This window comes from Saccopteryx bilineata, chromosome 5, assembly GCF_036850765.1.
Source record: "Saccopteryx bilineata isolate mSacBil1 chromosome 5, mSacBil1_pri_phased_curated, whole genome shotgun sequence".
Classification (NCBI taxonomy): Eukaryota; Metazoa; Chordata; class Mammalia; order Chiroptera; family Emballonuridae; genus Saccopteryx; species Saccopteryx bilineata.
In genome coordinates, this window is record NC_089494.1 from 260,709,891 (window position 1) to 260,831,786 (window position 121,896).

General features: G+C 51.5%; 5 protein-coding genes and 1 long non-coding RNA gene across 17 annotated transcripts in view; 2 read left to right on the forward strand and 4 right to left on the reverse strand.

The window, feature by feature from the left end:
* DRD5 (dopamine receptor D5) overlaps window positions 1–3,133 on the reverse strand; it is a 5,879-nt gene extending 2,746 nt beyond the window's left edge. The window contains exons 1-3 of one of the 8 annotated variants that reach the window (XM_066232527.1): window positions 1,872–3,133; window positions 1,418–1,499; window positions 1–1,168 (exon numbers count right to left, since the gene is read on the reverse strand). The exon at window positions 1–1,168 is cut by the window's left edge and continues 2,746 nt beyond it. The gene's annotated coding sequence lies outside the window, so the exon portion shown is untranslated. Of the gene's footprint in view, window positions 1,172–1,247; window positions 1,386–1,417; window positions 1,767–1,801; window positions 1,820–1,871 lie in introns of those variants that run through there. The other 7 variants (XM_066232524.1, XM_066232525.1, XM_066232530.1 and 4 more) reach the window with 7 other exon arrangements.
* A 10,441-nt stretch (window positions 3,134–13,574) lies between these two features.
* OTOP1 (otopetrin 1) lies at window positions 13,575–37,917 on the reverse strand. The gene is made up of 6 exons (XM_066233240.1): window positions 37,359–37,917; window positions 26,951–27,087; window positions 26,137–26,195; window positions 21,050–21,180; window positions 16,632–17,602; window positions 13,575–13,745 (listed from the first exon to the last, which is right to left on the reverse strand). Exons 1-6 carry the CDS (start codon window positions 37,750–37,752, stop codon window positions 13,575–13,577), a joined length of 1,863 nt encoding a protein of 620 aa, XP_066089337.1. The 5' UTR covers window positions 37,753–37,917.
* A 4,006-nt stretch (window positions 37,918–41,923) lies between these two features.
* On the reverse strand, window positions 41,924–47,579 carry TMEM128 (transmembrane protein 128). Its single transcript, XM_066232643.1, has 5 exons — window positions 47,456–47,579; window positions 45,875–46,016; window positions 45,442–45,600; window positions 44,056–44,164; window positions 41,924–42,866 (listed from the first exon to the last, which is right to left on the reverse strand). The coding sequence occupies exons 1-4, from the start codon at window positions 47,550–47,552 to the stop codon at window positions 44,065–44,067; spliced, it is 498 nt and encodes a 165-aa protein (XP_066088740.1). The 5' UTR covers window positions 47,553–47,579; the 3' UTR covers window positions 41,924–42,866; window positions 44,056–44,064.
* Window positions 47,580–47,723: 144 nt separating this feature from the next.
* LOC136306412 (uncharacterized) lies at window positions 47,724–57,300 on the forward strand. The gene is made up of 3 exons (XR_010725651.1): window positions 47,724–48,440; window positions 48,946–49,093; window positions 57,181–57,300. It is a non-coding gene; the product is annotated as an uncharacterized lncRNA (long non-coding RNA).
* Window positions 57,301–61,412: 4,112 nt separating this feature from the next.
* On the reverse strand, window positions 61,413–80,326 carry LYAR (Ly1 antibody reactive). Of its 4 annotated transcripts, XM_066279569.1 has the most exons (12): window positions 80,187–80,308; window positions 79,578–79,716; window positions 78,969–79,060; window positions 74,966–75,012; window positions 74,092–74,266; window positions 72,642–72,756; window positions 70,537–70,644; window positions 70,358–70,441; window positions 64,754–65,177; window positions 64,369–64,458; window positions 63,113–63,198; window positions 61,413–61,701 (listed from the first exon to the last, which is right to left on the reverse strand). In XM_066279569.1, exons 5-12 carry the CDS (start codon window positions 74,211–74,213, stop codon window positions 61,567–61,569), a joined length of 1,164 nt encoding a protein of 387 aa, XP_066135666.1. In that variant the 5' UTR covers window positions 74,214–74,266; window positions 74,966–75,012; window positions 78,969–79,060; window positions 79,578–79,716; window positions 80,187–80,308; the 3' UTR covers window positions 61,413–61,566. The 4 variants fall into 4 exon arrangements, with proteins under 4 accessions (XP_066135666.1, XP_066135667.1, XP_066135665.1 ...); XM_066279570.1 differs by lacking the exon at window positions 79,578–79,716 and having other exon boundaries at window positions 74,966–75,008; window positions 80,187–80,323; XM_066279568.1 differs by lacking the exon at window positions 79,578–79,716 and having other exon boundaries at window positions 80,187–80,323.
* A 32-nt stretch (window positions 80,327–80,358) lies between these two features.
* On the forward strand, window positions 80,359–111,889 carry ZBTB49 (zinc finger and BTB domain containing 49). 2 transcript variants are annotated; one of them, XM_066279567.1, is made up of 8 exons: window positions 80,359–80,508; window positions 91,695–91,865; window positions 95,593–96,674; window positions 98,456–98,502; window positions 104,882–104,955; window positions 106,108–106,190; window positions 106,273–106,404; window positions 110,724–111,889. In XM_066279567.1, the coding sequence occupies exons 2-8, from the start codon at window positions 91,714–91,716 to the stop codon at window positions 111,398–111,400; spliced, it is 2,247 nt and encodes a 748-aa protein (XP_066135664.1). In that variant the 5' UTR covers window positions 80,359–80,508; window positions 91,695–91,713; the 3' UTR covers window positions 111,401–111,889. The 2 variants fall into 2 exon arrangements, with proteins under 2 accessions (XP_066135664.1, XP_066135663.1); XM_066279566.1 differs by having other exon boundaries at window positions 80,360–80,508; window positions 106,273–106,434.
* Window positions 111,890–121,896: the final 10,007 nt, after the last annotated feature.

The following is a 121,896-nucleotide window of genomic DNA, read 5'->3' on the forward strand; positions in this document are numbered from 1 at the left end:
GGGCTGTTCCTGGGAGCCCGCAACGCTCCGGGAGGCGGCAGCGGCGGTGTCCGGTTCGGAGCTGGAGAGGCGCACAGCGAGCCACCACCGAGGGGGCGGGGGCCGGGAGCGGCCGGCGCAGGGCGAGTGCTGCGGCGCTTCCTTGGTCCCCCGCTGCTCTCCGGGCCCGCGCTCCCGCTCGCGCCCCCGCGCCGCCGCGCTCCCCGCTCTTTCGCCCCACGGGTTCCTGGGCGCCCTCTCTTTCCGCGACCTGGCCGCTGGAGTCTGAGGGCGAACCTGCAGGTCCGAGAAGCACCTCAGTGCCAGATTCTCGCCCCGTGCCAGGGAGGACGCGCCCTGGGAAGACAAAGAGGTGGCTGGCCCAGCCCTGGTGCCCTGGCCCTGGCCCTGGCCGCATTTAGGGAACAGGAAGCACTGGCTTGTGTGCTTAGGAAAAGAGGGCTTGTGTCAAGGGAGTGACTTCGGAGTAACCACGGACCTGAATCCCAATTCGGACTTGATTCCTGACTGTGTGGCCTTAAGCGCGCAGTTTAACTTCCTTAGGCTTTGAATGCCTCATCCATGGAGTAGGGGTATGATGCCTACTCCACGCAGTGGTGGACGGGTTCAGTGAAGCCATCCAGAGAAGGCCCACCTGCTCTCTTCCCCCTGGTCCCACCTGCACAGGAGACCTGCCTCCTAGGAACTTCTCCCAGCCTCCCTCCACACACACTTAGTCCAAAATGGGGGGCGGCTTCACCTGATCTCTTGGGAGAGTCCTCTTCCCCACCCCACCCCCAGTTCTGGAGCCATTGATCCTTTGGGGAATAACTGCTGAGAACCCAGGAGACCAGGAGGAGGAAGGGGCCCCAGCAGTTGGGAGCCCCTCCTTGCATGGCACTACCTCAGTCTTCCTCTTCTTTAACCTTGGGAGGGATGGATGAATAACACCTCCGTGCTTCACGGAAGAGGAAACTGAGGCTTGGATGGGTGGCTCAAAGCCTAATTTCTTTTAAATGGTGGAGAAACCCTGGGAAGGGAAAGCAGTGTTCCAGGATCTCACCACTCCTCCCCAGCTGGCAAGCCCTGTGTGTGAACGGCCCAGTCCTCTGCTGGCACCAAGCTCAGCGGAAGGCAAGCGGAGAGAAATGGAGGCGGGGTCGGCATGCTTCACGGTTCCTTCTGAGACCTGCTGGGAGGTCCAGAAACAGGGGCTGGACTCTCACCCCTCCGCTCAGACCCACCGGCCCCATTCACCCTGGCCCCACCTGCACGCTGGAGCAACCCCAAAGGGTCCCAGCTTCTCAGACCCGGCTGGCTGAGCCCTCAATGGCCCTCCCCCCCTCCAGCCTTCTCCCCCAGCCCTGCTTTTCGCCGCGGGAGAGGGCAAGGCCACCTGTCCCCATGCCTACGCCTAGCACTGAAGAGTCACACTTACCACCTGTCCCTGTCATCTCCTGGGAGCTGGACCACTCCTCTCCACCGCTGACGTCCTTGTCCAGGACTGTGTCTTCCCCACCCTGTTTTATGGTGACAGTGTCCTGGGTTCATGCACCCTGGGTTCTGCTGGGCTCCTCCGTCCACCCTCCACTCCACGGCAGGCAGACTGATCCTTGTCAAATATAACTATGCGCGTCATTCCCCCGGTGGACAGCTCTCGGGAGCTCTCAGTGCTCCCTGACCCATAAAGAGTCGTGTAAGGTCTTTAAAGTCCCTTCATCATCTTGGCCTTGCTCACTTCTCCTGCTTCCTCTCCTGTTACTCCTCCGTGTCCATAGATAGCCTGGATTCAAACCCCTCCCCCCCTCCCATACACACACACCTGCACATTGTCATTTCCCTACTCGCTCACTCTGGATGACCCCCGTCCCATCTTGTCCCAGGGAACACACCAACTCATGAGGTCAGACAAGAGCTTGGGTTCTGGAGACAGAAGTTGGAATTTCAGTTACTTGTTTTTTCATTCAGCATGTATTTGTTGAGCACCTGTGATGCCCCAGATGCTGTTTTATCCACTGAGAATGCAAAAGTGTACGAGGAATACATATCGTCCTGTCCCTCGTGGAAGTTATAGTCAGACGTTGAAGGTAGACTTTAACCCGGGAATCACTCAGAGAAAGTTATAGCCGTGCTGAGTGCCAGGAGGGAACGGTGCAGGGAGTTACGACAGGACTGGCCTTAGCGAGGCATTTACGGAAGTCTTCCCGGGGAAAGTCCCTCTTTGGGTTGAAATCACAGCTTTGTGGACAAAAGGGAAGGCAGAGAGAAGGAGAGCAGGGCAGGCAGGAGCAGGCACTTACTCGCTGTGGGATCTTAGGCAAGTCACTTGATATCTTTGTAGCCTCAGTTTCCTCATCTTCAGAATGGGTTGATCATGGTGGTTGAAAAGGCACGTGTGATGAGGCCAACGCAGATCCTGTCCGAGTGGCTGGGAGCCTCCTTTTCCCTCTGGCTGTCCCTGTGCACTTCCTTGCCTGGGCGGCCTTCCCAGGAGGCTTCTGCCCTGGCTTTGGGACAGGGAGTCGGAGGGCGGATGTATTGTGGGACCTGAGAGGCCGGACGAGGAAGGAATGGTCCCAGGAGGAAGAGACGACGTTCACCCTCATGCTAAAGAGCAGAAGGAGAAACGTGGGGAGAGAGACTAAAGCTCCGGGTGGAGGTTTCCAGGGAGGTGGGGTGAAGGGAAGATCTGGAGGAAAGTGGGCAGCAGAGGAAGACAGAATTTTGCAGCAAGAGCTGCCTGTTGCCTTCACAGAACTTACGCGACGCAGGACAACAATTTGAGTTTGAGCAGACCTTCTTGCACAGAACGCGTCTTGGAGATCGGACCACGTGGACCGTGGCTTTCTCGGCTGCGTGGAGCACTTACCCGTGTCTGTGCTTCTTCTAGCTCTGAGGTCTGTCACCCGTCTCCAGGAGGCTGCCTGGCTCTTCTGGACTGAGGAGGCACCCTGGGCTCCGGGACACCCTGTGCTGGCTCACATTGCCGCAGTTATGAGGCTCTGTTGTTACCTCTCATGGCTGCCTGGTCCTCTAGGCCAGGGGCAGTCAACCTTTTTATACCAACCACCCACTTCTGCATCTCTGTCAGTAGTAACATTTTCTAACCGCCCACCGCTTCCACAGTAATGGTGATTTATAAAGTGGGGAAGTAACTTTACTTTATAAAATTTATAAAGCAGAGTGACAGCAAGTTAAAGCATATATATATAATAATAACTACCAAGTACTTTATGTTGGATTTTCACTAAGTTTGGCAGAATAAATCTTTATAAAACAACTTACTATAGTTAAATCTTTTTCTTTATACTTTGGTTGCTCCGCTACTGCCCACCATGAAAGCAGGAACGCCCCCTAGTGGGCGGTAGGGGCCAGGTTGACGACCACTGCTCTAATACTTCTTAAATCAGAACACTGTGTCTTACTCAGAGAGAAAGGGCATCTCGGAGCCTCCAGCTTCAGTCACAGCCTGGTCTTTGCACTTGCAAAAGCCAGCAAACCCCCCTTTTGCTAACACGTGCCTGAGCTGGGTTTCAGTTGCCACCTGCAACTGGAAAAGCCCTGCCTAGAACAAAAAAATGAACAAGATGCATTTGTGAGGAGGTGGCGTGAGAATCACGGGCTGGCCGTCTGGGTGGGCAGTATGGGCAAGGGCTGCACAGAGAGAGGGGACACTCAAGCTGGAGGAAGAAGCATTCTGGGACAGGGGACGTTGCTAACACCAGGAACAGCACGTGCAAAGGCTCAGAGGCATGGAGCTTCATCTGTGCAAGGATAGGTCATCAGAACTCTTAAGACTTTCCCCCTGTTATCCAAACTTTCACCGATAGGACAATATGCATGCAAAGTAACAACATGCATCCAGGTAGCCAGAGCACGTGTCTCTCCCTCCTGCCCAGGGGTGCTCCTGGGGCAGTGTGTCTGGTGGGGACGGTGGGTTAGCGGAAGTGCTGGCTGCCCGTTCTCAGCCGGGCTCTTTTCCACATTTTCCCACAAGAGCTGGGCAGAGCAAACTGCTAAAGGCCGAGGCGAGTCTTCAATCAACCTCAGCACCCAGCCCCGTCAGCACGGACTCTCACCAACTAGACGGCTAATAAAGTCCTTATCTCTTACCCGATCCCAGCAGGCGCTCTGCCTTCCCAGGTCACCAGGAAGGAAGCGAGCCTCTCACAGGTCTGGCACCTGCACGGCAGGACTAAGAGGATTGTCTCAGAACGTTTTAGCCCACAGGGTTTTCCTAACTCGCTCGGCAAACAGTCTTCTATTTAAACAGATCAATCCTCCTTTTTTTTTTTTTTCCTGAAGCTCTATTTTAAATTGGATTTGTTTCACTGAGACAAATGGCTAAATCAATAGGACCACAGCCAGGGTCTGCTGTCGTCCCAACGGCTGTCTGAAGAATCCACATGTTTTACGCCCAGACGGGCTTGGTGCCTTGGCGACAGGGCGCACCTGAGCTCCCCAGGCGTCAGCCCTGCTGGCTGATGCGTGCAGTGTGGCTCAGCGCAGACCAGGCGGAAAGATAGAGGTGACCCGTCGTCAGCATCCAGCCCTGCGGCTGGAAGAGCCACCGCAAGCGCACACGCACTGATGATGACCTGGAGGCCTCTTCAAACCCGGAGGTCAGTGCCTGAGCCCCCACTCCCAGCTCAGAAACGTGGGAAGCTGAAAGCAGCCATCTCAGGCAGGCTGAAATGGTCACGCCGGAAGTGTGCACATGCGTGCAGGTAGAGGGAGGAAGAGGGGCTTGCAAGCCAGAACAGTCCTGGGTTCAAATGTCTTTCTCTCTCATTTCCACGCTCTGGGACCTTGAACAAGTTACTTCACCTCTCTGAGCCTGGATTTCCTCATCTTTACAATGGTAGCATTAAAGGGAGACGGGTTTGAGGACTGGGTGGAAAAGGTGAAGGGAGTAAGAAGTACAGATTAGTAGTTTCAAAAGAGTCCCAAGGATGTCAAGTTCAACACAGGGAGTAGAGAGAGTTAATAAGATGGTACGAAATACATATGGTGCCAGGTGGGTACCCGAATTATCAGGAGAATCCCTTTGTAAATTATGTGCTTGTTTGACTACCATGCTGTACACCTGAAACTAATTACAAATACTAGGATGCCAACTGTAATTGAAAATGAAAATATTTTTAAAATGCTAACATTAATAATACTTACTATGCAGGGATATTATGAATAAATGACATGCTGTACTTCAGAAATGGTAAGTCGGTATTAGTCAGGTTTTGTTACCATAATGCTGTGTAACAAACAGCCCCCCTCCCTTAGCTTAGTGGCTTAAAATAACAAATGTATGTTTCTCCATAGTAGTCTGCCGTCAGCTGGGAAAGCTTTGCCCCGGTCTGTGGATCAAGTTTCATTTGTTCACGTTTCTCATTCCCAGGCCAGTGGTCCCCTGGGGTTTGCTTTTGTTGGGGTGCAGTGCGGGGCGCAGTACTTCATCGTACAACTCTTGTATAAGTTGGAAATTATTATAAATAAATCTATTAATCAAGCATGCTTTCAGCTGTGAGCACCAGAACAAACTGACCGCTCGTGGCTTGTGCAATAAGATATTTAATTCTCTAACACAACAGGAAAGTAAGAGGAAGCTGGGAAGGCCTGGTGCGAAAACTCAGCGAGGTAACTGAGGACCCAGATTCTCCTCAGTTTTCTCTCCTTTCACCCACACGCTCTGCCTTTGTCACCATTGCAGCCTCGTGGTCACAGGATGGCGGTTACGGCTCCCGGCACCAGGATTGAGCATGAACTCCAACAGCAAGACGTGGGGAAGCTACCTCAAGGAGCCTTTTCTCCATGGGTCTCCCGCCTGTCACCAGTGGAGAAAACCTTAGAAAGACCTGGCGTCTCACTAGCCAGGAGTGAATCACATGGCCACCCCTCCCTACAGGGCAGACTGTAAACTGTTTCCAGCACAAGGCAAAAGGGCACAGAAAGCCCAGGTTTGGCTTAAACAAACCATGATATGTCACCTGAGACTGGGCATTTTGCACCCCCAACCAAAATCAGGGTTTTCTTAGCAAGCAAGGGACTCGCTACCGGGAAGCCAGTTAACAGCCTGTGCCATAATTAATATTTGTCCACACCTGCTCAGGGTGACACTGTGCTGAACGTCGGAAGTCTAGGGGTGGAGACCTAGTACCCATCCCCAAAACTCACAACCTGTGTCCTCGGACAGTCCCTGCCGCCAGCTCTCCACCAGACCAGGAAGTCCCTTCAGAGCTTAATTAGGATGGAGTGCCAGAAAAGGTGACCTCGCTGAGCTGGGGTTTTCCAAAAGGAAATAGATAACTTTTTAACCTGCACAGCCAAATACCAAAGGAATGTACTTTTTTTTTAAAAACTGAGCTTTCCAGCCTTGGCCAGTTGGCTCAGTGGTAGAGCGTCGGCCCAGTGTGTGGAAGTCCTGGGTTCAATTCCAGTTAGGGCACACAGGAGAAGCGACCATCTGCTTCTCCATCCATCCCCCTCTCACTTCTCTCTCTGTCTCTCCCTCTCTCTCTCTCTCTCTCTCTTCCTCTCTCTCTCTCATTCTCTCTTTGTCTTTTTACCTCCGGCAACCATGGTTTGAATGGTTTGAGCAATTTGGCCCCAGGTGCTGAAGATGACTCCATGGCCTTGCCTCAGGCACTGAAATAGCTCAGTTGCCAAGCAATGGAGCAGCAGCCCCAGATGGCCAGAGCATTGCCTGGTAGGGGGCTTGCCAGGTGGATCCCGGTTGGAGTGCATGCGGGAGTCTGACTCTCTGCCTCCCTGCCTTCCCACCTCTCACTTAAATTATAAATTAATTAATTAATTAATAATAAACTGAGCCTTCTATAATATTGAAACTATTTCTCAGTTCCCATATTTTCATCTCAAAAGACCTTTAAATATCCATTCATTTATTCGTTCACTCAACTGTGATCATTGGAGTTTTTCCTCTGCTGACACTGGGGATACAGTTATTAAACCAAAAAAGACATGTCTGTCCCTCTTGAGGCTTCTAGTTAAGTGGTGTAAAAAAAAAATATTAAAAGGGCTGCCACTCAAACATCTCCACACATTTATGTGATTAAAAGGTACTATCACTTCAGTGAAGGAGAAAGCTAGATGTGTTGGGGGAGTTCATAATAAAGATAGGAGGCCTGTTCTCTAGGTGAGTGTGACTCTCCTGAGAAACTGTTGCTCATAAAGAGACCTGAAAGATGAGTAGGAATTGACTAAGTGAAAGGAAGAAGCAGCAGTATGTGCAAAGGTCCTGAGGCAGGAGGGAACGTAGCACATTAAAATAACTAAGCCGCTGGTCAGGGTGAGGGTACACAGCGGGGAAGTGAAGCACAGGTGATATGAAATGAGGTTAGAGAGGTGGGCAAAAAGGGCCATGCAGGACCCTGGGGGCCAAACTGAGGATATTGTCATTTATCTCAGCAGCAGTGCGAAGCCATTGGAGGATGTTGAGCAGGGGAGGGGACATGAGCATATTTGCTTTTTTCAAATACTACTCTAGCCACAGCAAGGACAGAGTAGCAGGGCCAGAGGATGCACTGAAGAAACAACAAGGACGCTACTCAGAAGACCCCTAGGAGACGACAGTGACTAGAAGTAGAGGGGGGGGGGGAGAAGTGGAGAAGAGCAGATGGAGCCAAGATTAAGTTTGTCTTAATGGCTTAAAATAACACAAATGTATTATCTTTTACAGTTCTGGAAGCGAGAAGTCCAAAATGAGTCTAACTGAACTTAAATCAAGGTGTTTGCAGGGCTACCAGCAGAGGCCCTAGAGGAGAAACTGACCCCTGACTCTGCTGGCTTCTGCTGGCTGCTGGCATTCCTTAGCTTGTGGCCACATCCCTCTAATCTCTACCTCCTGGCCACATCCCTCTAATCTCTACCTCCTGGCCACATCCCTCTAATCTCTACCTCCTGGCCACATCCCTCTAATCTCTACCTCCTGGCCACATCCCTCTAATCTGTGGTCATGGCCCTGGCTGGTTGGCTCAGTAGTAGAGCATCGGCCTGGCGTGCAGGAGTCCCGGGTTCGATTTCCGGCCAAGGTACACAGGAGAAGCACCCATCTGCTTCTCCACCCCTCCCCTTCTCCTTCCTCTCTGTCGCTCTCTTCCTCTCCCGCAGCCAAGGCTCCATTGGAGCAAAGTTGGCCCAGGCGCTGAGGATGGCTCTGTGGCCTCTGCCTCAGGTGCTAGAATGGCTCTGGTTGCAACAAAGCAACGCCCCAGATGGGCGGAGCATCGCCCCCTGGTGGGCGTGCTGGGTGGATCCTGGTTGGGCGCATGCGGGAGTCTGTCTGACTGCCTCCCCTTTTCCAACTTCAGAAAAATACAAAAATAAATAAAAAAATAAAATTAGCATTAATCTGTGGTCACATTGCTTCCTCCTCTTCAGTTAAATCTCACCCTGCCTTCCTCTTAGAAGGACACTTGTGATGATATTGGGCTCACCCAGGTAATCCAGGATTAGCTCTCCACCTCACAAGTTCCTGGACTTAATCCCACCCGCAAAGTCTTCTTGCCATGGAAGGTTTCGCAGGTCCCAGGCATGAGGACGTGGACCTCTTAGGGAGGCGATCTGGGCCCTCCCACAGGCCCTCTGCGCTTGACTTCATCCCACAATCACGTTTAAGAAAGGCAGACCTCAACTCTTTCAAAATCCTTGCAGGGCTACTCCGTGGAGGCCCTTACCCCTCATTGCCAAGAGCAGCAAACGTTTTCTATAAAGAGCCAGAGCGTCAATAATGTAGGCTTTATGAGCCATCTATGGTCTCTCAAGCATATTCTCTTTTATTTTTAGGGCTTTTTTACAACTTCAAAAATATAAAAATCATTCTTGGCGCACAGGCCATAGTTTCTCAATGCCTGGTCTAGAGCTAGTCACATGCCCACCTCTATAGCAGTCTCCAGCAAAGGAGGAGTGGGTTGAGTATGCTTGGCTTAGAGCGATCACCCAAAACTGGTGTCCCAGAAACATCTGCCGGAGACGTGTAGGCGGCACTTTTGGCTGTCAGGTCTCCACCTCCGGCGTCAGCAGGAAGGAGCCGTTGGCTGCTGGTTCTTCCCCTCCTGGGAGCCAAGTGCACACCTCTGGGGAGACGGGCCCCACTGCTGCTCCCCATCCAGAGCAAGCAGAGGGGAGCGCATCTTCACTCAAGGTTCTTCGAACTTGTTATCACCCACCACACTTGAACTGCCACCTCATGCCTTGAAGGCGAACGGAGGGCTGGATGTGTACCAGAAGCAGGCAGAGAGTCTCTGCCAAGTTCTCAGAAATGATTCCAAGAAGCACACCAATCGTGGGCGCCCACCGTGTTTCCGGCACATCCCCCACGCCCTGGGGTAGTGCTGGTGTTGGGAGGGCAGCACACGTGTTCAGGCAGCCCGTGTGGTGAGGCCCTAGGAGAGAAAGAGGCAAAGTCCCCACTCTCGCAGCGTGGACCATCCTCTCCAGGAGAGATAAGCACAAATAAATAGATGACGAGGAACAAAGGGTGCCAAGGTGAAGTGAAGCGTAGCAGGGAGTGTGTTTATATAGATGACCAGGGCACACCTCACTATGCAGGGACCTTTGCACATGGCCCAAAGGATGAGAAAGAGACTGATCCATATCAAGGAGCCAGAGAAACACACTCCCAAGTGACAGTAGCACATGCAAAGGCCCTGGGGCACAGAAGAGTTTGGAACATTCAAGGAAGTGAAAGGAGATGAATGTGGCTGCAGCAGTGCCTGTGGGGGTGCGTGGGGACGGGGAGACAGAAGAAGGGGTTAGCATGAGAAATATGAGAGGCCCGATCATGAAGAACCCGACAGACAACGAACTGTTAGGAGTTTATACTTCAATGGGCAGCCATTGAAGGGTTCTTAGCAGGTGACTTTTTTTTTTTTTCAGATACAAATTGAGAGTCAGAGAGAGGGATAGACAGGGACAGACAGGAACGGAGAGATGAGAAGCATCAATCATTAGTTTTTCGTTGTGCATTGCGACACCTTAGTTGTTCATTGATTGCTTTCTCATATGTGCCTTGACCGCGGGCCTTCAGCAGACTGAGTAACCCCTTGCTCGAGCCAGTGACCTTGGGTCCAAACTGGTGAGCTTTGCTCAAACCAGATGAGCCCGTGCTCAAGCTGGCGACCTTGGGGTCTCGAGTCTAGGTCCTCTGCATCCCAGTCTGACTCTCCATCCACTGCGCCACAGCCTGGTCAGGCTTAGCAGGTGACTTGATGTTATTTACGTTGTTCAGATAATTAACATTACCATCGCTGTTCTGGTGTTCTGTATGTTAGTAGTGTGGCTGAAACACCACCCCTTTTGAGCACAGCAACACTGTACTCATTCTTCTCCTGTCCCCTCCCCGTGGTCCCCGAGGACCTGCTCTGAGGAGGAGCTAATGTTGCGGTCACTCCCCATCAGACCCCATGGAAGTGCCCTCCCCACCAGCTGCCCCAGCCTCCTCTCTCAACAAGTTCAGCCCTGCTCTTAGGCTGGGGACTCTCCTCACACGGAACACCTGGCAACCTCCCTGTTCCTTCAAAGCCCCTGGATGAGGACAGGGATGCCCCAGGGGAGTCGGAAGTGGTGGCGGCAGGGGGAGGGAACATCTTTGCTGGAAGCTTAACCAGCTCTCAGCTTCCCTATGAGAACTCAGAGTCACCCCCTGCTCGGCCTCACCTGAGAGCGATGGCAGCCACTTCCGACACACAGTACAGAAGTCCAAAGCCGTGGATGGGGTACCGTGGGGCACTTGGCATCCTCTGTCTGTTACCTGGAGGCTGCTTCAGTCACGCCCACCAGGTCCCTGCCCTCATTTGACCTGAAAGTGACGGTGAGGACTCAAAAAAACAAGGCACCGGCGCCCCCTGTCGGTCATGCTCTCCCATGGCAATGCCTTGTGCATTCCAGGCAGCTGTTTGCTGGTTACTTTAAGGGAAATGTATATCCGTTGCTGGACTGTTCTGTACACATATCCGCAGGTCATTGTTTGATGGTGTTTTTTTTTGTTTTGTTTTGTTTTTACTGAACTACTTTTTTTTTTTAGAGAGAGGAAAGGCAGTGCGTTTTAAAAAGGCCTAACAGTCCAAGTGCTTCAACTTACAAGCTACACAGTCATTGTCAAAGCCCCCTCCGTGCAAATGGAGTAGTGACGCTCGTGGAATCAGGCCAACACGTCACACGGGCTGGCGGCAGATCCGGGATGAGTGAGCTCCAACGACCAAATGTGCGGGCTCGTTGCGGTGAGGTTACAGCAGGTGAGTTGTGAGGAGGAGGTGTTCCTGATAAACTGAGTGTCAGGGGCATCTGTCCCCGCAGCCAAGGGCCCCATGGGAAGACAAGTCGATGTCCTGTTTCCTCCCACGGGCGTGTTCCTGGGCCTCACTCCAGCGGAGTCGGGGGGCGGACCAGAACTTACAGATGGGGTGGGGGGAGGGGAGGCAGGAATCCTAACAGCTCCCTGGATGAGTCCTCTGCACACAGAAGTGTCAGACTCAATGCCATGGGGACCCTACTGTAGTTGAGGAGCGTGCTGGTGGTGCGTAAGAGAAAAAAAGGCAAGTTATATGAAAATTCAGTACATATCAAAACAAGCCAATTGTTTGTGCGCCCGTGTGTGTGGGCACGCGCATTAATAGGTACCTAGGAACCCACAATTAACAGCAATGACCTCTAGATTGCAATTTCTCAGACTCTGACTATTAGCATTGGGGCCAGATGATTCTGGGGGGCCGGGCTAAATGTCCTGTGCATTTTGTAGACCCCAAGCCTCTACCCACTAGATGCCAGCAACACCCTCTAGTGGTAACAACTGAAAACGCCTTCAAATGTTGCCATGTGTCCCCTGGGAGCAAGAGAGCCCCACCTTTGAGCCACTGCCTTAGATGGAAGACAGGCTAGATGATGTTTTACTTTGTTTTTAGTCTATCGGCCCATTTTTAAATTTTTTTTCAAAAATTAACAAAGTATTTTAATCATGTAAAAAATTACAGTTTTTCTACATGTCCCTTTGCCTGTGCTGGCAAAAAAGAAAAAAAAAACGCACTCAGATGAAAAGATATTCGAATTTACAATAAGTAAACTAACTTTATTATGATCTAAATATAATTTTGGAAAAGCATCTGCAGAGGCCTCCCAATGTCAGTATTCCGTCAGAGGCTTTAAAATATTTATACCCTTTGGAATAAGCATTCTGATCTTAAGTATATGTCTTAAAGAAGCACTTCTGACTATAGAAAATGCCTTACAGATATGGTGGATTTTTGCAGAGTCACTTATAAAACAGAAAACTAACTTTAGGAACTAAAACACTTTAAAACTAACAATAGGAAACTAAGTTAATTATGGCACATTTACTTGGTAGACTAATGCAGGATTAAAATGATATTTACAAGGCATTTATAACACCATGGGAGAAAGGTGTATCCCAGATTGTTAAGTGGGGGGGGGATACAAAACTGAAGATATCTCATCGTCACTGTCAAGTGTAACAATAACAAAAATGACAAGAACCGCCTGTGTCTTCAGGGCTAGAAGAAATACACCAACATGTCAAAAAGTTATTGTTGCCTGAACAGGTGGTGGCGTAGTGGATAGAGCTTCGGCCTGGGATGTAGAGGACCCAGGTTCAAAACCCTGAGGTCACTGGCTTGAGCCCAAGGTTGCTGGTTTGAGCAAGGGGTCACTGGCTTGGCTGTAGCCCCCCCCCCATCAAGGCACATATGAGAAAGCAATCAATGAACAACTAAGGTGCCAAAACGAAGAATTGATGCTTCTCATCTCTCTCCCTTCCTGTCTGTCTGTCCCTATCTTTCCCTCTCTCTGTGTCTCTCACTAAAAAAACGTGATTGTCAATTCACCAATGTCATCCTAGACAATTCCATTCTCTCCACTTTTCTGGAATGTCCAAACTTTCTACAAAAACATGTGTATGTATTTATAGGGAGAGAGAAAAAAAAGAGTAAAAATATTTCTTTTTTAAAACTTTGAAATGATAAAAACAAAAATGTGCCAAAATTCCAGGTAAGAAATATGTCTTTATAGTGAGCTATGCACAAATTTCCATCCAAATGATAAAAACCACTTTGTTCAGAAATCAAACACCTTCAGAAGGTACAGTGTACAGGCAGCGTGAACGAGGTCATATGCCTCGTTCTCCAGCTCTGGGCAGGATAAAATCAATGGGTGATGAGCCCACCCAGATGGTCCGTAAAGGTTGAACGTAGTAACATGATAAATTGCAAACAGAAAAATGATGTTCATGAAAAATAAACTGGGTAATTTTTCCCCCCCAACCTAGGATGACATTCTTCAAAACCAGAGGATCCCATTTAGAAGGAGATAAAGTCATTTGGGTTTGATTAGAATTCGCTAACCGGGGCAGATTCCAGCCGCCTCGCTGATCTTGACCTCCCATGTTTACATTCACCCAGGGCGGACAATTCCAGCCCGCAGGACACGCAACCATGGCAGACAAAAGCACGCCCTTGCCAGCCCCTCTCGCATCTGTGAGGCAATATTTGCCCAGCCGGGCCATTCATTCCCAGGTGGCTTCTGCACGCTCTCTTGTTAGCTCCCTCCTCGGCCTTTCATGTGGACGCAGATTAGATCTTACAATAGACCTCAAAGAGGGAGGCAGCTGCGTGCATCCGGTAGAAAATAGAGAAGGGCATGGCCAGGTTGACCACGACGATCCAGGGTTCAAAGCCAAAGACGATTTCCTCCAACCCGTTGTCGTACTCGGGGCGGCAGCCGAAGGCGGGCGGGATCCAAAGCTGTAAGAGAAGGGAGACGGTCCGTGCCACCACCCAGGAGGTCCCAACAGATCCCGGGTGCTCAGGGACAGGGAGACTGAGTCGCACCTGTCACCGTGATGGGCAGCCCCTGCGCCAGAGGCTCTGTGCAGTGCCCAGGTGTGCCTCTCTTCCCCAGTTCTCAGGGCTTTGCGCCTGCCTCTTCCTCTACCAAAGACCACCAGGCTTCCCTCTGCTAAATCCTACCTTCCTCCACGTGCTGAGGCACCACCCCTCCCAGGAAGCCCTCCTTGATCTAAGCAGCCTGGGCGGGAACTCCCTCTGTGTTCCCAGGGCCCCCCAGTGTTTATCTACAGCCATGGTCTCCTGTTTACCACGCCCGTCTTGACGCACTAATGCTGGTGCTTGGAGATTCCAGCCACACAGGTCTGGGTGGTGAGTTCTGTTGTCTCCTCTGCCTTGTCCTTGGCGTAGAGGCAGCCCAGAGCCTGCCCTAACCTATGATCAGCAGGAGGAGCGCATGCTTTGGAGCCAGACCTGAGTTCATGCTACTTACAGACTGTGACTTCAAGCCTCTGGGAACTCATCTGTAAGATGGGGATGCTAACATCTGTCTCAGAGGGCTCAGATGAGAATAAAATGGTAACTGATTTGCAAAACCTAAAGCAATCACCTATTATCTCCAATGCTCATGGAACCCACACCCCGGCCCCCTCCTTCCCAGCCTGTTCATGTTCCTGGGCCTCCCCTTAAGTTGTCGGGCTCCCAGGCCACTTCTCTTTCGGACGGCACACCTCCGCAGCTCTCTCCACCCCGCGCTGTGGCGGGCAGCCCCTGGGAGGACCCCTTTGACCCCCAGCTCCTGGGAGTCACAGCCTCATGGAGCCCCATTCCCTCAAGGCAGGCTGAACCTAGCGACTCGCTTCCAGCAAACAGACAATGAAACAAAGGGATGGGCCGTCCCTTCGGAGATTCGGTTACAAAGGGACCCGGAATCCATCTTACTCATCCCCGCCTTGCAAGAGCGGAAGCGGCTGCCATGTTGTGAGCTGCCCTAGGGAGAGGCCATGCGGCCAGGACCGGAGGGAGGTCTCAGGCCCGCGGCCAGCAAGGAACGGGATCCTGCCCGCAGCCCCATAGGTGGGCTGGGGAACAGATCTCTGATCCCACCACCAGTCAACCCTTGAAATGACTGCCGCCCGGGCTGGCAGCTCGCCTAGGGCCTGAGCAGAGGCACCGGCTAGGAGTGCAGTCCTGACCCAGAGACACTGTGCAATAGTCAGCGTGTGTGCTTTTAAGTGTGGGGGAGTTTATTACGCGGCAATCAGTATCTGGGCCCGGTGGCTTTCGTGAACATCTGCATCTGGAACGCCCTCTAGTTCCCGGCTCTGTCCCCTGTGTTGTTTTCTAGGCTCTGGGATACGATACGTGGTGCCCTCCCACCACCCCGGCTGGTTCTCACCCCCTCTCCTTGGCGGGCTCCCCCTCCTTTGCTCGGCCTCTAAACATTGGCTGGTCCCGGGGCTCACTCCTGGGTCCTCTTCTCTGTGCATGAAGCCCAGGTCCTGTTTCCACACTCACCCAGTTATAACATGCCACCCACTCAGTGATAAACACCAGCTGCTGGCCCGTGACTTCCCGTGTGGCCACAGGCTGCCTTCCCGCCTCTCCAGCAGGCCCTGCCCGCCTCCCACGTTCTCCAGCACAAACCCCAACGCCAGGCGGTGCTCTGCGTCTCCTCTCCTCTCTCCATCTATCCCTGCCACCACTGCCCCAGTTCACGTCCTCCTCATTCCCCATTGGCAGCTGCAGGGGCTTCTGGTCCAGGCTCCTGCCTCTGGTCTTGCCTGTCCTCATCCTGACCGCACACTGCTGCTAAGGGGGTCATTCCAAAGCACAAAACAGAAGGGCCCCCCTCTGAAAGCCTGGACTCAGCCAGGCTTATGAAGCTCGCCTCAAACCGACCTAAGGGAACTCTCTGTCCTATTTCTCCCTCTGCTGCTCCGCTTAACAGGTGTGGAAGTCCTGCTAGTCTATTTGGTGCTCCTCCAATGGGCCATGGCTTCTTTTGCCTCTGTGGCTTTGCACATTCTGTGCCTTCTGCCCAGAAGGCTTTTCCTTGCCTTGACTATCTGGTAACCTGGCAACTATTCCTTGAGGCTGAGGCAGGAGATATTCAGTGACTGACTGTACCTTGCTACCTTCTGTCACAGAGGCTGGGAAGCAAACCCTCCCTTGTAGCTAGGAGCAGCCAAGTGAAAGACATTGCCATGCACCATTATTTCCTCCTCCTTCCTGTCTTGACACCAGACGAGATGCCTGGTGCTGCTGCAGCCGCTTCTGACCATGTGGCACCAAGCACACACCCAGCATGGTTGAGCGGGAAGGTGAACAGTGCTTGGATCCTGGGTGACACGGTTCAGCTGCCAGGCCAATCCCGAGCGGCCAACCTCCAGAATCCTTGTTCTTAAGACTGAGGATACTGCTGGCTGAGCTTTCTAGAATCTGCAGCCAGAAACACTCCTAATGAAGATTGGGCCTCATCCCAAGCACCCCGGACTCAGAGCAGTCCCTCACTGGCCCCCTGCTCCTGTTACACCTTGCACATGCCACGCTCTGCACTGTACTTTTTCCTTGTCCCCCTCCCCGGCCAGTCGGTGACCTTTATGAGTAAAGAGACGGAGCCTTCTCGCCTTTAGTCTTCAGTTTCCACCCCGGCTCCTGGCCCAGGGCAGCTGCTGAGCAGGTGTGGGCTTGTAGGCTAGAGCCCTACATTCCACCCTCATTTTGTTTTAACCTTACACCAAATTATGTTGATTACAAGCTGCCTCCATTCCTTCCTTGCAAAGGGCAAAAGAAAGAGATAAATTGATTTTAAAAAATGAAAAGTAAATGGACGCAGATTACCGAAATATTGCAGAGGAACAAGAAGGCGGCAATATTCCGCAAGACGCTCCTCCTGGCATTGCCCCGCAGGAAGTGGGGGCGGCCGGCGGGGCCGGGGGCCCCCTCCCAGCCTGGCTCCTCCCAGCCCGGCTCCGGCTCCCCTTTGCCGCTGCCTTCTCTCAGGCACATCCTCCCGTTCCCTGCGCGTGGCTCCTGGCCGCCCTGGGGAGCCGCGTCCCCGACCCGGTCCAGGTCCCCGGCCGCCGCTCCGCTCTTGAGACAGGAAGAGGCGAGGGATGCGCCGCTGCCGTGGCTGCCCTTGCAGACGGTGACCACGCGCAGGGTCCTGATGTCCTCGGAGAGCCTCCCCGGCACGCGGTGCGTGGACTCGATGATGAAAAGGTTCTGGATGTACTTCTCCACGATGACCAGGACGGAGTAGGGCAGGTTGTACCAGGTGTAGGAGGGGCGGGACTCGGCACAGAGGATGGCCAGGATGGAGCCCCAGGAGAGCAGCCAGGAGCCAGAGGCCGTGCCCACCAGCAGGTCCGCGTCCAGCTTGCGGGCCGGGTTCTTGGACTCGTCCAGGGACTGCTCCTCGAGCCTGGAGATCCGGATGCCCAGCAGCCCCGCCGCCCCCATGAGCATCAGCAAGGTGGTGGCGTACAGGTAGAAGAGGATCAGGGCCGACTCGCTCTTGGTTTTGGAGCGGCCGATCCGAATCAGGTAGACCACCACGACGCCGATGGTGACGGCCAGCGCGGCCAGGCCCAGGGCCGAGCCGGCCACCGCCCCGTGGAACTTGAACTGGATCTTCTGGTGCGGGGAGCCGTCCACTTTGCGCCCGATGTTCTTCCACAGGACGTAGAGCATCGTGGAGGCCAGGATCTGGTACTCGATGTTGAAAGGGTAGAGGTAGTAGATGCCGTGGGAGATGGCGGAGCAGAGAGTCGGCGGGGTGCAGTTACAGGCCGGGGTGTGGTCATCCAGCTCTGGGGAAAAGAGGCGAACACAGGGGCAATGAAACAGCCTGGACACGTCTTTTCACTTGGGTTTCCCCCATTGAATGACAAGCTCTCTTTCGTGGCTTATTGCCATGTTTAACATCATGGCTAACTTGACAACCTTATGAACATTCCCAAAAGAGAATGAATACACGAATCATATTTTCTCCCTGCATTAGAATATTTCTTTGTAAAGCCATTATAAATGGTATGGCAGGTAGAAATTTCCTTATCAGCATATGAAACCGTTCATGAGATATTGTCCAACCAAAGCAACTTGTCAAAGAGGCTGGAGCATGGCTTCACTTTTGTACATTATACGTCTATAGGATGATAGACAGGCAGACATGGAAAAACCTGAAGAGACATAAACAAAAATGCTAACGAGGCTTAACTCCGGGAGGAAAAGTAGTGGCTGGTTTTTCTTTTCTATTTTTCCAAGACAGGAAACTGTTACATGTCCCTTCCCCCAGCTTTACAGAGATACGGTTAACGCCATTGTGCGAGTCTATGGTGCACAATACATTATTTCCTTCTAGATTTTGCTTCCCCGTGTTTTCCAAACTTCCAGCGTGGATATGATTTACATGTGTGATCCAAAAATTATTTTTAAAAAGTAACTTTGTGAGGGAAAATGCCCCTGCTCTCTAGCAGAGGTCTTCGTCTTGAGCATATCGGATGCTGGCAAGTAGGATGTGAGATGGGCCCCCTCCTACCCCGATGGCAGGGGAGCAAGTGGGCGCCACCGTCTGGGAGGTGCTTGGCCAGGGTATAAAGAAACAGTTCATTACCGGGAGGGAGAATGGTGTGAATAATGAAATGTGTAACGGAAGCCTTAAAGGTGATATAAATATAGTTTTTGACCTATAATTCCAATCTATTCTAAGGGACAAATCAAAAAAATAATCAAAGTTTTAGGTAAAATTTGTGTGTGGGTGTGTGTGTGTGTGTGTGTGTGTGTGTGTGAGAGAGAGAGAGAGAGAGAGAGAGAGAGAAACACCTCAATGTGCGACAATTCAGAAATTAAGTGATTTAAGTACATCCATCCAGTGAGGTAGAAGGCAGCCATTGAAAATTATAATTAAGTTGTGTTTCAATGATACAGAAAAAAAAATCATTTTATAATAACAATGAAAAAATTGTAAGAACAAGTTCTGTATCCAGTATTTTTTAAAACCACAACCCAGTATTCAGTTGTAAAATCAGCTTAGAAACTAGCAACTGGCCCTGGCCGGTTGGGTCAGTGGTAGAGCGTCAGCCTGGCGTGCAAGGGGTCCTGGGTTCGAATCCCGGCCAGGGCACACAGGAGAAGCGCCCATTTGCTTCTCCACCTGCCCCCCTCCTTCCTCTCTGTTTCTCTCTTCCCCTCCCGCAGCGAGGCTCCATTGGAGCAAAGATGGCCCAGGCGCTGGGGATGGCTCCTTGGCCTCTGCCCCAGGTGCTAGAGTGGCTCTGGTCGTGACAGAGCGACGCTCCAGAGGGGCAGAGCATCGCCCCCTGGTGGGCAGAGTGTTGCCCCCTGGTGGGCGTGCCGGGTGGATCCCGGTCGGGCGCATGCGGGAGTCTGTCTGTCTCTCCCCATTTCCAGCTTCGGAAAAATACAAAAGAAAAAAAAAAGAAAGAAACTAGCAACCAACTTTTTAACAGAGCAGAATTACAACGGAATAAAATGAGATACAATGAATGGAACTAAACACATTAGAAATGTGAGACTGTCTCTGATATATTGACTCTTATTTTATAATATATGTGTACACACATATGAGTGTGTGTGCTTTTGAGTTACCATGTAAAATTTGTTTCTTCTCATAGGTTGTAGTCGAATAAAGGTTAAATATATTCAGTATACTCTCAAATATAAATAAACAGTAAATGACAAAGAGAAAACCAAATGGTAACTGCACTTAACTGAATTTCTGAGCAGGTATTATTGTGGGTTTGTTTCTATGCACTTTGTCATTGTTTTAATTTACGATATGCACATTTCACTGATAGAATCAGAGAGGCTCTGTGGGGCATTGGTTACATTCACTTTTGCAGAACACTGTGACTTTCCATTCATAAAGAGCTCGCCTACCTCTTGTAACCCCATACAGTACAATGCAAAGACCAGGGAAGGAATCAGGAGGGAAGGTTCAGATTCAGAGAATTGTTAGAGCTAATGGAGTCCTTAAAAAAAATTAGCTGAATTCTATCTTTCCCAGAGGTCTCTGGAGCCAGATTGCTAGGATTCAAATCCTGGCTTGATCATTTATTTATTCACTGTGTGGGCTCGGGCTAGTTACTCAACTTCTCTGTGGTGCAATGGCTTCGTTCGTATAATGAGGTCCACGTCACCTCCCTCCGACGTTGGGACAAGAATTCAATGAGCCACGTCAGGGGCCTCGAACAATGCCAGGCATTCAGCAAATGCTTAACAAAACTTTGCTTTTGTTATTGTCGTCACTGCCGTTACTGGTGTTGATACCAATGAGGACTTGAGGCCAGAAGAGAGAGAAGGACCTTCCCAAGAGTGGGGTGGTGAAGAAATATAGCATGAGCCCTGACTTCCTCATCCCCACCCCACTGGGGAAGACACAGGTTGAAAGTCTCTCTCTGTGGCACGTACAGCTAGTACAGATGGAGAGTACAGTGAAACCGTAAGGGCTCTCTCAAAGTACATGGCTCTGGTCTCCCCGCTTTACAAATGAGAAAAGGGAGGTTCAGAGAGGTTGCATGGCTCCCAAAGGTCGCACAGCTAGTATGTGATGGGAACAAGTCCCAAACCCGAGACAGCAAGCTCCCAGGACATTGTACTTTCTTCTACGCCCCACTCCTCTCCACCCCAGTATTCTGATGTAGAAGTGATAGATCATAAATGGTAAAAGACTCTGGAAGGACATAGTAAGGTTAGTGCTACAGGCTCTCACATAGGAACGAGGAAGAATAAAAATGGGCCAAAATTATAAGCAAAGGAGAGCTAAATGAAAACTTTAAATGAACTAAAATCAATTAACCAAAACCTACCATTAGATGTCTAAGGATTTTTTTAAAGCTATACTTTTAGGAGAAAGAACTGGTCATAAGGGCTTAATTAAAAATAGTCCGAAACAACCGCCAGTCTTCCAAGGTGGTAAACAAAGACGTTTATGTCCATACCAACCTGGACCACGTGGACGGTGATCCTGACAATAACCCCTGGGTCTGACAAGCCCCTGAGTCACTGAAGAAACTTCTAATTATGCTCAGCACGCTCAGCACACCCTACTTATGGAACCAGGAGGAGAGACTCAGGAGGTTTTGAAAGATTTTCAACAACAGGGGATTGTCTGGCCAACGCTGAGCCAGACGGACCCTGCAGTTCTACGGGACTTGTGCCTTCACCTCTGAACGTTCTGGTCTCTGCAGGTTTCCCAGACGTTCCAACATGGCGGCAGGGGAACGCTCCCCACTCACCTGTCGTTATGTTCCCAAAGCCCAGGGTGATGAGCCGTTCCTTGTGCTCGTTAAGCTGGTGCTTGGACTCATTCAGGACGCTGTTGGCCCACAGGAGCAGATTGGTGAACACCGAGTGAATCACCCCAAATCTGAAAAGCACAAGGACTCAGTTCTTTGTGTGTGTGTGTGTGTGTGTGTGTGTTTCTCTGAAGCTAGAAACGGGGAGAGACAGTCAGACAGACTCCCACATGTGCCCGACCGGGATACACCCGGCACGCCCACCAGGGGGCGACGCTCTGCCCACCAGGGGGCGACGCTCTGCCCCTCCAGGGTGTCGCTCTGTCGCAACCAGAGCCACTCTAGCGCCTGGGGCAGAGGCCAAGGAGCCATCCCCAGCGCCCGGGCCATCTTTGCTCCAATGGAGCCTCGGCTGCGGGAGGGGAAGAGAGAGACAGAGAGGAAGGAGAGAGGGAGGGGTGGAGAAGCAGATGGGCGCTTCTCCTGTGTGCCCTGGCCGGGAATCGAACCCGGGACTTCTACACGCCAGGCCGACGCTCTACCACTGAGCCAACCAGCCAGGGCCACAAGGACTCAGTTCTTGAGAAGCCCTGGGAGGCTGCAAGCTCCATGGAGTGAGACAGAGACATTGCACACACACGCACACACAAACACACACACACATGCCTCCTCCTAGCCATGATTCTGGTTTCAACAGGCTGCTCGGTCTCTGGGTGGGTCCTCTGTCTGGCTGATGCGGGTGGGGGTGGGGAGGCAGTTCCATGGGAACTACCGAAACCACAGTCTTGGCATTCTGCCTTAATCTTGAATTTGACAGTACTCAACTCATTGTCTACGGGACAAAAAGAAAGTGGGTTTTGGAATCAGGGACACAGGGATGATAAATTTTTAAAAGTAAGCAACCAACCCTATCGTACCCCAAACCTTTTCTTCTAGAGGGGAAGAGGAGAGAACAGTGAAGGAATGATGGAAGGGCTACACTGGAAATCTGGAGAGTTGAGTATGCCCTTACCGCTGGTTGGCCAACACAACAATCATCATCCGACCCCTCTGTCTTGACACTCACCTCTACAAGCCAGAGACTTGTCTGGCTTCCCTTGCAGCTAAGCATGGCCACTGTGGCCAGTAGGACGTGAGGTACAGCAAAGCTTTTGTTTTCTTAATGAATGAGATAAGAATGAGAAAAGCCAATGTACTGTCATTCTTCCGTTGTTTTCAGCCTTGGGCGCGGACATGAAAGCTGGAGCGTTGGCATCTCTGTTGTGACCATGAAGCAATCGACATGGATGAAACCCTAAGCCACTGAGGTCGGCAGAGTGGAAACATAAGAAAGCCTGTGCTATAACCACACTGTTGAGCTTCTGGAGTCTCTGGTAGGATCGTTGATGAGGGCATGGTCACAAATAGGGTAAGTAGTGATGGTAAGTGATATTAAGGTTTGAAGAGTTAGTAAGCAGCTGTGCTGGCTTAGTTGGACCCCAGAGCCCAGCCCTAGTCTCTGTGCCATGTGGCCTTTTAAGGAAGAAGAAGAGGGATGGACTGGAACAAAGGAGGTGACCCGATTAGCCAAAAAGTATATACCCGGAATACATAGATACAGACAACAGGGTAGCAGTAGCCAGAAGGAAAGGGGGGTGAAGATATGGGGAGGGGGGCAAAGGGGGAGAAATGGGGGTGGGAAGAGACTTTGCATGGGGTGGGAGGCATGCTGAGGGGTGACGGTGGAGTTCCCGTGAGTTAGACACTTGAAACCATGTCAACACAATAAATTAGAAAATAAAGATTAAAAAAAAGACATGGGGTAGCTGAATGGATAAGAAAACATGACCTGTATACATGCTGTCTACAAGAGACCCATCTCAGAGCAAAAGGTATACACAGGCTGAAAGTGAGGGAATGGGAAAAAATACCCCACACAAATGGAAATGAAAAAAAAAGCTGGGGTGACAATACTTATATCTGACAAAATAGTCTTTAAAACAAAGGTGATCGTGAGAGACAAAGAAGGTCACTACATAATGATAAAGACAGCCACCCAACAAGAGGATATAACCATTGTAAATATTCATGCACCCAATATTGGGAAAAAACAAAAGAAGAGGAAGGAAAGGGATGAAGTGGAAGGTGGACTCCGGACTCGGGGGAAACGGGGAGAGAGATGTAGGGAATATGGTTCCAATGGGGCCCCTGCCTGTTTCAAAACCTGCGAAGCCTCCCCCTGCCTGCCGCTTTAAGACTTATTCACATCAGTAGCTCCCAGGGTGGTGAGCCATGGGCCTCGTGTGTAGCAGGTGCCACAAATACTGGTGATTCGAGAGGCATTCCTTGAAACTGATGTGCAACTGATTGCTCCTCAGCTGGAGAGCAGGAGCCCAGAAGGTGCATGTCCCCTCTCTGTCTAACTAAGAACATCTTGTCCATGACCAATCTTCAGGAAAATGGTGCAAGGGGTCCTCAGCCCTGACCTTGTCTCTCCCCTGGGTCTGAGCCCCAGCCCATCCCTCCAAGGCTCCCATGAGCGACTGCAGGCAAAACCCCGCTTCCTTTGGCAGCTGCAAAATGTCCCGGCACCGCCGCCCACTGGGAAAGGAAACAGCTTCCCAGGGACGTCTGAGTCAGGTGTTTGCCCACCTGCGGGCCCTCACTTGCCTGTGGCCAGCCTTCCAGAGAGTCTGGGAGGTGTTGCATAGAGCCTTTCACCAAAGCAGACAATGCCGTTGGCCTCAGGCTGGCTGGCTTTTCTTCTACTTATAATGCAGGGGACTCCCTTTTCTTCTCTTTCCTCATCCCAATGGCGGTTGTCCCAGCCCAGAGCCACTGAGCCCGAGGACGTGATGGGGCTGCTGCCATTGGTTTGACCTGGAAATTGTCCTACAAGCTCAGGGTGCCGGCACTTTCTCCTCACAGCTGTCTGTCTCTATGCTTGGGTCCAAACCCCAGACCACAGTGCAGAGAAGGCTCCCATGAGCCATTTCAGATCTGTTTCTAGATTCAGCTCTGCTTTCAAAATGACTGTTCCACTAAGCCTCCCCCTTGAGGAAAGGAAAGGATTCACACCTGTAAGAGGAATTCTTGGATCAGGAAAAAAAAATCCCTAAATGTTCTAAGAGCATGGAATGGTGGGATGTTGCCTCCAAAGACCAGGAGAAAGCAGTAAGTCTGGGGGTGGCAAGTTCCTGAGCCTTCAGGGCCTGGCCAGAAATGTTGGGGGACACATACATGTAGTCCATAACAGGGGCATTATGATGATTTTAAAGTCTGCTGGATCCTGACAGGTTTTATCAGGAAACAAAGTACAATTGTAAAGCATAACTGTGGAGCAGACAAAACAAGACCCACGCCCCGGAACAAAGCCCGTGCTCTGAAGCTGGGAGCAGAGCCCAGCTGCTGATGGGAAGGAGGGCAGGCGACACACTTGTCCACCTCGCGCCCCAGCATTAGGGACAAGGACGCAGCCCCCGGCCCGTCGCTGACCTGGGGAACTGCCTGCCCCACCCCTGGGATGCAGAGAGCCCGTTACCAGGGTGACCCTCACAGAGCCACACGGGGATGAAACGTGAGGATGAGTGTGCCAGTCTCTGTCCTGCTCAAAGGGACAATTAAAGATGTTGTCACTGGGTCCTTGGGACCCGGACCTCATTGGTCCCTGCTTTGGTCATGTGGCGCCACCTGCCCGTCCCCCACCCCTGCAGGCAGGAGAACTAGTGGCCACTTCGGGACCCTCCCCTGCCTCTCCCTCCCTTGCTCCTCCCCCAGCAGAAGGCCTGGCTTTTTGTCTTAAGACTGGGGTTAAAGGTCACTGCCAAGGCCACTGCTTGGGGCAGCACAGGGGCTAACAGAGGCTGCCAGTCAGCGCACGGCTCCGGGACCCAACGGTGCTCACACCTGGGATATCTCCCCGTTATCACTGCCCAACCCCCGTGGTGCTGGCTGCAGGCCCTGCACACAGTAGGAGCTCAATAAATGCCTACCGGCTTGTCGAAGCTGACCCTTTGTGCACAGTAAGGTTGGTAAGTTGCTTCTGTTTCAATCATCTATTAAAATAGTTCTATCCAGCAGTCATGCATGAATCAATCTGTTCACTAGCAGTCCTGGGGAAGTTTTTCACAGACAGGATAAGGGGGAATGTTTCTATAAACATCCATCTGTGTGTGTGTGTGTGTGTGTGTGTGTGTGTGCACGGAAGGCTTTCTCACATGATAATAACACTGTGCTTTTGGCCCTGGCCGGTTGGCTCAGCAGTAGAGCATCGGCCTGGCGTGCGGGGGACCCAGGTTCGATTCCCGGCCAGGGCACACAGGAGAAGCACCCATTTGCTTCTCCACCCCCCCTCCTTCCTCTCTGTCTCTCTCTTCCCCTCCCGCAGCCAAAGCTCCATTGGAGCAAAGATGGCCCGGGTGCTGGGGATGGCTTCTTGGCCTCTGCCCCAGGCGCTAGAGTGGCTCTGGTTGCGGCAGAGTGACTCCCCGTAGGGGCAGAGCATCGCCCCCTGGTGAGCAGAGCGTCGCCCCTGGTGGGCGTGCCGGGTGGATCCCGGTCGGGCGCATGCGGGAGTCTGTCTGACTGTCTCTCCCTGTTTCCAGCTTCAGAAAAATACAAATAAATAAATAAATAAATAACACTGTGCTTTTTATCCACCCCATTACCCTGTGGACTCTTTCCCCTGACCCTCACAATCAGCAAGAGAGAGAGAGAGAGAGAGGCAGGAGGAGATAATCGCAGACCCAGCACTTACTGAGTACGCACGCGCGTGGGCCGGGCACAGGCTCTACGTCAATGCCCTCGTTCAGTCCCGAGGGGTTGGCTATGCTACTATCCCCGTTTTACTGGTGGGGGAAATGAGGGTCAGGAAGGGAACGTGTCTAAGAAGATGGAGTTAAAATTCACACCCTCGCCATCCAGGGCTGTCCCCAGCAAGGGGACTGAAGGTCAGAGGGCCTCCTCTCCGGCCACGAGAGAAGGGCTTCCCTTGTCAGGATGGAGGGGATTGTTGGTCGTATATTTACGTAACCCAAGCACAATGGCGTCTGGTTTGTTCTAAAGAAGCACCGAATTCCACGTGGAAAGCGGGGGCAGGCGGTGTTTACCTCTCCAGTGTTTTGAAAGACTGGATGACATCCTTCGCGTGCCCCCAGAGGAAATAGACCTAGCCGAGACAGAGAGGAGAAAGCACCGTCAGCGGGAAGCTGTCATCACACCTGCACACTTCAGAAGCGATACAACTTACGGAACAGGTGTGCTAAATGCTGAGCCCGGGAGGCTGGCATCGGACCCGTGCCCAGCTCCTGGCGCCCCTGGCCTCGGGCAAGCCGGGGCACCTGTCTGCACCGGTTTTCCCATCTGTGGAATGGGGGTGATGATGGACCCTGCCTCCGAGGGGGTTGTGATCAATGAAACTTCTCATAGATTTCTAAAAGATTTTAACCCACAAGGTGGCTAACAGGATAAAAGTGTTTCACTGACCCAGAGGTGCGACAGTGACGGCACAGGGCTTCTATTGGGTGTGACCCAAGTTTTCTGAAATAGATGGTGGCAATGGTTGCCACAACCTCACAAATACACCAAACCACTGAACTGTACACTTCCAGCGGGCGACCGGCATGGCAGGTGAATTGTACCTCAATGAGACTGTCATGTGAAGACTGCCCCCACCCTTTTCTGGTGGCGTCTGGCCTGGCAGGGTCTCCCAACTCCTCACCAGCACACGTTCCGTCTCATAGGCTTTTCCCGCCAAGGTGGCCAGGGACGCAGAGTCCGGTTGTTCCTGACGGAGGCTGAAGGATGGAGCCCCAGAGGCGGACTCACGGACTCAGCTCCCCTCACACAGCCCCCACGAGTCCCGGTTTACGCCCTGGGGCACACAGGAGCCACAGCAGCAGAAATAAGCGTCGTGCGGTTTACCTGCACCAGGGTGTGGACGGCGTGTGCGACGGGGAACACTCCTTCAGTGGCTGACAAACAGTCAGAAAATCCAACGAAGTACCCAATTTTAAGGCATCCCAGGATGACGGTAATAACAGCAAACAATGTGATGCTACCTAAATTGGGGGGGGGGGAGGGTGGAAGGGGTGAAAACACACATGTCAGTGTTATTATCTACTGATATCATTTCAAAATATATTATACACATACACGGTCAACTGATTGTCAAGAAGGGTGACAAAACCATTCAATAGAGGAAAAACAGTCATGTCAGCAAACGGTGGCGAAGAAGAATGCAGCTGGACCCCTACGATGTACAAAAATTAACTCAAAATGAAACAAAGACTTACATGCAAACCTTAAAGCTGTGAAACTCTTAGAGGAAAAAGCTTAATGGGAAATCTTTACGGAGCTGTACTGGGCAAGGCTTTCTTGACTATGACATCAAAAGCACAGGCAATAAAAGTAAAAATAGATAAATTGGACTTCATCAAAATGGAAAAAAAACTAATACATCAGAGGATACCATCAAATATTTATAAGTCATATCTGATAAAGAGCTGATAAATTTTTTTTAACAGCGACAAAAAAAATACAACCCAATTAAAAAATGAGCAAAGGACTTGAATAGACATTTCTCAAAAAAAAAAAAAAAAAAAAAAAAAAAAAAGCTAATTAACACATGAAAAGATGCTCAACATCACTAATCAGTAGAGAAATGCAAATGAAAACCAGCTCCCATCCAAGGTGGCTGATATGAGAGAGAGAGAGAAAGAAAGAGAGAGAATAACAGTGTTGGCAAGGATGTGGAGAAATCAGAACCCTTGCGCCCTTTTGATGTGAATGGAAGATGATGCAGGCACTGTGGAAGAGTGCGATAGCTTCTCAAGTGATAATAATAATAGTATTTCTGGGTGACCCAGCATGTTCCACGGCTGGGTATACCCAAAAGGACTGAAAGCCAGGACAAAACGGGATATTTCTACGCTCACATTCATGGAGCGTTACTCACAACAGCCAAAAGGTGGAAGCCAACCAAGTGTCCATCAGCAGATGAGTGGATACACAGAACGCGGTCTATCAGTACGGCAGGTGCCTCCTTAGGAAGGGAAGACATTCGGACACATGCAACAACCTGGCTGAACCTGGAGGACATTACGCCAAGCGAAAGAAGCCGGTCGCAAAAGACAGACACTGTACGCTTCCACCGACATGAGGTTCCTTAGAGCAGTTCAGGTCACAGAGCCGGGAAGTGGAATGAGGTTCCTTAGAGCAGTTCATGTCACAGAGCCGGGAAGTGGAATGACAGGTCGTTTGTCAGGGACCAGGTCCCTGGGAAGTAGAATGACAGGTCATTCCGGGAAGTGGAATGACAGGTCGTTTGTGAGGAGGGAATTGTTGGTTGGGGGAGCGGGGGAAGAGGGGAGTTGTTGTTTCATGAGTACAGAGTTTTACAGGATGAAAGAGCCTGCAGCTTAGTTGCACAATGGGAATGTACTTAACACCTCTGTGCCGTACAGGTAAAAATAATTAAGTTGGTAAATTTTTTATGTAGGTTTTACCACAGTGAAAAATAATAGACATATATAATAAGTTCTACTATTGGCCGGATAAACTGAAACTAGGAGACAGTCTCAGGTCCTATGATTCATACCCACCCCATGCTTATCCCAGGGGCTGACAAATGGTGTCCCTTCCACAGACTGGCTGCTTCAGCGGTAGGCCTCTAGAAGATTTCCCCCAAAATGATCCATCTAAGGGCGGCGCTGTTCTGCTCAGAAACCTCGGCTCTCAGCATGCCCTCCCTCCTGGGAGCATGCCTGCCCCTCCGCCCTCCTTCCCCCACAGGCGAGCATCTCCTAAAATGTAAGGGCCCCCACAGGACTTCCAACCAGGGAGCAGTGGGCGGGAGCAGCTCATCCCAGCTCACCCCCCGACCCTGCCTCCGAGGCCCCCTTTCCTCTGACGGCCCAGTGTGGGTTCATTTCTCCCCCACAAGGTTTCCAGGGAGCCAAGGCAGCCCCCCAGGCCTCTCTACTGTTGCTTCTTCCATTCCAGGCCCTTCCCTGTGTCAGTGTCCCCAGGTGGAACACACTCACTCTCAAAATCAGCTGGACTCGTGCTGTGAACTCTTTCCTGCATGAAGTCAAGAACCCACATTTCTAAAAAAAAAAAAAATGTTAATTAAAAAACAAAAACAAAAAGCAACCCAATTCTCTAATCCTAAAATCCTGTTCTCTAAAGAATAAAGGCAAGGGATACATAGGCATGGAGGAACTCACTGGACTATCTTTGCAACTCTTCTATAAGTCTAAAACTTTTCTCAAATACAAAGTTTTGTTTTTAAATGATAGGTGAGGGCTCTCGAATAGTGTCATGGAGAGGGGTCTATGCTGCACGAAGTGAAGAAAAGAAACTTTCTTTCATGGTCTATCCAGCATGGCTGCAACAACAACAACAACAACAAAATATATATATATGTGTGTGTATGTGTATATATATATATGCATATAAGAAAAAGACTGGAAAGGAATGTACAAAATACATGAACTAGAAACTTGCAAGAAAGGAAGAAACTAGCCAGAAAAACACAGAGACCATGAGGACTTGATCGACGTCAAAGTTCCTAATCCCACCCTGACCGCCATTCACACATCCTCTCCCACGGACGGGAGGAAACTGGATCCTGTGTGACATGCTTTCCCGCGTGAGAGAGCGGAGGGCAGGGGCCCTAGCAGTGAGCTATAATGTTACAGCCCAGCCTAAGGAGCCTCCCGCCGGCCGTAATGCAATCGCCTGGCTCCTTGCCTTTGAAAGCCTTTTGGAAACAACTCTAAGTCACTTTTTAAAAAAACCCTGGAACCCCCTCTCCCCCCGGCCAGTGAAATCAGAAACTTTGTAAGAGCGGAGATTCAATGGCACTGCTCTGAAAGAGCCGGACAAATGCGTGGTTCGTTTCGATGACAAAGAGGCAGAGCAAGATGAGGCGAGGCCAGTGGTTGGGGTGGCAGGGTCACAGGCTGGAGCTACGGGGACCCGGGCACCTGTCCAGTGAGTTCCAACAAGTTCTTCCCCTGCTCCCAGCCTCTGTTTTCCCATCCATAAAATGAGACTGGCCCACAGCACTGGTTCTCGAACTGGATCGTGTGTCAGAATCACCTGCAGGGCTTGTTAAAACACAGCTAGCTGGGCCTCCACCCACTGCAAGTCACCAGGCTTGGCGGGGAGTCCCCAGATTTGCATCTCTAACAAGTTGCCAGGTGGGGTTGATACTGTTGGTCTAATAGGACCCTACCTTGAGAACCCCTGGTCTAGAACACCTCTGTCACTGACATTTCAACAGTTGTGATAAATACGTCAAGGACCTTCTCACACTCGTGAAGTCTTTCCTTCCTTCATTCAGGCACCATCCATGAATTCATTTCATCCATATAATTATACAACAAATATCTGGGGGCTCCCATTGTGCACAAGGCATTTGCCAGGGGCTCAAAGGTAAACCAACCAGGTTGCCGGGCAAACAAATTGCACGGGTCTACTATTGCATAAGTCGAAGTGTGCACAAAATACGGAGCGGGGAGCTGGCCCCGGACTTCTCCGCTGCAGCCTGGGAAACTCAGAGCCAGCGGAGGGGTCGTGGGAGCTAAAGCCCAAGCCAAGGAGAGGACTGCAGCACAAGAGCCCTGTCCCCAGCCAAGCTGTCACCTACTCATCAGGACAAAAGACAGCAAGATACTTGAAGATATGCAAAGTATAATTCATTCAACAGCTATCTGTCGAGCACCCGCTATGATCTCCAAGCACTGTCACGGACACTGGGGATGTAACAAGGTCAATGAAATAAAGTATCTGCCCTCAGTGAGTCTGACATACTGGTGGGGAAGATGGAAAATAACAAATAAATTGATACAGAAGAAGTGTCAGGGAGCTGTAGGGGCAGGAAGAAAAGCAGAGCAGGGAAGAGGGCTGAGGTTGACGGTGGGTGGTCTGAAAAGGACTCTCCTAGGATCGGAGAAAAATCTCATCCACATACTTGCCTGACAATGGACTTTAACAAGACAACCAATCCTCACAGTTATGGAAGCTGAAGAGAAGGGGGACCAATAGTGAGCAATAAACTTGGCCAAAGTTTGGAGAGGGAGACGGATTAAAAAATGGAAAGGAAGGAGGGAGGGAGGGAGAGAGGGAAGGAAGGAGAAAAATGGGTGGATGGATAGTCCAGTAGAAAGATAAATAGATTAACAGAAGAGAAAACAAGGTAACAGACATTTAAATCAAAGTGGATGAAGAAAAGCTGTCTGGAAATACGTGATTTACATGCTCTATAAAGACTTGTGATACAGAGTGAAGTTGGAGTCGAATTGGGTGGGAAGCAAAGATGGAAAACCTTTCAAAGGTCTTACGGTAAAGAGATGGGTACCAGGGTAAGTGGAGCAAAAAGAGGGAAGTGAGTGATTTCCAAAGGGCTGATCTCATTGGAGCAGAGAGGAAGTGGGAGGGTCCCGGAGCAGGAAGCCATGTGTCTTCCATGCCCTGCCTGGGGGTCTGTGCTCTCGACCACTGTGCGGCTGCCCCGACCCGCGTGGTCTGCGCCATCCTTGCCCTCCCCTGCATCCTTCTGGGCAGGGCCATGCCTGATCATTGTGCCACCCCCAGAGCCCAGCCAGTGCCTGGCACAGAGTGGGAAGCTCAGTCCAAGAGGCTGAACGAGACCAGACCAAAGTTTCTGCTCAGCCACTGCAAAGCTCCGAAGACCCTTCTGCGCGGTGGAGAAGACAAACGCAAGATGGAAGCAAGAAGGCTGTGCCTTTTCCAATATCACACCATCTGCCCCGAAGCGAGGAGCCTGTTCCTCTTCTGCTCAACTCTGTCGGAATATCGCCAGCAATGGGGCTCAACTCTCCTTCTAAAGCCTTTCCAACAACCTGGTCTGAAAAATGGGGGTGACACATCCACGTTGAGAACTGCTGTGAGGTTGAAAACATTCCTCTAGTCACAAAGGTGACATACTGTATGATTCCGTTCACGGGACGTGTCCAGACCAGGCAACTCCGGGGACCCAGAGTAGACCCGTGGTTGCGGGGCTAGTGGGGAACAGAGGTGTAGGGAGACGATGGCTAAAGGGCACAGGGGTCCTTTCTGAGATGACAACGATGTCCTAAAGTTGACTGTGGTGACGGCTGCGCGTGTCTGTGACTATGCTAAACGCCGTCAGGTTGTGCACCGTAACTGGGCGAGTCGTAGAGTATGTTGACTCTATCTTAACAAAGTTGTTTACAAACAGAAAACTGGAAACGGCGGGGACACGCTGACGTGGGGCGAGGCTGTCACGGTAAGATGAGCACGCACTCTGAGGACGGAAAATGGGTCCCAGGCCAGCCAGCGTTCACGATCTTGCTGCATCTGCCCGGAAACCCACAGAGTGGATCCGTCGGTCCTGGCTTCCCTGCCAGACTGCGGGCTCCCTGTGTGCAGAGACCGGTGCATCTGTGTGTCCCGTAGCCTCTAACCCTGCCCCAAACCCCAGTCTCTGCCACCGTGCCCCACAGCGCTGGCCCCTCTTCACACATGTGCTCAGACACATCTCCCTCAACAACCTTCAGTCTCTCCCACGTGGGACAGCCTGCTTCCCCAAGCCACCACTGTGTCCCCGCATTGTGTCTCTGCGGCTCACACATCCAGCGCCCCAACTGGTCTTCCGTAGGCAGTGCATTCTACCCCTACACTTGGAGTCCCTACAGGACAATGAGCACAGTGCTCTGAGCAGCCCCTTTCCCGGATGGCATGCTGGACAGAGATGCCATGTGTCATTTACACAGCTGTGCCTCATTTTAAGTAAAAAAAAAAAAAAAAGAAAGCTGATCTCATAAAGGACGTAAAGCTGAGGACGATTATTCACATACACACACACACACACACACACACACATACACACACTCATGAATCGCTGTGACAAATACCGTATTTTTCGCTCCGTAAGACACAACTGACCATAAGACACACCTAGGGATTTAAGGAGGAAAATAAGAAAAAAATATTCTGAACCAAATGGTGTGTTAAAATATTTAATAAAATACTGTGTTTTTCGCTCCATAAGATGCACGGGCATTTTCCCCTCCACTTTTGCGGAGGAAAAAGTGAATCTTATGGAGTGAAAAATACGGTAACTTGGCCAATGTTTGTAATGCACCGGCATTCCGACATACTCAGTAACCGTGTCCGTTCTTCTTACTGTTGTCATTCCCATAATTTTGTGTTAATAACACCTCTCTGGACTTGAGGCAGGACAGAAACAAGTGAAAAGAATGAGCTACTTTTACTACTGCCATCTTTTAAGAAACTAGAAACAGCAGAAATAGGGCCTGGTCATTAATGAGATGAAGCAGCTGTTTACCGGGTTTCAGGTCACTGCACACGGGCCAGCAGGAGAGAGCCAGGTGCTGTCACTTATTCCAAAGAAATCAGTCTCTTAGCAAATAGAGGAGCTGAATGGGAACGTCATTCCGACCAAATTTCTAAGAGTGGGTCAATATCTTTTGTTCCAAAGGAAGTGAAGAAAGAGTGAAGATAGGGCAAATACAACACGCGGTCATTTAATTGCACTGCTAAATTATCAGCAATACGAATGTTGAGGTATGAGGAAGCAATTCTATTTCTTGAGTATCCTGAGAACTTAAACTGTTGAACTTTCCAGCGTTGCATTGATACCTAGATATACACCAGTCCATGTGTGTCAATGTCAGGACATACACTAAACCTTCAGCTAGCCCCCCAAAAGAACTCAGGATGTGACCAGACCTCCTGCCACCCATCCTCCCAACCACCCAGCATCCGCGATCCAGACCCTGGACACATGACGGACAACTGTCCCGGACCAATCCAAGGGCTAACAACGCAGGACTGGTTCTTCTCAAGGGTATAGCTTTTACTCTAAAAACTCGGAACTTCTCTTCCTTCTTTGGAACACCTCTGTTTTTGTTTTTGTTTGGTGTCGTTTTGTTTACCTGTATTTTTGGTTTGCAAACCCTAAGACCTTTAAATAAACCTTTACCCTTTATTTCTAGCCAAAGCCTCCTGACTCTCTGTATTCAGTCAACAGAAGTCTTCACTTTCTCACACCCAGTGGGTGGAACAGAATGTGCCCTTCTCAAAGAAAAGCCTCACAACCCCCACCGACACCTGGAAACTTCCTCTAGAAAACCTCAGTGCCTGGAATTCCTCCAGCTGGCTCTTTCTCAGGGCCCCAGACCTCTAAGGGTGTCGCAGAAGGCGGGGCAGAGCTAAGACACACCTGTCTTTCCAGCTGGGATTCCAGGGGAAACCTCAGTCTCTGCTGGGGTTGAGGACCCTTTCCTTGGCACCATGGCTTCCGACATTCTTGGGGAATAATTGGCCTCTTGCTTATTGGGTGAGCCACAGCTCATTTAGAGGGATGGACAGTACTTTGCAAACTGTGTTCTCAGGACAGCTCCCAGCCCCTCCCTGAGAGGCGGTCAGGATTCTTCTTTTCCCGACGAGAAAACTGGTACACAGAAAGGTGATGGTGATGGAACTGAGACACCAAGCCCCACCCTCCCTGGCCAGCACCATTGCCATTATCCTCCTGTCGCCTTTGAAGAAAGGTTATGTTATTATGGGGCAACTTGCTGAGTGTCTAAACAGCCACCATTTAGTGAACACCTGCCATGTGCTCTCTCTCTCTCTCTCGCCTCATTTTTTCCTTCACTACGTGGTGTCTAACAGACATCTGAGATTGTAACATGTCCGCAAGAGAAACCTGGACTCTGCGTCCTCACTTCTGCTCCCGCCCCCCCCCCCCCCGCCACACCACACCCCGTTTTCTCAATCCTCAGAAATAGCAAGTACACCATTCATGTACCTACTCAGGCCCCAATGCGTGGAGCCTTCCCGAAAGGAGGGAGAACGTGAGGGAAAAGGGGAGGAAGAGAGGAGGGAGTGAGGAAGGACAGGAAGAGAGGGGCGGCAGGGTCTGGGAGAGTAAAGGAGAAAGGAAGGAATGGATGAGGAGGAAGGAAGAAGGGAAACAGAAAGGGAAGAAGAACAGAAGGACGGAGGAGGGTGAAAGGAAGGGAGGAAGGGAGGGAGAGAAAAGGAAAGGATCCTTCCACTACAGAAAGCATAGGTCAAAAGCCCGTGTTTCTAATATTGTTTTAGCCTGTGCAAGTCAATATCCTTGTAATCCCATTTCATTTCTGTTTGGTTGCTGTGCCATGGATCACTGCCCTTCACAGAGACAAGAGACCGTGGACCTCCCCTAAGCAACCATTTTCAGAACAGGAATCTGGGCCACCCCGCAGCTGCGTCCTGTTTTCCAAAGGCAAGATGAACTAGAGACAATCCCCGAGCCTAAGAAATCTAAAATCTGCCTGACCAGGCGGTGGCACAGTGGATAGAGCGTCGGACTGGAACGCGGAGGATCCAAGTTCAAAACCCCGAGGTCGCCAGCTTGAGCGCAGACTCATCTGGTTTGAGCAAGGCTGACCAGCTTTAGCCCAAGGTCACTGGCTTGAGCAAGGGGTCACTCACTCTGCTGTAGCCCCCCGGGGCCAAGGCATGTAATCAATGAACAGCTAAGGTGCCACAAGGAAGAACTGATGTTTCTCATCTCTCTTCCTTCCTGTCCGTCTGTCCCTATCTGTACCTCTCTCTGACTCTCTCTGTCTCTGTCACACACACAATAATAATAATAATAATAATCTGAAATCTCATCCAATGACAAAGCTCATATCCAACATGAGTCACAATACAAGGCAGAAATTGACAAGGACCAAAAGAGCTCTCCCCAGAGAGCCACGACGACCCCCGGGAGTGAGCAGGTGGATGAGGGTGGCCTTGGGGCCGACCTCCGACGGGAACAGGAGTGGGAAGGAGAGCGACTGCGCGCAGGGCACCCGCCCTGTACCCGGCAGTCATCGGTCCTACTGAGTGCGATTCCCGCTCCACACGAGCTGACACTAGAAGGGGCAGATTGAGAAACCGGCTGACGATCACGCAAAGAAGGGGAAACCACACGCTGAGCTTTACACTCAGATTTCAGCAGGAGCACTCAACTAGATGTGTGACGTGTCTGTGCCTGGCCTGTCCCGGGAAGGTTTCTCAGACGGTGGCCTTCTCCCCAGACACCCCGCCGCCTCCTCCCCTTGACCTGCACCATGTCTGTCTCCCTCCCAAGGGTGAAAGCTCCTTGGGGGGGGGGGGGGTCCTATCCTGACAGTGTTTCAACGGATATGTTGTGAGTACCTAGAAAGTGCTTCTATCCCCCCCTGCCCGAACTTGATCTCCTCATCATTACTTCATTCACCACAACTGCGTTTCCTTAGCTCCTACTCTATGCCAAGCCCTGGGGGCAGGGGGGCGGATGTAGGGCTAAAAGTTGAGCATCGTAGATCTCCCCTCTGGTAGAGGGGACAGAAGTGTCAACAAGCGGAACCGTTTCTACCCAGGGCACAGCCAGGGGTGGAGAAGTGCGGTCAGAAACTCTGAGGTGGGGGGATGTTGGGGAGAGGGCCCGGCAGGTGAGCCGTATTCCAGGAGGAGGGAACAGAGTGTGCGAAGTCATGGAGACATGAAGTATTGTGATGGGAACTTAGAGGCTTTGAGCCTGCGCAGCACAGAGCAAGGGATCTAACGAAAGATGTCGTTTGCCCTGGCGGGTTGGCTCAACGGTAGAGCGTCTGCCTGGCGTGCGGGGGACCCGGGTTCGATTCTCGGCCAGGGCACATAGGAGAAGCGCCCATTTGCTTCTCCACCCCCACCCCCTCCTTCCTCTCTGTCTCTCTCTTCCCCTCCCGCAGCCGAGGCTCCATTGGAGCAAAGATGGCCCGGGCACTGGGGTTGGCTCCTTGGCCTCTGCCCCAGGCGCTAGAGTGGCTCTGGTCGCGGCAGAGCAACGCCCCGGAGGGGCAGAGCGTCGCCCCTGGTGGGCGTGCCGGGTGGATCCCGGTCGGGCGCATGCGGGAGTCTGTCTGACTGTCTCTCCCCGTTTCCAGCTTCAGAAAAATACAAAAAAAAAAAAGAAAGACGTCGTCTGGGGTCAGATCTTAGTAGGCCTGGAATGCCACCTCCATCACGGGGCCCGTAGAACCACTGCAGGACTCTAAGCCAAGGAAAGGTGTGAAGGGGTTTGTGTAATGACAGCTCTACCACGGGGATGTAAGGCGAGGACCTGAGGCTACCGCAGTCATTCGGGCTTACCCAAAAAAGAGAAGGAACGGAGGAGGGTAGGACGGGAGCGCCAGAAGACAGGCGGAGACAGGAGAGATCAAAGGGAAGAGGTCGCACGGGGAAAGGGCTCGGAGCTGCCCGGCCGAGCAGGAGGGGCCCCGCGCGCCCGCCGCGCCCGCCCCGCCGGCCCCTGCGGACTCACCGCGCAGCCAGCGCGCGCCGGCGTGCGTGTCCTTGGGCCGGAGGAGGCGGCGGTGCGCGGCGCTGCGGCCCACGTACCACAGCATCCAGAGCAGCTGCAGCAGCATGAGCGCCGTCAGGAAGCACAGCAGGTCGCTCTTGCCCACGCCCGAGGCGTGCACGGCCCAGGCCAGCAGCAGCAGCAGCCCCGCCACGAACACGTTCAGGCCGTACTGGCTGCTCAGCGCCTCGGCCAGCTTCTGCGGGACGCTGGCGCGGACGGCGCCCCGCCGAGGGGTCGGGGACTCCGGGGCCAGGCTGTGGGGCTGCAGGCAGGCCGCGGGTGCCGACGACCTTCCGTCCGGGGCGCTCCGGGCCGCCTGGGGGGAGGCAGGCGCCCCCTGGCCCTCGGGCATCCTTGAGTGACCCGCCCTGAGGGAGTCTGGTCCCGGGGCGGCTGCGATCCGTCCCCCACTTGCTACCTGTGACTCAGTCCTTGCCCCGACGCCCTCTCCCAATCAGTCTCCCTCTCCGGATCACCCTCCGACCTGCCCCTTGCCCGCAGTCAGTGTACCCACCGGGTCCCCTTACCACCGTCCCCCGCCCGGCTGACCCGACTGACCCGGCTACTTCGCGCCGCAGATGCTCACTGCCCGCTTCCCCTCGCCCTGCGATGCCCCGGGCAGCCCTCCCACCCGCTCCGCGACCCACGCGGGCCGCTCGCCCCCGCCACCAGCCTTGCCCCGACGCCCGCGCGTCCTCCAGCTCGGGTTCCTGGGCGCCAGGCCCCGCCCGCTGTCCCCAGCTCTGTCCCCAGCTCTGTCCCCTGCACCGACGCCCGCTGTCCCCAGCTCTGTCCCAGGGTGCCCCGCCCGGTAGCCCCGGAAAACCTGGCTAGCGACAAGCGCCTCCCGCTGGCTCCCGCGGTGGAGGTCGGGGCAAGGGGATCGCCCCGAGCCAGCCCTGGGGATGGGCGCGGGGGGCGTGGCTGCGGCCGGGCCGGGCCCCCGCTCCCCGGCTCTGCAAGTGCGTGCGCTGCCCGGGGCCGTCCCTGCCTCTCCTTCCGACCGCCGCGGCCCAGGGGATCCTGGAAGTATCCTTGTGCGTGATCCTGCCTGCCTGTCCTCGTCCCTGACTATTTCTGCCGTGTTTCCTCAGTTCGAGTCTCTCCGTCTGACCAGCTGTCTTCGAGGCTCATCCCTTGTCCCTAGATCTATGAACAGGGAGAGGGCGTGTCTTTCTGTGTCCATGTTTGTCTGTCCGTCTGATGTACCTGTGTGTCTGCAGGGAGACGCCCAGACGCCGATTAGACAGGAGCCACTTCCCAAGGAGAGAGATCCCCTCTCTCCCTCCGACCAGGAAACGAGGGGCTGCTTTGGGACCGAGAGGAGCTAAGGGTCGACGGGGTGGGGTGGGGCTCTCCCTGTTAGTGCAGGCACCCCAGCCCCTGCCTGGCCCTCAGCCTGCTGGAAGCTGACCCTGTCCGCCTGAGCGCCCTGCTGACATGTCGCTAAGAGTAGGTCCTGGGAGGTTTCTGGGAGCGTGGAGTGTGTAAGGGCTGGCTGGTGGGCATGGCCGATAGCAGGGCCGAGCAGGGAGCTGGGAGGAAGGCGCTTCTATTCTAAGGAGATGGGGAGGGCAGGCAAGCCTCATGGGTGAGCCCCCTGGGCACTAGGACAGGGTTCTGCACCGAGACACCCTCCCCGCTCTGCTTAATGCTCTGCTGTCGTCATCCTGAAATTCATTTTTGAACAGGGGACCCACATTTTCATTTTGCAGTGGATCCAGTAAATTAAAGAGTCAGTTCCAATGGCCAGAGGTTCCTGGTTGTGGGAAGCCCTGAGACAGAGGGGAGTCAACCTGGGGACCTTGTGCCTTCATTCATTTTTTTCAATTCATCATTTCATTCATTTATTTGGTCAACATTTCTTCAACTCGGAATCATTTGCCAGACTCTGTTCTAGGCACTGTGGATTCGACTATGAGCTGACATCCTGGCAGAGACAAATTCAACAGGCCAGTCTTTATCGAGGTCTCACTGGGAAGCTGGAGAGCACCCGTGTGAGGCTCAGCCCGGCTTGGGAGTCCATGGCGCGGGATGAGACGGAGCAAGCAGCCGCTGTAGGCAGGGCTGCCTGGACGAGGTGCTTGGGTGGGCCTCGTGTCTGTCAGCAAGGGGGAGAGGTTCCCAGAGGAGGCAGCACCTGTAGTCTTTACACGCTGGAGTAGGAGCTGGCCAAGTGACATGGGGCAGGGCAGCAGAGGGCATTCCGGAGAGAGGACGGAGTCGGTGCACAGAAATGCGGGTGACAAGGCAAGTGAATGAGCGAGGAGAGCTCGTCTCCTCCTCACCCCGTGAGGGTGTGGGACTCGGTGCCGCATCGTCCCCGCGGTGCTTACCCAGCCTTGTGTCCCTTCTTAGCACGTTACCTGGAATGTGCGCTGTCTGAGGCCAGCCTCTCCCACTGTGGTGGGAGCTCTGAGGATGTCGTCTGTCCTGTCTGCCGCTGTCTTGTCCAGGACGCAGAACCATGGCGCTCAGCACGCTGTAGGTGCTCAGTAAATATGAACTGTTCCCACCCCCTCAGAAGATGTTGAAGTCCTCACCCCCAGGGCCTATGAATGTCTCCTTATTTGGAAATAAGGTCTTTGCAAGTGACTAGAGGTCATTAGGGTGAGCCTTACTCCATGACTGTCCTTTTTAAAGGGGGAAATTTGAAGACACAGGATTCCCTTATCACTACATTCCCCGACAAATTAAACATTCTAGCTTCCACAGAGATGTCTCTGCCCCAGACATCTAGAGCATGAGAGGTCTCAGCTGCTGCATGCTGGAATCACCGGGGCAGAAAACTGTCTTGCTCGCCAACCGAGTCCGAAGCTCTAAGCAGCAGGCCTGGGCAGTGAGTGCGCAACCTGGGTTGAAAACTTGGTGCTGACACTTGGGACTGAAATCAGGGATGTTAGAGTACACGCCCTCTGCTGCTCTCTCCCTTCCATGAGATTCACAACTGTTACTTGAGTGTTCATTCCTCTTTAAGAGTGGGTGCTCCTCCCACAGGCTGGTTTAGAAGCAACAGCAGTACTGCCTGACACTTTTCATTTATTTAATTGCTACGACAGGAAAAGACCCATAAATAACCTGCATAGTATTTATAGTTACTTAACAGAAATAGAGACCGGGCATGATACTGTTTATTTTATTTTATTTTATTTTTTCATTTTTCCGAAGCTGGAAATGGGGAGGCAGTCAGACTCCTGCATGCAGCCGACCGGGATCCACCCAGCATGCCCACCAGGGGGCGATGCTTTGCCCCTCTGGGGCATCGCTCTGTTGCGTCCAGAGTCATTCTAGCGCCTGAGGCAGAGGCCACAGAGCCATCCCCAGGGCCCGGGCCATCTTTGCTCCAATGGAGCCTTGGCTGCGGGAGGGGAAGAGAGAGACAGAGAGGAAGGAGAGGGGGAGGGGTGGAGAAGCAAATGGGCGCCTCTCCTGTGTGCCCTGGCCGGGAATCAAACCTGGGACTCCTGCACGCCAGGCCGACGATCTACCGCTGAGCCAACTGGCCAGGGCTATAAACACATTTATTAAAATGTTGTCACAGGGTGATCTTATTGTACCATCCTAGCTGACCAGTGTAAGCACTGGCTAACTGGATCTTAAACTGTATTAGCCAAAAAATCCCAGCCTTAGATTTTTATCCAAGTATTAAAACTACTCTAAGAAGATAGGCAGATGGATAGACCTAGGCTGGTACGTCCGTAGGTAAATGGATGGATGAATGGATGGTTTATTCCTTTGCAGTATCTATCCAGACACAGATGACAGGTAAGACAGACAATTCCTTTGCAGAATCTATCCAGACAGGCAGGCACAGAATTTGTGGGAGTTGTCACTGGGACAGAGACCTTTGGCCCCACCTCCAGTGGGTCTGAACCAATGCTGTCTGTAATCCTAACTGCTGCGGTTTGGAGCCTCAACCTTGCCCGGGACCCTCACGTCACTGACTGACTTCTGCTGACCTTGCTCTTTACTTTAAATGAAACTCTCTACCAACCCCTCACGCGCATGCACACACAGATTGGGCGGGGTCACGCTCACTGGCCATGCCTGCCTTCTCCCGTTGCTGACCCCAAGTCTGCTCTCTTTCCCTCCCCATTACTACTTACTGAGTGAGCACCTGCTGGGTGCCAGGCACTGATAGGTGTTTCATGCACATCATTCCCATTACCCACAACCTACCAGACAGACCTTGTTCCCACCTCACGGCTGGAGAAAGACTACTACTCAAGGTCAGGCAGCGGCAGGTGCAGGGTGTGACCCGAGCCGGACACAAAGGTGACTAAATCCGATCGTCTCTGGAAGTCTCTTTATGGGGAAAAGGTCAACATCGGGTACTTTTTATGATGTCACAATGATATTTAGGGTTAAGGTGAACATAACTGCATTTCAGAGTGAATACTGTCTTCATGATGTCTCTGATGAGCTGAGAAGCCTTCTCTAAAAAGACTTATTTCTACAGTTAACTCAAAGCACTAATAGCTGAAACAAACTATTCTAAAGTTTCTTTTAACAAAACGCACAAGAAAGTTATAAAAATATTTTATTTAAATGTTAAGGAAAAAATTATACATACATGAAAATCAATAAAAGTTCCTATCTTAGCCTGACCAGGTGGTGGTGTAGTGGATAGAGCGTCGGACTGGGATGCGGAGGACCCAGGTTCGAGACCCCGAAGTTGCCAGCTTGAGCATGGACTCATCTGGTTTGAGCAAGGCTCACCAATTTGAGCCCAAGGTCACTGGCTTGAACAAGGGGTCACTCAGGCTGCTGTAGCTCCCCAGTCAAGGCACATATGAGAAATCAATCAATGAACAACTAAGGTGCCGCAACGAAGAATTGATGCTTCTCATCTCTCTCCCTTCCTGTCTGTCCGTCCCTCTGTCTGTCACACACACAAAAAAGCTCCTCTCTTAAACATGCTAAAACCCAGTAATTTACATCATGATGAAAGCTACAGTGACGGGAATGCAGAGCCCGTTCAGTTGGTCCTCTCTCCTAACAGAAGCATGCAAAACCGAGCCGCAGAGGAACTGCTCACGCTGGCTCGTGTGAAGGTGCGTGCACACACCCAGCCGTCATACACAGCGAACTGTGACTCCTTTAACGAGGGGGGAGCAGTCCACCTACAATACTGGGAGTACATCATGCCCCTATAATAAAACTTTATAAATTTTTACATCAATACATTCTCCAGTGAGTCAGATTAACAATGCAAATTAGTTATTTCTATTTCGAAGAGAATATTCCTATATTGAATCTTAAAAATCCAGTAATCTCTTGAGTTTAAGAATATGCAAATGAAATATAATTTATTCTGATTTCAACCACAAATCTATGAAGTTGACATTGTCCCTAGAAAGCCATTCCCTTCAAGATGCAAAAATACAGTGAAGCTTCTCCATGTTTGGGATGCTTTCAGCTGGCTGGACGTTCAGTCGTTCTCTTTGCACCTTCACACCCTTAGACCTGAAAGAAAGCCAGCAGTTATACCCCAGCGAGATCATTCATACTATGCTGTTGGATGTAATGTTAACAAGCACAGTTCAATCTACAAGCCTATGACACCGTCTGGCTTTCCATTATCAATTACAAATGTCAGCAGTAACTCAAAGGCTCCCAACTGTGTATAAAAACTCAAAGCTGAACAAAGATTGAACAGCATTAGAAGGGGAGAAGCAGGAGACACGGTCAGACGAGGGACATATGTCAGCAGGTATGATGAGTGCCCTGTGTGTCCCAATGGTCCCTCCACAGCACAGTGTGGGGCTGTGCACACAGTGGGCCATGGATGTGCTAATGATTTTCAGCCTGGCGACCATTAGGTTATGTCCATTTCCTCTTTCATGGTTACGGTGACTTTCCTTTAGGACTCCAAAGGGAGAACATGCTGTCTGTTAACAGAATTGTCCATTTTTTTTAGCACCCCAGTAATTCAGTGTATTAACTGTTACTTCTCTGGGCCTAATTTTCATCCTGTAAACTGATGTATGGAGCAGGCACCCTCCAAGTTCTGCCAGGGACACGAAGGGAGAGACCACCTGTCTTTTCCGCCATGTCCCTACACACAGTGAGCGCTCTCAATACCCACGCCCTGAATGACGCGTTGTCTCACACTCAGCACGCAGACCCACTGTGTACAGAAGCAGCCCGGGGGACGGGGGGCGCAGTGGTCTGTGGGCGGCAGAAATTCTATAAGTAACATGAAGGAAACGGTTCACGCGTCATCCATCAAATTTTTATGAGGCAGCCAGAATAGTTAGAAAATGGCACAATTTTTCCCCCAATTGAATAAAATTGCTCATTTCCCCCAAATTCCCATTCCTTAGGAACAATATAGCCAACAGTCCACTGGTATATAAGTTGACATCAATAAAAAATGATCTAATGGATGAACTCATTTATATTGGAAGGTGCAAATACCGTCTTCACGAGATCTTTGAGGGGCAGTGTGCCTTCTCTGAGAAGTACTCAGAACTAAGTTCTACAAAAGAGAAGGGGTCTCGGTCCCTTTTATCTGGGTTCAGTGGATGAACAGCTCGTGTGGACACCACTGAAATAAGTAACAAGCCCGTTACGGCTACGTCACCTGAAAACTGTCACGAGAGACATTTCTCACATGAGGTCATCGTTAGCAAGGCCATCCCACAGATCTTACCTTTAGCGATCATCCAAGGAGTGAGATCAACATTACAACTCCCATAAACTGGGTGAACAACAACAGCGGAGTGAAAAATGACCACACGGGCCACAGAGCAACGTTGAAGCTGAAAGGAAAAGAAGACAGGGCTGACACTGCAGCTACAATCCGCAGACACGTTCCACTGTGGACGCCAGACCTGAAGAGCTCACGTGTTACCCTGTCCGGGGAAGTTCATTCAGCCGCAACATTATAGACAGCTAGTGCTCGACTTACGACCACGATTGGCTCCGACAGACTGGTCATAACACGATTTGGTCATAAGTTGAGTAGGCTATATGTACAGTACTGTGAAATGATGTTATAAAAATCTCTAAGTCATATTTATCATAATTCTTTCATTATTGTTACATATCATAATCTTCTTTGTTCATTTTATGCCGTTTGTATCATCTCTACGCCATTTTGTTTCTTATTTTTACATTCGTCAGGTTTAAGTAAAACACTGCATTATCAGTACAACTGGTTTAATATTTGCAAAGACAATTTCCTCTTGGTAGACATCTTGGGAGGGGTTTGATGAAAAATATCCAAGACACAAAACACAAATTGCTGTACAGTCTGGGATAACAGTTGAAATGGTGCATGCAGAGATGGTAGTGCTGCCGGAAGCTGGTCCGCACTGTCGTACGCCCAGCTGGGCAACACTTGCGCTGCCTGACACAGAGCAGTCGTGGCAGATTGTGGTCGTAAAGTTGAATGGTCATAAGTTGCATAGGTCATAAGTCGGTCAATATTTGTATATACGTGTGTGTGTGTGTGTGTGTGTGTGTACAGCAATGCTTTTCCTCCCTCAGAGATATGATTTAATGAATATGGGAAATATCGCAATCTTCACAGAAAGTATTTGTAACTAGAATGAGTAAAGGTCTCTTAATGAGAGCTGGCGTGGCTTAATACAGGGCAGTCACTATCAGCAACGGAACGTGAACTAAAACGGCTACGCCCGCTCTTCCCGCCTCGCGCACTATCCAACTAAGAGGTAAAAAGGTGGTCAGAAGCAATTTTTGTTAGAAACACAAATAAAAAAAACTACTATTTATAATTTGCTGCTAAATTTCCCCAAGATGGTACAATCTCATTTTCTTACGTTTTCTGTATGTATCATACTTCATTGTAAAAACGACTTAAAAAGCAAACTGCAGAATATACATAGCATGTCATCATTTGTGTTTTAAATAACTGAATACATAAAGATATTACTGACAAGGGAACCAGAGACTAGAAATGACAGGGACACTATTTTCCCATTATTCCTCTGTTTCCTTTGAAATTTGTACCGTGTACACCAGTACCTGACCAACAAAACGTTTATTCCTGTCAGTCATTTCGAAGTTAACTTACCAAATTCCCGCTACAATAAAAGCAGCGGTTGTAATGGGTATCAAGGTTGGGTACTTGACGTCATAATCTTCAATGCCACGGTACCATTCCAGGTAGAGAATGCAGTAAAGTGCAATGGACAAGCTGACCAGCAGCAAGGCACCGCCTAAGAAAAACCAACTGTAGAGACAAAATGATGTCAGGGTTGACGGCACTTAGCAAATATCTTACAAGTTTTGATTGACAGCCTAAAAATCTATTTCTATGAGAACATTAACCAGAAGAGAAACACAGAGGGACCCACAATATCTTCACCCAGATTTCAGAAAGCCTCGATCTGTTGGAAGATCAGGCGAGAAAGGATGAGCCTATGAGCCATTAGAAGAATTCAACTGACAAAATATGAAAAATAAGACCAAGGTGTTTAACTTAGCTACCAGTAAAGACTTCTCACCTACTAGTGTGAAAGTTTTCTTTAATAGTTTTAAAGAAATCAACGTAATAGGTCACAACAATGGATGCCAATATCCAGAATCCAGAATGGATATTAAATCTTGGAAGAGGTTTCTGCTTTTTCTCAACGGCCGCAGAGGCTCCTAGATGTAAGGAAGATTTCAACTTATTAAATTACCATTAACTTCATGGGGAAAATTAACCTCTTTTAAGCCAAATAAAAGAATGTATCCTAGAACTTTCTGAGAACAAGATTCTCTCCCAGCATAGCACAAATTTCTTGCGTAAAATTCCCAAAACAGGTTTATAGCTGCAGAAACGATTACTATGAGGTCAATATAGAGCATGATCAAAATAGTCAACTATTTTCCTCTGCATGAATTCTGAAATCAAATTTACATACTCAGTCTTTCAGAAAGAATGACAACATCCGGTAGTATAAGAATTTTAAATATTGTTTCATATTTCATCTAGGAAAGTAATTGGTGCTACTAAGGAAAGGCAAATGTTAAGAGCACAAAATAGACTTGTAATTTTCCAAAAATACTACTTGTTAACTATTCATTTTAAACAAACACAAACTTTTAAGGCAGCTCTAAAGTGGAAGGGGCACACTGGGTCTAGACCCAGCACAGTACTAAGACAGGGGACAACAAGTCAAAATTTATTCTATCTGGAACCCAATCTGAAAGAACAAGTGGCTGGGGTTGGGTCAAATGAGTTCTTGCCAACAAGTTCCCCAGGTGATTGACATGGCCCCTCTTAGTTCATGTGAAAACCACTGGTACACACTTAGAGTTCCTAAAACGCTTGTTCATTCATAACACACATCCCGGGAGAGAATACCCTCAAAATGTCTAAACCAGGATGCCAGGGCATGACATTTTCTGTGTTAATTATTAAAAAGGTAATAAATGCAAATGGCTTACAACAAACAGGGGGGAAAAAGGTCTAAAATGTATCCATCTCTTCCAGCTCCCCTGCCCAGGAGCAACCACCACCAACATCGCCTTCTACTGCATTCTCCTATACTCCTGGCATCTACCGGAAAACGCACACCGCACGTGACACCGTCTGCACCCCAATGGTAGCGTGCCATACACTGTTCCGTGCCTCCCTTTGAAAAGCATCCACACTGGCAGGCAGGTAAGTGCCTGGGTGTCTTTCACCAACTCCCTGCTGACGGGCAATCAGTCGCCGTCGTTCGCTGTCGCAAGCAATGCTGCAGTTGAAAACACGGGGCGCACGCGGCCTCGTGGGTCCATAGGAGGGTGTCTGTTCGATGCTTAGAAATAGAACCGACGGGTTTTTTGCACGGATATTACCCAACCGGTGTTTGACCAGCATCCCTGGGAGTCCTGAAGCGCAGCCTGAGATGAAGATGCGCAGGGCTACGGATCTCTACGGATCTTTTTATGACACTCTCTACCCGATTTGCAAACGACTGGTCAACCCTGAGAAACAGAACCCGGTCCCTCCCGACTGGGCAGGGCTGCGGGAGGCCGCAAGGCCGGCCGTTTCCGGGCGCCGCGGCCCCAGGAACCTCGGCGCGGCTCGGAGCGGGCCCGCAAGAGCGCCTCACCCGGCCGGGCGTAGCCTTCCCGGTCCAGCGAGGCCTCGGCGTCGGGCGAGAACAGGTATCGCCGCCGGAGCTGCTCCCGAGCCCGCAGAGCGTCCATCTTGGTGCGCCTAGGAAACGCGACGGAAGTGACGTCGTATCCACACCGGAACTTCCGTTGTCCGTGGAGGGGGCCTCTTCAGGCGAGGGGTGGAGACTGGTCTTCGTGGTTTTAATTGGCGAGACTCTAAGGGCGCAGTTGCCTTCGTAATTTGCGCGCCGAAGTCCGCGAAATGAGTTGAATTTAAAATGCTCAGCCTCTCATGGCTGAGAATATCCCACTTTCTTCCCGCGGGCGCCGCGTGGGTGGCTGTGCCGCCTCCAGAGCTGTCCTTGCCTCCCAGGTGCCCAAAGAGGGCGAAGTTCCTCGTGCAGGCCTCCCCTCCCAGCCCCCAGCTTCGCCCAGCGAGACCTTGAAAGGGTCGAAAGCAGCCTTCGCGAGGGGGGAGGGGGGGCTCCGAGCTATCGACCATCGACCACTTGGGTGGGCTCGGGCAAGAAGTAAACCTCTCTGGGCCTCTTTCCCCTTCTGCACCCCGGGGACTGTACCTGCCTCCTAGGTGTGCTGTGAGGTTGAAGGGCGAAGCACCTGTTATGTGGTTCGTGTTAACCCCCTTTTTTCAACTAATGAGAAATTTCACCAGCTGGGAATGTGGATAAAATGGATACTTTTCCCGGAAAACTGCCATCTTCCAGCACTCATTCTTATAAGCCGGAAAAGACTTGTGTCACTAATTCACAAGATTTTCTATTGCAAACATCCTACCTATTACTCTCCTGCCTGCTTCCTCCGTGTCCTGTGTTGAATGTGCTTAGCCACGCAGACGTTTACTGAGCACCTACTGTTGGCTAAGAACTGTTAGGCGCCCTGCCGGGCAGTGGAGAGAAAGATAAATAAGACGTGATGTTGCACTTGAGGAGCTCCTGGACCAAAGATGGCCACAGAGAGGTACTGGACTGTCATATTGCAGTGTTCACATATACATGGAAGCATTTCATTAAGCCAACAAACATTTTCTGAGCCGCTGCGTCTACTAAAATGCTGAGGACACAAGTAGGTTTGCACCTAGTGAGGAGATGATTTCAATGCAATGCCATAATAGAAACACTGTATGTAGCATTATGCGAGTACTGAATAAAGGGCACTGTATTCTGCTGGGAGGTGTGGGGAACAGGGAGAGTGGCTTGAGGTGTGTCATAACAGGGGTGGGTAGCCCAGAACACTCGCTACCCAGGAAGTAACATTTAAACCAGTCAGTTGGCACTCTTTCATATCTTCTACATGTCGTGGGTATTTCACTGAAGAAATGTAATAAGAATGTCAAGTTTCTAATGGTTTATTTCTGTCATTTCTTCTGCCTGTTTAGCAAACCTATTAGAGCAAAGGATCGAACAGCTGAGTGGATCGTATGACCTTCCTACACAATACCTCCTCTTGTTTTGTTTCTTTTCAGGCTCCTAAAGAATCAGGATTCATCTCTTCAAAGCCAACTGGGGTCTTTTCCCTCCTTTCTTCTCTCTTGTACGAGGTTAGAAGCCCCGGTCACAGGAAGTGAACTCCTCCTATCAAGTAGTCTTCTGTGGATGTCTCCTTGCAGAAAGGTCAGTGCTGGGTCTCCCTGGTAACTGGATATTCCCAGAGCCTGGCAGCAGTTCCAGGGTTTCCATATGTAGTATGTGCAAGTCCGATCTGGTTTCCCCTTCGGAGGTTTTGGGGCCTTTGTGTTTGGCTCTGAAACCCTTCCAGTTTTTCCCCCTGGGGACACATTAAACAGCACCACTCACGATTGGTGATACGTAAAAGCAGGTTGAAAAAAATGCAATATATAACAAGCACGTCTGCCTTGTGGGGGCCCATTAAATAAGTTTTTAAATGTGTGCGTTGTGCGCCTTCACGACAAACACGTGGTATCAGCGCGCTGCCAACCGAGAAACTCTTATTTCCGGTGTGGATTGCTTGTTGGGAAAACATGAATTTGTGACCTTTGCCGGCCTCCCCTGACAGCAGTACGGATAAGTACAAGGTGTTTATAGACTTGAGCTCTGGCTCTGTCACTGTGGGTCTTGGGCAGGTTACTTCATTATCCTGAGTGTCTGTGTCCTCGTCCGTGACACTGCAGGTACCAGAGTGAGGGTAAACGGATGCCAGTTGCTCAGCGTAGCGCCTGGCACGTAGTATGCGTCCAACAGGCGGGAGTTCCTGCTCTTTACCGCCACCCTGGGCTGCCGGGCCTTCCCGGCCAGGCTCCTGCACACTCTTCATCGGCTGTTCCCTTCGCGGGCTGCGGTTACTCTGTTACAGTTTCCCTTTGGCCCGTTCTCCCCCTAGCTGGTGGGGGCAGCCACCACGTCTGAGCTCCCCAGTGCCGTGCGAACACCTGACACGTAGCGGGAGCCCCATCGCCCGGCCTTCAGTGTGGCCACACATGTCTGCCGGCATCTCTCCCTCCGAGAAAGCCCTTTGCCCGCTTTCCGCAGTGGCCCTGCCGAGCTCCCGGGAGGCTGGGAGAGGGCCCGTGGCCCGACGCAGATCTCTCAGCCCTCGGGACAGAGGCAGGGGCTGCTGCGGGTGTGTGGGCTGTGGGCTGGGTGGCCTTGGGGCTGCCACCACGGAGACACATGGAAGGAGTGCACCCAGGAAGGAAGCTGGGAGATGCAAACCCAGCCAGGGGGTCCAGGCAGTGGTGCCTCACCTCCTGGGTCCAGCCGGGCCCTAGTGAGCCTCGTGCACTCTGGAGCCGGCTGCAGCTGGCTGTCATGACTGGTTCTGTCACCACTGGCCATTACAGCCTTGGAAGGCCACCTACCCTCTCTCTCTTGTCCTAGTTTCCTCACTTGCAAAGCGGGGTGAAGAACGGTACCCACCTTATAGATTAGGTGGAAATTGAAAGTACTAACCCGTGCAAAGTGCTTAGACCGGTGCTGGGCCCACGGAAAGCCCTCAGTCTTAACTGTTGTTATTACTCAGTGTTGCAACTGCCCAGATTCCTCAGCAAAAAGAAAAACAAAATTCTCTTTTTTCAAATTAACGCTAATTTGAGTTGTTTTCTGACTTGCAAGCCTGAGGCCAGACCGGAGCATGCAGCCCTGTTCCCTCGTTGTGCCCCGAAGCTGCCCCAGTAGTCCCCAGCCAGGCGGACTGGGAGCACCTGCAGAAGCCAGTTCATCCGTATAAAGCCCTTAGAAAGGCCCCTGCCGAGCGGACAGCGCTCGTGAACGTTAATGTAGCGCCCTTCATTCTAAGAAGAAAGACAGTTTTTAAAAACTCTTTGTATAAATAATACAGCGAGGTATGTGTCTCTTTCTACATGGCTCTCCTTCCCTGACAAAAGCTGTCGACTTGGAATTGCTAGCTGAAAAGACCTGAACATTTTAAAAGGTTTTGACCCATCTTTTCAAAACAGCTGGAGTGCATTGTTCCACTTCACATTCCCTCCACCAGGGGGCAGGAGAAACCACAACATGTGCACCAACAAACTGGCTCCATCATTTTGGTACATTTTTCCCAATTCGTAATTGAGGAGTTGGAAGAGGATCTGCTGTTTTACCTTTCTTTCTTCTCTTAACAGGCTTTATTAACATACTAATTAGTTATTGGTACATCATTTTCCTTTTGAGGTTTTTGTTCTTCACTTATTTTTATAGATCAGGGATATTGTTGAATATTAGATCTGTGGCAATTATGTTTTTTCCAATTTACTGTTCACCTGTGTGTGTGTGTGTGTGTGTGTGTGTGTGTGTGTGTGTGTGTGTATATGTGACAGAGAGAGAGAGGGGGACAGATAAGGACAGACAGGAAGGGAGAGAAATGAGGAGCATCAATTCTTCATTGTGACACCTTAGTTATTCACTGATTGCTTTATCATATGTGCATTGAACAGGGGTGGGGGGAGGTTATAGCAGAGCAAGTGACCTCGTGCTTGAGCCAGCGACCATGGGATCATGTCTATGATCCCACACTCAAGCCAGATGAGCCCGCGCTCAAGCCAGTGACCATGGGGTCTCAAACCTAGGTCCTCTGCGTCCCAGTCGGACGCTCTATCCACTGTGCGCCATCACCTGGTCAGGCCTATTCACCTTTAATTTTGATCTCGTTCGTGACTATGTTTTGTTTGGTCTCTCTTCACTTCTCATAGCCTCTGATGGAGAGAGACTCTGTGTGCGCTTGCCACAGGGGGTCTAAGTGGGAAGTCCTGCCGGGTAGAAAGCACCCAGTGTTAGTATATGTCATGTGGGGAACACCACATAGTAAATATCACCTTGTTACGTGACCTGGGGCACATCGCGTAGGCTCTCTGCACCTTCCTATCCATGAAATGGATACAATAGTATTCTTCTAGAGCCGTTGAAAGGTATGGCGTGTACTCGGCCCTGTGCCTGATGTACAGGAAGTACTCTGTAGGAGGGAACGGTTGTTGTTGTTTTGGGGGAGGTGGCATCCAGGCGGTGGAGGAGGCAGCTCAGGAGTGGCACGTGGCCAGTGCCCGTGGAGCAGCGGCAGCTCAGGAGTGGCACGTGGTCAGTGCCCGTGGAGCAGCGGCAGCTCAGGAGTGGCACGTGGTCAGTGCCCGTGGAGCAGCGGCAGCTCAGGAGTGGCACGTGGTCAGTGCCTGTGGAGCAGCGGCAGCTCAGGAGTGGCACGTGGTCAGTGCCCGTGCAGCAGCGGCAGCTCAGGAGTGGCACGTGGTCAGTGCCTGTGCAGCAGTGGCAGGTCAGAGCACAGCCTTGAGGGGAGGCTGGTGCCTGGAGGAAGAGCTCAAGCTGTGGCACAGCGGGGACTGGGGATGATGATGGCCATTTGTGGAGCACCTGACGTGTACCGACTATGTAATCCTTCTAAGCACCACGCAAGGTAGTGACTTTGTGATCCCCGTTTTATTTCATACATGAGAAGACTGAGGCACCAGCTCTTGTATTATGCGATATGAGGAAGCTTTAATTTATTCCCGCAATGTAGGTGACTAAACGAACTGTTCGGTAGTTTAATTGCTGAGTCAGTATCTAGTTTGGGGGGATTTTAGAGGTTTGCCGTCACGCGGGTCACGGCCCATCGTCTCACAGCGAGTGAAGTGGAGACAGGATCTGAGCCCCGGCAGGCGTGGCGTCGGGGCCTGACCTCCGAGGGCCATGCTGAGCCGCCTCTGACTGTGCAGACGTCTCAGGACTGACACCAGATAAGAGCAGAGTGCCGGGGCTGTCCTTGCTGAATGCTGGCTCTGTGCTGCAGGAACACCAGCTGGTCTGGAAGCTGGGAAGGGAACAGGTGGTGACTTGGCAGCCCCTTGTTTGCCCCTTCCCCACGCAGATCCATGCAGACATTGCTAATCGATCACAGCACTTCTGCCTCTTCCTAAGAGCAGGAGCGGGGCCTCTAAATCCTGAAGGACACTAGAAAATCATCACCAAATGACTGGAGTTGAAAGGTCAGATAAGCCTATTTGCTGTCCTTAGCTTGAGGGCTTGGCATGGCAGACGACAGTGCAGGAATGCAAATGGGGCTGCTTCTGTGCCAGCAAGAATCTGTGTGTTCTTCTTGAAAGACTGAACACACCGCTCATCTGAGTGTTCTGAAAACTCACAGTCCTAACCATGCAAACACACACATTATAAACAGCCCAGGGGGAACTCCCTGCCAATGTTAGGAGAGTTGAGGCATCACCGGTCAGACTGGAGGGTAATTTCTGCGCGCAGGGGGTCATCTGGACTCACCCCCCTTGGACATCATTCCCAATACCACAAACAATGCCGAGGAACCTCTGTGCCCTCCAGTTAAAAAAAGCAAAGTGGGCGGAGAAAACACCTGCCTCTCAACACAGGCAGAGGAGAGCAGGGGCGGCCACGCTGTGAGCCAGGGTCAGGCTGTGAAGCAGGAACAGCTGACATCAGGGACTCCCCGGCACCGGCACAGAGAACCCTCCAGACACAGTGACTGCAGTCGTGACAATGTTTGGGACCGCTGGCTCTCCGTACAGACCCCTGATTCTCAAACTTATTCAAATGGTGGAGATCCAGGCACTTTTGTGGAACATCAAGAAATGTGGATAACTTAAGCGGAAAAATAACCCGGTGCTCTGAAAGTTGAGGCGAAGTCTCATAGCATCTAAGTTAGAATTGTAACAAGTGCCCAGAGGTTTAAGAAATGTTATGCAGAAACCCCTTAATGTTGAGAAGATTCTGTTACCTTAACTATTTTTTGGAAACCTAGAGAAGAGTGCTGTTTTCTTTTCGGCTATAAAATGCCCCCATCCGGACACGCTTGGTCGGAGCAGGGCTGTCCTCTCAGGCTCCCGTTAGCGCCCCGTGCAAACTTGCTGGCAGATCCCAAGAGCAGTGCTGTTGGAAACCGCCCAGGAGAACCGAGTCTTCACCTGCCTTTGATCTGAACGGAGAAATCCAATCTACGGCCTGCCACCAGCGCCCGACATCGGTCACCCTGGGGTCGTCAGGCGGCCAGGCAGCGAAGGCAGGATTTCTGCAGCCCACAGTACCCGCTCTGTGACGGAACAAAGGCTCACCTTCCGAGCGCTGCCTGACCTCCCAGCTCTGACAAACATGTATTTACCCAGCGATGACAATCGAGACTGTCCAAGGGGCAGCTTCATCACAAATATCAAAGGGAGTCAACGGAAGGTTTCCCAGATCCCGTAGCAAAGCAGCTGCGCAGGCCTGTGCCCTCGAAGGGGCCGCTCTTCTCGCTGCAGTTTCAAGGACAAGAGGGTAAAACTGAAGAGTTGCGGGCAGCAAGGGAGCTGGAGGGTTCAGGTCCAAACGTGTTTGTAAAGAGGAAGAGCCAATGCGTGCAAGACCCCGTCCCGACAGACTGAGCGAGCCCCGGGCGTGCCTCTCGTCAGTGCCTCCTCTGCCGGAGGGGGCGGGCTTTCTCATGTGTGCACCCTCCTGCCACGTCCAGCCCACTGGGCCGCGGGTGACAACTGACCACCGAACCGACCTCTCACCCATGTGTGCTTCAGGACTCAATATAACTCACGTGTGCACCCTCCTGCCACGTCCAGCCCACTGGGCCGCGGATGACCACCGACCACAGAACCGACCTCTCACCCATGTGTGCTTCAGGACTCAATATAAAGTGACACTTCAGTGAGAAACAGACCGTGCTCTCCTCCGCTCACTAAGGCACTGAGAAGCTGATGGCAGGCATTTCGTGACGGGAACAGAGAGAAAGGCCGACTGTAGGCTGAGACCCAGGCCCCGCAGGCTCTGATACATACACGCACAGAGTACACTGTGGCTGAGACCCAGGCCCCGCAGGCTCTGATACATACATGCACAGAGTACACTGTGGCTGGGACCCAGGCCCCGCAGGCTCTGATACATACATGCACAGAGTACACTGTGGCTGGGACCCAGGCCCCGCAGGCTCTGATACATACATGCACAGAGTACACTGTGGCTGAGACCCAGGCCCCGCAGGCTCTGATACATACATGCACAGAGTACACTGTGGCTGAGACCCAGGCCCCGCAGGCTCTGATACATACATGCACAGAGTACACTGTGGGCTGAGACCCAGGCCCCGCAGGCTCTGATACATACATGCACAGAGTACACTGTGGCTGGGACCCAGGCCCCGCAGGCTCTGATACATACATGCACAGAGTACACTGTGGCTGAGACCCAGGCCCCGCAGGCTCTGATACATACATGCACAGAGTACACTGTGGCTGGGACCCAGGCCCCGCAGGCTCTGATACATACATGCACAGAGTACACTGTGGCTGGGACCCAGGCCCCGCAGGCTCTGATACATACATGCACAGAGTACACTGTGGCTGAGACCCAGGCCCCGCAGGCTCTGATACATACATGCACAGAGTACACTGTGGCTGGGACCCAGGCCCCGCAGGCTCTGATACATACATGCACAGAGTACACTGTGGCTGGGACCCAGGCCCCGCAGGCTCTGATACATACATGCACAGAGTACACTGTGGCTGGGACCCAGGCCCCGCAGGCTCTGATACATACATGCACAGAGTACACTGTGGCTGGGACCCAGGCCCCGCAGGCTCTGATACATACATGCACAGAGTACACTGTGGCTGAGACCCAGGCCCCGCAGGCTCTGATACATACATGCACAGAGTACACTGTGGCTGAGACCCAGGCCCCGCAGGCTCTGATACATACATGCACAGAGTACACTGTGGCTGGGACCCAGGCCCCGCAGGCTCTGATACATACATGCACAGAGTACACTGTGGCTGGGACCCAGGCCCCGCAGGCTCTGATACATACATGCACAGAGTACACTGTGGCTGGGACCCAGGCCCCGCAGGCTCTGATACATACATGCACAGAGTACACTGTGGCTGGGACCCAGGCCCCGCAGGCTCTGATACATACATGCACAGAGTACACTGTGGCTGAGACCCAGGCCCCGCAGGCTCTGATACATACATGCACAGAGTACACTGTGGCTGGGACCCAGGCCCCGCAGGCTCTGATACATACATGCACAGAGTACACTGTGGCTGGGACCCAGGCCCCGCAGGCTCTGATACATACATGCACAGAGTACACTGTGGCTGGGACCCAGGCCCCGCAGGCTCTGATACATACATGCACAGAGTACACTGTGGCTGGGACCCAGGCCCCGCAGGCTCTGATACATACATGCACAGAGTACACTGTGGCTGGGACCCAGGCCCCGCAGGCTCTGATACATACATGCACAGAGTACACTGTGGCTGAGACCCAGGCCCCGCAGGCTCTGATACATACATGCACAGAGTACACTGTGGCTGAGACCCAGGCCCCGCAGGCTCTGATACATACATGCACAGAGTACACTGTGGCTGGGACCCAGGCCCCGCAGGCTCTGATACATACATGCACAGAGTACACTGTGGCTGAGACCCAGGCCCCGCAGGCTCTGATACATACATGCACAGAGTACACTGTGGCTGAGACCCAGGCCCCGCAGGCTCTGATACATACATGCACAGAGTACACTGTGGCTGGGACCCAGGCCCCGCAGGCTCTGATACATACATGCACAGAGTACACTGTGGCTCTTAGCTCAGAGGAGCATAGTCATCCATCCCCAGTTCCCCCCAGGGAGGGAGCGCTGTGGCGTCCTGGTCCTGTGTCCTGGTAAAGCCAACAATATACAATCTTCTGCTTTATGCTGGGGTCCAGGTTCACAATTGAGACAAAACACAAAGCTAGGGGGGTCAGTTTTCAATGGTGCAGTAGAGAGCTAAGATGATACTATCAACAGCTTTCACTAATGGAGAGGAATTGAATAAAACCACTGCGCTTGAAGCTTTCTTTATTCAACTGCAAACGCGTTACCTAAAATACAGTCCATGAAAGACTGTTTCTTCCTCCTGACCCCACCTCCAATTCCTAGAAGTCTACTTTGGAAAAGAGTGGCCATTACAGGCTAGTGAGATTATCAAGGGAAACTGTCTTTATAGGACCTGGTCAGCTCAAGTGTTCACTTTCACAGAAAAACGACATGTTCAGGATGAGAGTTTTCCAGAGAGATTCATAAAAACCTACAAAATGGGCCCTGGCCAGTTGGCTCAGTGGTAGAGCATCAGCCTGGTGTGTGGATATTCCCGGTTTGATTCCAGTCGGGGCACACAGGAGGAGTGACCATGTGCTTCTCCATCCCTCCTCCTCTCACTTCTCTCTCTCTCTCTTTCTTTCTTCCCCTCCTGCAGCTATGGCTCCATTGGAGCAAGTTGACCCCAGGAGCTGAGGATGGCACCATGGCCTCCACCTCAGGTGCTAAGAAGAGCTCAGTTGATGAACAATGGAACAACACCCCAGATGGGCAGAGCATCAGCCTCTAGTGGGCATGCCGGGTGGATCCCGGTTGGGGCGCAAGCAGGAGTCTGTCTCTCTGCCTCCCCTCCTCTCACTGAATTAAAAAAAAAAATGCTATTAATCTTGACTTTTACAATTAGCTTTTTTTCATAACCACACTATGAGGGGGCTGAACAGACTGAGGAAGAGGGTCCTTGAGAGCCTCTCAGAAAGGTCACTGTGCTTCCCTGTGGGAGCAAGCCACTGCACCCGCCTGAGGTCACTGTGCTTCCCTGTGGGAGCAAGCCACCGCACCCGCCTGAGGTCACTGCTTCCCTGTGGGAGCAAGCCACCGCACCCGCCTGAGGTCACTGTGCTTCCCTGTGGGAGCAAGCCACTGCACCCGCCTGAGGTCACTGTGCTTCCCTGTGGGAGCAAGCCACCGCACCCGCCTGAGGTCACTGCTTCCCTGTGGGAGCAAGCCACCGCACCCGCCTGAGGTCACTGTGCTTCCCTGTGGGAGCAAGCCACCGCACCCGCCTGAGGTCACTGTGCTTCCCTGTGGGAGCAAGCCACCGCACCCGCCTGAGGTCACTGTGCTTCCCTGTGGGAGCAAGCCACCGCACCCGCCTGAGGTCACTGTGCTTCCCTGTGGGAGCAAGCCACCGCACCCGCCTGAGGTCACTGCTTCCCCCGCGGTAGGAAGCCACCGCACCCGCCTGAGGTCACTGCTTCCCCGCGGTAGGAAGCCACCGCACCCGCCTGAGGTCACTGCTTCCCCGCGGTAGGAAGCCACCGCACCCGCCTGAGGTCACTGCTTCCCCTCAGGACAGGCCACCGCACCCACCTGAGGTCACTGCTTCCCCGCGGTAGGAAGCCACCGCACCCGCCTGAGGTCACTGCTTCCCCCCAGGACAGGCCACCGCACCCGCCTGAGGTCACTGCTTCCCCTCAGGACAGGCCACCGCACCCGCCTGAGGTCACTGCTTCCCCTCAGGACAGGCCACCGCACCCGCCTGAGGTCACTGCTTCCCCCCAGGACAGGCCACCGCACCCGCCTGAGGTCACTGCTTCCCCCCAGGACAGGCCACCGCACCCGCCTGAGGTCACTGCTTCCCCTCAGGACAGGCCACCGCACCCACCTGAGGTCACTGCTTCCCCGCGGTAGGAAGCCACCGCACCCGCCTGAGGTCACTGCTTCCCCGCGGTAGGAAGCCACCGCACCCGCCTGAGGTCACTGCTTCCCCGCGGTAGGAAGCCACCGCACCCGCCTGAGGTCACTGCTTCCCCGCGGTAGGAAGCCACCGCACCCACCTGAGGTCACTGCTTCCCCGCGGTAGGAAGCCACCGCACCCGCCTGAGGTCACTGCTTCCCCGCGGTAGGAAGCCACCGCACCCGCCTGAGGTCACTGCTTCCCCGCGGTAGGAAGCCACCGCACCCGCCTGAGGTCACTGCTTCCCCGCGGGAGGAAGCCACTGCACCTGCCTGAGGTCACTGCTTCCCCGCGGTAGGAAGCCACCACACCCGCCTGAGGTCACTGCTTCCCCCCAGGACAGGCCACCGCACCCACCTGAGGTCACTGCTTCCCCCCAGGACAGGCCACCGCACCCGCCTGAGGTCACTGCTTCCCCTCAGGACAGGCCACCGCACCCGCCTGAGGTCACTGCTTCCCCTCAGGACAGACCACCGCACCCGCCTGAGGCAGTGTCCTGGGAAGGAACGATTCTGCAGTTCTTAAACTTGCTCCATAGACACGCCCTTCTGCCCTCAGCCGTGTCCAGCTGTGGTAGCGGGCAGAGGGAAGGTGGCCCGGCTTGCTCCTGCTTGGCCTCCCCGTTCTGAGCCCGGCAGCCTCATCAGACTGAAAGATGCCCGGTGTGCCTGACACTCCAGCCCGTCGTGGTCACTCGTCTTCATCTTTGGGAGGGCAAGCCCACCCTCCCAATCCCCTTGGAAGCAGCATCACCGAACGTGCCAGGGTGCCGACAAATGCCGGGAGTGCCAGGAAGGGATCATATAAGAAGCCCTGTGTGTCAAGTGTGCCCCTGGCAGGTGTGCGGTTGCCAAGTGGGGTACCATCGGACCTGCATGGGGACAGGCAGAACCCGGTAGAATTCAGTCTTCCGTTCAACTTAGACAAGATGAGGTTGTAAAGCCTGACACGAATATCATCCGTTGGTTTCCAAGGCCCTGGGCTCCAGTGTGGTATGCTGTGTCCAAGTCAGGCAGGCAGCTGCCTGGGCCAAAGGGCAGTCCCCGTGCAAGGACCCAGGGGAGAGGGGGTGGCTGGGTGTCCTGCTTCACAGCCACGCCCACAGGGGCAGTGGGCACAGCTCCTCCCACCACCACAGCAGCTCCCGTGACAGCCCGTTAGAGGCCCTTCAGAATCGCCAGTCTTGCTTCTCGTCCTCGGACCCCCAGGGGACTGAGAAACCGCCTCCTCCTGCACCGCCTGGCAGGAGCCCTAACAAAGTCCCCCCCTTGAGAACCCAGGGAAGGACTGACAGATACAGAAATGGGGACCCTGTCACAGTTTAAGTATATGGTTTAATTTTGTTTTTCCCATGTCTAATTTCTGTTCCGGAACATAAGCTCTTTTTTAGTTACAGTTGACGTGCATTATATTAGTTCAGGTGTACAACGTAGTGAGGTTTCACATTTATACACCTACGGAGTGATCAATATGTTTAATTGTCACAATAGCCAGACTTGGTCTTAAATGTGCCACAGTGAAATTGACATAAAAATCAAATCAACAGAAATCTTACAGAACTAAGGTGCTGGACATCAGCGTGACTTGGGGAGGGCTCCGCAGCCCTCTGTGCACAGGGACGGGGCCACCTCTGCTCCCTGGAGCTGGACCAGCACGTCCTGGCCTGGCCTCTGGCTCCACTATTGTCCCTGATGATGTGACCTGGGTCCGGCTTCACTACCATCTTCCTCAGTGTCTGAAGCTTCTAGCTCAGAAATTGTTACTGAAAACATCACAGTAGTGACAGCAACCACTGAATGAGCGTCTGCTGGGCTGCAGGGACAGCGCCACGTGCTCTACCCCAGGGTTTCCCAGGGCCACTCTGTGGGAGAGGCAGCTGCCCTCTGTATGAAGATTCGTGACCGACTGTAACCTTCACTCAGCATCGGGGCTGCTGCCTGCAGGGGTCCCCAAACTTTTTACCTGGGGCCAGTTCACTGTCCCTCAGACCGTTGGAGGGCCACCACATACCGTGCTCCTCTCACTGACCACCAGTGAAAGAGGTGCCCCTTCAGGAAGTGTGGCAGGGGCAGATAAATGGCCTCAGGGGGCCGTAGTTTGGGGATGCCTGCAGTGGACCGGCGCTGGGCTGCAGACCGGTGGCTGAAAAACGCTGCTTCACACAACTTCGTTCCTTCATTCACACTCCAAGAGGGGCCTTTCCCCGTTGTCCTGATGAACACGTGCGGTTCAGAGAACTACGTACTGAGAGACCGCGCCGGGGCCTGACTCCAGGCCTCATTCTCAAGCCTCGGTCCTCGTTTGTCCTGACACAGTGCCGCTGAGTCCCTCCCGTTGCTGTACAGCGGTGCGTCCCCAAGTGAACTCACCGTGGAGCTGAGGTCAGACAGCGTCTGTCTGGGCTGGTCCTGCCCCAGCTGTCACCACCGTGCCCTCTGCTTTCCCTGCAGGAGGAGGTGCTGACTGCTGGTCAACACTGGATAAAGGGGCTTGTGGGCAAACCCATCGGAATCCCTGATGGCTCAGCACAGCTCTCCAGGATGATGCGGATGATGCGCGAGGACTCGGTGGCATTTCTGAAAGCCCTCGAGCGGGGAGAGCCCCGCACTGCTGGGATCCGGTCTGAAACGAGCTGCTCACCCGACCTGGTCACAGGTCGCACCCCAGCCCTCGTCACCGACAGATCCATCTCTGGCTTGCGGACTAACCATTACGGGGACACCTCCTGCAGAAGGCGGACTTCAGGCCAGGTGCGGGCCACCCCACACAGGACGGCCGGCAAACACATTCCAGGGCGCAAACCACCCCTTGAAAACCTCTAATCCTTTCCAGTCTGACAGAGGACCAGTTATTCCTTTTGACTTTCCACATGACAGTATTGAGTCCATTTAATCATTATCACAATCACAAATTTAAAATTTTGGACAATATAGTTTATTTTCTCATAAAAGTTCTACCAAAAATATATATTCTTAAAAGTACAGGTTAGGACAGCAAAATTTGAGATATTACTCATCACATGTATTACAAACAGCAGTAACAGGAAGAAATCAACAGAATGGGCTCAATGTATCAATATAAAAATATTCACTTCAAAAGCTTGACCCTGTCCTTCAGCAGCTGGAAGGTGGGGTTCTTGCTGACCTTCCTGTTAAAGGTGGCCAGCAGCTCCTCCTCGGACCTGTGCCGCTCCGCCGTCACCGTGTAGTACTGGGCCAGCACCTTGACAAAGAAGAGCGACTATCAATCAAGGGCAGTGGTCCTGAGGATTGACCTACAACGTTTGTTACTTAATCCAGAGGTAGGGTGACAGTGAGAAGTGAAAGGAACCCAGGTGCTGGCTGCACAGGTGTTCTGCTTGTGAAAACCTGGGCGCAGCACACGTGAGCACCTGGCCAGGCGCAGGCTGTACGGCGACAGGAAGTTAGAAGTCAGAGAAGCCGTTGCTCTGGAATAATCCAGAGACAGCAAACCATCTAGTCCAGGGGCAGTCAACCTTTTTATACCAACTGCCCACTTTTGTATCTGTTAGTAGTAACATTTTCTAACCGCCCACTGGTTCCACAGTAATGGTGATTTATAAAGTAGGGAAGTAACTTTACTTTATAAAATTTATAAAGCAGAGTTACAGCAAGTTAAAGCATATAATAATAATTACTTACCAAGTACTTTATGTCGGATTTTCACTAAGTTTGGCAGAATAAATCTTTTTTTTTTAGATATTTATTCATTTTTATTGGAGAGAGAGAGAGAGAGAGATGGGGAGAGAGAGAAGAGGGGAAGAGCAGGAAGCATCAACTCCCATATGTGCCTTGACCAGGCAAGCCCAGGGTTTCGAACTGGCGACCTCAGCATTCCAGGTCAATGCTTTATCCCCTGCACCACCACAGGTCAGGCTGGCAGAATAAATCGTTATAAAACAACTTACTATAGTTAAATCTTTTTTTTTTTTCTGAAGTTGGAAATGGGGAGGCAGTCAGACAGACTCCCGCATGCGCCCGACCAAGATCCACCAGGCACGCCCACCAGGGGGTGATGCTCTGCCCACATGGGGCTTTGCTCTGTTGCAACCAGAGCCATTCTAGCGCCTGAGGCAGAGGCCACAGAGCCATCCTCAGTGCCCGGGCCAACTTTGCTCCAATAGAGCCTCGGCTGCGGGAGGGGAAGAGAGAGACAGAGAGGAAGGAGAGGGGGAAGGGTGGAGAAGCAGATGAGCGCTTCTCCTGTGTGCCCTGGCTGGGAATCGAACCCGGGACTCCTGCACACCAGGTCGACGCTCTACCACTGAGCCAACTGGCCAGGGCCAGTTAAATCTATCTTTTTATTTAGACTTTGGTTGCTCTGCTACCGCCCACCATGAAAGCAGGAATGCCCCCTAGTGGCAGAAGGGACCCGGCTGACTACCCCTGATCTAGGACAATAACCTCCAACAGCGCACACAGTGCTCCGGCCAGAGAGGAGTGATGGCCCGGGCTCTGCCCCTCCCCATGGGCCCCTGGAGGTTCTGGGGCAGCGTGGAGTCACTGAGGCACGCACATGTACATTCAGAGTATTTTAGATACTTTTTAAACCTGTACATTTTAAAATAAAGAATGGCTTCTCCCCCGCTTGTACCTGGATTCATGCACCATACCTTTTTCCTTAGCTTTTTGAGTGCTATTTCGTTGTCTGGGGCCTGCTTCAGAATTGCTTTAATGGTTCCTTTCCAGTTGAATTTGCCTGCAATACAAAGAACAACAAGCAAAACACTGGGTTTTGTGTACAGCAGAGGAGTAAGGAAATGACTGCACACCGATTTGCTACCCGGGAAATGAACTGATCCTGAATGGGCCGATACGGCACTGCTGTATAGCAGGCAGGCACTTGACCTGTCCAATCACAGTAGCCTAGAAGCTCTGACCACCCTTCACCATCCTCGTTCTCAGGGTGAGCAGGTTAAGTGAGTATCATGAACACCATCACCACTGTAAATTCCCGTAAAAAGGCAGGGTTGCATCGAATGACCTCAGCAAGACTGAGTAAGCACCCACCAAGATCACGGGCTGTCTAAGCACAGGAAGGAAGACAAAGGAAGGGGGGCCAAAGGAGCTGCCCTGACCGAGAGGGGCAGCCACAACCATCACACCACCTGGGCTAAAAGACTCATTCTGCAGCTTTCTGCTACTCTACAATGACCTCCACACAATTTCTTTAAGAGCCTCATCTCTATAAAGTTGGGGGGGGGGCTCCAAGCTGAGAGATCTAACCCAACTTGGGCAGTTACTGAGCCTCCATTAATAAAGCCTCATTTGCCAGCTCAGTCCCTGGACCTCCTCTTCATTGGCAGGACCCGGGGCCTCTCCGGGCCTGAGGACCAGGACAGCTGTGTGGAGGAGGCAGCACTGAGAGGAACACTGAAGCCCGAGGACCGGATGCTGACAAGTCCACACTCCAGCCGGGAGAGGGGCGGCCAGGGGTCTGAGCACGGGGACACCAGGACAGCTGTGTGGAGGAGGCAGCTCTGAGAGAAACACTGAAGCCCGAGGACCGGATGCTGACAAGTCCACACTCCAGCCGGGAGAGGGGCGGCCAGGGCTCTGAGCACGGGGACACCAGGACAGACCCAGAGAAAAGGGGCCCCGCCCGGGCTGGCCGGGAACACGTGCTGGGCTTTCCCTTCCAAAGAGAATACACATTTCCAGTCCGGACCGCTCTGCCCTCCACCTTCCTGACAGCCAGACAGCGGCCCTGCAAGGGTGACGCATTTCTCCCTGATTACTGGGAGTCACACCCTTGGGGACTCACTTATTTCTGCACGTGCCTCTGGAGGGTACGGCCTGCCCAGACGCCCTGGTTCACCTCTGCCCCCAACCTGGAGAGGGCAGACTTTTCCAAATGATGGAGGGATACCTGTTGCAGGAGGAACGTCATGGTTTTCCGGTTCTCCGCCCTCAGCATGTCCCGAGAACTTTATCTTTTTCTTCTTAGAATTTGCTTCAACTAGAGATTTAAAACAAGGAGGTTTTGCACTCATGACATCAGCAGCACTCAGTGTGCCTCTCGCGCCAGGCCCGCCCACCCAGCATCTCGCTCCTTCCCCAAGCTACCCAGCCCGCGGGACTTCTCCTCAAGGCTGGGGGAAATGGAGGTCACCGGCCTGGATTGAGCCCAGGCTGGCCTTATGCCCTTTGCCTTGCTTGGCTCAAAATGCAAGAGCAAACGGATTTTATTTATATACATCCCAAATTCACAGCAGTGAACTTCAACAAGCCTGCAGCACACGCTGGCCACACACCTTCGGAGAGCTTCCGCTTTCTGCTCCCTGGCCCGGTGTCTGTCTCTGCCTCTTCTGCGTCTCTGTTCACTCCAGCGGCCTCCGCGTGCCGCCTGCCCCGGCCCTTCCTCCGGCTGCTCGCTCCTGTGGAGCCGGCACTCTCGAGGGCGCCCTCCCCGCCGGGGTCCTGCTCGGCCTCCTGCCCCACTTTGCGCTTTTTAGGCTTCTGACTCTGTGACTTCTCCTGGTGGTTTAGTTTCAGTTCTTTCTTTTCCTTCTTCCTAGCCTTCTGCCTCTCCTCCTTTCTTTCTCTCTTGTTCTTCTTCACCTCTGCTCGTCCCTCCGTGGTGCCGTTTGCTTTGGAAGGTGCCGCCTCGGTGGAGGTCTCTGCAGGTGTGGCCACCTGGTCGCGTGGCTGCTGATCTTGCCCTTTATTGGCTGGTTCCTTATTATTAGGCAAAACCAAGAAACACGTGAGCATACATTCCAGACACACCTGTTCACTCACTGCGTGTACCCACCGACTCACTGTGCCACGGAAAGCATCTCATTACTTACTGTTTTATTTTTATTTTTATTTATATTTTTTTTGTATTTTTCTGAAGCTGGAAATGGGGAGAGACAGTCAGACAGACTCCCGCATGCGCCCGACCGGGATCCACCCGGCACGCCCACCAGGGGCAACGCTCTGCCCACCAGGGGGCGATGCTCTGCCCCTCCGGGGCGTCGCTCTGCCACAACCAGAGCCACTCTAGCGCCTGGGGCAGAGGCCAAGGAGCCATCCCCAGCGCCCGGGCCATCTTTGCTCCAATGGAGCCTCGCTGCGGGAGGGGAAGAGAGAGACAGAGAGGAAGGAGGGGGAGGGGGTGGAGAAGCAAATGGGCGCTTCTCCTATGTGCCCTGGCCGGGAATCGAACCTGGGTCCCCCGCACGCCAGGCCGACGCTCTACCGCTGAGCCAACCGGCCAGGGCACTTACTGCTTTAGAACGGTGGCCGTGACAGGTGAAACTCAGCAGCAGATACACAAAATGAGAAGCACTGCCCCAGCCCACACCCTTCTTGGCACTGAACACACTTTCATTCCACTGGAAAAGCGGATCCTTAAGTCCCTTCAGCCAGACCTTTCATCCTGGTTCATTATTCACCTTCCTCTCCAGTGAAAGGTGAGCACCGGCCGAAACCGGCAGATTGACACACCTGCAGACCCGGGTTCAAGGGCCAGCTCTGCAATGACCAGCCAGGGTCCTCGGGCCAGTTACTCATCTACTCCATGCTGTCTGCTTGTCTGCAGCCTAAGAGGCAGCAATCCCTTCCTCCCACAGCTGGTGTACGAGCAGGCGAGAGAACACGTCCTGGGTGCAGCGCAGGAGATGCTCGATGCACCGGCCCAGTGTGCACGACAGGCTTTGTAAGCGACAGCACTAGACAGAGTCACGATCTAATCGTCCTTCAGATTAGATGGTTACCCCGAGAGGACATCAGCGACACTCGGACAGAGTCACGTATGGTGGGTAGGGAATCACAGGAAACAAAATCACGCGTGCACTGGGGTAAGAGCTGTTTCCCACTCGCTGCACTCCCTTATTCAAATCAGCACATAGAGCCATTTTTTAAAATGACTTCAGCACAGCTTGTCCCAGTGCCTGCTGTATGTACTCCCTGACTCGCAATGTGCTGGAAATCTAGGCCAGCCCCACTCAGGAGCTGGTGCAGAGCCTTCTGCTGAGCTGCGGTGAGCCCGGGGTGCCCGGCGGGCAGGGAGAGGGTCGGAGGCAGCAGCTCTGGGAAGCTGGCTGGATTTACATGTCCGCAGACCTGTCCCAAGTTCCATCAGTAACTCACCAACCAGCTGACTCCAAGTCACCTCCAGTCTTCCCCTCCGGGGACTAGGTCACAAGAAGGGAGAGACTTCCCCCCATGTGGGACCAAATAAACAAGGATGGCTTTAACTCAGTGCAAGAATACCACAAAGCCACGCCTCACTCTGACATCAATGCTCAACCTAACCTCTGGCAGAAAGAGCAGCATGTAGGAAATGAATGTTAAACCAAACCAGTTTTCTCCGTAGCAGTTCAGAGAAATAATGTAGTCCAGGCACGGGGGGGGGGGGGGGGGGGGGGGGGAGGGGGGGGGGGGGATGAGTTCAGAATCAGACTCACGAGGAAGAAAGTGGGCAAAGAAGCTCCCCATCCATCCTACGATGTTGTTCATATTGCCTGTTATTACTTTAACCACTAAGGACCAAAGACCTCAGCCCAGCGTCCACCCAGTTCAGACCAAGTCTCTAGCCGGTGCCTTGCCTCTATAACCAAACTCACAGAGGAGGAAGAAGAGGAGGAGGAGGAGGAGGAGGAGGCAGGAGACACACTTCCACCCCCCCTAGCAGCCACTCAGCAGGGCATGGTCAACCCATTCCGGTCTTCCTTCTGCTTCATTCTGGGCTCTCCTACAGCGTGGTCTCGGCACTGCCCTCAGACCCCCGCCTCACAGAGCCCCTCCTGTCCTCTCTGCCCTCCTCCTGCCTTCAGTTTCTTCCTAGTACTTGCTATGACCTGATATTTAGCACAAAGCCACACAGCAGCTGTGACCACGTGCAAGTTGTGCCGGGTACAGAAAGCATCACAGAAGAGGAGAGAAAGCCACCAACCTAATGTTCAGCAGAGTAACGGGAGGGATGAGACAGGAGGCATGAGCGGACAGGGCGCCTGGGGCCCTCTGCTCTGCACCACACGCTGGGCGGTGCTGTGACACTCGGGGTCAGAGGCAGAGCCACGACCACAAGCTCAGCGTTCATCTCAAGCCATTTACTGATTTTTTAATTAAAATGTTCACAGCTTCCAAAGGGAAGTCAGAAAGAACTTTATCTTCAAACTCTGCAATTGAACTAAATCATTTCAAATTTTGGGTTCTTAGTAAAAATTATGGAAATAGCCTTTAAAAATTAGATGCCACATAAAGGCCAATTAAATGATTGGTTGTAAGGTTCCAAGGCCCAATCTGTACCTTTTGAGACATGCTAGATATACAGCCAAGATCAAGTTTCATTTTTATCAACTTGCCGCTCAAACTATTGCTGCTCTCTATATAAAGCAAATCAACTCCTAACAAGGTAACCAGAATAAAAGACCAGCAGATCCACCGTTCTTTAAAAACTACTCATGGTATAAGTCTCTGAATGGGAGGTATGCACCAAAGAGAAAGAGAATGCAACTGAATCAATGTGAAAGCAATCAAATTAACAATGTAACCAACAATGTGGCTAAGCTATCAAACCAAAACTCTCTGCATGTGTATCCACATCTGGGAACTCTGTTATTATTTTTTAAGTGAGAGGAGGGGAGATAAAGAGACAGACTCCCACATGCGCCCCAGCCGGGATCCACCTGACAACCCCCATCTGGGGCCAATGCTCTGCCCATCTGGGGCCAATGCTCTGCCCATCTGGGGCCGTGCTCACACTGAGCTATTTCTAGCACCTGAGGCAGAGGTTCCTCAGAGTCATCCTCAGGGCCCAGGTCCAATGTGCTTGAATCAATCAAGCCATGGCTGCAGGAGAGGAAGAGAGAGAGAGAAGGGGGAGAGGAGGAGAAGCAGATGGTGGCCTCTCCTGTGTGCCTTGACCGGGAATCGAACCTGGGACTTCCACACGCTGGATCCACACTCTACCACTGAGCCAACCGGCCAGGCTCACATCTGGGACCTCTTCTATCAAACCATTTTGACTAATGGGAAGTTGGCTGAATTAATCCCGTGGAATTCTCCCTCCACCAGAAGGAAAGAAAGAACACTTATCAAGGGCCCACTGAAAGTTAGGCATAAGGTAGGATGCTTTTGTAGTCTCCTCTATTTTAAAACTACAGATATAAGGGGAGCTCGTGACCCCTCCCCCCTTACCTAAGACACCTGGTCCCTCTCCACGCCCTCACCCTGCTTCTCTCCCTTCACTGCACGCTCACCACCCGGGACCCCTCCCCCACACCTAAGACACCTGGTCCCTCTCCACGACCTCACCCTGCTTCTCTCCCTTCACCGCAGGCTCACCACCCGGGACCCATCCCCCCACACCTAAGACACCTGGTCCCTCTCCACACCCTCACCCTGTTTCTCTCCCTTCACCGCACGCTCACCACCTGGGACCCCTCCCCCCTCACCTAAGACACCTGGTCCCTCTCCATGCCCTCACCCTGCTTCTCTCCCTTCACTGCACGCTCACCACCCGGGACCCCTCCCACCTCACCTAAGACACCTGGTCCCTCTCCACGCCCTCACCCTGCTTCTCTCCCTTCACCGCACGCTCACCACCTGGGACCCCTCCCCCCTCACCTAAGACACCTGGTCCCTCTCCACGCCCTCACCCTGCTTCTCTCCCTTCACTGCACGCTCACCACCCGGGACCCCTCCCACCTCACCTAAGACACCTGGTCCCTCTCCACGCCCTCACCCTGCTTCTCTCCCTTCACCGCACACTCACCACCCGGGGCCCCTCCCCCACACCTAAGACACCTGGTCCCTCTCCACGCCCTCACCCTGCTTCTCTCCCTTCACCGCACGCTCACCACCCGGGACCCCCCCCCTCACCTAAGACACCTGGTCCCTCTCCACGCCCTCACCCTGCTTCTCTCCCTTCACCGCACACTCACCACCCGGGACCCCTCCCCCCTCACCTAAGACACCTGGTCCCTCTCCACGCCCTCACCCTGCTTCTCTCCCTTCACCGCACGCTCACCACCCGGGACCCCTCCCCCCTCACCTAAGACACCTGGTCCCTCTCCACGCCCTCACCCTGCTTCTCTCCCTTCACCACACGCTCACTACCTCGTGACCCCTCCCCCCTCACCTAAGACACCTGGTCCCTCTCCACACCCTCACCCTGCTTCTCTCCCTTCACCGCACACTCACTACCTCGTGACCCCTCCCCCCTCACCTAAGACACCTGGTCCCTCTCCACACCCTCACCCTGCTTCTCTCCCTTCACCGCACACTCACCACCCGGGACCCCTCCCCCACACCTAAGACACCTGGTCCCTCTCCACGCCCTCACCCTGCTTCTCTCCCTTCACGCACGCTCACCACCCGGGGTCCCTCCCCCCTCACCTAAGACACCTGGTCCCTCTCCACGCCCTCACCCTACTTCCTTCCCTTCACCGCACACTCACCACCTGGGATATGTTACAGTTTTGTTCACAGCCTGGCACAGATGAGACACTTAGTAAGTACTGAAGGAATGAATGAATGTGACAATCCAGTGTTTAAAGAAAAGGAAACTGAAGCTCAGAGAGGTTAAGTAACAGGCCCAGATCAAACATCGGGCAGAGAGCAGCAGGGATTCACTCCGGGTCTGGCTGACGCCCAGCTCCTGTTCTCTCCCACTATGCCCGCCACCTGATTTCTAAGCAAGCGGTCCCTGTTCGCTGCTGCCAGATCCAACGCTGCGACAAACCACCTTTCTGTGCACACCAGGGAGCCCCTCTCGGCAGGGCCCTCCGGTTATCCCCTGCCCATAATGAAGGCCAGAGAGGCTTCTGCAAAAACAGGCTGTCTAACCTCCGAAAATAAGACACTCCTACTGCGTTGTGACTAATGACTTTTGCAACAGTACAAATCTAAAATTAGATCCGACTTACACTGCTGGAAGCTTCAGAAAAGATATTCCACACCTGCTCCAGAACTGACTCATTATGAACTTTTAAACTGTTCTTCATCCAGTTCTGTCAGGAACAAACAGAGAAAAAAGAAAGTTTATCCCATTTGACAGGCGCACACAGCTGTCACTGAGGGCTGTACCCCTCTGTCAAGTACGCACCTGAAATTTTGCCTTTTTCCTGGGAATGTTGTCAAAACCACTGATTTGCTCTAAAAGTTCTCTCACTTTGGGGCTGACATTGGGTCTTTTAATTAATTCATTAATTTTCTATGCAAAAACAAGATAAAACAAAAACAATAAACTGACACATAAGTATCAAGTAGCCAGAGCTACAGAACGGATATTTCAAGCCCAAGTCTTGTATTAATCCCTATGCTTACAAATGCCAACATAGTGCGGGCAAGTCTAGCCAGAGCGATCGGGCAAGAGAAAGAAACAGAAGGCATCCACATAGGAAAGAAAGAAGCAAAGTTATCTCTGTGCACAGCGACAAGGTCTTATACACAGAACATTCTAAAGATTCCACAAAAAGAAACTTTAGAACCAACTAACAAATTCAGCCGAGTTGCAGGGTTGACACTCAAAAATCAATTTGCATTTCTATAAACAATCTGAAAAAGAAATTAAAACAATTTCATTTATGAAAGACTTATCTATTTAAAACTAACAAAACATTGCTGAAAGGAAAAAGACACAAAGAAATGGAAATGCTCATAGACTCGAAGATTTATTAAAATGTCAGTATTACCCAAGTGATCTACAGATTCAGATGCAATCCCTATTAACAGCCCAATGACTTTATTTTTTGCAGAAACAGAAGACTCTACCCCAGGGGTCGGGAATCTTTTTGGCTGAGAGAGCCATGAATGCCACATATTTTAAAATGTAATTCTGTGAGACCCATACAACAACCCGTGTACGTTATGCATTATCCAATAAACATTTGATGTAGTCCCAGAGGACAGCTGTGATTGGCTCCAGCCACCCGCAACCATGAACATGAGCGGTAGGAAATGAATGGATTGTAATACATGAGAATGTTTAATATTTTTAATGTTATTATTTTTTTTTATTAAAGATTTGTCTGCGAGCCAGATGCAGCCATCAAAAGAGCCACATCTGGCTCGTGAGCCATAGGTTCCTGACCCCTGCTCCACCCTAATGTTCACACGGACTCAAAAGGGACACCAAGTAGCCCAAACAATCGTGAAAAAGAAGAATAAAGTCGGAGGTCTCCCACTCTGATTTCAAAGCTTACTACACAATGCTAGAGTAATTAAACCATCAGGGACCTGGCACGGAGACGGACGTGCAGACCAGTGGAACAGAGCCCAGAGATAAACCCTTGCATACTTGGTCCAATGATTTTTGATGAGGGTGTCAATATCATTCAACTGGGAATGGACAACAAACAGTGAATGCACTTAACTGGAGACTTACAAATGGTTAAAATGATAAACTTTATATCACGTATAATTCACCACAAGTTTTAAAGACTGGAAAAAAAATGTAAACAAATCAGAAATGGTCAAAAGAATCAGACAAAATTCAGTCCAAAGGGATTAGGAAATAAGGACCAAGACCAAAGCACTGATGTCTGATAAATACGTTTGAAAGGAACAACAGAGATGAAAATTAAATGTGTCCTAAAAACATGCCATGGCAATGCCAGTGAAGGCAGAGAGAAAGTCATTGTGAGAGTTAGGGAGGTGGCAGTGTACAGAAAAAACAGTCACCGGTAAGCCCCCTGCCGTGAAGGACCGAGAGCGGAGCCCTTAGGCGCTGAGACCACCCGGCTTCTGTCCCAGGTACTCAGCGCATGCCCGCAGCGCTCAGGGAATCAGGGATTTCACTTTGTCATTTTTATTGTGCATGTCTTCATTTTATTATTTAAGTGGAAAATTCCTCATATTTATGAAAATGTCCTTATTTTGCCCGATCCTGATGACCCACAGAGTTGTAAGAGCTGTGTTAGCACTGGAAGCACATACAGGTAAGAAAACTGCATAGCCCAGGGGAAGTGAGAATCCTACGCTATTTTTGCAAGATATCTACAAAGCATATGAACTAAAGACAAAACACACTGCGATTATTAACAGAGAAATAAAGGACTCTTTTTTAAGGTTTAGTGCTCAGCCTTAGCCTAGTGTAAGAATGCTGTTTCCGTCTGGTCTGCATGGATGACGTCATTACTCTTGGTGTCTCAGGCTTCCAGAGAGAAGTGGAAGGTGTGAGATGGAGCTGCAGCCTGACTCAGACCTTACCTGAATCCACGCCTGCTGTTTCACGTCGCCCTTGTGGGTTTTACCTTCATAGCCTTTGCCTCCGTACTTCTGGTTTTCACTTATGCATTTCACGTGGTTCTTATAGTCCTCGCCCCTGGGAAGGGAGGCAGGTGCACCATCAGATCGATTCTCAGGGCGGAGGCTGTCCAACGTGAGCACGCTGCGCCTACCTCCTGCAGGCACACGGCATGTTTCACCCCCGCCCAGTGCACAGGCACGCCGACCTGTTTCACTTACTGTGCTTCCCACCCGCTGTTAACCACATCCCTCCTCCAAACTGTTCCATAGAAAACCCACCACCGAACTTCCCACCCATTTCTATATCCCAATGCCTTACACCAAGTGGATCAGCAGTACTTGTTTCCATAGAGGACTACACTCTGAATAAAAAATAGTCTCTGCAACAGGTGGCTTTATCTTAAGTGACAAAATCTGTCTGGGTTCCTGGTAACATAGTAGGCAATAAATACTCAGTTGTAGAACAAGTTAAAAGCTGGTGTAAAATTAATACAATGTTATATCGATATAGTGCAATAAAAATAAATCATAAAAACTTAAATTAAAAAGTCCTGAGTGTGTCCTGTTCAGAGTGGACGCTGTAGTCTTTCTGATCTCAGAGTTTGGGGAACAGACAACGTAACTGTGTCGTACAGTCCTTCTGTAGTTGTATGGGGCCCTCGGGTCAGGTAAGAGCCCACCCCACCTCCAGCTTTCCCCTAGGACTACAGCAATAAAAACTTTAGCAGTTTCCAAAATAATTTTTTACATATCACTGCTCTAGAATAAAATGAAAAAGGGCTATCATCCAAAAGCCGCCAAGGACAGCGGGCAGACGCACCCAAGTAGACTGCACCGGAACCCTCGGAGGCTGAAGGGGGACAAGGAGATGGTGGAAGAAGTCATCTACAGACACCCTCCTGAGGGTGCCGCGGATGAACAAGTGAAGATCCGTCCTGCCCCTCCCCCAGGTCCCCTTTCCAGGGACAGCCACCCTCCGTGGAAGTGTGGACACATGTGGGGAGCAGGAGCGCCCCCACCCCGCAATCAGCTCTGGTGTCCTAGGAAGGACCCAGACTCTGTGAATTAGTTCACTTTCTGGTTTATAAACCCATCTCCACAGAGGGGTCAGCACACCATGCCCCGACGCCTTCCTCCGTGGTCACTTCCCAGGTCTGGTAACGGGGGCAGTGTAATGTCAGCAGGTGCCCCAGACTGACCAGATGTTCCGTTCCGGTCACCACAATCCACCCTTCCTCCAGTCTTCTTCGTAAACCGTCCATACAAGGCAAACGGTCTTGTGAACCACTTCCGATTCTTTCGTCATTGCTTTCCTTGAACTTGCCTCTATTTTGTCAAGATCGATGGAAACGATGCTCCCTAAACTAGCATGCACCCTTGCTAGGATCTACACGAGTGACTTAGAACTTACCAGAAGTCTTTACCGCAGTCAATGCACGAAAGGCTCTCGCAGCTCCTGCAAACGGCCACATGCTTCTCCACCTGTATTTTCTTCACTGATTCACCACATGCATTGCATGTAAAAAATACCATTTTTAGCTAAATGATTAAATAGTCCCTATCCAAGATAGGCGTCAAGTCTCGTCCTAAAAAAATTAAAGATAAAGGAAAAAAAGGTAATTATCGTAATCTGGAACTTTTATTCCCAATAAATCAGTGGTCCCAAACCCCCAGGCCACGGACCGGTAGCGGTCCGTGGGCCACTTAGTACCGGTCCACAGAGAAAGAATAAATAACTTACATTATTTCCATTTTATTTATATTTAAGTCTGATGTTTTATTTTTTAAAAAATGACCAGATTCCCTCTGTTACGTCTGTCTAAGACTCACTCTTGACACTTGTCTCGTAAGTTTGACAATTATATTTAAAAATACCAGTTTTTACACTGGTCGCATAATTTTATTTTGTGCATTTATCCGTCCCACCTTAAAGGCCAATCCGTGAAAATATTTTCTGACATTAAACCGGTCCGTGGCCCAAAAAAGGTTGGGGACCACTGCAATAAATGATCACACAACTTTTCAAGCATAACTTCGTGTGAAAATAACTACAAACAAGAACATCAAAGTTGATTACCCAATCTACACAGAACTCTACTGCCATGTAAGCAACATTCTAATTAACAGGGACGCTCATGCTAACATTTGTTGAGTGTGTGCTAACCATGTGCTGGGTCCTCTGAGACCTTCACACATAGAAACTTACTTCATCCTCACAGCAACCCTGAGCGAGAGACTGCTGTTCACAATTTACATGAAGTTTGGAAGCACAGAGAGTAACTTACCCAAGGTCACACAGTAGCGGAACCAGGATTTAAACTTGGCAGGCTGGCTTTGAAGAGAAAAAGTTTTGGAAACATTAAGTGAAAACCTTACATTTTCTAATAACTTTCTTACTCTCCCCCCTCCCTCTCTCTCACCCTTAGGTGTGTACTGCAAATTATCTCAGGTCCCCAAATACAGTAAGGACATAATGAGAGGAGTTGAGGAAGCTTTAGAAAGTGGAGAACAGGCCTATAAAACAACTTTTCTAGGCACAAAAAACATTTATACACTGTGTATCCTTGGGTGTCACTGCACATTAGGATGTGCCCTCAGGCACCGTAGACAGGGAATAGGTGAGGGGCCTCCCGTGTGGCTTCTCAGACCAATAAAGAAATGGAATGACATGCAGCTGTCCCAAGTGCTGGTGCTGAGTTCCTGGAGGGCGTTCACAGTCCCAGGTGTCCCTGGAGGGCGTTCACAGTCCCAGGTGTCCCTGGGCCTGTGCCCACATTATATACATCTGCACAGATACAATCCTCTGTTTAAAAACCTGTGGGGCTGCTAGTGCTCAAAACAACACAATGTCATTTAAACGTGTGACAGAAGTCACAGTAAGTTTCCATGTTTACATAATTTCTAATCACTAGATACTTGAGGAATATTGTTTATTTACATTATAAATAAGCTTCACAGCAGAACTGCCAAGAACTGTTGAACCCAGCACTGTCTTGCTCACTATGGAAAATTAAGGGAGGCTCAAGTCAACTGGTACAGTTGCTCCAGGGTAAGACTTCCCCAGATCCTTCAGCACAAATGAGCAACCCTCGTTCCCAGAGCACGGCCACGCATGAAAGCACTGCCCTCCACTGCCCTGTGCGGTCACTGCAGGAGAGGCCGCACCCACGCAGAGATCAGGGCTGCTCCGCCCGCTCAGCCTTGAAAGGAAATGTAGTCCTGGCTGCAACTCCACGGTGTACAGAGCCCAGCTGGTCCCTCATGGAGGCCTCTGGCTCTTCGGGGCACTGCCGGACATCAGCCTGCCTGAGAAGCTACGTACAAACGCAGGCCCTGGCCCCCAGTCCCCTTCCTCGGCTGCCAGAAGGGTCGGTGAGCCAGGGAGGGAGGTGGTCGGCTACAGCCCAGCACTGAATCCTGGGGAAAGCAACACGACTGTTTGCTCTGCGATGTACAGCAACCCCACCACCTTCTCCTCCAGTGTGTAACAGTCACTGGTCCTGCGCAGTGGGCATCACAGGCACCTGACCCAGCTCCCTCCACGCTCAGCATTCTGCACATGGCAGATGGACAGGAGGACACCCGGTTAATGACAGGCAGCAAGGACAGTGGCCACCCTGTCCCTCAGGGGGAACAGAGGCTGGAATGGGAGCCAGCACCACATTACCAAATAAATAGCGTGCGGGGGCACTCTGGTGTGAGAACAAGAGCCAGCCATTACCTGTCACCTAGAAATAGTACAGATGGCCATTGTACACGCAAGGGACAGACAGCTGCAAGATGCCAAATTATCTGCTGAAAAACATGTAAGTGACTTCATGATGGAACTCAACAATGAAAACTAACCGCTCCGAGTCAGGCTATGGCCTAGAGCTAGCTCTGACCTTCCCTGCTGAGATCTAGTCTGTTTCCTGGTTGAGGGGGGGAGGGGACAGGAGGTGGCCTCCACAATCTTTGACATCCCACTGGGAGACTCAGTCTGTCGCAGAAGGTCTGAAGTTTAAGGCCTGGGAAGGGGGCAGGTGGAAACAAAACACCCGGACTGGAAGCTGTCAGTGATGTTGACAAAAAGCTGCGGGAATGTCGTGCAGAGCCTGCCACCCCTCTGGGGATCAGCCACACAGCGTCAACATCAGTTCAGGAGAGGAAAAGAATTCCATCACCTGTCCACCGGAAAAATACTGCCAACCCTTTCATTCGGTCTTTTAAGGCCAACGCTCCCATTTAGAAATGTGTTAGTTTTCCTTTACAAGCAGGATGGATGGCTCGCAGTGAGTCAGAACTCCATCCCTTAGAGCCTTCCTTAGGTTTTCCAGAGCCTACGACGCGCTTTCAGTCCTGATAGGACCACCTGCTTGCTGATCAGACAAACAAGGCCTGTAAGGAGCTTACCCCTCACTTATCCAGAGCCCAGAGGACATCCCAGCGCCAGCACAGGGTGACCGTGATCAGGCCTCACGCCTGACCTAGCCCCCTAGGAAAACATCTGTCATTTATGCGGGAAGCACCTGTGTGTCTGTGTGTGTCCGTCTGTCTGCATGGGGGATGGGCTGCAAGGACAGGGAGCTGGACACCACCCTAACTGCACAGCAGACAGGTGTCCCAAGCCTCAGGGCAGGCTTAACAATCTCAGAAGCGCACATGCCACAAACTTACAAAAACACACCATGTGAACAGTCCCTCTAACTGAAGATAGCAAGCACTGCCTCCAACAAAAACTTAAACAATAAAATTCAACAGAGAAAGAAAGAAATTTAAATAATTATACTTTCAAATGATGCTTTTGGTAAATTTGTAACATTTCTCCTTCGGAAATTAGCAAAGCTGAAAGCAGGCTGCAGGAAGACTTAGCCCGCGTCTGCTGGGCTCAGATGTCACACATTTCAACGTTTGGCCTTTGGCCCAAGTGTAAAAAGATGGCGTTCTTTTCGGGGCTGAACCTAAATAAGAGTCCCCTTTCCTTCCCTGGCTCCTCACTCTCTGAGCGCAAGGCTGGGTCCCAATCCGGCCACAGAGATTGAGTTCTCCCTCCTATTGATGTGGGCATGTCAGAGACAGGCAAGCAGGAGGCAACGTCCGCGGACTGGCTGAGGGCATTCGGGGGTTCCCGCCCCAGGTGAGTCACTACAGTTCCATTCAGCGGACATGGACTGAATGCTAGGTGTACACAGAGATCCCTATGCACCCTGGTGCCCTCCCACCAAGTAGGCCCAATGTGAGCTTCTGGCTGGCTGGCTGTCTGGTCAATTTACTGAGTTCTCATCATGTGCCGTAAACAGAACATGACCATTTGGTTTAGCTCTGCACAAAGCCACTTCTCATTTATCATCACGACTGCGCAGACACCTCCAGAAGAGGTGTGCTCACACCACCACCCGGACTAATCGAGGTTCAGTGGTCTGCCTGGAGGCACACTTCGTAGCGGGCAGCCTGACAGGCCAGAGGCATGCAGGAACACCCCCCCCCCCCCCCCCGCCTCCATCTCGACTTGTCATGTCCTTGGCCATGACTTGGTCCCTGGATCCTGAGATTGTCATCCAAAAAAACTTAAAGGCTCTACAAATGATCTTCCACTTTAAAATACGAGGACCCTAAGTCTTCCTTCTAAGGCCAGCCCCAGAACAGAACCACTTGTGTCACAGCGCACGGACATTGGAAAGCGGTGCTGAGGGCAGCGGACGGCATCAGTAAGACGCTGGGAACGGGGAGGGACCAAGGGCCTCTCCGTGTCCTCATCTAGATGGTAGCATGTTCTGTTGAACTGGCCTGGACTGAGGGCCACAGGATCTGAACTCGAGCCCGCCTCTGCCAATTAAAAACTAAAGGACCTAAAGGTACCCTCTTTGGATGTTTATTTACCTAGGAAACGCGCCTAATAGCTGCCTTACAGCACTGTGCAGAAAGTCAAAGTACCAGATACGAAAGATTCCTCCTTACCCAACGGCAGAAGTTCCTATGACCTATTGATTTGCACATCAGTGTTCTTACAGTCCCACCTAAACCCATGCTTCTTTATATATTACCTAACCTACCCGTCGATCCTCGTAAATTCACTCCAGTCCTCTCTAGCTCCCCACCCCATGGGTGCTACTCTACCACCCTGTTCCCTGATACCAAGACCTAAGGTTTAGTTCTGGGATTGGGAGTAACTTTTTGCCTTCCTTCCTCTACATTAAAAAAAATTTTTTTTTTCACAAAAAACTACATTCACTATACTTAAAACACTCTCTCACACACATATACACACAGACCTCTACCCCATCACCCCCGACCACCAAAAGAGCCCACCTGACAGGCCAGGCTGACAACCTCAGCAGTCCCCAGGGAGCACTCTGACCTCAAGCTCCTCACTGTCCTGCTGAACTTCCAAGTTCTCCCACCTGTGAAATAAGGGATCAAGCGAATTAGACCAGCCCCGAGCCCCTTGCAAGGGGAGAATTCCAAGAAACCGTTGGTGTGGCACAGAGAAGGGCACATCTGTACATACTGTCTACCAGGCCACCTAAACCCAAACCCCTGAATGTGGGGGTGAAAAGGTCTCCATGTGCTCTTCCACAGGACCTCCCCCTTGCTCCTTGCAACAACCTGAGAAGCACCTTCACTTACTTAACAGATGAGCAAACTGAGGTTGGGAGAAGTTACCCCCACCTCACACCCCCCACCTCACACCCCCCACCCCCCCTTCCACCCCCACCCCCACATACACACACACTACATCACCAGTCCTGTTCTACACGGCATCCCTTCACTGGTGTAATGACTGCCTGTGGAAGTCCACCAGCTGTCAGGCTCCATGCTAGACGCTGGGGGGCTGAGGGGGCTGTGTGACCAAGTCCCGAGTGGGCTCTCTCTGCAGGAAAGTCAGCCTTGCAAATACACCCCACTTTGTTCCCCTACCTGTCTCAGAGAGGAGCTGCAGGAAACCTGCTATGTGCCAAACCCTGGCCTGGGTGGTTAACGCGTTTCTGCCCATGTGCTCCTCACACCAGGCCTCTGAGTTACGTTCTGCATCATTCCCTTTTCGCAGACGAGGGAACTGAGGTAGGTACAAAGCGGTTAAGTAAGCAGGCCACAAGTAGTTGGTGGCAACCCTGGATTCACACGCTGTTCGTTATTCCGGCCCCAAGTCCGTGCTCTCACCCCACTATGCTCTAAGGCCCCCTCCTTATGGCCCGAGTTCCCCCAGACTCAGAGAGGACAAGAACCTTGACCCCAGCATGCACCAAGCCTGAAGCCCGGTCCACCGGGGACCAACCGTCCTGCTTTTGCGCAGGACAGAGAGGCTATCCTGCACAAGAACTTTTCCGTTTTAAATCCGGGAAGAATTGGTCATTCTAAGTCCAGGACTCCTTCCACTTGCCCAGAGTACGAATAAGATTTGAATGGATTTCCTTCCCTGTACGTAAACCAGAGGGACCCTAGCGGAGGAAATGCAGGCAGTGCGCACTCCTCCACGGTCTCTGAGCCCAGGCTCGTAGGTCGGACCTCCGAGCCACCGCTCCTCACCTCTCAGCCGGCGTCCGCCAACGGATGCAACCCGCCCCGGGGAGCGCGTGTGATCGCCGCGGCCGCCCGCCCGCCCAGCGTAGTAGCCGTCTCCAGGCTCCGCAGCTTCCCGGCGCAGAATTCGATTCTGAACCTCCCAGCGCGCAAGCGCGCCGCAACCCCACCCTAGAGGAAGTGACGACACCGGAAGTCGGGCGGGCTTGGCCAGCCGAGGGGGCGTTGTCGGGATGGTGCTGCTGCTCGCGGAGCTCCGCGAGCCGCGCCGAGGACAGGGCGGCTGGTGAAGCGAGGGCGGCGGTGGGTCCCAGAGAGGCGTCTGAGGGTAAGGTGACCGCCGCGCCAGGGGGCCGGCCTCGCGACGGCGTGCGGGTCACGCGCGGAGGGAGCGGCCCGCAGCGGAGGCCACCGCTGTCGCCCCCGCGTGCCGGGGCACCGCGAGGGTCCGCGGAGAGCTGCCGGCCCGTGCGGCAGGGAAGCGGCGACGGGACACAGAGGTCCGCTCCCGCCCCTGCCGCGGGACCCTCGCCCTCGGGCGGCTTCCTCGGCCTGGAAACCGCGGCGGCCTCTGGCTCGGTCGTCCCGGCCGCTGGGCCCCGCTGCCCTGCGCTCCGCCCTCGGCGCCGCTACAGATCCGCTGCCGTGGGAGGGCCTGAGCCGCGGGCGCTCGGGCCGGCCGCGCCCGTTCCCGTGCGCGCTCCGCTGCCCGGGCTCTGCTGGGGACGTGCGGGTGCAGGTGCGTGCTGCTTCGGGGGCCCGGAGGCGCGCCTGCGCCGGCCGCGGACTGCAGGACCGCCGGGGGCGTGTTGCTGGGATGCGTGCGTGGAAGGTGAACGGGCGTGAGCGGAGTGTCCTGAGAAACGTTAACCCAAGGCGGGGCGATAAGGAAGTCTGCAGATGAGCGTGTGGGGCCTGGACTCGCAGGCGGACACCTTTGCTGGGGCCGCCGCAACAGAACGCCACAGGCTGGGTGGCTCGAAGAGCAGACGTTTATTTGCTCACAGTCCTGGAAGTGAGAAGCTCAAGACCGAGGTGACAGCCCGCTCGGTGTCTTCTTAGGCTGCGCGTCTTGCCTTGCAGATTGACACCTGCTGTGGTGTCCTCACCTGGTCTTCCCTCCGTGCACGAGCATCCCTGGGGTCTCTGTCCAGACTTCCTCTTCCTACAAGGGCATCAGTCAGATTGGATTGGGGTTTTAACGTGGTTGGATTGAGTTTTGACTTCATCACCTCTTCAGAGGCCCCATCAGCAAACAGTTACCTTCAGAGGTATTGGGGGTTAGAGATTTAGCATATGAATGTGGGGGGCGGGGACACAGTTCAGCCCGTAACAGAAGGAATGCAGTGGAGTGGACTAGGAGGCAAATATTGGCCGGCGGAGGTGACAGGGTGCCCACGAGGTCCAAGAGGAGGGTGCTCGAGGCATCTGTGTGCGGGGCACACGTGGGCGCCTCGTTCTTGTTTGCTCTCCCTGCGTTGGTTTTTCATTTGCTTCCTTTGAAAACTCAGGGTGAGCCCTCCTCACTCTCCCTGGCAGACCTTTCAGGTTTCAGCATGGATGTCTCTTTCTCAAGGAAGTTTCTCTAATCCTCTGTTCCTCCCACCACCACCAATTAATTCTTTACTTCCTCCGTTTAGTGTCTCCAGTAAAGAGCTAGACTTGTCTCTCCCACTGGACTGACGCTTCAGGAAGGCCTGGATGACCACATCTGAGGCGGTCACCATTGTACCCTCAGTGCCTGGCATTCGGAGGATGCTTGGTAAAGCTAAGTGAATGGCGTAGAGGGCAGGGAGCACGTCCCATTCAGTTTGTTGGCATTCCATCCTTACAACAACATCTGCACATACTAGGTCCGTGATGGCCAGCCTGTTACACGCATGTCAGCACTGACACGCGTAGCCATTTTCTATGACATGCGGCCGCATGCCGAAAAGGACGTTTCATCCTCGGCTCCTGCAGGGCCAGGTGCAGTAGCCGAGGATAAAACATTTGCTCTAGTGTAGACACTCTGTGCTGGAGGTCTGTAAGCCAAAACAACAGAACTCCGGCACAGAGCGTCTAGTTCTGGGACTTCCGGTTAGGCCCTTAGGGGATCTTTGACCTCTCTTCCCGCCGGCGGAGCAGGGAGCAGCAGAATGCCGCGGGGGACGCATCTCTGGGGGCCTTGTGATTGCCATTACCAGCAACCACATAACCACAGCAACCATCATCCGATCTACTGTTCTGGGGTGTCGTGGATTTCTAACTGACCATCATTACTGAGATCAGTGAGGGGGAGGTTGGGAGAGGCGAGGGCCTGTGCTATGGGTGCCGTTTCTCGTCATTAGAAATAGTGGCAGCCATCTTAATTTACAAAAGATGCAACTTGCAGAATTTCAAGACAGCATCTGGGCTCAGGTGTTTGTCGACTTGAGGTCAAAGCTTGAGAATCTGGAAAGGTGCCGCTTGGAGAATCAAGAGGAGTGCCACTACAAACAGAGAATTTGGAGTACCTGGAACTGATTACTAGACACTTTTAGCACCCTGAAAAATATAGCAGTGGCTTTACTCACAATTTTTCCCTCTACGTACTTTTGTGAGACCTTATTCTCAGTGTGTTAAATAATATCAAAACCAACAAAAGAAACAGATTGACAGATGAACAAAGAAGTCGCTAAGCAGGTAAGTTAAATAATTAGTGTTTGGTTTATTAAATACAGTTATATATTACAATTATACATTTTTGTTATTTAAACTGTAAATATCACGAAATTAGGTTTTTTCTCGAAGTAACACACCACCCAAGTTATGCTCGTTTTTTTGGCGAATTTTAACACACCAAGCTCAAAAGATTGCCCATCACTGTACTAGGCCCACGATACTGGTCTAGCTGAATTGGCCTTTGTAGCATCATGGAGTCTGTATAGAGCTAAAGCCTGAAATCAGGTGTGTTTGCTTGAAGTCAGTGCATTTGTTGTTTGAGTTGGGATGGAGGGTTGGCAATCAGCTGTTTGGAAGGCCTGCTGGCCGAAGAGGACGGCGGGGTCAGTCTGAGACAAGCTCGGTGCTGAGGTGCGTGAGCTGTGCACCCTTGGAGGGGCAGTCTATTAATAGCCCCACAAATACTTTCCTCTGGTGTTGGACAGGCTGGTAAATTGTCCCACCAAACAGAAGAGCCTTTGCTCTAGGAGCCATCCCTGCAGGATAAAATTCCATTTCCGCCCTTGTTCCCTGTAGAAACACCTCTTCGTTTACCTCTCCCTAAGTTTTCTCTGTTCTCTTTCTGTTTCCTTCCTTCCTGCCTGCCTGCCTGCCTGCTATTCAGTTCATCTTTCCACTATCACATTTAGAACAGGAAGAAACTTTAGAGATTAACCCAGTGGGGGACCCCTTCATTTTTACAGGTGAAAAATCTGATGCGTACACATCAGTCGAGAAACTGTGTTGAGCACCTGCTGGGTCCAGGGCACTCTTCTAGGCTGGAGAGATACACTGACCATTTCCACTCCTTGTCACAGTGATTCAGCTGTGAAGACGGAGTGAGTCCTGGCCCTGTGTCACAGCACACACCTGGCGTTGCGTGCCTCGTCCTCAGGTGCTGCTGGTCTGCGGGTCACCTGGACAGTCAGGCGTGGGCAGTAGACTGAAGAGGCAACTGATTTGATCCAAGGAAGCCCTTTGATCTGTCACACGTAACTCAGAGTGGGGGATAAGCTGTGGGCTTTGGGGTCAGATTTCCTGTGTTTCAATTCCAACTCTGCCCCTTATTAATTGCCTGTTACTGTGCGACCATCCTCTTCGTACCTGCTCGGGTTCTCTATCTCTGTGCCCCACACTAAGTGACTTAAAGCTATTGTATTTATCTCACATTTGTGTGGGTCAGGAATTCGGGCAGGGCTGCCGGGCAGTTCTTCAGTTCCACGTGATGTCAGCGGGGCTGGGTTCAGCTTATGATGGGGCTGGTCTAGAGTTTGCTTTGGCTTTGCTGCCATATCTGGTACCTGGGACAGATGGCCAGTAGGCCGGGCTCAGCTGAGCCCTTCTCCTGCTTCGTGTGTTCTCTCCCTGGGAATCTTACAGCCCTGCTGCCCACGGGGCCTTCCAGAGCTGGTGTTCCACAGGAGGGAAGATGGAAGGTGGAGCTGTCTGGTTTAAGGGCCTGGGCCCAGAAATAAGCACAGATTTACAGCCTTACTCTTCCCTGTTCTGTTGATTAGCCCAGAGGCTACTCTGGTTCAAGGGGAGGAGACGGGACCCATTTCCCTTTGGGAGGAATGTCAAAGAAGGTGTGGCCCTCTCATCTGACAGGTGCTTCAGTGTCCTCATCTAGAAAATGAGGTTAATGGTTGTACCTATCTTACTGTTATTCTGATAACTAAATGAGTTAATGTGTATAAAGGGCTTAGAATAGTGCCTGGTAGCATGTAGGAAACGTTTTGTAAATATTTGTTGTTATTGTTTATGTGAGTTATATACATTATTATTTATAGTTGTTATGCATAGGACACATAAGAAATAGAAATTACCGATTCTTTATGTAGAGGGGTATTTTTTATAAGGGACTTAGAGGAATAACATCACGAAGCAATTAGAGAATTACACTAAGTAATATAGGTTATAGTTTTTATTGTCAGAGTAAATTATGGAGTGGTTCATAACATTGCTTATCATCAGGACTCTGAGGGTCATTCTAACGAATTTTTCCCCTTATCACTACCGTGTAGCTAGAAAACAGCTAGTGTAGATTCAGAATACTTGCTGCGTTTCAGTCTGGAGGAAGGTTTTATGTTGTGTTTTAACATTCCTTTCCTCATGGATATAGCATAGCCTACGAGCACAGACTGCAGGGTTTAGAGAACAGTTGAATCCTGACTTTGGAACGTAAGTTTTAATGATAATGGACAAATTACTCAAACTCTCCATTTCCTAACATCCTGATTTGTAAAATAATGAAAATGGGGCTCTTCAAGTATTATTTGAGTTAACATATGTAATATATGCTTAGCACAGTGCCCAGCCTACAGTAAGCGGTCAGTACGTGATAGCTAATGATAAATAGTAAAGCAGGAAGCCCTTTCGTGTCGGGCAGCCAATGGGGTAGGGGTAGGTTACTGATTACTCAGCCGTTTGGCTGTTCAGTACCTTGGAGGATTCAGCACTGGGGACAGTGCCCCAGCACCTGACAAAGGTTTCCCTATCCGTAGTCTTGTTTTGGGTAGTGCTTTCCACTCCCAGTGCTGCAGTATAGCTCTTTGTATTGTAGATGACATCACCTCTAGTCCTGTTTTTCTCTAAACCCCACCCTGATCTCAAACCGGTAGACAATGCCGGTACCCAGATTCTACCTACCGGAGACTAAGCTTTCCATAAAGAAATAGGGGAGTCAGAATAAGGCGTAGAGCTGAGGATGAGAGGGTGGGGGTGAGTTTGGAGGATTCCTAGTTGAGGGGCCATACAGTGAAAGATGTTTAGCAGCACGTTGGACTTTGGGAACTGGTGATCAAAGCTAAAGTTCAAGTTTAGGATTCGTCTGCTTAGAGACAGATAACAGCCAAGAGTAGATCTGATTGTCAAGGGGAGAGAAGAGGGCCATGTGCTGAGTGTGAATGGATGTTAGGCTTTGAAGGGCTTGCAGGGGAACAGTACAGCAGGCCAGGGCCGTGGTGAGAGGAGCAGAAATGTTCGAGGACAGAGGACTTCTGAGGTGGCAGTAGGCAGACTGCGCCTGACGTGTGGCAGGAAAGCTGGGTGATGCACTGAGCACAGGCCGTGTGGGCAGCCTGCTTCAGCATGGTGGGGTTGGCAGCAGGGTTGCCAGGTGAGAATGGAGTCCTCAGAAGGCAACGCCGGGTGCAGAGACGGCTAGTGTGAAAGTGTGTGAGGCCGGGGTGAACAGATGTACCTGGACAGTGTCCAAGAGTCTGCGTTTTTAACAGGCTCCGCAGGCATTCCTTCCAGATAACATCTGTTGAATGCTTCCACCTGCCAGTTGCTATTCTAATGTTCATGAGGGCTGTCACACTTACCTCAGTCACCTGTGAGATAGCATGAGGAAAGTAGAACATGGAACTGTCGCTTGCCCAACATCACACAGCCCGACAGAGTCACTGTCCAAGGACACAGCTTGGGGAGCCGCAGGTAGTTTATGTTGGTAGCACACCTGGGAGTAATGGGAGGTGAGGCAATTATTGTAATCATAGTAATTGTAGAAGGAGGGAGCATGTTGAAAAGCTTAGATTTTGGGTTTCTTGGTTTAACAACTTTTTTTCAGTAATGTTTACGCACTGAGAATGAATGCAAATAAAACAAATAGTGACTTTTTGGGGTTTTAGTGTATCAGACTGCCATGTTAACTTCTGTAGTCTTGTTATTGTAAACTACTGTCCCTCACTTCCGCGGGTTTCCATAGAGCAGTGGTTCTCAACCTTTCCAATGCCGTGACCCCGCAATACAGTTTCTCATGTTGCGGTGACCCCAAACCAAAAAATAAATTTTGGTGGCTACTTCATAACTGTAATTTTGCTACAGTTATGATTCGGAATGTAAATACCTGATATGCATTATGTATTTTCCAATGGCTTTAGGCAACCCCGCTGGGGTCACGACCCACAGGTTGAGAACCGCTGCCATAGAGACACCAAGTCCAGATGAATTTTGAAGGGTTTTATTAAAGGAGGAGATTTATTAAATATGCCATCCCGCATATGACTAACCTGGGGCATTGCAGACCCAAATAGTATGCGCCAAATACATGTCAGAGGCTGGTTATACACCCTTGATCACACACAGGCGGGGAGAGCATGGCATCGTGACATAATTATTAACAAGCTTGTAACATTTGTTTAGGGGATCCATAGAAACATTAAAACTTTTAAGGTAATACAATCAAAGACATTTATAGATCTTTTAGTGTCTCTCTCCCCTCCTTTGCCTGGAGGTATGTTACTCTCAGGATTCCAGGAAGGGAGGAAGAGCCAAAATCAATGTAGGGTGGTATGTAAATTCTGTCTCTTATTGTAAGAGAAAAGAAGTTCCTTAGACAACCTTTATTCTATAGTTAAACCTAAATGGCCCATTGTCCTTGTAAGTCAGGAAGCTTCTACATTCTTCTCCCTCCCCTCCCCTAGGAAATGACTGGACAGAAAGCCTGACCTTTCCTTCTAAAATATCAGTATTAATTTTGCAGCTTTTTGGTACCTTACCACATTGTCCCCATCTGACTTCATTTCTCCCTGCTACTGACACACCTCAGACATTGTGGGTTCGGTTACAGACGCACAGCAATGAATGTTAAGCCTAATCTGGAGGGACCCGAAACATTGAAGACACGAACAAAGTCCCTCGAGTACACATCAAAGCTTTATTGTCTAGCTTGGCCAAGTGGCGGCAACACCGACAAGTCTGAGGGAGTGCACGCCAGCCCTTTGTTCTACTTAGTTTTAAAGTTTTGTAAGTGGAAAGTACAGAAGCAAAAATTGTAATTAGGAGCCCTTTACCACTATTGGTTATAGTCACATGTCCTTTAACATGATAGGACCATGTTCAATTTGCAAACCATACATTATTTTGGAGAAAACAAAATTTACAAGTCATTGCTATAAGAAAAGGTTTATTTTGGCTTTTCTCTCCCTGTACCTGGCTAGCCTTTCACCCCTTTCCCCACAGGCGTGGTGGAATGTCTGGGAATCCATGTTTTCCTCCTCTTTGCATTTATAATACTGTAAAGCCAGTAGCCAGGGCCACCATCACAGCAGCCTGGCCAATGAAGGTTCGCATTGGATTCGGACAGTCGATAAAGAAACAACGGAGCCACAAACTGGTGGGCCATCATTTTTAATCCTAGCTTGCACCCAGCGGGCAAGTAAAAACACACTTTGGGCTCCAAAACCTGCTCACATTCAGTGCTCACAAAGCTACTGACTTATCCGAGTTTCCTAGAATCAAAGGTTTCTAGCTCACCAGACTTATTCACCTCTGTTCCCCATCTCCTTCCCTGCATAAACTGGCTTCTCACTCAGCACACCGCCATCTTGGCTGCTTCTCCTGGCCTCTTCCATGTGGCCTTTCTCTGCTCTCTGCTCTCTCTTAATGCTAATCTCAGGAACTAAGAGAGCAAGCTCTTGTTCTGCCCCCATTTTATAGTGTAGATTCATAACCTTTAATTCAATATACAAAATAGGGAAGTCTCCAGTACAAAGTCACTTATCAGAGGCATGATGGGATTATACCACCCCACATCAAAATGGGTGGGAAAGGCTTAATCCTAAAACCAAGCTCCAGGCTACAAGGATCCTGCCTGCCCACATCCCACAGAGACACACATTAATATCACCTGGGCAACGGCCTCCACGTGGGCAGCGTCATCTTTAACAAAGTGAGCATAATACATTTTATCTGCCCAACAAATACAGTGCCAAAGGCTATCCTGGTCATGCCAATCCCACAGTACAGGGACAATTTCTCTGCCCACCTTAACCCAAATTAATAAAATGTTCTTCAAGCCTCCCAAAATATTAATATTAATTCTGTAGCTTTTGGTACTTCACAACACCTGCGGGTGAGGTGGCGCAGTGGTTCCTCAATGAAGTATCACAATAAAGCCAGCAGTTGTCTTTTTGCTAGTGGAGGAGCGTCTTGCCTTCAGTTTGTAGAACGTGTGACATCTGTGGAGCACGATAAAGTGAAACAAGATGTTTCTGTATTCCTCTTCCATAAGTCATCCCTCACTAGACAGCTCCTGGGTGTCAGCCATATCCTACTCATCTGTGGATTCAGTTGTCTAGCTGTTTGGTTTAGTTGTGTGTCAGATACTTGTGTGTGTGTGTGGAGGGGGGGGGGTTCCCACACACACACACACACACACACAGCTAAATGACGTGTTGTTTTTATAAAGATTTTATTTACTTTAGAGAGAGAGAGAGAGAAAGGCATGGGGGGGGGGGGGTTGTTGGGCAGATGTAGAGCCAGAAGCCACAGCCACTATCAAAGCAGCCCGGCCCATGCAGGTTCACATTGGATTCGGACAGTCGGCAAAGAAACAACGGAGCCACAAATTGGTGGGCCATCATTTTTAATTCTAGCTTGCACCCGGCAGGCAAGTAAAAACATACACTGAGCTCCAAAACCCACTCACATTCAGTGCTCACAAAGCCACTGACTTATCCGAGTTTCCTAGAATCAAAGGTTTCTAGCTCACCAGCCTTATTCTCCTCAGTTCCCCATCTCCTTCCTTATCCCAGATACAAACTCTACACAAACTGGCATCTCACTCAGCACACCGCCATCTTGGCTGCTTCTCCTGGCCACATGGCCTCTTTCTGCTCTCTGCTCTGCTCCCTCTGCTCTCTCATGCTAATCATCCCAGGAACCAAGAGCAAGCTCTTGTTCTGCCCCCATTTTATAGTGTAGATTCAAAACCTTTAATCCAATATACAAAATAGGGAAGTGTCTAATACAGTCACTTCTCTGAGGCATGATGGGATTGTACCCCCCACATCAAAAAGGGTAGGAAAGGCTTAATCCCAAAACCAAGCCCCAGGCTACAACGATCCTGCCTGTCCACAGAGACACACATTAATATCACCTGGGCAGCGGCTCCATCTTTAACAAAGTGAGCATAATACATTTTATCAGATAAAATGTATTATGCTCACTTTGTTAAAGATGGCTCTGCCCAGGTGGAAGCCCAACGTCCAGGTGATTGCTTGGGATGGGCGTGATTGTATTAATGTGTGTTGGGTGCGGGCTGTGGGCAGGCAAGATCCTCAGGCAGGATCCTTGTAGCCTGGGGCTTGGTTTAGGAACTAAGCCTTTCCCACCCTTTTTGATGTGGGGTGGTGCACTCTTATGAGGAATTCCATTATGCCTCAGATAAGTGACTGTGTATCAGAGACTTCCTTGTTTGTATATTGGATTAAAGGTTTTGATTTCTACACTATAAAATGAGGCAGACCGGGAGCTTGCTCTCTCTTGGGTCCTGAGATTAGCACTAGAGAGGAGAGCAGAGAAAGGCCATGTGGAGGAAAGAGGGGCAGCCAAGATGGTGGAGTGCTGAAGGAGAAGCCAGTTTGTCAGAGTTTGTGCAGAGAGGAGATAAGGAACAGAGGTGAATAAGGCTGGTGAGCTAGAAACCTTTGATTCTAGGAAACTCAGATAAGTGCTTTGTGAGCACTGAATGAGTGGGTTTTGGAGCCCAGTGTGTGTTTTTACTTGCCCGCTGGGTGCAAGCTAGGATTAAAGCTAATGGCCCACCAGTTCTTGGCTCCATTGTTTCATTACCGTCTGTCCAAATCTAATGCAAACCTGCATGGGCCCAGCGGCTGTGATGGTGGCCGTGGCTACTGGCTTTACAGGGGGGGAGAGCAGGAAGCATCAACTCATAGTTGCTTCTCGTATGTGCCTTGACCAGGCAAGCCTGGGTTTTAGAACCGGTGACCTCAGTGTTCCAGGTCAATGCTCTATCCACTGCGCCACCCCAGGTCAGACCCTGACGTGTTTCGTTCATTGTCGCCTTAGAACACAGCACACAGTAGTCATCAATAGATACTGAATGATGAGACTTCCTGTATCCCCATAATGACTTCCCATCTCGTTCAGAGTCAAAGTCAGGGTTCTCAAAAGGGCCCACATGACCCTCTCTTCGTTCCCTCCCTCTCCCCCTCACTCTTGTCATGTCCTCGCCACAGTGGTACTCGCAGTACTTCTGTCCTAGTCCCCACAGCTCCTTCCCGTACTTCCTTCAGGACTCAGCTCACACAGCGTCGCCTGTCAGACGGGTCTGAGGGGCCACATGTGGCTAACAGCTACTGTACTGAACCGTGCAGAGAAGGGTATTTTTATCATTGCAGGCAGTTCTGTCGAACAGCACTGTTGAGATGCTCGAGAAACGACCTTTGTCTGTTTGCTTGTTTTTTAAACTGCTGTCACGGAATCATGACAGTGAACCATATATCATCAGAGGGATTTGGTGTCTTGGAGTGTCCAGTCTTGTCCTCGGGAGTCAACGTTCTACCCTGTGTTGGGGACTGAAAGCCATCGCAGTTAGATTTTGGGGGGACAGGGGTGTGGGGAACTGGCAGTAAGCTGACTGTCTGCCCAACCCCCCACCTCACTTGTTCTGTGAAGTTGCTAAAGGCTATGTTAGCTGTGGTGCTGGATTATTTATACTAGTTTAGGCCCTTTGTCTCTTGGGAAGACTTGAGGCAAGTTTCTTTTTATCCTTTGTTTTGTGAAGTTAAGATGTTATGTATGGTGGGGTTTTTCTGCACTTGGGAGAATTCTTGGAATGCCTTGGAAATGTGACCAGAGATCTCTTTGATTTGCTAGTGGCCTCACTTTGCCCTATACATAAAGCAGGATGGGGAATGGAAGGTCGCTTTTTGCAAACTATCTCTTGCATTGCAAAGAGACCTGATCCCATCCTTTTCTCTAAGCCTATTTTCTTAATTCTGTGCTCTTCCCACTCAGGACCTGTTACTAGCTGTGCTGGCTCGCAGCAGGGAGTCACCGTTCTACCCACGTTCTCTGTTGCAGGTGCTGCGAATGCTCGAGCATGGACGCCGTGGCCACTCACAGCTGCCACCTCCTCCAGCAGCTGCACGAGCAGCGCATTCAAGGCCTGCTGTGTGACTGCATGTTGGTGGTGAAGGGCGTCTGCTTCAAAGCCCATAAGAACGTGCTGGCGGCCTTCAGTCAGTACTTCAGGTAGGGGTCATCCCTTGCTCTTCTGACTGGGGAAGAAGCCCAAGGGTGGGGATATTCTGACTCAATTGTATTTGCTCCTTGGATTTCACTCTCCTTTCAAAGTACATTGTGGGGTTTGTTTTGTTTTTACCCTTTTAATTGAACTTAGCGGGGTGACATTGGTTAACAAAATTATACAGGTTCCAGATATACAGTTCTGCAGTATATCATCTGTGTACCCCACTTTGAGTTTTTTTGCTTTTGTACAATATTTACAGTAACCTGAAAGCAAAAGAGCCTTTGAACTAATATACATGTATTTGGGGCGATGGAAAGCATTTTGGTCCTTTCCTTAGAATGTGATTATTCTAATAATGTCAGCCTTCTATATATGTTTCTTATCCTTTCAGTATAAAAAGATTGAAGAATAAAATTCCAGGGAGAAACTTTTCTGTGATAAAGAGTCAGAGAGGGGAAACAGCCTATATGCAGGGTTTGGTTTTAATTTGGTTTTTTTTTAATTAAAATGTTTTAACCCAGGCTGGTTGGCTCAGTGGTAGAGTGGTGACCCAGTATGTGGATGTCCCGGGTTCAATTCCCGGTCAGGGCACATAAGAGAAGCAACCATGCTCTTCTCCACCCCTCCCCCTTCTCACCTCTCCCTACTCCTCTCCCTCCCTCTCCCTCTTCCTTTCCCCTTCCCCTTCTCTCCTTCTCCTGCAGCGATTGCCTGACTGGAGCAAGTTGGCCCCAGGTGCTAAGGATGGCTCCGTAGCCTCCACCTCAGGCACTAAGAAGAGCTCAGTTGCAGAGCAACGGAGCAATGCTCCAGATGGGCAGAGCATCGTCCCTAGTGGGCTTGCAGGGTAGATCCCAGTCGGGGTGCCTGTGGGAGTCTATCTCTGCCTCCTGTCCTCTCACTGAGTTAAATAAATAAATAAATAACATTTTAATTCTTGTTTCTCATTTGACTAAGGAAACAGGTTTCAACTCAGTTTGCTCACCCTTGTAATGGTTTGTGCCTGTGGGAAAGATTTACTTACAAGTAGCACCAAGCAACAATGGTTCATTCACTGTAACAGTAGAGTGTTCTCCATATATATTTTCTGATGCTTATAGGTCTAACACTCTATGAGCACTCAAGGTAGTGACTTTTCTTCCCAAGAATGCTTACTGTTTTACTGCTCTGGGAACTGCCTGTGGAACAAGATTTAATCTTTCCCTCAGTAATCCCAAATCATGTGGTGACATTCAGCCAGTGTACGTGCTGTGAGTGCCCGTGGAGCTGAGGGTGAGGTGACGTTCAGTGCGTGTGCTGTGAGTGCCCGTGGATCTGAGGGTGAGGTGACGTTCAGTGCGTGTGCTGTGAGTGCCCGTGGAGCGGAGGGAGAGGTGACGTTCAGTGCGTGTGCTGGTAGTGCCCGTGGAGCTGAGGGAGAGGTGACGTTCGGTGCGTGTGCTGGTAGTGCCCGTGGAGCTGAGGGAGAGGTGACGTTCAGTGCGTGTGCTGTGAGTGCCCGTGGATCTGAGGGTGAGGTGACGTTCAGTGCGTGTGCTGTGAGTGCCCGTGGAGCTGAGGGAGAGGTGACGTTCAGTGCGTGTGCTGTGAGTGCCCGTGGAGCTGAGGGAGAGGTGACGTTCAGTGCGTGTGCTGTGAGTGCCCGTGGAGCTGAGGGTGAGGTGACGTTCAGTGCGTGTGCTGTGAGTGCCCGTGGAGCTGAGGGAGAGGTGACGTTCAGTGCGTGTGCTGTGAGTGCCCGTGGAGCTGAGGGTGAGGTGACGTTCAGTGCGTGTGCTGTGAGTGCCCGTGGATCTGAGGGTGAGGTGACATTCAGTGCGTGTGCTGTGAGTGCCCGTGGAGCTGAGGGTGAGGTGACGTTCAGTGCGTGTGCTGTGAGTGCCCGTGGAGCTGAGGGAGAGGTGACGTTCGGTGCGTGTGCTGTGAGTGCCCGTGGAGCTGAGGGAGAGGTGACGTTCAGTGCGTGTGCTGTGAGTGCCCGTGGAGCTGAGGGAGAGGTGACGTTCAGTGCGTGTGCTGTGAGTGCCCGTGGAGCTGAGGGAGAGGTGACGTTCAGTGCGTGTGCTGTGAGGGCCCGTGGAGCTGAGGGTGAGGTGACGTTCAGTGCGTGTGCTGTGAGTGCCCGTGGATCTGAGGGTGAGGTGACGTTCAGTGCGTGTGCTGTGAGTGCCCGTGGAGCTGAGGGAGAGGTGACGTTCAGTGCGTGTGCTGTGAGTGCCCGTGGAGCGGAGGGAGGAGTGCTTCTATCCTCGTGCAGAACGGCCCCAGGCTCAGTCTGCGCCTCTCTTCCGTAGTCCCGGACGGTGGGGTTTGGAGGCTGTGGTCCGTTGACTGGTGTTTTCCCTGCCCCTTCCACTTTGTACTGTCCTGGAGAAAACTCAGAACTGAAGGCTGGGGGGAGCAGGTGACTGCATCTGACAAAGTGTCTTTAGTAACACTGCGAGACCCCTTCCCTCACTCAGCTTGGTATTGTTTACAACACAGATCCCTTCCCCAGTGAACTTGTCTTGTGCTGGAGTAGAGCGTGTGGGCTTTGTGGAAGCGTGCCTTTATTCCCACATTAACTCACAGGGTGCTGAGAAATGGCCTCTGGCAGCTAGATAAGGTCCTGAGTGCAGAATGAGTGTGTGTCAGGGACCTGGCAGTCCTGGTCAAGGACAGAGAATGGTGGGTGGGGCTGGGCAGAGGGGCGAAGGGTGAGTTCCTGTCCCCTGGGGACAGAGTCTCTGTTTGGGGTGATGCAGTTTCTAGAAATGGAGAGAGGTGATGGTTGCACGTCATGAATGTACTTAATACTGAATTTACCATTTGAACTGTATTTAAATGTTTAATTTAACATGTATATTTTGCCACAATTAAAAATTAAGGTTAAAAAAATGAGTGTATACTGAGGGTTGGTTTATTATACCTATTTTTATTTTTAGACTTTTTTTTTTTTTTTTTTTGTATTTCTCTGAAGTTGGAAACGAGGAGGCAGTCAGATTCCCACATGCGCCCGACCAGGATCCACCCGGCATGCCCACAAGGGGGTGCTCTGCCCATTTGGGGCATTGTTCTGTTGCAACCAGAGCCATTCTAGCGCCTGAGGCAGAGGCCATGGAGCCATCCCCAGCGACTGGGGACAACTTTGCTCCAATGGAGCCTTGGCTGTGGGAGGGAAAGAGAGAGACAGAGAGGAAGGAGAGGGGGAGGGGTGGAGAAGCAGATGGGCGCTTCTCCTGTGTGCCCTGCCCGGGAATTGAGCCCAGGAGTCTTGCACGCCAGGCCGACGCTCTACCACTGAGCCAACTGGCCAGGGCCTCTATTTTTAGACTTTTTAAGGTACTTAGATGTGGGAATATTTTTGGATGAGTTTTATGGCCAAAAATACATGATTTGTCAGACTAAACATGAAATAATGAAAAATATATGTCCTTTAGTTTTCTGTACTCTATATGTAAACAATAATATGGATAATTACATTTGAAAACAGTTATAACTATATTGCAATATTTTACTTTGAGATCTACTTAGAATTTAAATATTCAACAAACTAATTTTATCTATCTGAATTGCTTTATTAGATGGCTTGCCAATTTTTTAAAAAGTGGTAAAGCATACTTAATTTTAAAATCGTGGCCTTCCTAGAACGGTAGTCGTTTTGAATAGTAGTATGAGTGTTATTTATGAGAAAGTTGCTAGCATGTATGAACTGTTAACACTGTACACAGATATCTTTTCTTTTATCAGGAGCCTCTTCCAGAATTCTTCCGGCCAGAAGAGTGATGTTTTTCACTTGGATATTAAAAACGTGAGTGGCATTGGGCAGATCCTGGACTTCATGTACACCTCTCATCTCGATCTTAACCAGGACAACGTGCAGGTGCTGCTGGACACAGCACAGTGTTTGCAAGTCCAAAACGTTCTGAGCCTGTGTCACACGTTCGTGCAGTCCACCGCCGCGGAAGAGGCTGCCGGCATGCCTTGTGGCAGTAAGTGCTCCCTGCAGAGCGCCCTGGCACCTGGCGCTGACTGCACCGTCACTGTCGGGGAGCACTACCCTCCCTTCCTACTGCCGAAGTGCCCGGCGGACCAGCCGCACTTGCAGGCTGCACCGTCCGTCCATCTGCATAATCCTGCAGGTGAAACGCCGAAACCGGCCCCTGAGACTCTAGACGGCAGCTGCAGAGAACTGCCGTCCAAGCAGCCAAACTACTACAAACTCAGGAACTTCTACAGTAAGCAGTACTATAAACAAGCCGCTTGTCCCGGCCCCCAGAGGACAGCCGAGCAGCCCTTCCCCGCCAGCCCCCCCACAGACCTGAGCGCTGTGGAGAGCCAGCCCTGTGCCGTCAGTCACTCCAAGTGTGCCCCGCGGGCCGCACAGCACTTACCCTCCCCCTTGCTGGCCCCGCCTCTGAGCGACCCAGCCCCAGACCCGGACCCCGACAGTGCGTGCCAGCCCCCCACAAAACAGGGGAGGCTCAAAAAGCACATCCACCTTAAGAAGCTCAGTTTCCTGAAGTCACAGAAATCTGCAGAGCAGACTTCCGACGCCATGTCGGATGAGGGTTTGACAAAGAGGACCGGCTCTGCGAGTGAGAACACTGGAGAGAAAGCCGGCAGTCCGGGCGCAGAGGAAAAAGAGAGCAAGGACCTCGCCAGTTCCGAGGCCTTCAGCTGCATGAACAGCACCGAGGGGCCTGAGGGACTCGTGGCACCGGAAGACCAGTCCCTGACGCTCCAGACCCAGAGACAGTACGCGTGTGAACTGTGCGGGAAACCCTTTAAACACCCAAGCAATCTGGAGCTTCACAAACGGTCTCATACAGGTACACTGACCGAGTGCCACAGCGGGAGGCAAGGAGACGGGGCAGCCGGCACACGCCAGTCCTGCTCCCTCTTTGTAAGGAGCTTTGCTGTCGCTTCATGTCACTGACGTCTGCCAAAAAAAACAAAAATGAGGAGCATTAGCTACCTTTTAATTTATATTTTTGGTGATGCCTCTTAAAGAAGAATCTTAAAGTTCTGTAGATGCTTTCATAGAGCCACTTTTAAAAGATGTCATGCTTGACCCTGGCCGGTTGGTTTAGTGGATAGAGCATCAGTACAGCGTTTGGACGTCCCAGGTTCAATTCCTGGTCAAGGCACACAGGAGAAGTGACTATCTGCTTCTCTTCCCTCCTTCCCTCTCTTTCTCCCTCTCTCACTCTCTCACCCCTTCCCCCTTCTCTCTGTCTTCCCCTCTTGTAGCCAGTGGCTCAGTTAGTTCAAGTGTCAGCCTGGGCACTGAGGATAGCTTGGTTGGCCTGAGCGTCAGCTTCAGGTACTAAAAATGGTTCAGGTTTGAGCATCAGCCCCAGACGGGTTGCTGGGTGGATCCCGGTTGGGGCGCGTGTGGGAGTCTATCTCCCCTTTCAAAAAAAAAAATCACTTTTTTTTATTCTAATTACATTTTTATATAATAAACTTTCCATCTCTAAAGAAGTATAGTGAGTTATTTTGAACTGCTGATAATTTCAAGTTCTAAAACAAGTTATATTTGTCTTTAAAATTAAATTGTTTCTTTTTCTAAAGCATCATGTACAATATACAGGTGATGTATTGTAGAATTGTGCACCTGAAACCTATATAATTTTATTAGCCAATATCACCCCAATAAATTATTTAAAAATAAAATAAATGAAAATTCAACATTTAAATAAAGAAGTAAAAGTATAATGTAGGTTAATTCAGACTAAAAATAATTTAGTTTGAATAATTCTAAAAGTTCTCTGGAAAGAAATTTGAAAGCTAGCAAGCCTCAACAATGTAGTAGGAAGGGGTGGGTGGTTATTTTTTAAAGAATCGTAATGAAGCCACCTGTGTGAGGGGAGTGGGGAAAATGGATGGTTCCTGGACGTGCAAGTCCGAGAGTTATCTAGGCTAAAGGTGGGACCTTAAAGTGCACTTTTAAACTGATCATTTTCTAGAGACTGTATTTAGAACTGCCGCAATTTCTTTGCAGTAGAGTTCCATTCTCTATAATCTGTTCTACACGAAAATGTCATTAGTCAGTTACTGAAATCAGGGACTCTTCCACTGTTAGCATGTTCAATCAAGACTAAAAGGCAGTGGAGAGGGGCTTTTCTCTGTCCCCCTTTCCAGAGGCCCCTCTCTGCTTGGGGCTGTCCCGTGTCCACACATGGGGTGTGAATGAGACCCTCGTTCTGCTGGGACCTGTTGGTAAGGGAAAGAGCCAGGCTGAGGGACCCGTGAGCAAGTGCATGGCGTTCCGCAGGAAAACTCACACTTGATTTTCAACGGAAAGAAGAGACAGTGTCCAAAACCTAGGCAGGGTGTGAATGCAAATAAGTAAGTTCAACTTCAGCATAGCGTTATATTTGGAGAACAAGGTGACTCTTCAAGAAAAGTAATCATATTTCACTTTGTCATCCCTGCCTGCCACCTGCGGACGAGAGAGACCAGGAAGAGGGTGTGGAGACTCCCGTGACGAAGAATGTAATCTCTGCTTTGAATGGCCAGACTCGGGGATCGCTTAAACAGTTTAAACAGAATTACTGTGCAAGTGACATGAATAATTTTTACAAGTTGTTGTTTTGTTTTGTTTTAGGTGAGAAACCTTTTGAATGTAACATTTGTGGGAAACATTTCTCTCAGGTGGGAATACTTTTATTTATTGTTAATAATTGGAAACATAAAAGCCAGTGTTGATTTTTATTACAAATAAGACATACTTTCGAAGTTCTGAGAATATCCATAACTTAAAAGACTTTCGATTACATCAGAAGAAAACAAACCCCTAGTTTCTTGGGGAAAACGCCGTGTTGTAGAAGTGTGGGAACTCTCGCAGTCACCCCCGCCCCGGGACAGGCCCGGTCCTGGTACATTCCCACTCATAACGTCCGCCGTATGACGTGCACCTGCAGGCTGCTGATTACACTGGGCTACGTTCAGACAAACATCTGCTTGTCGGAACTGTAGATGTTAGGGTGTTGGAAAACAGACCAAACAATTTTCATTCCCTGCTTTTGCTACCTTTTAGCTGACCTCTGCTAAGATGACGTATCAGTTCTCTCATCCAGCCAGTGTGTATTGTGTCTCCCTGTGGGCTGTATACGGACCTGGGCACTGGACCTAAAGGAACCCACAGGTATAGTGTTGTAGAGAAAACTCGGAATGCAGGCTTGTGGGAGCCTGCTTTTCCTTCCAAAACAGAAGGAAACTGCCCGTGCCCCCGTGCGGGGCCCTGACATTCCAAAAGGAAGTGAGACGAAGCCACTTGGGGCCCAGGCACTCAGTCCTGCAGAGGGACAGTCCCCACACGGCTGGTGAGTCCTGCCGTGGCAGCATGTGCGAGGCTGTTCTGCTGGGGGAGAGATTTCCGGCTGGGCCTTGAGCGGGAAAGGAGACCGCTAGTCTGGGTGGGAGTGTGGAGGCGGCCCTGTCGGGCACAGGAACAGCCAGAGCAGTGCTGTCTCTGACACATTCGTTCCCCAGGGAGTGACCCTCCGTCCCCCACACACCCAGGCCACCCAGACCTGCCATCTTAATGACTCCTCAGCCTGCCTGCTCCGGTTTTACCATCGGGCAGGGCCCCGTCTTTCTCCTCATCCGGGAGAATGCCCGGCACCCACTGAGAGTTCAGTACGTTTTGAGAACTGAATGGAGTGATTGTCCCTCTGGTGGCCAGTCTGGTTGGGGCTTCTTCGCTCCAGCCTCTCCTTGGGGTTCAGAGCGTGGGCTCCAGGGCCAGAGGGCCTGGTCTGCACCCTGCCGCCACCTTCCTCCTGTGTCTGCTCGGGTTCCTTGCCTGTAAAACGGGCAGTGAGAGCACCGCCCCCAGTGGAGTCTGAGGAGTGAGTGAGGGGTGAGGGTCAGTGCTCAGCATCTGCATGCACCGCGTGCTCAGGAAACGTCATTTCCTGTCCGGGGCCAACACCTTCCTCTTCTCTCCAGGGCTCTGCTCCTGCAGACAGTCTGAGAGCGCCCGCACACACCACTGTGGCCTCGCTGGGAGAGAGCTAGACCGGGTGACCAGTAATTATTAGTGATCACAGCTTCTCAGCCTCGTGTTAGTAATTCTTAACATAAGGATAATACTATGTCAGGGCAACATTAATAGAATTAAATGAAAAAAAATGGACTGGAAAGCCCTTGCTACCTTTAAATTGTGATCATTTAAGTTCTGTCCCCTCCTTGCCTGGACACCTTCTGCGACTTCACTGCCCGCCGAGTGAAGTGAGGGCCGACGTCCAGGCATCTGGCCTCCCCGCTGGCCCTACCCCCTGGCGTAAACGCCCCCCCCCCCCCCCCCCCCCCCCCCGCGTAAACGCTGGCCCTCTCCCCCGGCGTAGACGCCAGGCCCACTTCGAGGCTCTGTTGGCTTGGGGTGGGGCAGGGGTGGCGGCAGCATGCTATGCAGCGAGGGCTGCAGGCCACACTGGAGACCTTGTCCTGCACTTCCCTCTGGGTCCTGCGGGGGCAGCCCTGCCTGGGGGACACTCGGAAGGCCTGCTCTTCTGTGTTGACGTCTGTTGTCAGGTTTTCTTCAATGTAGAGTTATGGGTAGTTATGGTTTTCAGAGGTATATTGTTTTATTTCATAGTGAAATGATGGCACTTCTGTAAACAGACCTAAAACGCTTCACTCAGTGTGTGTTGGCCACAAGCCTGCAGTGTCCAGGGGGCCCTGCATGTGCTGGGGACAGAGACGAAGGCGGCTTCCAGGGCCGGGTGCTGAGAGGAGGAAGCACGTGTGAACCCTCAGAGACAGCAAGCGTGGGAAGTGCCACGACAGGAACATGTACAGGAAACGGGGAAACCACAGTGGCTTCAGTCGTTCTCCACGGACGGGGGTCACAGTGGAGTGTCTGCGTGGGCCGACACGAGCTGGTCAGTGCTTCCCTCCTGGAGTGATTGAAAGTCAGAAAACACGTTTGCCAGTGAGAATTGTCTTTTATGCTGTTTGCTTAATTCATATTTAGTAGGGTTTTAAAAGAAAAAGTTAGCCACAACCTTAATAGTATATCAGAAAGCCATATGAGATGTCGACTTTAAGAAGCTTCCATCGTCCTGCGCTGGGCCACAGAATATACATGTCCTGACCTAATTCTGGACACTGTCCCCGGTCTCGGGAAGTAGAGGCACACTGCAGCGGGAGAAAGGGGGTCTGTGTGTGGGGGTCCCCTGTGAGGAGTAGAGGCGGGGCCGGGGGGTGCACCCGGGGCGGGGCCCGAGGTGGTGAAGTGACAGGTCCTGAGTGCCTGTCACATGGGACAGGAGGGAGCAGCGGCGTGGTCAGCTGTCTGGGGCAGGAGCAGCGCTGCAGGGAGGCGAGGCGGGCTGCGAGGGGCGCAGTGTCCTCCCATGGGCGGTCTGGAGGCGGTGGCTGCGTTGTCCCTGTGTGGGGGAAGGGGTGCTGCCAACGGGGGACGGGGGGGGGGGGCTGCTTAGGCACGTGGTTCCCAGGACACTGATGTGTCTGATGCCAGAGGTGACAGTTACAGGCCATCCAGGGTGCAAGTGCAAAACTAAGACTAGTTTATTCTTTTATTTTAAAAAATGTTTATTGATTGACTTTAGTGAGAAAGGAAGGAAGAGAGGGCAAAGAACGGCAATCTGCTCCTGTCTGTGCCCTGACCAGGGATTGAACTAGCAACCTCTACACTTCAGGACAGTGCTCTAACCAGCTGGGCCATCTGGCCAGGGTGAAACTAGGAGTAGTTTAATGAACTTTTCCCAAGTTATTAAATTTTCAACTCCTGAGATGATAATTTCCACATTTTTCTGTTAAATGTCCTTTTAACAGTATAGTGATTATGTCTGTGTAGGTGACATCTCTGTGTCAATCTCTATTTTTCCCTTTTACTGTATTACTTTGTGAAATCCTAAAGTCTTAGAACTGAACTAGGTGGCTTTTAAGATCTGAGGTCCCTGCTCTCTCCAAAGTTCTGTGGTTTCCTGACTTTCTTACATAGACAGCTGCCGTTGGAAGGTCAGTCTGGTAGAGAGTGACATGCTTGGTTTGTTCACGTTCAGACACTGCTGCTGCTCAAGGACCTGTTAGAAGGAGTGCACAGCATTTTAAGAATTACTCAACAAATCAGAGGCCCGTGTTCTCTCAGTTCTGACAGCTCCGTCCTAACTTAGAGCCGCACTTGCTTAGGAAGGGTGCGGGCATGGGGTCCAGTCCGCTGTCCGCCGTGCTGGTGACTCCCCTCCCAGGTCCGCTCTTCTGTGCCCTGTGTCATTCTGCTTTATAAGGACATGGTGATGGTTAAGGGAACGCTGTTGAGCTGCTGAGCAACGTGTGTCGTTAACCGTGACGCCCCAGTACTTGATGGCTGTTGTCGTTATCACTTGCTGGAGTTTTTGTGGCTCCAACTACAGATGATTTCTAAGACATGATCTGTGTACTTAGCATATAATTAGAGATAGCAAGGTTTACTAAAACTAAAAGCATGACTAAAGGTCAAACAGTCTGGGCCCTTTTGCCACATAATGTATAAATTATCTGAATACACTATTGGACTTTCTTGCCTGAATTTTTCTGTTATTTAAATTACTTTTATATTATTTATCAGACTAATAAGTTCTCCTTTATGTGGAAAAAGATCATTGTTTATAGTATTCATTTCCACTACCGAGTAGCTAAAGAAACATTCTATTTTTTTTTACTATTGCTTATTAACATATTGAGTGGAAGACCATTCAATTATACTTGCTTGGAAAACAAGTCATTGTTATGCTTTACTTAAAAATGAAAACTGCAGCATTCCTGAGAACTGACTCAAAGACTGAATTGCAATCGTAATTCCTAGTTTACGAAATAACTGGAAACGAGGGGTCTGACCCGCAGCTGAGGAGATGTGCTGTTTGAGTTGTTCTGTAACCGATGAGCTGTTCTGAAATTTGGAAGCTCTTGCTCCAGAGCAGGCAGTGGTGAGTTATCTTTCCTCCAGTGAGCTGCTTCCTGAGAGGCCAGGTGACCCCATCACGCCAAGTGTTCAACACGAGCCAGTTTGATCCCAGAATCTCGCACGTCTCAGGTTTTCCCCAGGTGACACGATAGCTCAGGCTCACACACCAAAATTAGTCTCTGGCCCAGGCATGTCACCAGAGCCAGCACTTTATCTGAACCTCAGTTTTAGAGCTTTGATAACAGTTACTAAGGGCAACTAGGTAATGCGTGTAAAGGCCTAAGTAGAGCACGAATGTATCGCTATTGGCATTTGTTGCTTTATTATTGTTACTCATACTCATCCTGTTAAAATCTAGGTGTTTCTCAATATTTTGCCAAGTTCCTTCTCTTTGGCTGCTGAAAATAAAGCTAAGTGTTTTGTCTAAACCATATTACATTCTAAAAGGCACTACCTAATGCAGTGTTTCCCAGAGTCTGATAGATGTAAAGACTCTCTCAAAACTGAGAGTCCAGACGTGTCTTATTCCTGTCTGTTTGCACTCATAGGCGGGCTTCAGACCTGTAACCATGAACTACCTTTGCATTTTATTTAAGAAATAATTAACAACTTGGAAAAGCCAAGTGTGTTCGTTGAGTATTAGTGTTCATTCTCCCCCCTTGGCTTATTTTGTACGTCATGCCTGTGCACTGTACCCTTGGGTATATTTAATCATTGCAGTGTTTGTGTTTTTGACGGAACACTATAAAAATTTAAGTAGGGGGTATGACAGATTGAGACTCTTAACTTAAATGATAGCCGTGGAAGATTTTGTCTCTAAGTCCTAACTTACAGATGAGACAGCCACGATTTAATGTCTCAGGTGTCTGCTGGTTCGGTTTCAGTGTGCTAGGGGTGATCTCGTACTGATTTCCTATATTGATCAGTACGTGGAAGCTGGTTTCAGTGTGCTAGGGGTGATCTCGTACTGATTTCCTATATTGATCAGTACGTGGAAGCTGGTTTCAGTGTGCTGGGGGCGATCTCGTACTGATTTCCTATATTGATCAGTACATGGAAGCCGGTTTCAGTGTGCTGGGGGCGATCTTGTACTGATTTCCTATATTGATCAGTACATGGAAGCCGGTTTCAGTGTGCTGGGGGCGATCTCGTACTGATTTCCTATATTGATCAGTACATGGAAGCCGGTTTCAGTGTGCTAGGGGTGATCTCGTACTGATTTCCTATATTGATCACTACATGGAAGCCGGTTTCAGTGTGCTGGGGGTGATCTCGTACTGATTTCCTATATTGATCAGTACATGGAAGCTGGTTTCAGTGTGCTGGGGCGATCTCGTACTGATTTCCTATATTGATCAGTGCATAGAAGCTGGTTTCAGTGTGCTGGGGGCGATCTCGTACTGATTTCCTATATTGATCACTACATGGAAGCCTATGTCGTGACCTCCCTGTAGGTAAAGTTTTCTCTGTAAAGCCCTGCCGGTGTCAGACAGGGACATAAAGTCCCTGAGGCTGAGCACTACTGTGACTCTCCTGATTTGCATTGTTGCGCAGAGGACAAAATGACAAACCTGTCAGGTAGAACAACTGTCCTGCAAAGGAAATACTGCTAAATGTCTTATCTCTGTGAACAAAAGCATGTGTTCTAGGAAGAAACAGTGTATATGAAATAACCTTGTGTAAGCACACCTTTTGTTTTCTAAGTGATACTTGCATGTAGATGGTCCAGATTTAAAAATAGATGAACTAATACATAAAGGTCTGTATAACATGAAAGCTTAGCGACCTCCACAGCAGCCCGCACTGTGTGTCACAGTTTATGAGAGAAACGGCACAAGGCCAGCCTGCGATGGAGCCGTTGGGCTCACGCCCAGCCCCTGGCGCAGGAGCACAGGTGGGAGAGAGGCGGGCTCGGCAGACCTAGGCGGGGACCCCCCAGTCCCGTTAGAGCTGGGCCGTCCTTAGCCTCGCACGGGGCTCCGGAGTTGTGCGTATCCAGCCATCCTTTCAGAGTTGGACTGGACCCTGGCTCTGTCTGTCAGTTTCCATGTGAATGTATTTAACCTTTCTAAAAAGCCCTTTCATTATCGGCGTGCTTTCTCTTCTCCCTTTCTGCAGGCAGGTAACTTACAGACTCACTTACGTCGGCATTCTGGTGAAAAACCGTACATCTGCGAAGTCTGCGGAAAGAGGTCAGTGCTGGGCCTGCCTCGCGCCCGTGGGGAGCCCCGTGTCTGAACTTGGGGCTTGGACTGCTCCCAGCGAGCTGCCTGGAGGCTCCTGCCACAGGGGAACGAGTCCTCCCTCTGCAGAGCCTTGCATGTGACACACGGAACAGCAGAAAGAAAAAGATGATAATTCAGAGAAGGAAACCTAGGACAGGAGTCTTAGGAAATGGGATTTTACAGTAAAGATTTATACTAAAATTTCCACTAAAAATGGCTATGAAATAGATGAATGCCTCAGACTTCAGGAGAAGGGTGGGAGGAAGGGCCCTTCATGGCCCCTCAGGGCCGTGGGAAGTGGGGGGGGGAGCCCTGAGGCCACGTGGGATTGTGACTTGGGAGAGGCGAGTGGATTTGGGGGCAGGATTACTCTGGAGGTGAAGTGCGCTCTGAGGAGGGGCCCCTTGGGTGTGCACGCAGGTCCCTCCGCCCCCGGGTCACTTACTGCTGGGACAGCAGGCACCAGCCATGACTGGACCAGCCACATGGCTCTGTACTCATTCATTTAACCACTGATTCGGCGTTTATTAGCCACCTGCTGTGTGAGTGCTGTGCTGGGCGCGTAAAGATGAACCGTAGGACTCTGCCTCTGAGAAGGTTGTCCTCAGGAGTCTGGAGGGAGGACACGGGGACAGAGGCAGCCCTGCGGTGCAGGACAGGAGGCAGCACGGGAGAGCCAGGGCAGGGCTGCTCTCATCAGTCTCAGGACGGTCATCTCTGCAGACGGGAGAGGACAGATTCTAGGCCAGCAGCCTCGCGTGCCTCCTGCCTGCCAGGGGAAGCACAGCTCCTGTCAGGTGTGGTGGGAAGGCGAGACCTAGGTTCCCACTCGCGGGCCGGGGCTGGGATTCCTCCCTCAGCCACGTTGGTGGCCATCTCTGAGGAAGAAAGATAAATGCAGCTAGGTAGAAAAAAGCATTTCCACAACAGAACACGTGCATTATTTTCTACTCTCTTTTTAAAAAAGGAAAAAGTAAAGCTGTTTCTAAGTGCGCATTTCCGTTGCGGTCAGGCTGCTTGTGGGCTGCGTTCTGAAGGCGGTCGGGGCAGCCCTGTACTCGTGGTTATAAAGGCACCACGTAGAAAGGCTCTTACCTGCATTTCCGAATCACGTTCCAGGTTCGCAGCTTCTGGGGATGTCCAGCGCCACATCATCATCCACTCGGGGGAGAAGCCACACTTGTGTGACATCTGTGGCCGAGGTATGGCTGCGTGTCCCCCTCTCTCTGGCAGACACTGGCGGGCACTCTCGGCCCTCAGCTGAGCGCCATGTCGTCTCCCCAGGGTTCAGCAACTTCAGTAACCTTAAGGAGCACAAGAAGACCCACACTGCCGACAAGGTGTTCACGTGCGACGAGTGCGGGAAGTCCTTCAACATGCAGAGGAAGCTGGTGAAGCACCGCGTCCGGCACACGGGTGAGCGGCCCTACAGCTGCACGGCCTGCGGTGAGTGCCCGGAGGCCCCGACCCCGCCGCCCTGATCCCTGGCTGTGGGCGGGCATCAGCTGGCTGGTGTCGGATACTCGCTGCTTGCTCTTGGGTAGAATGGCAGTCATGCTGTTTCCTTACCACCGCACGTGGTCCTCATTCATTTCCACGTTCGTGTATCAGAATCCCGGAGTGTCTCTGAGGTGTCCACACTGGGCCCAGATGCTCCAGGGACCAGGGTGACTGAGACAGGGTCCCCGGGGCCGCACGCCTGGTCCGGCAGCTGGTGCCCGAGCACGCGCCTGGAGCGCAGGGCCACCGCTTGTCTGTCCTCTGGGGCACACTGCGGTCAAGAGGGAGGGCTTCTTGGGATCACGCAGTATGAAGCCCAGGTCTGACACATCAGTGAGTCATCGGGGAGGAGACGGAGAGCCGACGGCCAGTGTCACGGTGCTTCATTGTACAGGCCAGGACACGGGGACTCGGAGCTGAGTCACTGTCACCTGTGATCCCAGTGTGTCCCAGCCTCTGAGGAGCTGGGGTGCGCCCACGCGCGTGTGCGCCTGCGCCTGTGACAGTACCTGACGCTGTGGATGGAACAGGGGAGAGCGCCCGAGCCAGCTGTGGGAAGCCTGGAGTCCGGGCTGTTGAGAGCACTCGTTCCAAGCGGAACTGGAATTTAAACCAGGGAGGACCTGAACGTAAGCAGAGGACGACTCGGCTTCATCTCCCGCTTCAGCCGTGTGTGTCTCCGGACGCAGGTGTGGGCCGCTCCACGCTGCTCCCGTCAGTCTGAACGAGCGACATTGCGACCCTGTACGTCATGGGTGCAGTCTCTGGTCACTCGTGTGCAGTGTCAATTCCAGATCATTGCAGGCGACAGTGAGCTAAGGTTACATGTTCTCCTTGCTCCCTGTGGGGGCCTGCAGCTGCGGCCCCTCCCCCAAGGAGCTCCTCTCCCCTCACCTCACCTGCAGCCCGTCCCCGCCCCGCCCGCTGGCTTCTGACCTGATGGGTCAGCTTGGGGAGCTGGGGCGAGAGAGCAGTAAGGCCATTCTCGTGTGGCAGGGTCAAGCACTGGAGACAGCGCTATTGAGCTAAAGGTCCCGTACTGTAAACTACACTTTCCAAGTGACCATTTCAGAGGTTTTGTGCTGGTGACCGAGTTGTGTGTCTTCACCACAGTCAAGCCCCAGAGAAACTGCTCAGTCACTCCCCATTGTCACCCCAGCCCTAGGCGGCCATTAATCTACTTCTCTCTCTGGATTTGCTGCTTCTGAACATTTCATAGAAGCGGAGTCACCCCATATGTGGTGCTTTTATGTGATTTCCTCCACTCAGCAAACCTGCTGTGAACACTTGTACAAGTTTATGTGAGGGTGTTTGCAGTGTTTAAAGCAGGGGTCCCCAAACTTTTTACACAGGGGGCCAGTTCACTGTCCCTCAGACCGTTGGAGGGCTGGACTATAAAAAAAACTATGAACAAATCCCTATGCACACTGCACATATCTTATTTTAAAGTAAAAAAACAAAACAGGAACAAATACAATATTTAAAATAAAGAATAAGTAAATTTAAATCAACAAACTGACCAGTATTTCAATGGGAACTATGCTCCTCTCACTGACCACCAATGAAAGAGGTGCCCCTTCCGGAAGTATGGTAGGGCCGGATAAATGGCCTCAGGGGGCTGCAGTTTGGGGACCCCTGGTTTAAAGCCTTACTCTCTCCCTCTTCCTCCCCCTTCCTTTCCTCCCCCCCACCCCTCCCCTTCCCCGGCATCTCATGCCTCTCCTAAAGACAGCCCCCAGCCTCAGGGTGCTTCCTAAGGGGCAGACCAGCACGCTCTCCACAGCCCTCGGTTTGTGGCACTTCACTCCAGGACTGCCTCCCCTGGGGTCTCCTCCGCAGCCCCCCTGGGCAGTGCTCCTACACTGGATTTAAGCAGCCGTGACTGCTCTCCTGGCAGTGCGTCCCTTGTCCCTTGTCCTGCCAGAAACACTCCGTTCTGTGTTCCAGGGGACTGCAGGCCCACACAGTCCAGAGGTGACCGTCCTCTCTCTGCCACCAACACAGGTGGCCAGCTCGCTCCCACCAGACCTCCCAAGCAGGAAGCCGACCCTGCCCCCCATGGCCTGCATAGGGCAGGGTCGCGCCCGCCTCTTGGCCGCATCGACTTGAGGGATATAGGAGAACAGCTCCCAGAGTCCTCTCTCGTGGGGACCGTCTGTCACTAAAATGTATACATATTAAGCACCCTAAAAATGGTATCTACTTCTGCGCAGTAATTTCACTACTGAGAATTTATCTTAAGGAAACAGCAAAAGGAAAGCTGTAAATTGCACGTCAGATAGCACAGCGAACGGCAGAAGCAGCCCAAACTGCACCAGTAGCGGGCCAGTGTGAAGCGTCTGACCTACAGTGCCGCGCGTCTGAATAGAACACGCCGTGGAGAGCGTCCGCAAACTGAACGTGCTGTCCCTGTGGCGTGACGTGGCGGTGGCCATAGAGGGAACACAGGAAGGACTGCTGTGGCCCGTTCAGTGCCGTGTGCATGGGGGCGGAGAGGCACGCAGGCGGAGCCACTTCAGAGTGGGGGCCCGAGCTGCCGCCCAGAGAGGCCGCCTTGGACCTCTGGAGCGTTAGAACAGGGCGCCCCGGCGTCAGCACTGGGCCCGACGCAACCTGGTGCTCCAGAGAACTGTCCGCAAAGGTCACAGGAAAGCAGCCGTGACTGCTAGTCCAGTGGTTACTGCAGCTAAAAAGTAAAAACGTTATTTCGAGTTAGCCTCACTGTAAGCTTTTCTGCACTGGTAGCAGGCTCCTGTCCTCTGGACATCCTTGTCCCTTCCCGTTCTCATCAAGACCCCTCTCCAGGTGGGAATACTGTTCAGCCTTCCATCTCTATCAGTGCATCCTAAATTCTTTTTTTCTTTTTTCTTTTTCTGAAGTTGGAAACGGGGAGGCAGTCAGACAGACTCCCACATGCACCCGACCGGGATCCACCCAGCACGCTCACCAGGGGGTGATGCTCTGCCTATCTGGGGCATCGCTCTGTTGCATCCAGAGCCATTCTAGCGCCTGGGGCAGAGGCCACAGAGCCATCCTCAGCACCCGGGGCAACTTTGCTCCAATGGAGCCTTGGCTGCGGGAGGGGAAGAGAGAGAGAGGAAGGAGAGGGGGAAGGGTGGAGAAGCAGATGGGCGCATCTCCTGTGTGCCCTGGCTGGGAATCGAACCCAGGACTCCACGCCAGGCTGACGCTCTACCACTGAGCCAACCGGCCAGGGCCATCCTGAATTCTTACGGATCTCAAATAAATGCTTGTTGCCTCTCACTTTGAAAGGACTTGTTTTTAGGTTAACAGAAGAAAATGCCCAAAATGTAACACATAGGCATTGACATCATTTTGTTCCTAGACAGTGTTTTTAGATAGCCCACCATTGCTTGCCCAGGGCTGGAGAGCTGAGAATTCAAATAGAGTGACAGACAGGTAAGGGAGGAGTTAACAGATGTGCACGTAAACCGTGTAGTTCTCACTCCTTTGTAAATACACCATGACTTGTGTCAGGTTAGTGACTGGGTTCATGTTCTGATCCCCTTGCCTAGTCTAATCATGGAAATATCCCTACCTCAATCATACATACAGGCAACAGAACCTAGAGAACTATGTGTAACGTTATGTTAAAAGCAGAATACAAAATGCCTTTGCAAAAGATGTTTCTAAATTATAGATCAGCTGTGCTGCCTGACTGGTGGTGGCGCGGTAGATAGAGCATCAACCTGGGACGCTGAGGTCCCAGGTTTCAAAACCCTGAGGTTGCTGGCTTGAGCATGGGGTCACTGGCTCAGCTGGAGCCCCCTGGTCAAGGCACTAGGAGAAACAATGAACAACTGAAGTGCCGCAACTAACTATGAGTTGATGCTGCTCATCTCTCTCCTTTCCTGTCTCTCCCTCTCTCTTTCTAAAAAAATAAGTAAATAAAAATATAGATTGTGCTAGGTACAAACATTTAAAGGAAACTGATAAGATTTCCCAGCTCCCACAGGCCGGCAGGGCTGGCAGCCTGGCTTAGGCAGCCGGTGACCCAGTGCAGAGGGACAGCGGCTGGGCGGCCTGAGAGGCGTGACTGAGCCCTGCACGCCCAGCTGCGGGAGGAGGGGCTGCTGGGAGCAGGAGGAGACCCCCAGAGTGAGCGCGAACAGCGGACTCACCTCCACTCGCCTGAGAGCCACTCGTTCCGTGGTCTGGAAGGGGTGGCGACCCTCCCAATGCCCACTTCTGAAAAGACCCCTCTCTTTGTCCAGGGAAATGTTTCGGGGGATCCGGCGACCTCCGCCGTCACGTGCGCACGCACACCGGGGAGAAGCCGTACACGTGCGAGATCTGTGACAAGTGCTTCACGCGGTCGGCCGTGCTGCGGCGGCACCGGCGGATGCACTGCAAGGCCGAGGACGAGGACCAGGAGTCGCTGCAGGAGCTCGCACGAGCCATCAAGACCTCCGAGCTGGACCAGGCCCACGGCTCGAGCTCGTTTCCCCAAGACGTCGCTGTGACCGTGATGCCCGTGGCTGGTAAGCTCCGGCTCCACCCGGTGGAGGAGTCAGTGACAGAATTTGACAGCCCCTCGGATGGCTCCTACTGCAAGTTCCGGTCCACACCTCAGCCTCATGGCGTCAGCGACCAGGACAAGCTCCGTCTGGATCCCAGCAAGCTCGCCAAGGCTCCCGGGCAGCACGTGCAGCACCAGGCCTTCGCTTACTCTGCCACGGACACCGCCACAGGCGATGGGCCACTGCCGGTGGACGGCATGGCCACGGTCCGCTCGTCTCTGGCCACTTTGGACAACCACTGCGGCGACTCCATGGGTGGCCGGGTGTCGGCCATGGCGTACAGGAACTCGGAGGGTCAGTTCTTCTCCAGCATGACTCTGTGGGGGCTGGCGATGAAGACGCTGCAGAACGAGAACGAGCTGGACCAGTGAGGCCCACGCCCGCGCTCCCAGCGCAGGGCCTCTCCGCTTATTAGCTTATTACGGTTCTGGTTCCGTTCCGAGGAGTCTCCTGGAGGGGGCCCTGCCCCGCCCCCCCAGGGCCACGCCCTGAGCCTCTGGGAGGGGGCCAAGCCCTGGCACGGTGGCGCCACTTGCCCCCTGCGAGGCTGATCACTGGGATCCTCAGGAGCCCAGGCTTGGGAGGGAGGCCTGTGGCCCACCTGGAAGCAGTCCCAGACTGGAGCTGGCGTCACAGAGGCCAAAGGCGAGAGAACCGTTTCCCTGGCTGGCTAGCGTCATCAAGTGTAGACTTTGGGTCAACTACTCTACACTTTGGTCATGCTAAAGAGAAAATATATATATAAAAGAATACAAGAAGTTTTGTATTTTTACATGATTGAAATTTGTAGTACTTTGTATTTTTATTTACACAGATTTTGTTTATGAAACTCATACTATAATTTAACTTGAATAAATGAAACTTGCATCTCTGTATACTGTATGTTTCCTCCAGCACTTCTGTTAATCTAAAGGCCGTAGCGGTAGTAAAGAAAATGAAGAGCTCACCCTTCAGGGACAGGTACCGGTCCTCATCCAGTCATCCTGGGACAGCAGGCTTCAGAAACCACCAGAACAGAGCCCGAATCCTGGCTGGCCCTTGCTGGTTAGGCCGTGGGCAAGCTACAGAACCTCCAAATCTTTTCTGGGTTTTCTTTCCTAGTCTGAGCATCTCCACGGTCCTGCGGGGCTCCCTCCAGTGAGCCCGTCATCCTGCATAAGGCCCTGGGATTTTTGTCTCCTGTTCAGGACTGTTTGCCTTAGAGCAGTGTCTGTCACTTAGTAGATCTTCAGTAAATAACTCAGAGGAATGTTGTTCAAATGCCTTGTAGTTAAAATATTGGACCTCCTGCATCGATCCTCTGATTTTCTTTTCTCTCTGGACCCTGTTCAATCAAATGACTCTTGTCCCCACTGCTCCATAGAAACACATTGTGCCACTGGTCTTCGTTGCTGACCAGTGGTCAGTTCTCTGTCCCCAACTTAATTGACTCTTGGGCAGCGCTGGCAGGTTAGCTGTAAACTGGTCCCTCCTTCCTCTGTGCAACAAGAACCAGAACTTGCTGAAGGATGGCTCCGTCTAGATTTCCCTCACTTCCTGGCTGCTCAGTCTCAGGCTCCTTTCCCATCTCTTGGCCCACACTAAAAAAAAAATGCAGCATACTGCCCTGCGTGGATTGATCCCCAGTCAGGGTACATACAAGCATCAGCCAATGAATGCATAAATAAGCAGGACAACAAACTGATGTCCCCCCTCCCCCCCTGTTCTCTCTCTAACATAACATCAATAAAAGTTGCAGTGTACCAGATCACAGGTCATGTCTAATGACTATAAGGGCTATTTGCTCTTGACTGCCACTCTGGTGTCCAGCCTGGGCTTCTCCCCAGAACTCTAGAACCCTATACCCAACTGCTTACTCATCACCTTCATCTTAAAGTGCCACAGACATCAGGCTGGATATTTCACAGCCCCTCCCCTCCCCATGCCCACCTCATTAGATGGCAGTCCCGTCCTCTCAGTGGCTCAGGCTAACAATCTTAAGAGTCATACACACACACACACACACACACACACCCCGGCCATCAGCCGACATTTATGGAATGCCTCCTGTAGGCCAGCCACTGGGTTTGCCCCGGGCTCACAGAATACAACCTGCCTGGGCTGAGGGAACTCGCCTGGAATAAAACTGCTTGGCAAGGACAATAGTTTGTCCTTGTAGAATAAAACTTGAAGAAAGAAATGCAAACCAATAGCTCATAGTTCCTGTCTCTTCCCTTTCTTGCCTTACCAGTCCGCCCCAAAGCCTGAACCTAAATAGAGAAAGACAGCCTTGGAGAGAAGGCTGGGAGGTGCGTGAATGAGGGCTTAGACGGTGAAGGACCAGGCGCCTCCCAAGAATGCTCTCCCTCAACCCGGCAGCACCCAGGGAGGTAGTACAGCGTCTGCATCTTTTTTATTTATTTATTTATTTATTTTTTAAATTTTCTTTCTCTATTTTTTTATTTTTATTTTATTTATTCATTTTAGAGAGGAGAGAGAGAGGGAGAGAGACAGAGAGAGAGAAAGAGAGAGAGAGAGACAGGGGGGAGGAGCAAGAAGCATCAACTCCCATATGTGCCTTGACCAGGCAAGCCCAGGGTTTCGAACCGGCGACCTCAGCATTTCCAGGTCAACACTTTATCCACTGTGCCACCACAGGTCAGGCCAGTGTCTACATCTTGTTGTTTCCTTCTAGACATACATGTTTCTCTGCAATCAGGTACAAATAACTTCACCACTTAAACATTTTTCTATCCACTCATACCATACATACTACTTTGCATTTGTCATATAGCAAATTGTCACCAACATTTTCCCTTGTCAGAAGAAAAAAAAAGTGTGTTGACATCAATGCTAAATCCCTGTCTTTTGTGCCTACCATTCCCTTCAACCTGAGGATGTCTGCGACGGCCCAGCACAGGTCTGAGCCCAGAGCAGTGCTCCACAAAAATACCCTCTTTTCCTCGATTTGACAAGGAAACCTATGGGACCTCACCGGCTGTTTTGCTTTGGGTGTGCTTCCAGCCACCAGAGGGCGGTGGAGCCTCTCATAGTAGGGAGGGACTGCCACCTGGAAGACCTCCATTTTTGAAATGCCCTGCAGATCACAAAGCTCATTCACCTACCTGGCCCCCCTCCGTTCCCCAAGAAGCCTGTTAGCCAGGGAGCATTCTCTTTCCCCAGTTTTAAGAAAAACTGGAGGACTACGTTTTAAGAAAAGTCCCTTGTTCGTTTACTTTTTGTCCCTGTTGAGTGCTGACAATGTCCCAGCCTCCAGTGCCCATGCAGGAGAAGCCCTAGGAGGTACACAGTCTAGGCCCTGACCTCGCAGCTCCACCCAACAGCTTCATGAACTTGGCGCAGTTCCCAGGGCTCTCCGTGTCCCCTCTGAACCAATGGGCTCAAAAAAAAATAGCTCAAGTCATGATGAAATAGCCCGTGAGAACATGATGCTAAGTGAAAGAAGCCACTCAAAAGGTCACATGTATGGTTCCATGAATAGGAAAGGCCCACCATAGGCAAATCCATAGAAAGCAGATGAGTGGTTGCCAAGGGCTGGGGGGTACGAAATGACTGCTCATGAGTTTGGGGTTTCTGCTTGGGATCTGTGACCCCCAAGAAAGAGTGTACCTGCTAAGGCCTGAATTCATGAGTCTACCAGCTATTGTTTATGTGGGGAAGGAGGGCAGGCTTCCGGCATGCAGCATTTCAGGGAGGAAGCCACAGCTGCAGCTGCAGGATCTCCTGCGCTGTGTTCTGCCTGCTGAGCCCAGCCTTATAAAGGAGTTCCTGGAATGGTATTTCTACCAGTGAACTGATACCAGCCCTGCCCTATCGGAGCTGCACAGCTATATCCTCATTTGCATCTTTTCCAACCAATCAGAGCAGTTCTAGAACGACAAATCTGGTCAGTGCTTTTCGGGCCAATCAAACCATGCTTTAGGGATCCTCATTTGCATATAAGTGGACCAATCAAGGATGAGGGGGCGGGAATTTCTCTCTCTATAAAATAGCCTCTTCTCTGTCTCGGTGAAGGTCTCTCCCAGTGTGTGCTGGGTACTGTTTCCCCAGCTGCAGTCTCCTTGCTTGCGCTGTCTTTTAAGCTTTTTCACTTGGGCAGAGTTTCTCACTTCACCACACCTCAGATTGGGGACTCTGGTTGGCATTGAATCAGCCATCTTTTGTTGACAGGATGATGAAAACATTCTGGAACAAGATAGTGGTTGTTATGGACTGCATTGTGTCCCCTCTCCCCCCCCACAAAATGAGGTCATAAGGCTGGGGCCGTATCTCACAGAACTGATGTCCTTATGAGAAGAGATGCCAGAGCTGGTCAGGCAGTGGGGACTAGGGCGCCCCTGTGCTCCTGAGCGGTGGCCTTGGTGAGTTAAAGCGCCAGCAGGTGCCTGGAGAGGAAGGAATGAGACACCTGTCTGGTCTGGTTGTCTCCTGGCCGACCCCTCTTGCTCTTCCCCCTCTACCCTCAAGACAAAAAAAGTCCCCATGGCCTCTCCATCCCCTGAGAACCCCCTAAACCAGCCGGGCCTGGCCCCGGGTTAGGCTGGCAGAGGACATGTGCTGTCATGACAGGGTCACAAGCACCTTGACCTAATCTCTGCATCCTCTATAATTTTGCTAATCTCACCCCAACCCCACCCAAGGCAGAGGAATGCTTTGAGGATCATGGAGGAAGGTCATGTGCTCAGAGACAGAAGAGAAACAAGTCAACATCAATAATTTTCAAAATAGTACCCCTTATAATTAAACATACAAAAGTATAAACTGATTCTGCCCGGGGCCAATTGGAATGCAAAAATAATTCTTGTTTGTGGACCTGTGAACTCGGTCCTGTGAGCAGAGCTTCCGCTGGCTCCTTTGCAGCTGTGAAAAGCCAGCCCCACCTCCAGTCAGATGCATGTCTGCCTTCCCCATCCGAAATGTGTCTCTTCTTTGGGGTCTCTGCTGAACCCATCAGGACATTTGCCCGGTTCCCTTCCTGAGTAACGAGTTAAATTAAGTCTTTAAGACATATTCATTTTTAAATCTGTGTGAGAGGCATTATTTTACCCTTTTTTAAAAATTATTTTTAACAGACTTCTGAGAGCAAAATTTATTCAGAAGGAGACAAAAAATTCTCTCGTTTTACTCTTTAATTTATGCCTGAATTTGTTAGATTTCCAAACGTAGATTGTGTTAATTTGCGGGGGCAGCCATAACACAGTACCACTGGCTGGGGGCTTAAACCACAGGAATGTCTTGTCCTGGAGGCTGGAAGCCCAAGATCAAGGTATCAGCAGGGTCGCTTCCTTCTGAGGCCTCTCTCTCCGGCAGTAGATAGCTGTTTTCTCCCGGTGACCTCACACGGTTGTCCCTCTGTCTGTGTCTGTGTCCTAGTCTCTCCTCATAATGACACCAGTCAGACTGGATCAGGACTCACCCCGGAGACCTCATTTTACCATAATCATCTTTTTAAAAACTCAGTCTCCAAATACAGTCATATTCTGAGGTCCTAGGGGTCAGGGCTTCAACACTTTGAGGGGCACAAGTCAGCCCATAACCCAGAGCAAGAAACAGGAGGGCCAGAGAGCATGGCGTGTGTGTGTGTGGAGGGGTGGCCAGGAATCCTGCGGGGTGACCGCAGAGGCAGCTGCCCTAGTGTCCCCAGGACCTGCGCCAGCAGTGTCCTGAGCGACCCAGTTAGCGAATCTGCCTGTGGTGCCCATGCCAGACGAGTTTGACTGCTAAAGGCCATTTTCCCTTTGGTCTCTCAGACCCTCAGCTTACTGGGCGATGCTATCGGGGCCCTCGGCTGGAGACTGGCCCTGCACCTGTAAGAGAAAAGACAGAGTAAGTGGACTCTCCGCTTTAAGGAGAAACGCCTCTTCCTGCTGGCTGGCCTGTCACCACTGGTTTGGCCTCAGGGTGTTCCCAAGAATCTTGGCCGTGGGACCTCTAATCAGTGACACGTGAGGCGGGAAACCGAGCTGGTTCCAGGATGGGATTAAATGAAGGGCCCAGAGATGGGCAGTTGTCCCAGCTTGCCCAGGTGCCTGGCAGAACCACAGCAGTCCTTGTGAGGGGACAGAGTGAGGGCCAGGAGAGAGGCCAAGACACGGTGACAGGAGCAGAGATCGGAAGGATGCTTTTCACAGATGGAGAAAGGGGCCCCGAACTGGGGGACGCAGGTGGCCCCTAGCAGGTGGCAAAGGTACAGAAGCAGAATCGCCCCGAGAGCCTCGGGGAGGAACCCGCTCTGGCAGCATCTTGACTGCAGCTCGGGAAGTTGGTTTCAAACTTCTGAACTCCCCAACTGCAAGAGAATAAACGTGTGTCCTCTTAAAGCAACGTGCTTTTGCAAGTAGTTCGGCAGCCATAGGGAACTAACACAGTTGGGATTAGGTTTGACCGTGACAGAAACCCCCATGTAACAGTGACTTAAAGACGAGAGCTTGGGTGGAAGCCCCGGACCAGCTACCTCAGTTGGTTAGAGCATCATCCCAGTAGACCAGGGGTCGGGAACCTTTTTGGCTGAGAGAGCCATGAACACCACATATTTTAAAATGTAATTCCGTGACAGCCATACAACGACCCATGTACATTACGTATTATCCAATAAAAATTTGGTGTTGTCCCGGAGGACAGCTGTAATTAGCTCCAGCCACCCGCAACCATGAACATGAGCAGTAGGAAATAAATGGATTGTAATACCTGAGAATGTTTTATATTTTTAACATTATTTTTTTTATTAAAGATTTGTCTGTGAGCCAGATGCAGCCATCAAAAGAGCCACATCTGGTTCGTGAGCCATAGGTTCCCGACCCCTGCGATAGACCAAGGTTGCAGGTTGGATCCGTAGTCAGGGCCCACACAAGGAGAGAGCTGGACACGAAGTCTGGGAGTGAGGGGACCAGGGCTGTGGGGACTCTCTCCCAGTTCTCCCCACACCACCCTTGATGGGGCCCTTATCCTCGTGGTCCAAGATGGCAGGGCACCCACATACCAGGCAGCGGGAGGCGGGAAGGGACAAAGAAGTCAGAGGCGAGGAGTGGGTGGCACCTGACCCCCCTGGCAGGTGCCCGGGAGCCGCCACGCCGCCCTCCAGTGCCTTCCCCCTTGCCAGAACTTGCCGCAGGCCCACGCCCGGGTGCGAGAGAGGCACGGCCGTGGTGCTTTTACTCTGAGCAGGCACATCCCTGGAGAACATTTTCTTTTTTAATTTTTTTCTTTTTTTCTTCTTTTTTTTTTTTGGTGGGGAGGTTATTACCGCAGATGAAAAAGAAATGGATATTGGGGCATAGTCCACATCTCTGCTACACTTACCCTGCCTGAGCCCACCAGGCAGGAATTGCTAAGATTCAAGGGGCAGAAATCCTGCCCCAGCAGGGCTTACGCAAACAAGGCTTTGCTTTCCTCAGAGAACAAAAGGGTTATTTGCTGGTAATACAATTATTAACGGTAATGCAGCCATTTCAAAGATGACCACACTTTGAGGGTTGGTGTCCATCCTCAGACCTGGAGCCTCGTGGATAGAAGAAGGCTGCTGTGGCTCCAAACATCATTTTGGCATTCAAGGCAGGAAAAAAAGTGAAGAGTCTGACAACCTGTATGTCTCTCTTCAATGGAAAACAAAGGCTTTCACGTAGACGTTCCCAGATTTACTTTATAGCCCTCCTTGGCCAGGACTGCGTCTCATGGCCTCTCTAGCTGCAAGGGAGTCTGGAAAACCAGCCTATTTGATAACATCAAAACATATGTACCTATTGACCACTAATTCCATTTCTAGGAACTCCTATACCAGCCATTATCACCAAAGCTGTGCACAGAGACTTGTATATACCCAAAGGTGTTCATTATGGTACCGGAACAAGCTGGGATTCAAGTTGCCTACTGCTGCAGAGCCAGCACAGAGATGGGTTCCGAGTGGAAGAGAAGAGTCTTTAATCAAACCTGAGAAGGGAGGGGGCCTCACCGCATCCAAAGCCTGCCTCAACAGTCACGACTGGCTGGCTGGTTTGTATATCTTGGGAAGTTAGTAATTTGTTATAGAGCATGCGGTTAGTCACACAGCAGTGTGCGGGAGGCGGGAGTCTGGTTTGCGAGAATGCCTCCTGGAAAGGTTGTTGGACACTGGCACATGTCTGTCTGGCATCCTTGATGTTGCTCCATAGCAGCAATGGTCTGGCACCTCTGGGAGCCATCAGTGCCTCTGGGGACCCATCCACAAGAGAGACTCCCAGCCTTTTTTCGGAAACAAAGTAACAATGAGGATTTGTGAACTAAGCATCTGGTTATCTACCATGCCTTAAAGCCTTACCGGAAATTCTGTGACTGAGCCCTTACAAGAAATTATTGTCATTTAACCCCTTATACTGACACTGTCACTTGTCACTGTGAAACTCAAAAACATCCTTAATGTTCAAAATGTGTTGTTTCGGTCTCCACTCACGAGCCAGCCATTTAGTGCGTGTACTCAGCCCCTTTCCCTTCGGGGTTACGGTGAAGACCAGAGCCCGTCTGAGGCGGAGTGTGTGACACTCCAGCCCGTCCCTCGCCCGCTCCATCCTTCACCCACCGAGAGGACAGAGAGCTACCCAACGTCAGTGTGTCGGAGACACCTCGTTAAAAAGGTTTCCTCTTGGTTTATACTTTCGCTCTCGGGGAAGTGAAACTCTGTCCTCCAACTCTTGAAACTCCGGAGGGAAAGTTGGGCGCGCGTGAGGAGGCAGGGACAGCAGTGTCTGGGTCAGCCGTGGTTCAGCTCCGTGTTCCCCGACTTCCTGCTCCACCGTCCCGCTGAGGCGACACTCGGCCCCTCTCCTGTAAGACGGGGCAACAGCGCTGACCTCCCAGGCTGCCGTGGGGTTTCCCCAGTGCCCCTGGCACAGTGTCTGTCACCTGGTCGACCCCAGTCAAACACTGGTCGCCTCCCTGCCGACCTTGGACGTTGGAGGAAGCTCGCTCCTGACCCAGAGGCATCCTGACATTAGCGACGAGAACACCGTGCATGTCCAGGGTCTCCGCTCCGGCTAGATGTCTCCCGGCACGCGTCCTCTGGGGCTGCTGGCTGCAAGGTGATCCGATTATTAAGGAAAGCTCCAGAGATGAAAGCTAAGACATAATCCACCCGAATGGCTTCAGAAGGAGCGTTTCATGGGACACTAAAACTAATCTTATAGAAAAACACAATTAGCCGTATCGTCTGTAAGTTCCCATCTCCCTGCCCGTGGGGTGAGGCAGGGAGCAGCCACGCAGCCCGGCCTCCCGTTCCACACGAGCGGACGTGGGCGCCTTGTCTGCTGGGGAGACGTGTCCATTTCGCGTGCAAGGGTCATTGTTAGAGGTTTGGAAACAATCTTCGGAAGCCAAGATGACACAGAGGACAAAATAAGTCATGGTCCCCCACCCCACCGCCTCCATTTCAGTCACGTCAATGCAGCTGAAGCGCCACTTGCTGAGACTCTTTCAGGCGGGGCCCCACCTCCCGGCGGCGTGACCTTGAGCAAGGACCTCACCTTGGTGAGCCTCTGTTCTCTGGCAGGCAATGTGCCTCCCTCACTCCCAAGGCTGGCTGGGGGGTGGAGGGGACGGAGGGAAATCTGAAAGCCCCTTGCTCGAGACTGGGTCCCGGCAAGCCCAGTTAGTGGTGGTTTCTTAGAGGCACTTGACCTTGAAGTTCAGTCAGGACGGGTTGCCTGTGGGAGAGTGGCTCCGGGCCCCAGGTCCCCGCCCCTCTCTGCCCAGTGTCCCTCAGGTGCAGGCTGGCTGACTTCCTCTGCAGCTTGCATTCTCCCGCTCCATCCCACCCTGAGGCGCCCGGACCAACCAGGAGATGGAGAGCCTTCCTGACAGGCCTCGGCCTCAGTGGGTGTGCAAGGCATGCACTCACACGCACATGGACATGTGCACACAAAAACATATATACACAGTAAACATGCACACGTGCACGCACATGCATGCACACAAGGTCACAGCATCACACAAGCTGGCTAGCACAGTGCCCTGGGTTTGAGTTTCAGGACTGCCCCTCACTGGAAAGTTCCAGCTTCCCCATCTGTGAAAGGGCTGTAACAAGAGTAGGGACCTCACAGTTTGCAGACCAGGAACCAATGACTCTGGAGCCTGAGTGTGCATGGGATTCACCTGGAGGGCTGGTGGAGCCAGAGTTTCTGGTCCGGCGGGGCCAGGGTGGAGCCCAAGAGCTTGCAGATCTAAGTTTCCAGGTGAGTCTGATGGCCACTGGCCCCAGGACTCCACTTTGAGAACTTCAGTCCCGCCCTGGCCAGTTTGCTCAGTAAACAGAGCATCAGCCTGGCATATGGATGTCCCAGGTTTGGTTCCTGGTCAGGGCACACAGGAGAAATGACCATCTGCTTCTTTCTCCCCTCCCTCTCCCCTTTCTCTTCCTCTTCCCCTCCCGCAGTCAGTGGCTCAGCTGGTCCAAGTGTTTGGCTCAGGCACTAAAAATAGTTCAATTGATTCAAGCATCAGCCCCAGACAGGGTTGCCAGATGGATCCTGGTCAGGGCACATGTGGAAGTCTGTCTCACTATCTCCCTTCCTCTTACTTAAAGAGAGAGAGAGAGAGAGAAAGGGAAGGAAAGAAAAGAGAACTACAGCCCTGGTCTAATGCTGAGTCCCAGCTCAGCTCTGCAGTGCAGGTTCATAACTCTTGAACCCAAAGTGCAGGCACTCTGCTCAGGGGCAGGAAGCAGCCGTCCCAATGAGGCTCTGGACAGGGAGCCCTATGAGTTCTGTTACAGGCTCTGGGCAAGGACAGCAGCTCCACGCAGGGGCCGTGCATCCTCTCTACTGAGCCTCAGTCATGGAGATTCACGCTTGTGAATTGCTTTGGAAACTCGAACGAGCTATTAAAAAAAATGCATATGAAA

Excerpts from the sequence above, each read along its gene's own strand:
- OTOP1 (XM_066233240.1), bottom strand. The coding sequence starts at position 37,752 with ATGCCCGAGGGCCAGGGGGCGCCTGCCTCCCCCCAGGCGGCCCGGAGC. Across the intron at positions 21,181-26,136 it reads TCTTTCAAAACACTGGAGAG|ATTTGGGGTGATTCACTCGG; the intron begins GTAAACACCGCC and ends TGTGCTTTTCAG. Across the intron at positions 17,603-21,049 it reads CTTTGGGAACATAACGACAG|AGCTGGATGACCACACCCCG; the intron begins GTGAGTGGGGAG and ends TCTTTTCCCCAG.
- TMEM128 (XM_066232643.1), bottom strand. The coding sequence starts at position 47,552 with ATGGACGCTCTGCGGGCTCGGGAGCAGCTCCGGCGGCGATACCTGTTC. Across the intron at positions 45,601-45,874 it reads GAAAACTTTCACACTAGTAG|TTGGTTTTTCTTAGGCGGTG; the intron begins GTGAGAAGTCTT and ends TTGTCTCTACAG. Across the intron at positions 44,165-45,441 it reads TTTATTGTAGCGGGAATTTG|CTTCAACGTTGCTCTGTGGC; the intron begins GTAAGTTAACTT and ends TTTTCCTTTCAG.
- LYAR (XM_066279571.1), bottom strand. The coding sequence starts at position 74,213 with ATGGTATTTTTTACATGCAATGCATGTGGTGAATCAGTGAAGAAAATA. Across the intron at positions 72,757-74,091 it reads GACTGCGGTAAAGACTTCTG|GGGCGAGGACTATAAGAACC; the intron begins GTAAGTTCTAAG and ends CTCCCTTCCCAG. Across the intron at positions 70,442-70,536 it reads GGAAAAAGGCAAAATTTCAG|AACTGGATGAAGAACAGTTT; the intron begins GTGCGTACTTGA and ends TGTTCCTGACAG.
- ZBTB49 (XM_066279566.1), top strand. The coding sequence starts at position 91,714 with ATGGACGCCGTGGCCACTCACAGCTGCCACCTCCTCCAGCAGCTGCAC. Across the intron at positions 98,503-104,881 it reads GTGGGAAACATTTCTCTCAG|GCAGGTAACTTACAGACTCA; the intron begins GTGGGAATACTT and ends CCCTTTCTGCAG. Across the intron at positions 106,435-110,723 it reads CTACAGCTGCACGGCCTGCG|GGAAATGTTTCGGGGGATCC; the intron begins GTGAGTGCCCGG and ends CTCTTTGTCCAG.